Raw genomic sequence first — 118,997 nt, forward strand, 5'->3', positions numbered from 1 at the left:
ATAAGGGACTTTAAGGTACAACAGAGAATTTTCAATATAGCTGCTTTTAAAGAAGCAGTTCATCCCAAAATGAATTTTGTCACCATTTACTCATCCTCAGAGTTATTTAGTATTATGTAATATACTGTAATCGTATTTGTTAATATTTTGTATTAGCTTTTTTATATATATATATTTTTAAGTTTTAGTAATTTTGTGTCTTTGTCAATTTATATATTTTCTTATATATTTCTATTTAGCTTTATTTTTTTTATTTTTATTTTTTTCTGTTTTAGTCATTTTAGTACTCCATTTTTTATTTATTTTATTTCACTTAGTTATCAAGGCAAGATTTAGGTTTATTTAGGTTCATGTTTATAATTCATTTAGGTTTATTTTTTCTATCTAATATTCCAGTTTTATTTCATGTATTTTATTTATTTTATTTTTAATAGTTTTATTTAACAGTAACAGCACTGCCCTCATGTCTTTTCACACCTGTATGACATTCTTTTTTGTTTTTTCTTTTTGTCCATGCATTAAAAATCACTATGACTCATTGTTTGGACCCATTGATCTTCATTGTATGGACAAAAATAGTTCACAGGTTCTTCAAAACATCTTGTTTTGTGCTCCACTGAAAAAAGGAATTCATGCAAGTTTGGAACAATTTGATGGTGGGTAAATGATGAGAAACTTTATTTTCGGGTGATCTGTCCCTTTAAGGCCACATTTTATTACCTCTTGTCTGCAGTCTCAAACATCAGGGTGGGTGATGGTTCATTTCTTCTTCCAGTCACCAGAAGTTGAAGTTGCGGTTAAGTGCTTGTATGTACAACAAATTTGTGCCCCTGACTGTCCCAGATGGTTGAGTACTTGATTTGCTCAGCATTTGTCTCAGCTGAATTAATTTGTCACAAAAAATTGCTAGACATATGTCTCCCAGAAAATTCCAACTTTCCAATGAATGCCCCCGAATTCTTCACCTTGTCATCAGGATTAGTTGACTATTTGTCTTTTTATCCTGTCTTATTTTCTACTCTATATGTCCTGCTCCCCCTTCCTGTCCTGTGTCTATGTGTGTGTTTATTTTTCCTGTGATGTTCTGGACCTTTGGCCTGTGTTTGAAGTCTGGTGGTATGAAGATCCAAAAAGGAGACTTTCTCTTGGATTCTTTGGTTCTCTGGTGAGGGCACAGGCTTGATGCTCAGTCGGACCCCTTACGTTTAATCGGTGGAATAGAACGGCATGGAAAGACTTCAGTCCTTGCAACCCGCATCAATCGGTCTGTGGTTTCTGCCTTTTAAATTTGAACATCTCTCTCTCTCTCTCTCTCTCTCTCTCTCTCTCTCTCTCTCTTTCTTTCTCTCCCTCCCCCCCATTGGCCAGTGCTGCCAACACTAGCTGACACTATGACTTGTAGTATTTTTAGCTTGTGAGATAGATGGTTGAGACATTGCGTCTTCTCAGCACCTGATGACACCTATGAAGGACACTGATATACATGTAAAGATCAGGATGCCGATCAACATCATTGCCATTTCATAGTTTTGGGATGTCCAGCTGTAAACAGAGGTTTAACCAGATGCATGCCTGGCCACATCTGATTTAAGGTTCTATTAAAGTGAAGCACAGAGAGGTTCATCTTTACAGACGCTGGGGATAAATGGGCCTGGCGAGCTGCTCTGGCAGTAAAATACTGGTATAAATACCACCATGATATAAACAAGTTTATGACTGTGTAATTTAGCGTGTTCACAGACGTAAACATTTTAGCATCTGGAATATGATTTATAACATTTTGATAACTGTGACACTCATTAGATCATAGAAAAATGAGTGTTATGGAAAGGTCATAGCACATTCTCCACTAATGCATGAACTAAATATGTAAACTTTAAAATAAAATAAACAAAGAATAGCAGATGCCAATTTTTTTATGTTAAAAGTTTATTTAGTCAGGTTTTTATAATTATTTTTACATTTTAAGTGTCACATTTGTTTTTATTTTTTATGTAAGTTTTTTTTTAAATTTAAAAATAATGGAATGAACTCAGTGTATCCTTAAAAATGGAGGGTGAATTTATATGCAATATAACATTAACATTCATATGCATTTGATTGTACAGTGAGCCTGTGGGGAGATGCTTTTCTAATATTATCAGTCCTAGAAAAACTTGAAGATCTATGTTTAAATAGGCTGGAAGTTTGGAAGCATGAGAATGACATGAATGAAAATGGCTGTGGGACATAATGGGCTTGGGGGGCTCAAAGGCAGATGATAATAGTTTAAATATTATCCATGTTAAATGAATGCCAACTAAGAAAACAAAACCTGATGAAAGTGCTTAGCTGAATTTAAAACACACCTTTAAACATTTAAAGGGTTGTAGATAAGAGAAACAGTCACGCCCCACTATGCACACACGCACACAGCTTTCCTTATTAGAAAATTGGGCAGCATATGGTGTTAAACATGTTTGTGTATGTGCACACTTAGTCATAATGTCATGGAACAGACGTACTAAAATGCTTAGCTATCGTTCAGAGCTTTAGACCATATTTGATTATGTTCTCCAAGGACTTGCCAGGAAATATCGCCAAGTTTTTCCTTCAGTCATTTGGCTCTCCAGACACAGAGGTGATTAAAGATGAAGCTGTCAGCTGAAAGTGAGCTTCAGAAAAATTTACGTGATAGCTCTAACATCCACATGGCTCGCCTCTGTATTGCAGCTCTTTACAGTAATTTAACTGCAGTCTTCTTTACGTCATCTGTTATTTTGAAGGAATCTGCAGTGAGCGAGGATTTAGACTAACCAGTGAACTACTATCCCAAAGACGTTCCCCTTCTGAGCTCCTATAAATTTGTGACTGTCTGTGAATGTTACCAGATTCAAAGACTTTGTAACTTTGTGGTTTGTTGGTAAAGTATGTCATGCCCAGCATTTGATGTCTTTCCTGCTTGTAATCTGATTCCAATGATGTGTGTATTTTGCACTGAACTGACTGAAGAAATGGATTCCTTTTGTGAGAGAAGACCAGCTGAGAGGTCAAAAGTCAGGATCAGACACCCTCCCCTGCAGCGCTACACGAGAAGGGTCAGTCGGGCAGATTCTCAGCCATTAAAATGATAGGAATGGAAAAGCCTCACTGTCCAATGACCTCCCTTGACCCCATCTCCTCCTATGCCTTCTGGACCTAGTGCCGGGAAGTGAAGTCATCTACACCGTTTTATCAGGTCTACTGGGGGCCAGTCATTTTCTCTATCTCTTTACCTTGTCCGTCTTTTCTGTCACTGTTTATCTTTCTCCCATTAGTCATGTTAGCGTCAGCTCAATCAAGTGTGTTTGCACTTAGACACAGTCATCAATAGCTCTGGCGCCTCTGTTGCATGCAGCAGTGTTCTTTCTTTAAATTTAATATGGAGTAGTTTAAGTTTATTGCACAGCTCTCTGGAATGCTCAATTGTGATTGGTCAGTTGCAACATTCCATGGTCAGATATTTTTGCATATAGGACTCTAAACTGTACATTTGATCATTGTATCCGGCATTCAGTCCCCTACACTGTGATAGTATCTTGTAGTCTCTTTCTTCACATATAATAAAATAATTTTAACAAAATCAATTAATAAAATCCATTATTTATTAAATAAGTAAGGGGCATAATGGGGTGTTTCTTCAACTATGGGCACTTTTCCCAGCAGGTGATTTTTCTTAAGTTGCAATGTTCACAAGTGACAGATCTTGTATTAATTTTTGATGTACATTCGAGTGAAATGGATTATTAAAAAAAGAAAAAAAGTGTAGGGTGGTTGATGATTGGATGAAGACAGATCTGAATGCAAACTCTGGTGAAGTCTAGTATATGTCTGTCAGTCACTGATGTTTCAATTTTAAAATTATGTGGACAAATAATTTTTGGATAAATTTGAAATGATAAATTAATGTGGATGAATCATCACAATTAGATCAATAACAATATAGTTTAACAATAACATAACAATATAGTAATAACAATAGTGTTTACAGACTACTATGAATACTACTTTCTAAAGTCTATATAAAGAATGAAACAATAAAAACTATTTAAACATTTATTGTGTGAAGATTATTCATTTTTTTACCCAAATTATGACTCCCACTTAGTTGTAATGTTTGGCAACATTGTTATTGAGAGATCTGATCTGTGAATAAAATGTTAAAAAGTGTCATTTCCAATTAAATGTCAGTTGTCCATATATATATATGGAAATGAGATTTGTTCATGACAACAAAAATGTCAGATTTGTCCTGTGATACATTTATGTGTTACTAGACAAAATAAACTTTTGAGTTTGAAAATTGTTTCATTTTTATAGGTCAACAAGTCCAAAAGTACCAAAGAAACACCCATATACTCAAATGCACACAAAAGGATAAGTCTGGAGGCCCAGAGGCAACTCATTAGAGTTATTACCTTTGCTCCATGTGTTAATCTCTCATTCTCTATTTTGTGTTTTGTATGTAGCAATGACTCGCTTTATTGAGCCTCTTACTGTGCACCCCGGGGTCAGAGGTGAAGCACGTCCAGCACAGTCGCCCTGCAGTCACAGGTGTGGGGATGTAGGGAGTGGACTCAGAAATAATTGTCCCGGCCAGAATGTCTCTGAGTGAGTGATGTGTGGGAGAGCTCTGCTGCGGATTATTCCCACAGGGACAATAAAGGAACATCTTTCAACAGCACGTCTCAGTTTGATGTAGGAGTCTGCATTTGACTGATCCTGGATCAGGGACACCTATCAACAGCTGACCAATGTAAGAAGCCAACTTCTACCGACACACTTTCTTGTCTCTGTTCGGCTCTCTGTATTATGTCTAATCTCTTGTACCTCTGCAGCAGGCCAGGCCCGCCCACTGGCCTTATCTTGAGCTGTGACAGACGCCCAGCAGTCGCCTCATCCCTCCAGCACATGCCCTGACCTCTCTGACCTCTCATTCCCAGCACTGCCAATAGTAGTCTGGATCACCACCACACACGGTTTTTGTCCATATAATTAAAGTCAATGGGATATAGGTTCTTTTTGAAATATGTTCTTTTGTGTTTCACAGAAGAAAGTAATATAGGTTTGGAACGTCATGCGGGTGAGTAAATGATGATAGAAATTTCATTTTTAGGAGATCTATCACTTTAAATTCTGTCCGGCCCTCATTGAAAATGATTTGTGTCCCAGTAGATAACCTTTTCCAGGCCCATCCTGCTTCTGCTTCTAACTGTCTGCGAGTCTTCTCACCTGTTAAGCTAAATCTTGTGAGGGACGAATGTAATATATTATTAATAGCATCAAACATGCAAGTCAAGTAACAACAAAATTATTTCTCATTTTCATTTAGTTGAACTAGGTACTAAAATAACTAAATCTAAAACGAAATAAAAAACTATGTAGACATCTAAAAACAATAATTAAAAAGACTAAAATTAAAATGCTGTTTTATGTAACTTTATATTCATCAAAGAATCCTGGAGAAAAAAAAATTGTTTTCCACAAAATTATTAATCAGCACAACTGTAATAAGAAATCTTAGCACCAAATCAATGTAGCATTTATTATATATTTGTTATATGTGACTCTGCAGTGTGTGATGTACATATAAAAGAGGATTTCAGTTGTGGTGGTGTGGTGGGCTGGCATATCCTGGGCTGTTTTATAGTTTGGATCCATTGCTTCCTAGAGGATCAACACTATGGCCTGATGAAATTAAAGATTTATCTGTTATTTATAACAATTGAGTGCAGATTTCCCAGCTAGAAACACATTTTTATGGGAGGCTATTAAATACTGTAGTGATATATGCAATTTATACAATACATAAATTTGCAAGACATGAAAGGCTCCCAAGTGGTCAATAAATCTGTATACTGTAGCCTAGTAGAACAAAACTTTAGCAGAACATAAATTATATGTTTGCAGTATAAATATTGGTTGTCAGTTCCAGTTGCACTGTGATATATTTTTGCTTTTCTTTTTATTCTTCTTTCATTTTCATCAGTGTGAATATATCACTAGTGCCTTGTCATAATATTTAACTGTATTTTTACCAGGGTGAATGGCTGCTGATGAGCTACAAAGCACTCTTACTGGAGGCTGATACTGTTACTGCAGTGTGACCACACTGCAATAGGCAGGTGTATGAGTGATTACATACATTTGGCTCTGATCCCTCGCAGGTGAGCACATGCACATATGCCACGTCAAAGCCTGTTATTGCACAAATCAGTAACACTTTCGCTCTGAGCTCACAGGCCAGCTGTGATGTGTTTGCATTTTGTCAAAGGCTGAATTGTGTGCAAAGACTTCATGCTAATAATATGTTGTAGCTCACTCTCAATGTTCATTCCAAAGTCTCTTTGTGTTCAGACAATTAGGAATGTTACACATACTCAAACACACACAGACACCTAGATTAATTCACCTGGAGGGGCCTCTGTGCTTCAGCCTGTAAAGGGCCTCTCAGCCGTCATGGTGAATAGCTCACACCAAATGAAAGATTTTACAGGGGCTTGCATTCTCTTGCTCTCACACAAGCCTTTGTTTGGCTGACTGTTTATCCAGCACTTGGAAATAAGCAGTATTGGAAACTGGCGCCTGAATGAATCAAATAAGAAACATTCAGCTGAATTTCTTGCTTTTTATCTATAGCTTTGGTTGAATTATATTATATTATATTATATTATATTATATTATATTATATTATATTATATTATATTATATATATTATATTATATTATATTATATTATATTATATTATATTATTAGAGTTATATGCAAACATTAATTAAAATAAAAAAAACAAAAACTAACAAAAAAAAAAAATAAAAAAAAAAAATTTATTATATTTAAATAAATAAAATAAATATTTAAAATTAAATTATTTCAGCTATTTGCCAAGGTAACATTTCTCATTTTCATTTAGTTTAACTTGAGGTAATAAAATAACTAAACTAAATAACTAAAACTGAAATAAAAATCTAGACATATTATTTAAAAAGATAATAATAATAATAATAACAAAAAAAACATGCCAAAATTAACAGAAAATATAAATATTTCAAAATATTAATAAAAATTAAACTAGAATTCCGAGGATACTAAATAACACTGATTATAATTTAATATTATTATATTATGTGTATTTATTTGTTTGCTTGAGTTCAAATCATTAATGGTGGAGCCTTTGTTCTCTTACATGCAGTTATAAAATGCATTATGGACCCAGATGACATGTAGAGTAAAAATTTGCACATCAGTATTCTCATTTTATGTTTTGATTATTTTTTTCTTCCACTTTAGACCACTATCGTACATGCGGACATCAACCATTAATAGAAAAAATATGTTTTTCTTCCCTCAAGTGAGAAACCAAAATGGACATTCTCTGCACAGCTCATGTAACTCTCATCAGGAGCACGGTCAAATAAACCCATTATTATGCTGTCCAACCCACTCCAGAGGAGCACATGAATCCCAGCTCATCACTCTCAACACAGTAACACTAATACCAAAGATGGTTTTCCAAGTGCTCTGTTATGTATGTTTGTGTCTGTGTGTGCGTGCATGCGTTAAAGACTATGTGGCCTCACCTTCTAACGGTTAGAGAGGATGATGTCATTCAATATGAGGCCGCTGTAGGGCAAATGAGCCTGGGAGGTTTTAGCTGAGTTTCGATACAGCAGAGCAGATTGCACAAACAATAGATGGATATGAAAGAAAATGTGTTTTGGCTTGAGTTGCCTTTATTACATCACTCTTATTTGCTTCCTAGAAAATCTATCATTGCTAAATTATTATTCTTGGCATGGGCTGCAGACTGATAGTTCCTGCTTCTCAGGAAGGGGCTGCTGCTTTGTGGAAAAGTTTTTGCATTTGTGGTGTGTGCTTTTACTTTCTGCTGTTTTTTTTTTTTTTTTTTTGGAGTCATTTATTGTTCAAATATTTGGGGCTGGTAACATTTTAATTTTTTTTTAAAGTAGTCTCTTGTGCTCACCAAGGCTGCATTTATTTGATAAAAAAAAAAAAAATACAGGAAAAACAGTGATAAAATAATAGCATTTTAATTTAAATATATATTGTAATGTAATTTAATTTTTTTTTAATTCATTCCTATGATTGTAAAGCAGCCGCATTCTTCAGTGTCACATGATCCTTCAGAAATCATTCTAATATGCTGATTTGGTGCTCAAAAAACATTTCTTATTATCAGTGTTGAAAACATCTGTGCTGATTTTTTTCAGAATTTTTTTTGATGAATAAGAAGTTCAACAACATTTATTGGAATTTTTTATTTTGTAACAATATAAAATCTTAACTGTCTCTTTTGATCCATTTAATGTGCTCTTGCTAAAATAAAATGCTTTTTTTTTTAGATCTTATAAATAAAAATATTTGATAGTATATATATATATCTGAGAACTGACATGAATAATTATTCATAACTGAATAATTATTTATTTTTGTTTTAAAACAATTTAAATAATTTAACTGTTTAATAATTTACCCACTGACATCCACAAGTTTGTGTAAACCCTGATTATCATATTATCCAGGAATATCTGACATGAACCGTGGAAGCACATATGGCATAAATTTACATATTTGATTTAGTCTTAAAATATTGAATAATATTTATTTTACACCACAGTCCTAAATATTTATTTTTATTTTTGGGTATAAATTAAATAAATCCCAGATTTTCCTCAAACTTTTGGGCTCCACTGTAATTTTTCTCCCCCACATTTGTAGGATGATAGAAATTTTTGGATCTTCTCTCAACCCTTAATGTAATCCAAATGAGATGATCCACAGCTTTCACTGAGCACTATAATTTCCCCATTGTTCTTTTTAAAGGTTGGGCTATGTGTAGCTTAGTTTACACCAGAATGACAAACAGCCTGTTTAATTTGGAAGGAAATTGTGGTTTTGAGACACTAAGTAAATAAATATTAACAAACCTCAGCCTAAATCCAAACGCAATATTAAGTCATTGAGCAGTGGTTGTAATTACTCTGCACTTGTTGTCGCAATAGTTTCTGTTTACTTATTCCTTTTAAAGACAAAGCCCACTTAAGACAAGGCTAATTTCATGGGTGAGATGAATTCAGGATCACTTTCTCCACTGTAAAGACATCCCAGTAGACCATTAGACCACGTTTCTACAGAAGATTAAGTACATTGTTGATCGAAGGGTTTAAGCAAACTGCACTGAATCAAGGGGTAATTGTGTTGCGGTGAGTTCTGATGTGGTGTGGTTGTAATCTCATATTCCTCTTAGGCATGCTTATGTGCGTATGTATTCGATTGATGAAAGAAGCTGTTTATGTCTGTGTGTGTGTGTGTGTGTGTGTGTGTGTGTGTGTGTGTGTGTGTGTGTGTGTGTGTGTGTGTGTGTGTGTGTGCGGCAGTGCAGATCAACACAGAGCAGTGACGTACAGCTCAGTCAGCCCATCCTGGCCATTCGGAGCAAAAGGGGCTGTAAATATCCAGAGCCAGTCATCTCAGGAGGTCGACTGGGATTTTGGGAATGTGTCCCCCTCCTCCACATCCTTGTTCTTTTCACCTTTCAACCCCATCATCATTTCTTCAGCTGGAGAATCACACTGTCACACCAGAGTGGACAAGACTGGCCGTTCGCTGTCCATCTCAGTGATGTGTGTATGTTAATGGTTTGTGAGTGCATGAAATCAATCACCTCTGGTTCAGATATGCATTATAGTCACATTTCAACCATAACTCACGTTATGGTGCAGCAAGCCAGAAATTGATCTTTTTATGCCTCTGAGAAAATGCCAAGAATATCACAAAAATAACTTTAAATCAGTTTTATTGTTCTCTCGTCTGCTTCTTGCACTCGCCCTCTCTCTCACTTGGCACCATGTGCACTTAATTAAATTGACTTTGAAGTGACTATGACATCATGATTTGGCTGTTATTCTTGACGTGTTTGGACTTTTGTGTTCCCATGGAAACTCTGATGTAATGGCCACGCAGACTTGTTTTCAGGAAACCCACAGCGTACACGTGGTGAAATAGATGGGCTTTTGTTTGGCGGTGGTTTGTCAACAGCTATCTTGCAGGTGAAAGCCAGACAGGGTTCACAGGGCATTGGTTCGCTCAAACTGAGAATGAAACTTCAGCCTTTAGACTGATGGGTTGACATTTTCTCAATGTGAACGGGGAAAGTTTCAGTCTGTCATCACGGCTGAATGTGGTAAAAGAACCATGTGCTCTAAAGCCTTAGTGGTTCGATCGGTGTGTGTTAAAGTTTAGTGACATAGAATTCATGATTTTTGGTTAACTTGAATGTTTATTGCATGTTTCCCACCATGCCTCATTCTTTGTTTATTTTGGGAGGGCACCACTGATCCATTTATAAAAAGTCAAAGTAGTTAATATTGCTAGAAAGATTTTTACATGTTTCCACAAAAATGTCTCTTCGCTGCTGCAAAACAAGATTAAACATTCTTAGCTAGTTCGTTTCAGCTGCTAGAGGCATGTCAACTAATTAGGCTGGGAGACCAGCTTAAACCAGCTAAGACCAGCAAACTAGCACCAAAAGCAGAAATGGGGCATGACATGAAGCAATCAACCACCAAAACACAGCCAATCAGATCATTTTTCCTTGTTTGCATGCTTTCTTGCACTTCTAATGTGCTGTAGCTGAAAAGCGTAAAGTTGTTCATATATCTTTTTTTGACACTTCCAAAAAGCTTCAATAAATGCCATGCTTTTTATGGTTTTCTTGTCAAACTTGAGGGATTTGTCACACATTATTTAATTCTAAACTTCCCCAATCAGTCTCTCTCCATCCATGTCTTTTGATTATATATTCTTCGATTCCAATGAGCTTTTGGTGTGGGCCACAGCTGTTAAGATAAAAACTGTTTAATGTGATTACATTTCATAGCTTGTCACTTTATGGCATATTGTTGGGCTGCAACAAGGTATTAAGGGCTGTTGACAGAACTTGGTTTTGCATTCCATTGCACTTATTTTCCATTGTTTTCTTATGTAAACGTGCAAGACATATTTGACCACTGCGCTTTCATCTTTTGCAGTGTCTCACTCATGACAAGGCTTTCTAAAAAAGCCGCACTCAAGTTAAAAGAAGTTCCAAAAACAACATCTAGTGTTCTTCAATGCTGAAATGTGTTGAAAGTCCTTTAAATTGGCATGGTATTTTGAAATTAGTTCAGCTATTGTATTTATATCTGAACGCAGGATTCAAAAATGTTTTAGCAGGCAACTTAATGTGATTTAAAAAATAAAAATAAACAGATGAAGGATGCATTAAATCCTATCAAAAGTGATAGTAAACACATTTATAATGTTACAAAAGATTTCTATTTCAAACACAAATGCATTCTGCATTAAAGGCTCCTTAAACTGGTTTAAGTGTCTGTTCACATAGAACTTGTTTTTGTGTTAAAAACTGCAACATGAGAGTAGCAGAATTGAGAAGAAGAAAGTCCTATTTGCTCAGGAAACAATTGAAAAGCTGCACTGTACAATGCAAACCTTTTATAGCTTCTGGTAAGCATGCAGAGTGTTTGTTTTTAAAATAACAACTATGGAGAATGTTCCACATAATTACATGATTGCTAAAAGTGTTTAAAATAAACAAAGCAGTCTTTCATGAGTAGATAACTGTTTATCTGACTTGTTAATCTTGTACAAATTTGTCACAATGACTTTATACATGAGTATGTTTAAATCAGACATAATCTTACAGTGTTATTTGGTGAGTCATATCAGGATTTTATGTCAGCTGCCATTTCCCAACACCCAGAGATCTATGGGGCTCAGCAACTCTTTAGGAGGAAGTTATAGTTGTGTCATTGTTTTGTCTCGGTCACATCCTTCTCTCATGTCAGTTTTGCAATTTCTGTGCAGGTAATCTCAATCACTGATCCCTCTTCAGATAAGAGTGAACAGATCTTGCGTGAGCATGTGAGGTCTTGCATTGGTCTGTCTCGGCACTACTGATCCAAAAAGCGTGTCTGATCCATTCTGCTTGACTTCTCAGAATCACAACCATGTATCTCAGGATTAGATAAAAGCAAAAGGGAAGAAATGGTGGCTGCATTAGATACAATAACAAACTGCCAGGGAAAAGCACGACATTGTGCCGTTCCTCCATGTGCCTGTTGCTGATCCCGAGAGACATTTACAACCCATGCCTGATGTGAAAGTATGACATCATTGCAAGATGGAAATCATATTCGGAGGGCTGGGGGGGGGGGGAGAAGTAAAAAAACAGCTGCTCAGAAGCTAGCAGGAAATTTCCAGCAAACTTTGAGTCAAATATGTTGCAAGTTTGACTCTTGAAGAACGTCTTTTTAGATCTGTCTAGATCAAGATGTCTTGACGAAAGATTAATAGATATCCTGTTCCTCAGCGTGGCATTTTCCTCCTGCGTTCGCTCACAGCTCTGTTATGTAAAGTTGATGAGCACATGCCCAGTGTGTACAGCTATAAATCACCTCCGCTCTCCCGCGGCTTCCAGTGTTTACAGTAAACAGTGGGCTGGAATGCAAAGTTATCTCAGTCTGTTGGCCAGAACTCATTGGTTGTGCTACAGGCCGTTAGTTCAACCCAGAGCCCCCCCACCCAACACCCTGCACCTCATTATGTGATTAGGCCTGTTTGCTCTGCCCGGGTTCTGTTGCAGCTCTACACTCATCCCTTCACCCACAAAACACAAACACAGACGCAAACACAACAAGCCCACTTCCGCCAGATCCATTATGTCCCACTGTTCACCCTAAACAGCAAACTCTTGAAATCCAATCAGCCCCCATTTTGTCTATACACTGATTGATCATTACAGGACGCAAGGTCAGTTTGGAAAGGACAAGACTTTGAACTCTTATGAAGTACAGAGGAGCATTCTCCAGGGAATGACCCTTTTTGTTTATTCATTTGAAATGAATTCAGCTATTGTATTTAAATGAGAAGGCAGGATTCTAAAATGTTTTGGCACACAACTTAATGTGATTTTTTTATTATTATTTTTTATTCAGCCAGGATGCCTTAAATTTATGACAGTAAAGACATTTCATCTTGTTTCAAAAAATATTTTTTGAATAAATGCTGTTCTTTTGAACTTTTCTATTCATCAAAGAATCCTGAAAAAAAAATCACATGGCTGCTGAAAATTCACAGAAATAAATAACATTTTCAAACAGAAAACAGTTATTTTAAATTGTGATGATGTTTCACAATATTACTGTTTTTAATGCATTTTTATCAAATAAATTCAGCCTTGGTGAGCATATAAGACTTCTTCTGTTTGCATGATGCAACTTTCTATTTCTGCAGCAACACATTAGGTAACCCAAAATCTCACACCTCATAATTGTACATGAATCTTTAAATAATATTTACGGACTGGATGTGATGTTTTATTCAAGCAAATAGCTTGCTGCTAGAAACTTGTTACTACATTTTAAACTGCATATTGTCACACTTTTACAGTGTAAGACGGCACTTTAAAAAAAGAGTGCAGTCTTTATTCTGACCTCAACCACCACTCTCTGAACCCAGCGAAAGTGAGACAGAAAAAAACAAAAGGCGTGTCTGTTCCTCTCTGATATAGCACTGCTGAGACAGTGGGACATGCTTGAGCTGGAGAAATGTGAGCAGTGGCCTTTATCTGTCAGGAGAAAAAAAGAGAGTGAGGAACAGCAGAGAGAGCAGAGACAGAGCACTGTGTTGTGGAAGTGGAGATTAATACAAATACAATGGAAAGAAGCAGGAGGAGCCGGGATAAAGTGGAGCTCCATCTCTCCTCCTCTTTTCTCTTGTTCCCTCCCTCTCTCTGCTCCCTCCCCCGGGCTGCAGAAGTAGTAGGAGGTTAACGTGACTGTGAGAGCTGTACTTTAAAACAGCACGGCGGGCTGAACTCACACACTCACAGACACACTCACAGCAGATAAATCATACTGACACATAAGGTCTGTAAACACTCAAACCCTCACAATTTTAACATTTTCTACTGTACTTTTTTAAGTTGAAGTTAAAGTTTGTTTCTGACTCATTTTTGTCTCCACAGGTCACTGTTGTCAATCCCTCTGGATTTCTATAGGATCTGGGACTTTAAACAATTTCAAGAGGGAAATATCAGAGACAGGTGTAGGACTGTAAAGGAAGGTACCTGGACTCACAGCGGAGATGGATGCAGGCTCGTTGGCATCAGTGGCTGAGGGCTCTCCGGAAGGGGAGACTGTGTGTGCCGCTTTGGCCCGCTATGAGACCACATTGCGGGATGCTGTGTGTGAGATCCATGTGGACGTCAGCGCTTTCAAGCTGGGCATCGAGCGGAGACTAGAAGAGGCAATTAATGTGAGTGGACCTCTGGGCCGGGCTGTGGCACAGCTGCAGCAGGAGAACCGGCAGCTCAGGGGTCAGTTAGAGGCCCTGACCCGACAGGTAGAGATGCTTACAGGGTCGGTGTGTGACAGAAGCGCACTTCTCACTGAAGGATCGGTCCCACCACAGAGCAACAGCAGCACTGCGGGGCATCAGTCTCCACTGTCTGCGGCCCCCAGCATAGCAGCTCTGACCAGCTCTGCTTCCAGCCCCACCACCACACGCTTCTCCAGCAGAGCCACCTTCTCCGTCACCACCAAAACTAATGTGAGTAGACATTTGCAAAAATGTGTGTTTAAATGGAAGCTTGAGCTCGAATGAGGTCATTCTGTAGAACTAGGGAAAAAATGGATTGATGTGAGGAACTTTATGTTCGAAAACTAAATATTTTGACATAGAGAAGCTGAAGCTGGAAAAAATATACAAACTAACTGAATGTTTGATGAGGCAGAATTTGTCTCAGACCTTTGGTGCAGTCTTTGGCTACTAAGCAACTTGCCAATTTAATATAAATTTTATAGCCATTTTACAATCAGAGTTTAGAGTTGGATAAAAATAAAAAATTAAAACTGCAAAGGAAGAAGAAGAAGCTGCACCTGAAGTGGCTTAAATTCCTGAAAAGAGGCTGTTTAATGAAGCATAAATACATTTAAATGGGGAATTTAAACTGCAGGAGTAATGTTATTAAATTGATGCTTTAAAAAAATACAATTATCAATATGATATTTTAATACATGTAGAAGTTTTGGAATTAAATTAAGGTAGCTCTGATGCTGCATTTAATTTACACTGAAATAAAGCAGCATATTTTATTACGGCTTTAATGCAGCATTGTGCTTTTGCACAGAATTTGGAGCAGGGATAATTCTGCCTTTCCCCCAGAGCAGCCTTCACTTGTCTGTGTAAAGGCTCCAGATTTTTGTGAAATGACAATTTTTTAATTAAAACAATCACTTTAAAATGCTCAAACAGCCCAGATGTTTTATTCACATCAGTACTGATCAAACCAAGAGGATTTTAGCCACTTTAACAGATGTCATTCATTCAAAGCATGTGTGGGATTACAAATTTAAGAATCTGTTTAAAATATGCTGTTCCTGTGTTCTGACACAGCATCACATGAAAAACTATGGTTAAGTACATTGTATTTAGCATTAAAGGTAAATATGATGACATCAGACAAATGATTCTCTTAAGCAAAGTTTGTAGCATGAGGTTCCTGTTCTCTTATTGTTAGTCAAACAAACCAGATTACTGAGACTATCACCTTTTGTTTGTAATGGCTCTTGGTGCCTCTGCCCCAGTATTTGAGTAGTTATGCTGATTGGATTAGGACTTGTGAAATGAGGCAGGTTGCTATACCTGAATACTTCATTTGCATGCTTTGTTTAAGGTCGGCACCCAGGTGCTTTGTCTCCATTTCTAAGCACTGCCCCCTAAATGTATATAAACTATACAATGTATCACTGCCTTAGTTAGACTTCTGATGACTGCAGCGCCACGCAGCGCGTTCTCAATAAAGAGTCCTGCTGAAGATACCCAAGAGTCTCCTGGTCTTTGCTTCTGAGTTTCCAATACATGCTTTATTTGATTATGTACATTTCATAGTTTATATATTTATACAGTAAACTCTGAAGTTGAGGGCATTTAGAATCCTAAGATGCAGTTCTTGGTATGATGGATAATGGCTCTACTCAGGATTACAGGACTACTGCGTTATTTTGTTTAAGAAGACTCTCTGTTGAGTTGAACCTGTCAACTTAAAGCCTTTAACAGCTGCTACTGTGACAGTAAAACTCAAACGTCATGCAGTCTTCACTCATTACTTTAGAGCATGGTGCTATGAACTATAAAAATGCTATCATTTGCATATCAAAATGGAATTGTTTTATAAGGTCTTGTTTTAGATTTCAGGTTTGTAAATGGTTTTTCTAAATCATCATCATTTTAGTAGCAGGAAGTTCAGTTGATTTTGGCTGAGTGTGATTCAGTAGAGACAAGGAAGGCTGTTATCTTCCCTGCCACATCCACACCTGCCAACCGCATAATGAAAGAGCAATGTTCTGGGCTTGTAAAATACTCAGAGACTGTTGTGGCAGGTCTGTTGTGGCACTACTTTTCAGGCTCAGCCTGCAGGAAAGAGTGAGTGAGAGAGAGAGAGAATGACTAGAAAAAAGACAGCCAGACTTCACGTGGGGATGTGTGCTGGCCTGCCTCCACGGGGCTGTACTGAGAGCACCTGCAGATATCATAAGTATCACACTTTATCTCACGCTCTTCCTTCTAAGTTCGTGTCTGTCTCTGATTCTTTCAGAGGCCTGTTGTACTTTCCGTTCTTGGGAAATGACAGTTTATCCTGGGCTCAATCTCAGACTGCCGCCACTGTATCTGAGGCATTTCTTGTTCTTGTCTCTCAGCTATCATTCTCTCTCACACGAAACACTGTCTCCAGAAACTCTTCCTCTCCATCTGTCCGTCATACTATGCTTGGCCTCTCTCACTACAGTTTATAGTCTTTTGAGTTTAAATTGATGTAGCAAACAAAATGCATAACATGAAATTTGAATAAAATTAATTGAAAAATTATAAAATAAAAAAGATAAGATTAAATAATTAAATATCTTTATTTTAGAAGATAGGTTTAGAAGATGGATAGATGGATGGGTGAACGTACGGACCGACAGATAGATAGATAAAGAACACGCTGGACACCCTCCTCCTTTCTTTATTCAATGGGATGTGGTGTAGATATAGCACTGCCAGACTCCTCTAGAGTCTCTCATGTTTGAAGGACAGGTGCTTGGCTGGGAACCACACCTGTGGAACCTGGTCCCACCACACGTTTACATTTGGCCCCGAGCACGAAACAGCCTCTTGCCCTCCATTACTGCTCATGTGAATAAATTGTTTAGGGGTCAATAGGTTATCTTTGATTCTACAGTGCCTCAACATAGTTACTGCATTGTAAAAGTCAGACACTTTGACTCCCAGTGGAGTGTGTGTGTGTGTGTGTGTGTGTGTGTGTGTGTGTGTGTGTGTGTGTGTGTGTGTGTGTGTGTGTGTGTGTGTGCGTGTGCGTGTGCGTGTGCGTGTGTGTGTGTGTGTGTGTGTGTTTTCAACTGTACTTCTCCAGAGCATGTGAGGGAGAGAGTAGAGATTGGGGTGGGTGGGTGGGAGGAAGATAAGATTTGCATGGGTGTTATCTGTGGAAACTCTGTTAGAGCATGCTCAAAATCTCAGAGAAAGTATATAGACAAGTATATAGATTTAGTATAAATCATAAACTCCAAATCCTTGTCTAAGAGGTTTTTTATTGATTTATTGTTTTCAGCTGCTCTACATTGCGCCTCAGGTTAGCAATGGCATCAGAGTAAATGTCTTCTAGGTTCGACTTGCTAACATAGTTGACAGTGGGTTTCACAAATCTCTGTGTGCTATCCCACATAGCAAACGGACTTGGCCCAAATGTGGCCTCAAGCTGGAACTGCTGGCCTCCTGTTGGCAATGGCATGTACCCTTTCAGCCAGAGTTGGGCCATGTGTGGCAATGATGGCACAGCGTGGATCACGGGAAACAATATGAGTGCCGATTGTAGGAGGGAGGAGTGTGGCCCAGATCAATCCAGTGATCATGTGGCCCAAATCAGGCTATGATCTGGCAGTATATTTTGTGTTGTAGCTCTCAACAGTGTTTCAGAGTTAATTTTTTAACTTTTTTTTGTTTTAAAATCAGAGTAGATGATAGCGGCTGTCTTCTAGCATCTTGCTTTGGTTGCTTAACTGGTTGACAGTGGGTTTTTGAAATCTCTCAACTAACTATTTTGTGTTGTAGTTCTCTAGATGTTTCACAGTTTTGTTTTAGCCAAAGATTTTGTCTTTTGACAAACATATCCTTTAAATTTAGTCAATATTTCATCAAGTTATATTGATTTATTTTAGTCAGTTTTTCTATGGAAGTCATTGCTGCCCATCAACTGTTTGGATACTAACATTATTCAGAATATCTTCTTTTGTGTTTAACAGAAGAAAGAAACTCATACAGGTTTGGAATAAGTGGAGGATGAGTAAATGATGGCAGAATTTTCATTCTGGAAGTGAACGATTTCTTTAACATCCTCCACTGTTGTAGCAACTAGCAGAATTTGCAGCATTTTCTTAAACCAAACTTGCCCTAAGAACAGACGTAATGCACTTTTTCCATGGGGAAGACAGCATATTTCAGGATGTACTATTAAGCTAAATACTGTAAATGTTATGATATAAATTTGACTTTGGAAGTAGTATGTAACAAATGAATATGTATATTGTTTTTGTTTAGGAGCTCAAGAAAATGCATCCTCATGTCTGTCTTTTCTGTGGAATGTCATATCGCAAGTATTTTTCAATCAAGACATTTTAAACTGGCAAAGAACCATTAATATTTATAGTTTTAGCATACACCGTTCACTATGCTATGACATAAACATTTATGCCTTCTGTGACATTTTTATACACACCACACATCTGTAGCGAGGACCTTTTTTCTCTACATATACCCCATGTTTCCAAGCTTCACCAAATGATCATAACAGCACTTCAAATCCCATGTTTGGCTCTGGCAGTGTGAGAAACACCCTCCTTGCTTTGACTTACCTCACTCCAGAGTGCCAGTACATCAAGTATTCAGCCATCTAATATTGCCAAAGTTGAGCTGTTTTTAAAACGGTCCACTTTGGTTACATGAAGCCCAGAGGAATGCCTTTTGATCTGACATGCCGGGCTTTAAAATCGTTTTTGATGCTGGGATTTTTCTAGATTTGGACAGCCTGCCAGGTAGCCAAGTAGGCTTCCAAAGGCTTAAAGGCTGAGCATTTGTTTGCAAAGATTCATTTAAGCGTCCACATTTGCGAGGCTGCTGGACTCCAAGCCTTTATTTATGAGGCTAATTTGTATGAATATGCGCCTGTATAATTTTTATGCCTTGGCAGGAGGGTTAAAGGAGCTTACTTGAACATACTAGCATGTGTTTGTTTGCATGTGTTTATGTGAGACATGTTTGACATTTCTAGCCTGGTGCTGGCCCGAAGCCAATGCACTCACAATGGAACAGATCTTTCGTTTAATCTCCTCCCGTTGCCCTGCCTGGATCTCCATGTCCAGCACAGATTCCTGGCAGAGAAGGAGTAGAACAAAAAAAACCTTTGCACAGCTATTAATACAGTAGAGTGCAAGAGAGAGAAAGAGAGGGCAAGAAATAGTGAGGGAATGTGAGAGGGAGGGTGGAAAAGAGAGAATAGATTGTGGATGGGGGGGCTAGAGAAAGGCATCCAGCCGCTCCCATGCTGCCCCTGGCTCTCCTAATTGCTTCCAGACAATGACATGTATTTTCATCTCCGTGGTTACAGGTTAATAATTCTGTGTTTACGGGATGACCTCACTGCCCTTCAGAAACCATTGTCCCGCCTTGTAGGAATGTGTATGGGCAAAGAATGGGAGAAATTAGGTGAAGAAGTTTTAGTCAAGACCTTGCCTATCCACCCATTTGTGTGTCACTGGATTAAAGTACAAGGCCCTTTGTGTCTAAGAAAGTCTAAACCAACTTAAGCTCTTAGATATTGGGTTCAAACTCCTGAAACGGTCTGTGTGTCTGACCACTGCCTAGATTTGTGGTCTCCATCTGCAGGTGGGGCTGTAGATGTAGCGAGTCCCTCTGGGCTACAAACCATCAATCGTGCTTTAGGGAATTGTGTCGAAGTGGACTCGCTGCATGGTCATGTAGTTTTAATCTGAAGAGGTTTCTTAAGAGTCTAGGAGCTCCTGCATCAATGCGTCAGAACACACATGATTGTTTACAGATGAGAAATGTACAGTTTAATTTTGAGTGCACTTCAAAACACTTCACTTTAGACAACCTAAAATGTACTTATTTGTTAGCATTTAAAATACCAGGTGGACAGTATCAAAGTTACATAGATTTCAAAATATCTCAAATCTATATTAAATTATTTTAATTCTGGGAAACTTTACCTAACTAAAAATATGTAAAAAACATTTCAGAATTCTGATTTGTGAACAAATCATTCTTTTGAGACAAATCTGTCTGAACTAGTTCATAAATATAATGAATTAATTCATTTGTGAAATCACTCGAACCTCTTTCAGGCAATTCTTTTCAGTAATCTGTTTCACGAACACCACCGAATGATTCATTTGGGAATTCAAATGATTCAGCTGCACCAGTTAAACTTACTGATTCAGTAATCCAGTTGGAACTAATCTTAAGGTAACAAATCACTTAATTGGTCTTGTCTGATTCAAAATGAGCAAAGAATTTAGAGTAATCCTCAAAGCTTGAATATGCTGACTCCTAAGGTCAGACTGGACTTTAAATGGTATTTAATATGACTGAACACCAAGGAAATTAAATTAGATGTTTAGATTCAGGGCTTGAATTTATGTGGTCTAGAGGACGACAAGGCTTTTTACAGTGTACATTTGTGATTGTGGGAGTATGTGGGAGTGAAAATGAAGCACACCCAACTCCCTGAGAAATCAGGAGGAATTTTCGTAGTTCACACACACACACACACAGCTAAATGTGTTCAAATGCCTCTGCACAAGTTTTCTTTCCATTCTTACTTCTGTTAGAAGAGAGAAATTGCGTGCTTTGTGGGGCTTTGAAAAACAGGTGTTTGGGCCTCTTTATTCACAAACACTTGAGTTTTTAAAGGAAATTACAGGGCAAAGACCCTCACAAACCAGGCATCCCATCCCTGTCTGTCTCAGCTTTATAGACTCTACCTCTCTCTGACTTTCTAACAGCAGGACAAATAACCCTTAAATTACTTTCAGCCAAATAGGGGGACAAACATTTCTCTTAGATCATAAATGATTAATTTGCTTTTTACACTGTAGATTTATGCCTTAAACAGCATCCAGTTTGCTTTTCGTAATCATGACACTCCAGCTCCAAAAGTGAGCCCAGCTATTTGTACATTGGAAAATATAAATAGCACTATCGGTATGGCTTGTTAATACCAGATAGGGCCTTGTAAGAGCTGGCTATCTGTAGGATTTGTGTGACAGGGACTGGAATTAGTCCTCTGAACCCTCCAGAGTTTTCCCACAAACATGCCCTCTGTTGTTTATGTTCCATTCCAATCCCCCGCCACCACAACTTTCCAAAAAGCGCAAATGTCACAGTGAGACAAGAATATCCCCTTAGATACATTTAAAATCAGACATGCACACACACAGCGCTTAATCAAATCTAGCATTAATTTCTCTGATCATACACAGAGCAGCTCTCTGTTTTCTCTTGCAGTAACAATGCTCAAGCCGCCACACTCATATTTAACTCACCATCAAATCACTCCGAGATTATATACAATAAACCTTGTTATTATCCATTGCAAAAATTTCCTTTATGCACCCCAGCATTGCACAGTCAGGCTGCCAGAACGCTGGGGAAATTCTTGTTTCGCCGTAGAGGGACATTTAGACTCACTTGAAAGGCTTTTTGTGTGGGGAGTCCATTGTCTGAGCAGACTGTACATAAGTAACTGCATTTAGAGGCATTCGGTTTTTGTAGGCCTATTGTAGGAAAAAACCAAATGGACTGAAGACTCCTCAAGGCCTTTTCTTGTCTTCTCACCTGCAGGAGTGATTACCGTGTCTCTGAAGGGGCTGCATTCAGTGCTCTAGTGGTCTGTTTTGAATAGTCTGAGAGACTACACTGTTGTCAAAAGCACCCTTATTGTCTATGAATGCCCTCAGTTATGAAGGAACAGCACGTACAGGAGATGAGCGACCCTCCCTGAGGACAAAAGGATGGACTGTCCAATTTTTTTTCCTCTTGTGTGTGGCTAGAGGACTCAGGCTGAAGTCGGGCTGAAGAGCTAAATTGTCATGTTGAAGATAATTGATATTGAAAATGGTCTTTTAAAGGAATCAGTTAAACCAGTTCACAGCATTAGCATTGAATGATTCACTTGTGAATTTGACTTATTGTAGCAGTTAACAACTCAATGATTCAATGATCTGTTCAAGACCAAATAGTGATTTGAACTGTTTCACAAATAACATTAATTAGTTTCTAAATTTGACTGATCCAGTTGCAGCAATCAACAACTCAATAATCTGCTTGAGACTTGCTCTGAGACCCAATGGCTATATCCAATTTCTGAATGAATCACCGATTCTTTTCAATAATTCAGTTGAACCAGTTAGAAAATAATATTAATTCATTTGTAAATTTGACTGATCCGATTGCAGCATTTAACATCTCTTTTCAACATTATACTCAATGCTTGTCTGTGTTGTGCGGTTCATGAACAAATCTTTCTTTTGAGTCAATTATTTTTAAAGAATGAGTTGAAACAGTTCGCAGATATCAAGAAATGATTCAGTTGTGAATTCCGCTGATCTGATTGCATCAGCCATCAAGTCAGTGATTCAATGATCTGTTTGAGACCAGATATCGATGTCCAATTTGTGAATATGTCATTCTTTGAGGCCAGTCTTTTTTAGTGAATCAGTTGAACAGGTTCACAAATAACATTAATTAATTCATTTGTAAATTCAACTAATCCAGCTGCAGCAGTTAACAACTCACTGATCTGCTCCGAAACCCGATGGCATTGTCAGATTTGTGAACGAATCATTCTTTTAAGACTGAAGTTGGGCTGAACATTATGTTGATAGAACTTTAATAGGTTGGAAAAATAAAAGCAAAATAAAAAGTAATATTATTATAGCAATGCAATACTATGCTCGAATAATTGATAAATTAAAGAAGTTCATTGATTATAAAAATAGTTGCAGACTTAGACTAAATTGCTTTTCCACATGTTCTGTCTCACCTCCCTATTTCCTGCACTTGTTTTATTACTGCTCTATATTAATGTGATGACATATTCTCTGGGATGAGGGAATATGTTGTTCCTGGAGGGAAAAAAGTGCATGCTGAACATGAGATGGGTGTGGTTAGATTCCCCCCTTACACCTCTTAATTTAGCCCAGGGGCCGAGCAGCAGGTGACCTCTGTGCCAAAATAGTGCCTGAACCAATGCATTTGGAAGGAATTTCAGATTCAAACCTTAATGGCTGAAGGCAATGATTTTCCAGATTCAGGCTGTGCAAAAACACTATAATACATGTTCCCTATCACAGTCTGCTGATATCCCCTAGAGAGACTGACACATGACCCAGTCCAGCACCAAACATTTGCTCTGAGCCGAAAACCTGCATGTTCAGCGAGCAAATCAGATTTGGATAAGTTTCATAGCTGGGGTGAATTTTGTCTCCCCCATCTCCTTCTCTCAATGGGACAGGCAGCTGCTCCCCTCCGACTGCACACCCCTCCAGCATTCTTTAGGTGTGATGTCACCTATCCTCCAGTTCAATTACTCCTTGAGTCTCACTAGGAACTTACTTCTCTTTTAAAATGCCCTGATTGCGTGCCTGGATTTTAATCCTTGTGTTTTTGTATTTGCACTCATAAATGAGCACCTCCTAATAGCCTGTGCATGAAGACACATTTGTTAGCATATTCGCATGGGTTTGCATGTCAGGCTGCACACAAAGCAGCTATTTAAAGCCCATTGATAAGCTGCCAGGTAATTAATGACAGCACAAGAGATAACTAAACATGCACAGTCATTCCTTTGGTTTGCTTCCAGGCCTTAAACAACTTGTCCGTCACCCCCTTAGGAGACAATCTGCTTTTATAATGGTTAGCTCATTGGAGCCAAGGCCAAACATCTGTATCTGTATAACTATTTGATGGTTGAGGTCTGAAGTAAATGAAGCAAGGCAGTGACAGTGTGTAACTTCAAGGCACTAATATCAGCATGTGATCTTGCATTAAGGTCAGACAGAAGAGTGCATAGAGGACACAAGTGGCTATTAAAGATTAAAATAGACCAGCAAAGCAGCAATATCTTTACTGATGACCCACATCAGCCCTGATCCAGAGCTTTGATTTATTTTTAAAGAAACTAGGCTTCTTTAAACATTACTGGACTCCATAGTGATTTCCTAGTGAACCCACTAATCCCATCAAATGTCTTTGATTAGATTACATCACTCACTTACTTTAGCAGAATGTGCCTTACTGAAGAACTGATTTAGAGCCACTTTGGCTCTTTTCATGTCTCTGATTAGGGTTTATTGGATAATCACATCATGTGTCTCGTGTTCCTTACCCTGTTTCAGTGCTTATCCATTTGGGACTGGGCCTCTTGAGAAAGATACTTGTTTTTTAGGGGCTTGTTTTAAAGCAATTTATTTTCATTTAATGGCTGGTATTAAAATTCCACACTGTTTTATCTATCAGTCATGTTTAAATGCTACAGATGACTTTAGGCATCGTAGGGTTATAATGATATTAATTCTAAAATCTGCTAAAGGTTACATTTACAGTGTTATTAAATGATTCATATTTTTAAAGATGCTACTTCTCTCTCTAACAGAGTATCGAGCGAGATGAGCCCATTGAAGTGGACCCAGCACCAATTTCCCAAGGCTTGGAGAATGGACACATATCCTCAACAGGTATTACCCATAATTAATTATTGTAAACCATGCATGGGGTGCATCTCAATCGGCTCCCTAGTTACATTAGACAGGGCACTGGTCAGCGCATCAGCTATTTTAAGGCATGTCTCATTTGCAAAACTCTACCAGTGCACTGGATCCTTTTCTCCCTAAAAATCCCACAGTGCATCACAAAAACCAGGGAACTATGTTCCCTTAAGTCAATTCAAGAATCATGCCATTTGAAAAGGGTACGGGTAGTGAAAATAATGTTTTTTTTGTCTGAAAAGTTTTAATAGCATAATATTAGCTGAATTTTATTTTTAAGGCCAACTCACACCATTCTAATAAAATGAGAACATGGAAATCCACACCATAACTATATTGATAACAACAAGGAGGAACAATTTAATTGGAATCACTTTCAGAATGTTTTTTTCCAACAGGTTTTTCTCCAGCTGGCCAATCACAATCAGCCTGACTTTAAAGATCTGGAGTATTTAAAGTGGCAGGCAACATAGATGTAACGCGCGCTTATGATAAACAAAAACATTATCGTGTGTTGGTGTGGACGCTAAAATATTTATCTTTACAGTTCTTGTTCTTGGTGTGACTGGGCCATTATACTGCTTCAGTTGTAACATACTGACCAAAATCCATCATCTCTTCACTCAGAAAACTCCACTGTGCCTTTGAGGAGAAGCTCACCACCAAATGGTATGTCACAGGAGCACTCAGCCCCCGTTTCCATGGCGATGTCACACCTGCCCATCACAGCAACCACCAAAGTGGCTGACTCAACAGTTATGAAAAGTCCTGAGTCGCCTGGTAGCCCAATGCAAGCCATGCCGTCAGCCATAACAGATTCACTGACAAGCAGTCAGCCGGTCACCAGTGATAACCAGCCACAACTAGAGTCTCCTGCTCATGCAGGTATGACTATCACAACTTCACAAAGTGAGGCTACAGCAGACTACTTTCTGCTGTCATCTCCTAAATGTGTGTGTTGGTCTTGTGGTTACAGTATCGTCTGTAAAAACATGGGCTCCGACTCCTGCCAGGACTATGGGCTCTCCACGGCTTAGCGGTAGGACAAATTCAACCATTCTCTGTGACTCATATATACAGCATGTGCCTTTATCACAAAGTCTGTCTCATTGTTTGTGTTGCTACATGTTTTATCTTACAGAGAAAGCATCATCGGCTCCAGCCAAGTCAGTGACTTACTCTGGGCTTTTCCCACACGGCACAGACAGGTGGGTCGAGTGTGAATATGCTTAAGTGCAAATAAATGTTTCCACTAAGCAAGACAGTCTTGGTAACACTTAACAACAAGGTTTAATTTGTTAGCAGTAGTACATTAGATATCATAAACTTTAAACTAGCAATTCTTTAAAGTAAAGCATTTATTATCTTGGTTCATGTTATTGTCTATATTCACTACTGTTTAAAAAAATACTTTCAGCAAGGATGCATCACATTGATCAAAACTGAGAGAAAAAATATGTATAATGTTACAAAAGTTTTCTATTTCAAATAAACGCTGTTCTTTTGAACTTTTATACTCTAATGAATCCTGAAAAAAAAACATCACAGTTTCCACAAAAATATTGCACAGCACAATAATATGAAATGAGCATGTGACACTGAAGATTGGAGTAATGCTACTGAAAATTCAGCTTTGCCATCACAGGAATAAATTCATTACATTTTAAAATAAATTAAAAATAGAAAACTGTTATTGTAAATTGTAATAATATCTCTTTGTATCAGGAATGTGGATATGTCAGGAGATTTATCCTTTGGTAGAGGTATTGAGCGCAGACGGGAGCTTGTGAGGTCCCAGACTTTACCTCGAAACATTGGAGCCCAGGCTCGCAGGTCCATTTTTGAGAGGCTGGACTCTGAGAACAATAGGTAATGGAATCATCCTGCATGTCTAAGCAACCTTTTTTTCATGCTCTGAAAAGTCAATAACAAAAAAAAATCCCTCTTGTATTGATCTACCCAACTCAGTCGACCCAAGCCTGTGGATTCCAAACCAAAGCTGAAACGTTCTCAGAGCTTTGGAGTATCCAGTGCTAGCAGTATCAAGCAGATTCTTCTGGAATGGTGTCGATCCAAGACCATTGGGTACCAGGTAAGACATTCCATAAACGTCATGGGATTTATCTCAAATCAGGAGAAAAAAGGGAGCTTTGCACACATATCAGCATAGCCAATGTTCACTTCAACCTGATAGGATGAGGATTATCATGCATCACAGGGCTTCTCATACTGTTATTTTAAGATTTAGCACATTATGAAGTGTTATTCTCTTCATTAGCTTTAACGTATCAACTTTATTAACAAAGTGAAGACAGTGAATGGTCATTATGTGTGTGGTATTAGTGTTCCTCCGTATATATATTCTGCTTGACTCTAGTGCAGCTTTGCAAACCAGCCCATGTGGTAGTTAGAGATAGTAACGTAATGGTCAAGCCTAATTTAGTGTCAAGAGAGAGTAGTACATAAACATGAGAACCAGAGAGGACAGCTGACAAGACGCGTGACGGTTTCCATTTCCCTCAGTGACGGACACTGTCTTAGCCTGTCAGATTTGCCAGCTATACTGATGAAAAATGAACACCATTAAATGATGAGGTGTACAGAAAATTCCAGCATATGAAGATAAGAGCCAGACAACAATAAAACATCTGCTCTGACAACCAAAATCACGTCTGCAGACTCTCAAAGAAAATTATTATTGTTCTATGCTTTTCATAATGCTTAAAGAATTCGTTACTATTATTTCCTTAAGATTTATAGATTTATTACATTCTTAAATTAAATTTTTAGTTGTTTTTAGAAATGTTCTTAGTTTTTCATATGTATATTTTTTTAATATATATATATATATATATATATATATATATATATATATATATATATATATTATTTAAGTTATTTTAGAATATATATATATATTGTTGTTTTTAGAAATGTTCTTAGTTTTTCATATGTATATTTTTTTACATATATTATTTAAGTTATTTTAGAGCATAAAGTTAAACTAAATGAAAATAAAAATGTTGGCAACTATCTAAAAATTGTCACAGTTATGGACTTTTGGATGTTTCTCTGTTCCTGTTCTCCTGCCTTGTTTAGTTTCATTGCCCTAGTTTCTGATCAGTCCTGATTTTCTATGGTTATTTGTGATTTGCAGCTGTCACTCATTCATCAGTCTCCTTATTTATACACTCTGTTCTGTTCAGTCTTTGCTGGTTATTTTGCTTTACCATTGTGTGTGCTACATTTGGGCCTGCGATTCTCCTGTGTGTATTCCTTGTGGATTTATAATTAAAAGACTATTTCTGGATAATACTCCTTCATTGTGTGCTTTAAATAGCACGACACATTACAGAATAACTGGCCACAAAGTGAGTATTGGCTGCGGGTTTCCTTTTGTTTTGTCCTTTTTTGTTTTTTAATGTTTTCTGCTGTCAAGCTCCTCTGTCTGAGGCAAGAGGATCGCTCCCTCGAGGACCACACGATGGACTTTTTAGATCTTGCTTACCTAACACATTACCCAGACAGCTGCCTGTACTCCTTTTATTTTATCAGAGTGAACACCTCGATAAAGGCTAAGCTGCCCGGGGAAAGTCCTTGAGTGAGTTTTGCCACATTTGTGGAGTGGGTGCTGGAGACTATATGTCCCGCTGAGGCGGACATCTCCAACCCCACTCCAGACCCAGAGCCCAGCCAGCCATCACCACTCAGCTGCATGAAACATCTGCCTGAGCCCGCCACAGAGGGAGAGCTCGAGCCTATCGCGACTGAAGAGCCAGCGTGAGGAGAAGCAATTGTGCCTGCCATCGCCCCAGAGACAGTTGTCGATGAGTCTGACCAGGTATGTGAGCCGCCAACACCGCACGTGCCTGAGGGAGTACTAGTGGAGATCGAGGACTTGAAGGGAAGCCCTGCCCACACTCCTGCCACTGAGGGTGAGCTGCCGTTGGTTCCGCTCAGCTCATGTTCTCCTAATTTTCCTCCCTCTCCTAGAACCAACCAGTTCCACAGCCATGCCTCCACTGGTTCCTGTCAGTCCCTTAGTTCACCCTCAGTCAGCACCATCTGGGCACTGTGTTTCGCCTCTGGCCTTCCAGTCTCAAGCTCTGCATAGGCATGAGGATACCCTGTCTCCGCCTCCAGCCTTCGAGTCCTGGACTCCACCTCGGTCCTCCAACACATCAGCTCTGCCTTGGCTCCTTGCTCCCTCGTCTCCACTGTGGTCTGTCATCCCACTGGGCTCCCTTGTCCCTCCTGCTACACCTTGGTCAGTCGTCAACCTTCCTCCGCTACGGGATTTCACTCCTCCGGCTTTGCCTCGTCCCTCCATCCCTCCCACTCCACCGTTGTCCCTTAGTCGCTCTGGCTCCACCGCAGTCTTCCAGGTCCCCATCTCCACCTCGCTCGCATGAGCCGTCAGCTCTGCCTTGGCCCTTCGGACCTCGGGTGTCACCCTGGCTCTCCGTCTGCTTGACTCCACCTCCAGTGGCTCCATCTCTTTCGCTTGTCCACAGGGTGTCGTCTGCCAAGTTTTCACCATGGCTCCTCCCTCCCTCGACTCCACCCTGGGGCCTCAGCCTGGCTGGTCTCTGGACTAACACCTGGCTCCTCCTGTTCCTGGCCCTTCAATGGCTCCTCCCACCATCAGCTCCATCCTGGTCTCTCGAACCACCTCCTCCCCTGGTTTCCTGTCCTGCATGTCCTCCACATCCTCCTCCAGATCCCCCTCCCTCCCACCTCATGCCTTCCGGGAAGGGGAGCTACTGTCACAGTTATGGACTTTTGGTTGTGTTTCTCTCTGTTCCTGTTTTCCTGACTTGTTTATTCCTGTTGCCCTAGTTTCTGATCAGTCCTGATTTGTTTCTACGTTAATTATGATTTGCAGCTGTCACTCATTCATTAGTCTCCTTATTTATAATCCCTGTTCTGTTCAGTCATTGCTGGTTACTTTGCTTTACCATTGTGTGTGCTATGTTTGCTCCTGTAATTCTCCTGTGTTTATTCCTTGTGGATTAAAGGAATACTCCACCCCAAAATGAAATTTTGTCATTAATCACTTACCCCCATGTCGTTCCAAACCCGTAAAAGCTCAGTTCGTCTTCAGAACACAATTTAAGATATTTTGGATGAAAACCGGGAGGCCTGTGACTGTCCCATAGACTGCCAAATAAATAACAGTGTCATCAGAATACTCCATCTGCCATCAGACATGCAATCTGGGTTATATGAAGCAATGGGAACACTTTTTGTAAGCGAAGAAAACAAAAATAACAACTTTATTCAACTCTTCTGTATCATCCGCGCCACAAGGATGCAATGTTTCAACGTGTATTTAGCTTTGATTTGAAAGAAAACAGTGCATCCTTGTGGCGCGGATGATACAGAAGAGCATAAGCAGCATACTGTGATATGGAGAGACACAGAGGAGACTGTGGACAAAGGAATTGTTGAATAAAGTTTTCTTCGCTTACAAAAAATATTCCCGTCACTTCATATAACCCAGATTGCACGTCTGATGGCAGATGGAGTATTCTGACAACGCCTTTCATACCTTTTATAGACCTTGACACTGTTATTTACTTGGCAGTCTATGGGACAGTAACAGGCCTCCTGGTTTTCATCCAAAATATCTTAAATTGTGTTCCGAAGATGAATGGAGCTTTTACAGGTTTGGAACGACATGGGGGAAAGTTATTGATGAAACAATTTTCATTTTGGGGTGGAGTATCCCTTTAATAATTAAAAGATTCTTTTTGGATAATACTCCTTTGGTGTGTGCTTTAAATAGCACTACACATTACAAAAATAGTTTAAGTTTTTCTTATCTTATTTTAATTTCAGTTAATGTTTATTTGTGAAAAAATTTATGGTTTTAATGTTAGTTTTAATCCAATATAATAACCCTATATATATCCTACGCCTACCTACGTATATAATTTAGGTGTGTGAGGCATAGATACATTTTATTCATATATTTTTTTTATCTTTATTTTTATACAGTTACTTTGATAAATTACATATTTATTTTGGAATAACATGCACTGATGAGTCAAGCTGAGTGAGACCAGGACCAGGAAAATAATACAGCCAATTTTGACTTTGTGTTAAAGGGTATGGGAGCAAAACCCCAGTGTGCTGTGAAATATAATAGCTTCACTCTCTCCTGTTAATCTGCAGAACATCGACATTCAAAACTTCTCATCCAGCTGGAGTGATGGCATGGCATTCTGCGCCCTGGTCCACTCTTTCTTCCCCACAGAGTTTGACTACAACGTCCTGTCCCCTGCCGACCGCAAACATAACTTTGAGCTGGCATTCAGCACTGCAGAGTAAGTCACTGGAATGAAGGCAACTCTTTTCAGCTTTTTCACAATAGCATTGAGATGTCAACACACTTCATGGTGCCTTAAGCTCTCAAGTTGAGTAGTTTGTCTTACCATCATCCCATCAGACACTAAAAAGGGCAGGAAAAAAAAACAATTAACAAGAAATATGATTTATTTTATATTATGTATTTATGTATTATATATATATATATATATATATATATATATATATATATATATATATATATATATATATATATATCATATATATATTACAAAAATATTAAGCAGCATAATTCTTTTCATAATTTGTAATAGTAAAAAATATTTGCCATAGCAGGAATAAATTAAATATAAAAATTTCAAACCCATAATGTCTGTCAAGCTCAAAAATACACAAAGAAATTTGATAAAAGTATCAAAAACAGGTCATTATGAAAAGAGTTTTGTAAACATTCTTGTAAAAATCCCCCTTTACGTTCTTTGGAAAAATAAATAAAATTATGTAATGACATACGGGTGACTAAATAAAGACAGCATATTGATTTTCATTTAAAAGCTCTAATAAAGTATTAAAAGTCTTTAAATAGAAATAGACCGGACAGATGAGATGTGAACTTAACGTGACCCGACCTAACAAGCTGAACAGAATGATACCAAAATACAAGTTCACATAAATCATCTGCAGTTGTGCTCCACATCACCTCACAGTACGGCACAGAATATGTTACTTAGTTTCCGATGCGTCTGAGTCTAGGGTGTCCGTAAAGCGCATCTTAAACCACTAACATGCCAACAAATCCCTGTTCAGCTCAAAGTAACCTCCTCTTCCCCTCGAACGGCTACTCCGACCTGACAGCCCTGCAGCGTGACATCATGCTCCTACAACTCCCGTCTCCCAGTTCTCACATCTGAGATATTCACACACGCCTATAACTGCACTAACAACGTCATCTGAACATATGTATTACACTTATCATATTAACTTAAATAGGACATGGAGAATGAATAGGAACAGCCATACACGTCCAACCCTGTTAAATCTGTTTCTCTGTATTTCCAGGGAGAAAGCTGGCTGCGATAGGCTCATTGAAGTGGAGGACATGATGGTGATGGGCAGAAAGCCAGACCCCATGTGTGTCTTTACTTACGTCCAGTCGCTATATAACCACTTGCGCAAGTTTGAGTGAGATCTCGGCCTCTTCAGCCCCAGCTGAACCCTCTGCACTGCCCCCTGCTGGACAAAACTGAACACTGATATAGTCACTTTGGTATGGGGCTGCACTATGTCAACGGGAACCCACACCATTTCAAGCATGACGCTTCTACGGTTGCATTTTAGTCAAGAAAAGGTCATTGACATGGCTTTTGAGTATGGCACGCTCTTTTTAGAAATGGTGGCCTCTGATTTAGTACTAAACAGCTTGAATTTAAAGGAATAGTTCATCCAAAAAATAACATTTGCTGACGGTGTACTCATACTCAGGCCATTCAAGATGTTTGCTCTTCATTGGAACAGATTTGGAGAAATCTAGCATTACATCACTTGTTCCCCAGTGGATCCTCTGCAGTGAATGGGTGCCGTCAGAATGAGAGTCCATACAGCTGATAAATACATCACAATCCACAGATTACACACGACTCCTGTCCATCAATTAACTTCTTGTCTGCGTGTTTGTAAGAAACAAATCCACCATGAAAACGTTTGAAAACTTCAAAATGTTGCTTCTTGCTAAAACATGAGTCCTCTGTCATAATATTGCTTTGTCTAGTGAAAAAAGTTTTCTTGTCTGAAGCAGGAAAGAAAGCTGCACAGATCAAGCACCATTTCCAATTGAAAACCATTCTAAACAAATATGTTGGTGGATTTGGATGTGAGAGTACAACAGGGGATGGGCCTTTTCATTGGAGGAAGTTTTATTATGGATTATGGACTCTTATTTTGGCCAAAAGGGATGACAGTTTAAAGTTGAAATGCCTTAATGATGGATTTGTTTATTAAAAACACATCTTTTTGATGTTAACTGAAGTCGTGCAAATTACTTGTGGATTATAGTGATGTTTTTATCAGCTGTTTGGACGCTCATTCTGACGGCACCCATTCACTGCAGAGAATCCATTGGCGAGTTAGTGACGTAATGCTAAATTTATCCAATTCTGGTCTGATGAAGATACAAACTCATCTACATCTTAGAAGGCCTGAGGGACAGACAATTTTCATTTTTGGGTGAACTATTATTTTAAGATTAATGGATTATGGAGCCAATTTATAGACTGCAAAAACAGAGACATTTGAGAAATTTGTTAGCAGATTTCATATTTACTGATGAAAGATAGAAAGAAATAGCAATGTACAGATAATGAGATACAATATATCCTTTGTTCTCAAATAGACTGGCACATTTTTTATTACTGTTTTGTCTTTTTTCTAATTTTGAGTGGCATAAGAGCAAAGTTTCATACGCCACCTTGAGCTGCACATTTCTGGTTGTCTTTTATACTGTTTCTGTAGCTTTGCCAAAGCTCAGATACACAGGTGCATGTGCAAGACGTACAATACACAACATACAGTAAGCACTGGATCTGCATTGTAACCAGAAATGCTGTAAAACCTGTTTAAACAAAGCTGGTCTCTCAACAGTGATCATCACCACCAGGGAGTGTGACTTAAATGTTGTTGGTTGTTTTGTTTTTTGAATGCTTTTGACACATCTTAGCTTTATGAATGTTTTTATTATTTTCTTGTAAAAAAAAAAAAAAAAAAGACATTTTCCCACACTGCATTTTATGAGTCAGTAACAATTACAATAAACATCAAAGCACAACTGTTTCTTAGTTAACTTAAAAAATAAGGACTAGCACTCCTGTAGAGGGCATTCAAATAAAAATGAACATAGATGTGAATAACAATGATCATAATGTACCGTCTAGTGTCTTGAGTTCAAAAAAGTGGTTTCCGAAACCACTTAATTGACTAATTAAACTGTTGATTAATTCCAAACTTTCTGATTAATTCTTGCACATTTCAATATAAAGGATTTCTTTGTAAAAGCCTTTATAGTCTATATTAGATCAAGACTAATCACTCAACCTAACTGTTTCGATTTGGAGAGAAACTACGCAAACTGAAACTCTACAGTGAAAAACGTTGATGATGACACAAAAAATAGGGAAATATTGGATGATTTTAGTTGGTATTAGGGCTCTCCAAGTTCTCCCTCCATAGTCCGGACCAGAACATAAAGCTCAGCAAGACCGACAACAGATGCTGCAATCACTGCAGCTATTACTCTCTGAAAGAAAATACATACAGAAACATTAGACATATGTTTCATTCCAAAACATAACCTCATTCACTGTGCACTGATGGTGTGAATGCTGTTTGCACTTACCGCTGTCGTCTCGGTGAAGATATACTGGCTGCCCAGATATGAACAGGCAAACGCCGCAACGACAGTTACCAGGAAGTTGAATACAGTAACAACAACTGCCTTCACGGAACGCACTGCACGACACAAATGACACGCAAGATCAACAAGACAGAGAGACATTAAAAATGAGAAGAGAAAAATAGAACATCCTGACCTTGTCGTCCAAAATCTGCTAAAGCTCCATGATGATTCATTTCCTGTTGGGCAAAATCTACATTTACTGACATGAATTTCAAAAGCACGTTTAGAGCATGTATTTAATAAAGACTGTAAAAGAGCATTCACCTGTGGATTTACATTCCGTGTTATTCTCTTATATTCTTCATTAGCAAGTTTCGCTTTAATTTTTTCTAGGCGGGCCACCAGCTGGGGGTTCTGTTGGGAGGAAATAACTAACTATGATTATCAAGCTTAAAACAGTGAAAAAATATCTAATTTCTAATATTAACATAAATGGAGATAGTAATGAAGTATTCTCACTTACCCTTGGAGGTGTGATGACTTCCGGAATATGAAGTGTGCTGTCCTCAAACAGTTCATGAAGATACAGTGGATGTCCTACAAAAACATCACACTTAGCTTGTAACATGCAAATACAGCAAAACGTTGATTGCTCTATAAAACGTGAATGTTTCTTACCATTTTCTTGAAGAAGCTTGTGTAGTTTTCTCACAGTCTTGAATGATATGATGGACTGATCTGTCAGGGCTTTCAGTTCTTCCTTCAGCTCTTCTGATAAGGCAGATTCTCTCTCCAGCAAACCTCTCGCCTTCTCCTGAAATCTCTCTCCGATTTTAAACGAAGAAGCCATGATAACAATAACAAATATGCCTGCTAAAGATCAGGACACTTTAATGTGCACTTAGTAGTATATATATATATATATATATATATATATATATATATATATATATATATATATATATATATATATATATATATATATATTTATATACAAAAAGCTAAAACTACATCAAATCAGCGTCACGAATTATATAAATGAAAAAAAAAATATTCCTAACTAAACTATGTTGTTTCAATGTGACTGTAATATAATCAAATTTGATCTTAATGTACATAGTTTTTCTGTTTACAGCCCTGCATATCAGCTGATTCCTTCTTCTTCGGTGTGTTTATTGCCCGGTTGCAAACTAACTACACAGTCGCACAGCGCCACCTACTGTCAAGGAATACATTCGGCCTTTTTTGATTGAGGCGCAAGGAATTTTTTTTTTTAAATAAATTAAATTATTTGTTGAATAGATCAGTGCTTGTTTGGTTTTACTATGTTTACATTTATTTATACGATATTTGTCGAAAATAAAATGAATTTATAATATAATATTCTTTTGTTTTGTTTGTGGCGACAAATAAAACCAAATAAAACATTTTCTAAACACAGAGAAAAGATGGGGTCAGTATTATGAATTATATAAATAGTAAAATCCAATGTCTCCTTACGAGCACAATAAAAATTACAATAAAAATCGACGTGTTCCGGTCGCAATGCGTTATGGGAAATGGTGTGCCACTTTGTAGTGTCCAAATTGCAATAAAAGGGTAATAAATTAATTAAGTGTCATTTCAAACTTGTACTTTTTAATATTCCTGAATTTCACGCGCTTTAAATGTGAGATTGGGGTTTAACGCATGATTTTGACTTATGTCCATGTGTTCGTGTGCAGATAGCTGAAGGAAGATGGCAGCGTGTGCAATACGTCGGGGCTTATTGTCCACTGCTAGTAAATATAACCAGCACAAATGCATTCACAGAATTCTGAGCGCAATAGACTTCAGCAGCGGATTCGATCCGAAGAGAGCCCAGCCGTTGTGTTCATCATGCGGGCTGACAAGTTTTCAGCAGACGAGGTTCTTGTCATCACGGTAAGAGCAAGTAAAGCGAACGTCTCACTGTGTTGCGTAACTGCGCAGAGATGTAGTTTCAGCAAATGTTGACAGCAAATAGTTTTACGATGTGTCTGTGAAATGCATTCGTGTTTATTAAGAATTTTATATCGGCTGTCATGTGTTTAATATTAGCTGTTGCTATAGTTTGATTCACATGCTCGCATACCTGCTACACTACTGCTCATATTATTTCACTGCTCAGCTCTGTGGTTGTACAGCTTGGCTGGACGCCTGAATCTTGAAGCAAATGTGTTGATCACAATGCTTTTGAGTTGATTTTAAAATGCTGTTGGAAATGAAAAGACACAATACACAAAATTAGGGCCTACAAGCAGGACATGCTTCAGCCTTGCTTTCAAACACCCCAAAGCCATTCTTGATTACATAAGTGACAGTCTTGGCCTGAGCCAGTAGACAGTAAACAAGTCCTATTTCTTTGGTCAGTACACGTCTGTCTCTTTAGTTCGCTATGAAACTTTCAGGTTCGATGTGGTCGGTGTCCAAATCCTTTTTTATCTTTTTTTTTTTTTTTCTCAGATCTTGCGCAATATTCAACCTTGTTGACCATAAGTTGGCTGGGATGTTGAATTCAATGGCATCATCTACCATCCCATAAATCAAAAATAAATAAATAATTAATATAAATAAATAATATATATATATATATATATATATATATATATATATATATATATATATATATATATACACTCACACACATACAAAATGACCATATATTTTATTATATATTTTTTTCCATACATTTTTGAAAAATATTGATATTTAAGAAATTATTCAATCATTAAGTATCTAGTTTTGATCTTTTTGATCTCGACTGGGCTATTCCTACTATTTGCCTGTAGTTTAAATGTAGGCTACTCTAAGATTGGGAATATGTATTTTCTTGTCTGTTAAATATTAAAATCTCTCTTGCTGTGTGTATGGTATCCCACTATGGGATATTACAATTTATATATATATATATATATATATATATATTACTATATATATATATATATATATATATATATATATATATATATATATATATATATATATATATATATATATATATATATATATATTTTAATTGATTAATTCTTGGCAGAAACAGACCAGAAGGGAAAATACTGGAGCCTGTTGGAGTATTTGAAGCTCTGAAGCAGCACGGCAAATATGAAACTGGTCAGGTCAGTTAACATTTTAATTACAAAACCCTTGATTCCGATTCCTCTGTCAATATTCTAATTCTAAATGTGCAATCCACAGCTTTTCCTACACAGTGTTTTTGGCTATAGAGGCATTGTGTTATTTCCTTGGCACGCTCGCCTTTATGATCGAGACGTGAGTCCTGCTGCTGCTGCTGCTGCTGCTGCTGCTGATGACAGGTATGTAAGGACTTTTTTAGGCTTATACCTGATTAAATTATTTAGTTTGTGTTACAGCTCAATGGTCCTGTTTGTTGTTTGCTTTTTCAGCAAGCCAGACTCTGTGGGCCATGGGTCGAAAGAAGTGAAGGGCAAGATGCATACATACTACCAGGTCCTCATAGACACCAGAGACTGCCCTCACATAGTAAGTGGCATCAAACAACATATGCAAATAGTGAATTAAGGTAGTGTATATATTGTCCCATAACATGTTTGAACACTTAAGCCATGCTTCTTAAATATATTATCATCCACTTTATTTTTAACTTAAGATTGTTTGCAGCCTTTTGAAACTTGAATGTGCAAGGCTTCCGTTATAATCCATTTTCAGTTATATTAACTGTTATGTCTGTTATGCCACTTGAAATTGCAAACTGGTAAATTTTATCATATAACTTAAAATTATTATTGCAGTCACAAACACACTGGTTTGTAGCACAAATACTTTTACTGTTTACTACATTTTATTCTTCTAGTTTTTACTTATAGCGACTAACGAATCAGAAGGCTTATTTACTTCTGACAGAAAATAGCTAACTACATTGCAATATAAGGTTAGAAAGTATAGGTCAGTAAGATTTTTTTCTTTTTTGAAAGAAAATAATCCTTTTATTAACTAAAATAGATCTAAAATGACATCAAAGACATTTTTATAAGGATACAAAAGATTTCTACTTCAAATAAACTGAACTTTCTATTCACCAAAATATCATGAAAAGAATACACTTCAAAATATATTCAAGTAAGAATAATATTTTACCATATTACTATTTTTGATGTATTTTTTAAATCAAGTAAATGCAGCATCGGGGACTATGAGAGACTTCTTTCAAAAACATTTCAAAAATCTTTCTGACACCAAACTTTTGAACAGTAGCGTATATATTTGATCTATATATGTATCTATATATCTTGGTTTTTTTCATTGCTGCATCTATGTTTATTATGTAAGTATTAAATAATCAATGCGTTCATGTTTGTCTTGGAAGATTTGCTGAGTTTAGTGCAATCCTGAGTCCATTTTCAACTTGGTGTTTTTGTCACCATTAGTCTCAACGATCTCAGACTGAAGCAGTTACGTTTCTGGCAAATCATGATGATAGCAGGGCCCTGTATGCAATTCCAGGTAAACTCTTGTGATCAGTTACTTAAAGGTTCAATTATATAGTGGACAGCATTTTTTTTTACGAGTTTTACTCATCCTGTTCATTTCTTCCTCGTCTGTTTTGTCTTTCAGGTCTGGATTATGTGAGTCACGAAGACATCCTGCCTTACAACTCCACTGAGCAAGTTCCTATCCAGCATGAGCTGTTTGAACGCTTCCTCTTGTTTGACCCCTCCAGAAGTAACTAGTCCACTTAGACTTTTGCAACAGTATTCAAATTTTACTGATAAAATCTTTCTTATGGATTGCGTTTATACTGTTTATTTAGATCCTCCGTTTACTGCAAGAGATACCCTACGGGCCTGGCAGGAGAAGAACCATCCCTGGCTGGAGCTCTCAGATGTGCACCGCGAAACCACAGAGAACATCCGTGTCACTGTCATCCCCTTCTACATGGGCATGAGAGTAAGAACAGACGGTTGCTATGTGTTGTAACAATTTCTTATTGCAGGTTTTAGTAAACTTACTAAATGTATACATTATCATGTATTACAGAGCTTAGTCAGGATAGCGCCATAATTAAATTTTGAAAGAAATAAAGAGTCTGTAAGGGATTATAGAAGTTCATTGGACTGTGCTGTTGTTTAACAACATATCACTGTTTAGCTGATAAAACCTTTCCTAAAAAAGTCTTTCAGAAGCAAAAACATGATTAAACCGTTTTAAAAGTTATGAGTTGAGAAAGGTATGACATAGGACCTTTATATAGTGTGTTTCATTGTAATGGCTGTAAGTCTTTCACTCACAGTCCTGTTTTAATTTGTGTTAAATTCAATATGGTGTCTAATCAGATTAAGGTCTAAACACTATTGTTGGAAAGTTTGGGTTCTGTAATTTTTTTTAATGATCTTCTATCCTCACCAAGGCTGCAGTTATTTGATCAAATATGTTAACCTGGACCACAAAACCAGTCTTAAGTCGCTGGGGTATATTTTTAGCAATAGCCAAAAATACATTGTATGGGTCAAAAATATCTTCTTTTTTTTTTTTTTTTTTTTTAATGCTAAAAATCATTAGGATATTAAGTAAAGATCATGTTCCATGAAGATATTTTGTACATTTCCTACTGTAAATATATCAAAACTTAATTTTTGAATAGTAATATGCATTAAGAATTCATTTGGACAACTTTAAAGGTGATTTTCTCAGTATTTAGATTCTTTTGCACCCTCAGATTCCAGATTTTCAGATAGTTGTATCTCTGCCAAATATTGTCCGATCCTAACAAACCACACATCAATGGAAAGCTTATTTATTCAGCTTTCAGATGTTGTATAAATCTCAATTTCGAATAATTGACACTTAAGACTGGTTTTGTGGTCCAGGGTCACATTATTACCAGACATTTTTAAAAAAGTAATTTATTACTCTTAAACAATGTATTGTGATAGCAAAACTGAATTTTATCATTACTCCAGTCTTCAGTGTCTCAGTCTAATTTGCTGATGAAGATTAATTTCTTATTGATGTTAAACAGTTATGCTCTATAATATTTTTGTGGAAACCATGTGTTTTTTCAGGATTCTTTGATGAACAAAGTTCAAAAGAACGGCGATTATTTGAAATATGAAATCTTTTGTAACATTTTAAATGTCTTTTTGTCAATTTGATGCATCCTTGCTGAAGAGAAGTGTTGTTTATGTATTATTTTAATTTATTTATAATATGTATGGAAGTAAAATTAATGTAACTTCTGGTCTTGATTTTGACTTGTTTTTGTATGTCGACAGGAGGCTCAAAACTCCCACGTGTATTGGGTAGGCAAAATAACCTAGTTATGTTTTTTTATAATAACTCATGGTCATTGGTGACCAGTTAGAGATAATATGTTAATGTTTTTCTCAGTGGCGGTACTGCATCCGTCTGGAGAACCAGGGCAATGAGGTGGTTCAACTCAGGGAAAGACACTGGAGGATCTTCAGTCTCTCAGGGACTCTGGAAACAGTCCGTGGCAGAGGAGTGGTTGGCAAGGTTATTAATTAGCAAAAGCATAATCCAGAATTAAAAACTATGGAGAATTTTTTTTGTTTGCTGAATGCAATCCATCATTCTCACCAGGAGCCTGTTTTGTCAAGAGAACAGCCAGCATTTCAGTACAGCAGTCATGTTTCACTTCAAGCACCCAGTGGACACATGTGGTGAGATTATCAACATACTCTTACAACAATGCTAACTGTACATTTTTTTAAATCATGTAGACAGGAAATGTGTTCCACCTGTTAGACTGGATGGCTGAATGAGTTTTTGCTGTATCTGATGTGATATACGTGTTCTTTTTCACTCAGCTATGTTTTGTTTCAATAATGATGCATGAACATCACGTTTCGTTTCCTTGTTTAGGGGGACATTCTGTTTTGAGAGGACAGATGGCTCACACTTTGATGTGCGCATTCCACCTTTTTCACTTGAGAGCAATAAGTATGACAAAGCTCCCCCTACTGGCTATCCCTTGTAATAGACCTGTACCTATGGGCCTACCTCAGCTCAGCATCCCTGCAGGCAGTTCCCTTGGAGATCCATGTTTTACTTCCTCACCAGAGCTCCTTCAATATACATTGGATTTAGTAAAGCATCTTTCAGTTTCTGACTGCAGCGCTGAAAATTTGTAGCAACCGAATATCTTAAAAGAAAAAAAAGGAATAGCAAGTTGAAATGAGGAGTTGATCTTATTAAATTTTGTAATGCAGGTGTGTGATGGGGACATGGCTAACTGACTCTTTCAAACTCTTGCATCTCGAAAGGCCGTATTGAGAGAATTTGAATGTGATTTTTTTTTTCCCCCTTCTATTTATTTGTTATCTTTAAGTTTAAACCCCTTTTATAATAAATTCCTTACTTATATTCTGGAGAAGACAGTCGGTAGACATTCTCCAAATGTGTTTTCTCCAAATAGCCTACTTAATGGCACGCAAATGTCAGCCAGTGAATTGTGGTTTGACTAAGAAAGAACTGCATTAGAGATCATCATCTTGAAACCAACCTTTGATCATATATTTGGATTAAACTACTGGATGATGAACCGCTTTACTGTTTACTGTAAATATGTTTGTAAAAGCATAAATAAAATGACATTTCCAATTTCCTGTTTTCTTATTATGATTGATATGGTATTCCAATAGCTGCTGCTGTTCTCTATAAATAAATGACTTTAAAGAGGATTAGTAAGATGTCAGGTCAGTTACTTACTTTACATTTTCCATTTTCTATGTGATATATTTACCTTAAATAATATTTGATATTACTTTCAAAGGAATGGTTGACCCAAAAATGAAAATTTACCATCTGAAATGTAGAAATCATCATCACAGATTTGGATAAATTTAGCAGTGCACCACTTATTTACCAGTGGATCCTCTGCAGTGAATGGATGCCAAAGAGTCCAAAAAACTGATAAAAAAGTCACAGTAATCCACACGACTCCAGTCTATCAATTAATGTCCTGTGAAGCAATAAGCTGTGTGTGCATTATAAACAAATCCATCATTACAGTGTTTTTAATTTCAACGTGTTGCTTCCAAGTCTAATGTCCACAATATTACTTTCTCCAGTGAAAAGTTGTCTCATCTGAATCAGAAGAGAAATATGCACAGATCAAGCACCATTTACAAACAAAAACAAAGATTTTGTTGTGAGAGAACAACAGGAACTAGACTTTTTCACTAGAGGAAGTTACAGATTATAGACTGGTATTTTAGCAAGAAGTGATGATTTAAAGTTAAAATGCTTTTATGATGGATTTGTTTCTTACAAACACACAGCTTTTCATTTCACAAGATGTTACTTGGTGGACTGGAGCCATGTGGATTATTGTGATGTTTTTATCAGCTGTTTGGGACTCTCATTCTGACGGCACCCATTCACTGCATAGGATCCATTTTCTGACCAAGTGATGTAATGCTAAATTTCACCAAATCTGTTCTGATTAAGACAAAAACTCATCTACATCTTCAATGGCCTAAACCTGAGTACACTGTCAGAAATTTTTAATTTTGGGTGAACTATTCCTTTAAGTGTTTTATTACTTTTTCAACACGAAATTATCCATACAAGAACAAAAAAATTGCAGCAGATGACATGCCATGTGTTAAACACCAGATGTCAGCAAAGAAAGGCTAACTATTAACGTAGTTCACAAGTCAATGATACAAAAATAACTTAAGGAGAATCTATGACTACGAATATATGCCCAACGTATGAATGATTCTTTCATTTCCTTTAAAGTACTGAAATTCCTCTTATAGTGCAGAACTGGAGCAGTCCCAATAGCGACCATCTGTCTCACTTGGTTTACTGTACTAGCAGTGGTGCATTCTCGACTATAGATTGAAACACAAGTGGAGGATGTTGCAGACCGCTCCACCCCTCCCACACAGCCTGTGTCCAGCGCCAGCGCCTCCCCGCTCCATCTGAGTGATGAGAGACCGTTCAGTCGCTCTCCTCTGAACACACCCAACCTTCAGACGGGACACACCTGGGGAGAGGTCATATCAAAGCGGGAATTAATTCGACATGTCACATTTTAGCAGAGAACAGTGATATTCCTGCGGGCTGCGTGGAAGAAAATACTGGAATGACTTGTGCGCGGAGGAAAACAGTGACGGAGGACGTAAATATTTACATGCCCTTGATCACAGCAGTACTGCTCGCCATCGACTAAACTCACACTAAAACCTACATCGTGTGTGTATGAGAGACTGCGTAGGAACTGCGATGTTAACACGCACTAAGAACGACTGAAATAAAAACACGGGCGGAAAACGAATCATCCTTCCGTAAGATCGTACTAGAATTCTGTTGAACCGGACTGTGAGAGTTTCTGGAGGTTTGCGGGACTGATCTTTAATCTGCGGTCATGCCGCAGGCTTCATCAGAGCTGTTCCCTACCTGAGAGAATCGAGGATTACTGGAGTTTTTGACAGAAGAGATTAATTATGACCTAATTGGGCTGTAATACGAGTAGGCTAGTTTGGAATGAAACTGCCGCCTTATAAAAATTCCAAATAATTTTATGCGTGCAAAAGAGGATTCTTAAGAGTAAACAACTGTCTATACACGTGTCACCTGTGAAGGATGTAAAAGTTGAACGTTATGCGTAGTAAATCACAATTTTGGTGGGAAACTGGATGAGAAATGTGCGCAGCGGAGTCAACTTTTTAAGTAATTTTCTGAGCGTAATCGGTTCGTTTCGCGCAACCCTAACGATCTTTTGGCGCCCGAAGTGCGATTAACCGTTAAGATGTTTTAAACAAAACAAAACCATTTTTGTGACATATTTGTGATGTGTATAAACATAGTAATGTGAGAAATAACGACAGTACAGTGTTTTATTGATGCACCGCCCGATACAAACATCGATCGAGCAGCTATTGCGATGGTTACCTACGCAAACGCGGTTTCTGTTCGTGAGCTAACTTTTGTGGTTACTGAAACGGTGTTCGAACGTTGTTGAAACGTATAAATACTCATGTAAAAATAAGTTTTAAGACCACCAACTTTCCTTTGGGGTGATTCATGCCTTAATTAGGGGGTTTGACAAGCCGCCACCCCCCCAAGCCACCCTGCGAATGAGCACTTTGTGAAAAAAGATTTTACTGAAATGCAATTGGATGCAAGTTTTTATAATTGTATTATATAAATTCTCATTGAACTTTATGTAAGTATATTTTCTTTGTCAGGTGGGAGATGACAGGTGTAAGGTGAACAGAAGGACTTTTAAAACACTGTTCTCCAATAAACTTTATAGGAACGCTAAGGCTTATTTCTTATTCTCATTTGTTTCTTACAAAATGTAATCTCACGTACAGTTAAAGGACTTTTAATAGTTAAATGTGAAATCATTTTGAAAGTATGCCCAGTCTGGAGGCCCTTTTCCAGGGTGAGAATCTGTAACCAAACATGGGAGCGAAGCAAACGAAGGCTGTAGGACAGGAGGCAGGAGCGAGTCCTCAGAGCACGGGATGGAAACAGACCCCCACAAAAGAGCGAGGGGACATCCTTACTTCTTTAATGTTGAAGTCAGGAGACAAACTGAGGAGCGGCGGGACTCCTCCTCCCTACCAGCGGCGCATCGGGATGATAGAAGAGATGATGCTGATGGCAAAGCAGGGGAAACACGATGAGGCGACAGATATGCTGAAAACTCTTCGGCAGGTACACATACCACTCCATGTTTTTTGTATAGGCTAGGTTAAAACTCGAATAAAGGAAGGAAGTTGTCAGACTTCTCTCTCTGATGAGTTCCTGTCCACCACAAGATGAACGTCACCCCTGTTATCCATTAGTGTACCTGTCAATGTTTCCTCAGTTTCTCACACAGCACTTAAAAAGTGCTTTTATTATTACAAATATTGTCCTGTAAAACTCTGGGGTGCCAGTTTTTTTTTTTTTCTTTCTTTTTTTTTGGGGGGGGGTGGTCCCTGTGTTCACAGTAGTGAGATGTAATATCCAAATGTCAAGAATTCAGATCACTATTATAAGAAATAATGGGTCAACCGATTATCGGCACTGATTTTAGGCTTTTTTGGCATTTCAAAACCAATTTGCAGATAAAATAATTTAAAAGCATTTAAAGAAAGGTTTTTTCAGAGCCCTGAAAAATTTTTATACTAGACATACATATCAGTTCAAAATATCGGTTATAGGTCTACTTTACCTATAATAATAGGTATCGGCCCTGAAAAACACATATCGGTCGATCCCTATAAGAAATTATGTTCACTCTGGTATCTATATAAATTTGACTTCTGCAGCTTTTTGTTTGCACTGGTCGGACCACCCGTGGGCCTCTCCGCTGGTAAACAGAGGCCCCAAAGCATTGGACTCATTGGCCTGATCTGTAATCTGTACCCCATGCAGAAACCACACTTACAGCAGAGAGAATCATTTGTTGCAATTGGGCTAAAATGTCAGTCCAACACTGGTCTGGTGTTTTGTAAGCTGTTGAAAGGCACAAACTCTTCCTCCAAAACACATCATTACTGTCAAAATTTATGAAGTGCTGATACAGACGTATCTGAGATACAACAAGACTGCTCAATTAGTTTCCCAGCTCTATAGATTCTGCATTTCACGGAATTCAGTGCTATTAAGACAGATCCTGATTTGCCGAAGAGTAATACTTTTAAGCAGGGATCAAAGACCAAGTTAATGGGGATTTCTAATCCTCCATAGGTTGTAAATGAATTGTTGGGCTGTGACGAAGAAACAGGTGGCTGCTGAACAAACTGCAGGATTTGTTCTCAAATGGACATTGTGAAAAAGAAGTACATTTATGGAAATAATATACTTTAAAAGAAGATACTTAAATGCAAACTGAATGTAATGTTTTCAGACATTTTATTGCATGTTATTTACAATGTAATGAAAGTGTATTATAGTTCAAAATTATATTAAATGCAATTAATTCATAACTTATGCTTTTTTGACAACTTAGGACTCAAGTACATCTTTATATGTAATTAAATAATTACGTCTCTTGTCTTTGAAATATAGCAAGATGTACTAATTTATTAACAAGCATGATGGTAAACTAAAATACACTTTAATGTCATTTCTATTGAAACTTGTATGCCGTGTATTTAAATATAATGGTGGATTTTTATTTTAGTACATTTAAATTATATAAACTTATATATCAAATTACACACTACAGTTATGACCAAAATTATAATCAAGTACTTAACATGTACTATATTTTCAAACTAAATGTACTTATTTAAAGCATGACAAAATATTAAAATGTAATGTTTTAAAATGTACTTTAGAACTTTTTAATTAGAGATTATTACAAAGTGCACTTTTTAAAAGTGTGTTAAGAAACATGAAATTGTACCCTCTTTAAGTACACTTAAGTTGCCTTTTATTTAATTAATATTACGTTATTTCCAAGTACAGTTTCTTTAAAAATATCAATTTATGGTTTGAAGTACACTAAAACTGCATATTTAATACAATTAAGTGTACTTCTTTTTCACAAGGGGAAGATTTTTACCCCAAGTAAATGTGAGATTGTTATTGGAATGCTTTTGCAGTGTATCCTGCAATGGTGGTTAAAGCGTATAATGAGCAAGAGAGTCAAAGGACAGCGTCTCGTGTCCAGTGGTTACCAAGTGCACCTTGTTGCCCGGAAACCATGAAAATGGATGGGCCTTTGATTAAATGGAAATCGATTAATAAAGATTCTGCTCCATAGAGGGATGATAATGATAAACCAAGGCTCAGCCCTGTGCACAGTTTAGGTCCTGGGTTTTTGTGTTAGAGAAATTCATTATAAAGTTTATGTTATATGTAGTGACATCAAAATTATTCAGCCTTTTTCCTTAACAAAGACAAACCTTTCCTGAGCTTATTCACTTTGCCCACCCATTTGCATGTTTGCAAGTTTTTAAGTTGCTGATCCCTCTGGCTGCCCTTTTGCTTTACAGATTGCAAATGTTCAATAATGTAGATTAACTTTTCCTTCAGTTTGGCTTGTTTTGCAGAGTTAAAGGTTTTCTCTTATTCTGTGTTGGCAACAAAGTCTGTTCACTTTTAGGCCCACATTTTTAAATTTAATTTCTATGATTTCAGGAACAATTTTCATATACGAACAACAGATGCACATTTATTAGAAATAAAAAGCTTCTTAGATGACATATCAAAGTTTCAGAATAAGGAAATAAGCATTAAAGGTAAAGTTCACCCAAAAATTTGCTGAAATTGTACACACAGGCCATCCAAGATGTAGATGAGTTTGTTTCTTCATCAGAACAGATCTGGAGAAATCTAGCATTACATCATTTGCTCACCAGTGGATCCTCTGCAGTGAATGGGTGCCGTCAGAATGAGAGTCAGCTGATAAAAACATCACAATAATCCACATGATTCCAGTCCATCATTAAACGTCTTGTGAAGCAAAAATCTTCACAAGTAATAAACAAATCCATCAAGACGATTTTAATTTTAAACCATCCTCTATCCATAATATTGCTTTTTCCAGTGACAAAGTTGTTCCATCTGAATCAGAAGAGAAATGCACAGATCAAGCCGTGTTTACAAGTGAAAACAGTCTAAAACAGTTCTAAACAAATATGTCTATGGATTTGGATGTGAGAGGACAACAGGGGATGGACTTTTTCACTGGAGGAAGCATTGTTATGGATTATGGACACATTTTTTGGCCAGAAGCAACGCTATAATGTTAAAATGCCTTAATGATGGATTTGTTTATCACAAACACGCAACTTTTCTCTTCACAAGACTTTAATTGATGGAGTCGTGTGGATTACTTGTGGATTATTGTGATGTTTTTATCAGCTGTTTGGACTCTCATTCTGACGGCACCCATACACTGCAGAGGATCCACTGGTGAGCAAGTGATGTAATGCTGAATTTCTCCAAAGCTGTTCTGATGAAGAAACATTCTTATCTACAACTTGGACGACCTGACGGTGAGTAATTTTCATTTTTGTGTTGAACTATTCCTTTAACTGTGATCAGCTGCAAGTCTGTAGTTTTCATTCTCTTGACCTCCCTGTATTGTGACTTTTTTTCCAGGATCTGGGAATGGAGTCAACATCTCTGGACGATGTTCTCTACCGCTATGCCAGTTTCCGCAACCTGGTGGATCCCATTACCCATGACCTCATTATCAGCCTGGCCAAATACATTCACTGCCCAAAGACGGTATAGTGCTTCTGTGATTCATGACATGCACACCTAAAGACACGTACACACACATACCATTTCTGTTCTATTTCTGGATGTTTCTTGTATGTTGTGTTACGTTAATATTTAATGAAAAGTGCCTTATAGCACTGCCTGGACGTCATAGCAGATAGATGTGCAAAATGAAACCATTCTAGTGCAGTGAGCATTAGGATGAAATCCAGTTTCTTAAGCATGTATGAGTCTCTGATGAGAGGCAGAAGCAGAGATGAAGAGAGTGGAGAGGGTAGAGACAGAGGGAGGTGTATTCGTAGATGAGTCACACACACTAAAGACCAGTCAGCCCTCTTCCTAGACTGCTGCTGCTTCTACACTTAATGAAGCAAGTCAGGCACTATATCACACCACTAACACCCTGCTCAGCTCCTATAGAGAGCTGCACAAATACCTGACCTCCACCAAAACAACAAGGATGGCGTCGATTGTTTTCTTTACACTGAGCTCATCATCTCTTCTCTCATGAAATCTGTCAAGAACATGACCTGGATTTATTTCACCCCAAAATCAAAAGAAAGAAATATGAAATTATATTTTGCTTAAAGAAAATGAATTCATAATAGCTATTATATATTATGTAGAGAATTTAAAGGGGTCATTTGATGCGATTTCAATTTTTCCTTTCTCTTTGGAGTGTTTCAAGCTCTTGGTGCATAAAGAAGATCTGTAAAGTTGCAAAGACTAAAAGTTAAGAGTCAACCACGCCTACCTAAAACGACTCGTTCTAACATGCCCCCACATGTCTACATCACAATGTAGGAATATTTGCATAACACCACCCAAATGTTCCCGCAAAGAAGGAAGGCATAACCTCTATTCTCACTGTTGCCGCTGCCACCATGTCGTGGAGACACTGTGTTTCGTTGTGAAAGTGAAGCTACTTTGTTTGGCCTTCCAAAAGTGGACACAACTAAAAATCAGTGGTTAAGTTGTATTTACAACGCTATTCCAGAACAGTTCAACCCAAATATTCAGATGTGTGCAGCGCATTTTATGGAGGATGAGGACAGCTTCCTGAACCAGTAGCCTACAATACAGTGTCTGTTTCTATAAAGTGGGGCAGTTCCAACTTTGCAAGGACAGTCTGGCACTTCTTACTCACAGTCTATAAGTACATTTTCATAAGTAAAGGATTTGCCACTGATGATTCAAATGTGAGTTTTGAGCAGTGTAGAGTAGTGCTTGTTGTTTGTCGTTTCTCTGATCACAAATGCAGACATGGTTTTATATTAACGCAGCGCAATACGCAACACATAAAAAAACAGTATAAGTCATTATAATCAATAATTATGTCCTCACTGGATGCACTTGTAATGGGTTTTATTGGTTTTGTCTCGTCGCGCTAGGATACACAGTATCACAATATGTTAAGGGGCGTAACATTTCCGTCACACGCTTGAGGTATTCGGCCAATCACAACGCACTGGATAGCTGGCAAATCAGAGCACACCTCGTTTTTCAGAATGATGAGCTTTGTAAAAATCAATTCATTTCAGAAAGGCGGGCATAGAGGAGAAACAATAATGTAAATTATATGGAAAATAATGTGATTTTTTAACCTTAAACCACATAAACACATTGCATTACACCAAATACACAAAATAATGTTCTTTTTAGCAAGCACCCTTAACAGATGGCCAGTCCTTGACCTGCACTTTATTATAAAAAATTGAGAATCAGCCTTAGAAAAATGCATATGCTATAACTTTAACTAAGTAGACATAATGAAATGTCAACTAAAAGTGGGGAGAGTGAGTGTTCGCACAAGTGCGTAAGATGACATTTTCTCTAAGTGATGTTTTTGTAAGTAGCGATAGAGAGAGACAAAGTGTGACAAAAGGAAAGCTGGGCTGTCTGTTACACTCTCGGAGCTGTCAGAGCCCTCTGGGTGTATGATTACACTGCCAGGAGACCCACTGTCTGTCTGCAGGGGGATGCGCACCAGAGCTGACCAGTCATGAGGCACTGTTAATCTCACCGTCAGCAGTCACTAGGCTTTACTAACACATAGTTAGTGTGTTTTCAGACATCTCAATATCCACAGACATAGTTCTATCTCTGATCCACTGCAGAGGTCAAGGCCTGGTGCAGCGGAGAGATGTGATGGCCAGATTGATTTACATATTGATGTTTCCAGTGCGGATACAGACACCTGAGCACAGACAATGTGTCCTTGATGAAATACTGTTACTGTTTTTGAAGGTTCAGTTGGAGCCATGAACAGACAAGTGCTAGTTCTTGAAACTACAGGTAACTGGTAATCTAGTCATGTATGAGCAGTGCCCTCTCATTCACTGAAGTGCACCTCGTTTATTACCTGAAGCAAATCAATTTAATTCCAGTAATAAACCTCTGTACATTTCAGTTGTGATTAATGTGAAAAAACTAAATTACAGTTAATGGACAACCCCATTAGGACTGGATTTCACCTTTGCAGCTCATAATAATTAATTGAAATGTGTTCCAATATAACAGACAGTGTTTTAGTATTGTTTATATACTATTTAAGTGTTTTAATATTCTGAATGCGCTTTTATTTAAATATTTTCAGTTTTCTTTTTCGTTTTAATTTAAGTTTTAGTAATTTTATGTGCTTTTGTCATTTTTATTATTTTTGTGTTATTTAAATACTGTTTTTCCAATTAACATTTATATTTTATTTTATTTCAGCTTTATTTCTATTAACAAAAATGATTTGTAACATTTTAGTTTTAGTTAACAATAACACCGCTGATGAAAGCATGTTGGTTCAGATTAAATTATGGATTCATGATATATTGGTTCTGTATTAGAGACATTTTTTTTTCTTTTAATTCAGTGGTATCAGTCAGTGTTGGATATTTAATTATTTTTATATTTACAGTAGATTACCACTGCAGTAATCTTTAAACTTCTACAGTTTATTATAATTAATCAAGAATATTAAATATAACCTTAACCAAATCTCAGAATGAGTATCCATGTTCATACAAAATGTTCAATTAATTCTGAATTCACAAAATAGTCTAGAATTTTAATATTTATTAACCATCTATTGGTTATCATCCAGAACTGTAACATCAGTGCATCCCTAGATTTAATTATTGGCAGCTCTGCAGGAGTATGCAGTGCTTTTGCGGTAACTTACATTGGCAGAAATAGTTTGTGTCTAAAGAGTGTGCCGGTTACTCGAGGCAGTGTGTGTATGAGTGTTCGTGTCTCTCTGCAAATTGAATTGCTTTAGGCAGTGATGAATGTGAGTAAAAATAATAAAGCTTTTCAGAGATAGCCATACAATACATCAATTTGCTGCTAATACATTACATGCTTTTAACCAAATCACACACATACATACTCACAGAACCTCAGATGACCTAATGATAGAGCCAGGCTGTGTTTGTGACATGTCGGTCAGTCCATATAGCTTTGCTCCTCTGTCATCATAAATGTAAAAATAAAAAAAATAAAAAAAATTGTATTTTACCTTGAGGGCTCAGATACCCTGATCTTCTGCCAGTCCCCATTAACCTGCCGTCCGTTACAGCTGATTGATGTGATCTCTCTCTTTCTGTCTTTATCAGGAGGGAGATGCTTTGGGTGCCATGGAGAAGGTGTGCCGTCAGCTGACCTACCACCTGAGCCCACACACTCAGTGGAGACGGCAGGGGCTGCTGAAGAGGAAGCCACAGGCCTGGTGAGAAAGTAGAGCTGACAAGCAGAAATGGGGTCTCAGATTCAGGCACTGAGGGCACATGCTGCCTTACTTTCCTCAGTACTGTACAACAATAGGGGGTTTTTTTACAGCTCAGTTTACAGCGTTTCTCTTCTTGTTTATTCTTGACTTGTCTTTCTTCTCAGGGTTCCGATGGTTATGGAAAACCTGATAATAATTTAATATTTAAAATTAGTTGTAATATTAAAAGTGGATATTTCTAGTTAATATACATTATTCTAGTTATCACATACAAAAATGTTCAAAGGTTTGGATTTAATGATCTCTAATGGTCACTAAGGTTTCAGTAAAATACAGTAAAATCATGGTTTTCTAATATGTCTTAAAATGTAATTTAAAGCTGAATTTTCAGCATCATTACTCCAGTCTTCAGTGTCACATGATCCTACAGAAATCACTCTTATATTCTGATTTGGTGCTCAAGTCAAGTCAAGTCACCTTTATTTATATAGCGCTTTAAACAAAAAAGATTGCGTCAAAGCAACTGAACAACATTAATTAGGAAAACAGTGTCAATAATGCAAAATGACAGTTAAAGGCAGTTCATCATTGAATTCAGTGATGTCATCATGCAGCTCAGTTCAGTTTAAAAAGTATCTTTGCAATAATTTGCAATCAAGTCAACGATATCGCTCTAAATGAAGTGTCCCCAACTAAGCAAGCCAGAGGCGACAGCTGCAAGGAACCAAAACTCCATCGGTGACAGAATGGAGAAAAAAACATTGGGAGAAACCAGGCTCAGTCGGGGGGGGCAGTTCTCCTCTGACCAGACGAAACCAGCAGTTCAATTCCAGGCTGCAGCAAAGTCAGATTGTGCAGAAGAATCATCTGTTTCCTATGGTCTTGTACCGGTGGTCGTTTGAGACAAGGTCTTTACGGGGGATCTGTATCTGGGGCTCTAGTTGTCCTGGTCTCCGCTGTCTTTCAGGGCTGTAGAGGTCCTTTCTAGGTGCTGACCCACCATCTGGGCTGGATACGTACTGGATCCGGGTGACTGCAGTGACCCTCTGACTTGGATACAGACTGGATCTGGTGGCTATAGTGACCTCGGAATAAGAGAGAAACAGACTAATATGAGCGTAGATGCCATTCTTCTAACGATGTAGCAAGTACATCGGGTGTTATGGGAAGTGTTCCCGGTTCCAGTTTACCTAATTAATGCAGCCTAAAAATCCTTTAACGGATTTGTATATTAGAAGTGTATTAGTATGTTATGTGTAAGCCAGGTTAAAGAGATGGGTCTTTAATCTAGATTTAAACTGCAAGAGTGTGTCTGCCTCCCGAACAATGTTAGGTAGGTTATTCCAGAGTTTGGGCGCTAAATAGGAGAAGGATCTGCCGCCCGCAGTTGACTTTGATATTCTAGGTATTATCAAATTGCCAGAGTTTTGAGAACGCAGCAGACGTGGAGGACTATAATGTAACAAGAGCTCATTCAAATACTGAGGTGCTAAACCATTAAGGGCTTTATAAGTAATAAGCAAGATTCTAAAATCTATAAGATGTTTGATAGGGAGCCAGTGCAGTGTTGACAGGACCCGGGCTAATATGATCATACTTCCTGGTTCTAGTAAGAACTCTAGCTGCTGCATTTTGGACTAACTGGAGTTTGTTTACTAAGCGTCCAGAACAACCACCCAATAGAGCATTACAATAGTCTAACCTTGAGGTCATAAACGCATGGATTAACATTTCTGCATTTGACATTGAGAGCATAGGCCGTAATTTAGATATATTTTTGAGATGGAAAAATGCAGTTTTACAAATGCTAGAAACGTGGCTTTCTAAGGAAAGGTTGCTATCAAATAGCACACCTAGGTTCCTAACTGATGACGAAAAATGGACAGAGCAGCCATCAAATCTTAGACAGCGTTCTAGGTCATTACATGCAGAGCTTTTAGGTCCTATAATTAACACCTCTGTTTTTTCAGAATTAAGCAGTAAGAAATTACTCGTCATCCAGTTTTTTATATCGACTATGCATTCCGTTTTTCAAATTGGTATATTTCGCCGGGCCGCGAAGAAATATAGAGCTGAGTATCATCGGCATAACAGTGAAAGCTAACACCGTGTTTCCTGATGATATTTCCCAAGGGTAACATGTTAAGTGTGAAGAGTAACGGCCCTAGTACTGAGCCTTGAGGTACTCCATACTGCACTTCTGAACGATATGATACCTCTTCATTCACTGCTACGAATTGATGGCGGCCATATAAGTATGATTTAAACCATGCTAATGTACTTCCATTAATGCCAACAAAGTGTTCTAGAAAGAATAGTGTGTGGTCAATAGTGTCGAACGCAGCACTAAGATCCAATAGCACTAATAGAGAGATACAACCACGATCAGATGATAAGAGCAGGTTATTTGTAACTCTTAAGGAGAGCAGTCTCAGTACTATGATACGGTCTGAATCCTGACTGGAAACCCTCACAGATGCCATTTTTCTCTACGAAGGAATATAATTGTGAGCATACTACCTTTTCTAGTATCTTGGACAGAAAAGGGAGATTCGAGATCGGTCTATAATTAACTAGTTCTTTGGGGTCAAGTTGTGGTTTTTTGATGAGAGGCTTAATAACAGCCAGTTTGAAGGTTTTGGGGACATATCCTAATAACAATGAGGAATTAATAATAGTCAGAAGAGGATCTATGACTTCTGGAAGCACCTCTTTTAGGAGCTTTTCTTATTATTATCAATGTTGGAAACAGTTGTGCTGCTTAATATTAGGTGAAAACCATTTTTTTTTTCAGGATTAATAGAAAGTTCAAAATAACAGCAATTTTTTGGAATATAAATATTTTGTAACATTATAAATGTCTTTACCCCCCAAAACCTGTGATCTTCTGTTATGAATATTTGTTCAATATGCAGTACATTTTTAAATATTTGTTTGGCTACATAGCTCTTCTGTAGGGTAAAACTTGCATGCAAGCCATATTAATGTACAATTTGTGAATTGAATCAGTCACTTTTTAATGAATCAGTCATATTGATTTACAGATGATTCACTGATTCATTAGCAAAATCCTTATCCAGGAATCAAAAACTTTTTTGGTTTCCTATTCTGGTTTCTTTTCTTTTTTCTCTTTTTTTTTCCTTTTTTGTTTCTTTTCTTATTTTCTCTCTGATGTCCAGCTCTCTCCTGCCACATAAGTACTTTCATTTCACATGAAAGAACTGCATTTAATTCTACATTATAAATTACATTGATGCCCATATCCTTCAGCGCACACACAGCAGCCTAGTGGCTCACAAGTGCCTCACTTTGTTCATTAATTAAAGTGATTAGTTGGTTTAAAAATAAAAGGCTTTCCAAGTTCAAACAGGCAGTCAAAATTAATCATCGCTTTGCCAGTTGTTTGTCTGTGTACTGACTCGTCAGCACTTAGGGAATAATTATGATTTAAAAACCGCATGGCTAATGGAGTGTTTCATTTGAGAATTGGGTCCTACAGTTCTGATGTCCCCAAATTGTTTTAATACACAATATTGCATATTATATCCCCAGAACAGCTGTGTATACCATCCAAATCTCATCACCTGTGAATTGGCTCCTCAAAGGGACTTTCAGCACTTTCTTCGCCATCCATTGATGATAAGAGCTGTGTTAATTCTCCAGAGTGAGTCAGTGAATGAAAGAGCAGCCTCCCCCTGCGTGCCGTGTGTTTTTTTGCTAACACATGGTTCTGTGGTGTAGACTCATACTTATGTGGCTCTTTTCCAACAGCCATTAATATAGTCAAAACACAGACTGTGTAATGTGTAAATGAGGAAATACTTATTTCCTGTGTCGATTGATACACTTTAGATTAGCTGACACTTAATTCTTTTCCCTAACTTATGTATGCAAGGATAAAACAGGTGAAGTCCCCTACCGCAGTTCATTCACTGCATCAACTGCTTTGGTTAAGCTGGAATGTGAAGGCATGTGTTCTGCGTAGACCGGTTTTGATACCTTCTTCTTTTTATGCGCTCTGGTTGTGTTGTCTAACCCTCACTGGGTGCTTTTGTTGATGGAGCACTGCTGTTTTTCTGAGTCTCACCACACACGGCTCTTCATTTGTTACGCTTATGTTGTATACTGTGTGGCTTGGGTTATTGTCACAGATGTGAATGCAGCTGTTGGGGTTTAAAAAGGGAAGTGTTTCTCAAACAGTGTTCTCACTTCTCCTTGGATGTGTTGCCGATGCTTGTGTGCCTTAGAGGTTCTCCTTATTCTCTGTTTGAACTTCTTCAAGTGCTTTTGTTTGTTCTGCCTGAACTCTGAGTTTACTGATGTGATTTCATCAGATCGTCCAGAGGAAATAGGAGTTCAAATAATTTCACAGCCTGAAGGTGCAAACAGGAAAGAAAAACAAGGCAATAGTTCAACTAAAATAACAATTTTCAAAACCAGATTTGATATGATATGATTTTCTTTTTTTCATGGATTACAAAAAGAATAATTTATAGCCTAATAAGCAAGCTGCTTGTTTCTATACAATGAAAGTGAATGGTGACCATTGCAGATTTTCATGTCAAAACTTTCAGTGGATAACAATATTGGTCTGTTTCTCAAACAAAGCTCTCACATGGTATTATAGGACTTGTAATATAGAGAACAAGAAATATAGATGACTACTTTTATGATGTTTTTTAATTTTTCCTGGTTTTGGAGCTTGACGACGCAAGGTCACCATTCACTTTCATTGTATGAAAGACATATTCTCCTATGGTGAAGAGAAACAACTATTTTTATTTTCATTTGCTACAAGTCTTTTGTTTCTCAGATTGTTCTCTTGGGAAAAAGTCTCCAGTAATCTCAAATGTTTTTGCCAATATGTTTTTTTAATATGAATTTAAATATTTCTAATTCAGAGTCTCATTTCTTTATTTTTTTGGGGTGGGGAAAAACGGTTCTTCATGAAACTAAAGATGTCAATAAAGAAACTTTATTTTTTAATATGTACATTAAATGTTAGGTTTGAAAGAGCATCCTATATTTTACTTGGGAAAAATTCAGTAGTGTCAGTTTATTATTATGTACACTATTATAATATTAATAAATATTTTAAATTAGTTTTTATTTTCAGTTTTCATTTTATATTTAATATAACTTTTAGTAATTTTATGTGCTTTTGTCAGCTTGATTTATTTTTGTAATATTTCTGTGTAACTTTAATTTATTTTTATCACTTAATTTGTATTTTTTATTTCAGATTTATTTCTAGTAATATTAGTACTTCAACTTAAAATAATTTAATTCTAATTTTCATTTTTTTAAAGTTGAAGTTTTTAATCTAATATTTATATTTAATTTTTATTTTAATTAACAAAAACAATTTTTAGTTTTAGTTAACAGTAACAACAGTGAAATTCAGCCAAGCATTCAATTTTAACTCTCATCATTTTATGTCTCCTTCAGTTACCCTTCTCTTTCTCTCTCCCTTAATGATTCCACCCTCTCTGCTCCAGTAATAGCTAAGTACTAAAATGACCTTAACCTCATCCGCCGGTCAGAGTGAGACAGTCTCTCAGACAGGTGTCCCGTTTTCTTTGAGAGAATTCACACGTAACAGATGTTGGGCTGCAGTATGTGTGTGTATATGTGAGTGATGCATTTCTCATAGTGTGTGTGCAGTTTAATCTATGTGCCTCCATGCCAATATTTACACTGAAGCTATATCAATTCTGATTTGCAATTCTGCATATAACCAGAGGAAATTATACACCTGCTCCGGATGTGTTGTCTGTTAGTTTATCCAAAAACATGCATTTAACTTCAGTGTAAATACATACTGTATTTAAATAAGATAAAGTTTATTTATCAGCACAGCAGTGTACATTAAGAGTTTAGCACAGATGGGTCCAAATCTGTTTAATGCAGGTGTGAGAAAAAGACCTGAGTATTTGCATTTGTTTGGATGTTTTTCTTGCTCATTTGCATAAGCTTGTGCTGTCGCAGTGCCAACAGCATCGCCCACTCTCACTGAATATAATATACTGGTCGACAGTCAAATTGTTAACTTCAAATGGAACAACATAAACAGATCTTTATGAACACAAGATATCTGAAAGCTGTTTTATTTGGATTGCTTCTTCGAAACAAAACCTGTTACGTGGAATCTAATATGCCATAGACCTACTACATGACCTCTATTGTTTCATGGGCTGAAATGTGAAACACATTTATGCTCGTCTGGTCTGCATGTGGTGAAGCGTCTGCAGTCCAGTGGAGACCCTTAAGTCCATAACAAGCAGCCCACGGCTGTCAGGAGCCAGTGAGGAATGTCTTCCTCATCTCAACACAGGAAGACCGGCGCTTTCTGGATCATCATCTCCAGAGGCGACAGTGTTTTATCTAGCTTAAGCATATGATCTGCCTCCATAATACCCACATTAATAACAAATGCACTGGTATTTGATAGCTAGAATTGTGAGGGGAGAAGAAAGATAGAGAGTTGTGTTAAACGAAAAAGGGATTTGGGAATATAAAACAGCAGTAGAAGAGGGTGTGGAATAAGAGCTGTTGTGAAATCATACTGTCATCTCTCAGGCATGTCTGTTGAATTCTTTCTGCCTTCTAAATTTTCCCTCCTGTTTTTCATCCCTCTATTTTCTCCTCATATGATCTCTTGAGACGTTCTAATGCCGCCTCAGATTACCTCACAGTTCTGCCTTTTGCTAGTTTTTTAGTGGCTTAAGCTGTCGTTTCGTGCCTCTTTCTCTCTTGATGTCTTCTTGTCCTCTTCTGCTCATGGTCTTTTCTGCCTGAGAGCAGAAACAGCAGGTTTCGAAAGTGGCGTGATGATAAAATTGCAATAGGCTATTGATATTCATTCCTGCCTTGTTCCTTACAGCTTTCTGCTTCTCTGGCTTTTTCAATTTCATTCCCTGTCTGTTTTAATTCAGGCAGTGACTTAGACATTTCATTTGGCACATGGCAACTACATGCCTCTAATTAGAGGTATCTTTACATTAATGTTTTTTTTATAGATTTGCATAGCCGTCCAGACAGTTGTCATGTCAGAGTCATTGATGCCTGAGAGGATGAGTAAAAAAGAGCTGTTTGATAAAGGAAATTGCTTGAACTCTGCTTTTAAAATTCACATAAAGTCATTACACTGAGAGCTTAAACAGAGCTGCTGGCATTTTGCACGAAAAGGGTACAAAATTTGACCTGAATGTCAAATGTTGAACAGCAATCTTAGGAAGTCAGCTTAATATTAGTGGTTTTCGTTTTACATTTACATGTTATATATTATGTTTATATTATATTTTTTCAAGTGTAAAAAGTATTTATAAACATTGTGAAAATAGACTGAGTTGACTAATCTTCCCATCATGCTGTAAAAAGATTTTAAGTATTGTGTGATTTATTATAGATGTCGCAAATTTAAAGCATTTTTTGTAAGGGGGAAAATCTCATACAGTAAAATGTTGTCTTAACAAAATAGCTACATATTAAACATAGATTTTATTGTAATGAACTGAATCTCAGTTCAACAGATTGTCAAATTTATGACTTTTTGTATGATTAGGATATAAACACAAAGCAATGGGAGACCAAAGTGTACTGCATTAATGAAAAGTGCTTGTTATTTTAAATGATAGAATATTTTGTGCATCATACTAAGCAACACAACTAAAAATGAATTATTAGTGCACACTTTCAGTCATCCTTACATCCACTGCAAAAGACGGTTTAGTTCAGGGTTTATTTCAATGATGGTATTCCTTCATTTTGCTCTGATAGTCACACAATGCTGACCTTTCATCAGTGTGTTGGAGAATAGAGCAGTATAATGATAGACTCTGCATTTAATTGGTCATAATTACCACACTTATTATCCATGAATCTTCAACATATTTCCCAAAGGTCTTGGGCCATTTTTATTTACCTGCATTCAGGTTCGGTAACATTTTTTTCATATCTTTCTTATACCATTTTTTATGTTGAATAGAAGACTGATTTTGGGGGTTGGGTGTTTGCGTTCTGGTGTAGGAATTGGGTGAGGAATTCGTGGTGTAACTATCCCTTTAAGTTTTTAAAGTCACATGGCAGATACCATTTTGCTAAAAGATAGTTTTAATATTTCTGCTTGACATCCCTCCTTCATTAATGAGAACATTTAGAAATGATCAGATGCTGAGGAGAGAATGTAAGTGGGTCAGATGCATTCAGGGTGAGTTTGCTGAGAGAGGGAAAGGCTTTTTCTCTTAGAGAGCGTGGGATTCAGGATCCTGGCCAGTAATATCAGGAGAGTTGATATCCTGTTCTGGTTTAGCCATTTCCTTGACTTTGCTGCTGTTTTATTTGCTAGGGCAATGACAGGATCAGAGCGGGGCAGGAAATATATCATTCAGAATGAGCATAGCATGTCAAATCAGGATGGTTATTATTCCTCTCTCTTCCTCAAATGCCAGTTCAAAAAGATATATGCATGTCCTGGTGTGAATTAGCAATGGCCACATTATGAATTAGTATTCTCGCCATTTCTTTTCTCGCTTTCACTCTTTCTCTCTTCACTCGCACACTGGCAAGCTGTGGTGGCACACTGAGCTTATTATGAGTCTGCTGCATGTGCAGCGGTTAAAGCAACATGTCTTTTGTTCACTACTATCGCTCCATTTATCTATCTCTTGTAGGTTCTTAATCCATATTTGACAATAACAACTGACATCATGATTAAATTAACTCTTAAATTCTATGTTGCTTGTATTTCCAGGGGCTGTTTTGAATCTGTAATGCATTTACAGAAAATAAATCCTTTCAATCAGATTTCCCTCAATGAGTTTTAATAAAATGTTAGAGCTGGTATGAGTTTCAATAAAATAAGCTGCATAGTCTATTCTTTTATTATTATTATTATAAAATGTAGTTCCTCAACCTACTCATATAAGGCTGGATAGTTTCAGTTTGCTCCTGTCCTACATGCCTTCTTTAGACACTAATGACTGTTACGGTTACTTAAAGGGATAGTTCACCCAAAAATGTAAATTCTGTCATCATTTATTCACCCTCATGTCGTTCCAAACCAATCAAACAGTTGGTGGTTGCCATTGACTTCCATAGTAGGAAAAAAAAAAACTATGGAACTCAATGGTAACCACCAACTGTTTGATTACCATCAATCTTCAAAATATCTTCTTTTGTTTTCAACATAAGAAAGCAACTCATACAGGTTTGAAACTTCATGAAGGTGAGTAAATGATGACAGAATTTTCATTTTTGGGTGAACTATCCCTTTAAGCAATTTCAAGTTCTTACATTTGTAGAAATCTGGTACTAGAATAGTATGGACGAGAGGTCTAATACATTTTATACGATGAATTTTGCTGACACAGGAAATGTCCATGCTAAAGGGTCTCATGTCAAACAGCATAGGGTTCTGGAAGAGACCATTTGAATATGTGAGCAGAGCTGCTGTATGTATGTAGGGTCCAACATTAAGGTGTTGCCACATCTGCCAGTGTTTTTTATTTTTATTTTATTTTATTAAAATAATTGTATATATTTTTAAATATTACATATGTTTATTTGCAACATTTCATGTGTTGTTTCATGTTATGTTTTTTATTTTAATTCTACTGTATATCAGCACAGGCCCAGATGATCATTTTTGCCACATAATGTTTCAGTTCCTAATGAAATTACAGCTAACCAGCAAATGTGTCCTAGTTTTATTATGAACTCCTAGAATTGTTAGAATTCTTAATATTTTCTTTCCTTCGGTTAATATTTAATAAGGTTAATATTTCTTCTCCTCAAGTTCAGAGTTATAAAATGCAATAAAAAGTTAATTCCCCCACCTCCATACACATTATTACTCTCTATCTCTATCTTTTTCTCTTTCTCAGTCTGAAATCCGTTCTTTCAAGTCCACCATTCAGTGGGACATTAGAACTGTCTGGCATCCCTCTTGCAGTGAAAGACATGGAGCGTCTCTGTGCCTACCTGCATCACCACGCATCACGCATCGGCAGCATAGAGATGGGCTTCACCGAGCTCACAGACGATGCCTTCCTTCTGCTCCTCCCTACGCTGTCGTCTCTTCCCCGCCTTGAGACTCTGACCCTCAATGGCAACAGGCTGACCCGTGCCGTGCTCAAAGAGCTCACAGACATGCTGAAGGACCCGGACAGCTTCCCCAGCGTCACCTGGATCGACCTGGGGAACAACGTGGACATCTTCTCCCTCCCACAACCTTTTCTGGTGAGTCTGCGCAAGCGCTGCCCCAAACAGGGCAACCTTCCCACCATCCTGGAGTTCGGCGAGAGCCAGGCCAGCGAGCCAGAGGGTAGAGTGGATGAAGACGATGCAGATGATGCAAACAGGACAGAGAGTATGGGAGAACTCAGATCTGAGGTAGAAGAAGAGCTTGACGGTGAGATGGAGATCGAGGACATGATGGAGGAGTTGTTGGACTTTGACAGGGAGGTGCAAGGCAAGGAGGACGAGGATGATAGTATGTGGACCTTGGAGGAGCAGCGGCTGGTAAAAGATCCAGTTGCAAAGCGGAGCAAAGAGAAGAAGGTGTCCAAAGCAGACGGCGAAGAGGACTTACAAAGCCAGTCTTCCCATCTGTCCTGCTCCAGCCAGTCACAGCACTCTTCTGGAGCCATCGAGCCTTTAAGAGAAGACTCTGTGCCAGACCAGTTAGCATGTCCTTCGAACAACCCTACCTGATTGAAGCCACTGTGTAATTTGATTAGAGTCTGGTCCCTTTAAGAAAAAGAGAAAGCGTGACAAGCTTGTTTTCAGACTGGGTTATCCTTGAAGTCATGGGATTCAGCAGGTTTTATAGGGTTGACAATAACAGCGGTTGTCTGTTGTTGCAAAGGAGAAAAGAATCACTTGTGAGGTAAAAATATATGTATATATATCAAATGTACCTTCTCATTCAGGTTTTTCCCTTCACTGTCATGTAAATGTGTAGATCCAGTCGCAAAGCAAATAGAAGAGGGTGTCAAAAGCATAGGGTGAAGAGGACTAACAAAGCCAGTCATCCCATCTGCCTTGCTCCAGCCTTTCACAGCATTTCTCTTATGGCAACAAGCCCTTAAGAGAAGACTTTGTCCCAGACCAGTTAGCATGTCATTCGGGCAGTCCTAGCTGATTGAACCCACTGTCTAATTTGATAAGAGTCTGTAACCTTCATCCCTTTAAAAAAAGAGAATGGTAGGAAGAGCGTGATGGGCCTGTTTTCAGACTGGGTTAACCATGAAGTCATGGGATTCAGCAGGTTTAAAAGGGAAGACAATCAAGGCTGTTGTCAAGCTAAAAAATATATATGTATGACAAGGTATATATATATATATATATATATATATATATATATATATATATATATATATATATATATATATATATATATATATATATATATATATATATATATATATATATATATATATACCTTGTCATTCAGGTTTCCCCCTTCACTGTCATAAAAATTTTAAATATCCACAAAGTGGAGTAAAGAGAATAGGGTGTCCATCTGTTTTGCTCCAGCCAGTCACCGTACTCCTCTGGAGCCATCTAGCCTTTAAGAGAAGACTTTGTCCCAGACAGTTAGCATGTCATTCAGACAACGCTACCAGATTGAAGCTGCTGTCTGATTAAATTAGTGTCTGTAAACTTCGTCCCTTTAAGAAAAAGAGAAAGTGTGACAGGCTTATTTTCAGACTGTGTTATTCATGAAGTCATGCAGTTCAGAAGGGTTTTATAGGGTTGAAAATCACAGTGGTTGTCTGATGTTGCAAAGGAGAAATGGTTCACTTCTTAGGTAAAAAATATAAAATATACCTTCTCATTCAGGTTTTCTCTGTCATCATAAAACATATCCATCGTAAAAAATATCAAATATACCTTCTCATTCAGGTTTTGTCATAACCATGAACCTCTGTGTGCCTATGTGCCTGTTCAAAGCCCTGCTGGAGAGGCGTGTGTGTGTGTAGGTGCACATTTAGAGCAGCTACCATGCTGGATATAAGCAGATTGGTTTGGGCATCATGAATTGGTGTGTCCATCTATGCATCTGTCTGTCGCAAGCATCATGTTTTCTCCAGCAGTGGAAAACAACCTAAATTCTATTCAATATCGTCCATTGAATATGCATGTCCCGGGTGTCAGGTGGATGGGACGCTGATGAGCTCATATTAAGTGCCCCTCATTTATACAGTGGAAAACCAAAATTTTGTCGCAGTGTTGGCCCAAAACAGTATGTTTGATTGATATAGAGCAGTTGTACTGAAGCCAAAGAGAAAAGACTCACTCCAGAGAAAAAAAAGTCTTGTTTGGCTATATGATAGATGGTATATAATTGTGATACTGCTGTTGCTGCTTGACATGGATTTTGAAGTCAATGTAAGCTTTCTTAGCTCTGTTCTTTAAAATAGCTCCTTTAAACACTAAAATGATATTAAGATTTTGTTTCTCTATATCCACTGTTATAAAATGATAAAGGTATTTCATAGTATAAACATTTATTTAGTGCCTAATTAAAATGTTACATTATTCAAATGTAATTCAAACTAGTTCTGATATGCCAGTAAATGAAAGTATTGTTTCAATGATGGTGTATATTTGATTAGACAGATTTGTCTTAATGGAAAACAGTTGTTTTATTTCATTTTTATTGAAAATTATGGAATTGAGAACTAGGATTTATTATTCCTTTATACTGTACTACTTTGTATAATATCATAATGTGCTTACATGCAAATAGAATCAACACCATTACATATAACCCCTTAAGTGTCACTGGCCCACCGGTGGGCCCAAAATCATTACATATTTAAAACCATAATATTCTATACTAAACCTAAACTAATCTTGACAAACTATATATCATTGGAGACCTTAGAGATTGTATTTTTCATATTTGACCACTGTTTTATATTTAAAATTATGTAGTGACAGTAATTCATTAATTTGTGACAAGAAAATTTAGCAAAAAAAAAAAACCCACCAAGAAGTTGGCTTTTGTTACAAAAAGCTGATACATACACATACAATCACGAATGTATATATATATTTTTTTTTTTTTTTTTTGGCTGCCAATAATTCAGACAAAACATCTTTTCTTTCTTCAGTTTTTATCAAAAACTTTGAGAATAAATTGAATATGTATATTTGTATATGTATGATTGTTGCAAGTATTCAGTAAAAAATGTAATGCATGTCAATTTCATGTATGATCATACATGAAATAAACTTTTTTTTGTGAAGTTTCTGTAACAACACTCTAGTAGCTACGTTTGATTAAGATTTCTGATTAGAAAGAGCCCACCCTCATAAGTTTATGCAGTAATGAACAGGGGAGATATTCAGATAAGTCTCAGTAAGCAGCCAGAGCTGTTTCTAAGGCCAATGTGTTTTCTGCCATAGTAGTTGTTTTATTGTATATGGTCATATTAAATTTTTTATATGTCATATTTATGGTTTAAAAAATCATTTACAACCTATCTAGAATGTTTTATTGCTGTTTGAATAAAAAAAAAAAAAATTTGTAAATCAAATCAGTCGTCCATTACAAATCATACAAGGAGCATGACTAGTACCTAGTGGACATTGTTGGTATAGCGACTAAAAATAACACAGAAACCTCATTTTTTGTGATATCAATGTCAAATTTGGAACACAACTTCTTTAGACTTAAGGCTTTTCATTTGACATGAAATTAAATTCAACACATATTTTATTTTAATTTTTTTAAATAAAATATAAATAAATATTAAATTACTTTTTTTATTACAACAAACTTAAACACCTATAACTTTTTTGTTTTAAATTTTATTCAACTTCTTTCACATGTACAAGAAACTTCCAAGTGTGTTTTTAAAAACGAGCCCAAAATTAGGTTCATATTCCAAACCGTTCCAGAATTACATTAATTTGAATCTGGACACCCCCTTTTCAGCTCTACCCCCAAAAAGATAGGTGACACTAAAAGGGTTAAGTAGAATTAGCTCCCTCCCCAAATGAGGGTTTATAAAATTAATTATTAAAGGGATAGTGCACCCAAAAATGAAAATTCTGTCATCATTTACTCACCTTCATGTCGTTTCGAACCTGTATGAGTTGCTTTCTTATGTTGAACATAAAAGAAGATATTTTGAAGATTGCTGGTAATCAAACAGTTGGTGGTTCACACAAACTTAAACACCAACAAAATAAAAAAAATCTAAAAAAAAACAAACCGCCAACTGTTTAGAACAACATGAGGGTGAGTAAATGATGACAGAATTTTCATTTTTAGGTGAACTATCCCTTTAAGCCTATTTAAAGGAAGCTCCTGTAATAAAGTTACATATTTCAGATGATCATGTCATTTTATGGTCACCAGGTATAGCCACCAGGTAATTTCCTGCTGTTTTTCAAAGCCATACTTCTAGACAAGTTCTGCCATTACAGAAAGGGAAATCTATGTTGATAAAAGTGCACTGAAGAGTTATGATCAATGAGTTTTGTCAGTATTTCTGTATTCACACAATATTAATAAAGCAAATAGAATGCAAGGGATGACAAGGAACAGCAATATGTGTATATGATTATTTGTAAACAAAACTAAATGTATTTGACTGTTGGCATCAAAATCAATAAACCTTTAACAAACATACAATTCATTTATCCGTTAAACAGCACATAAAATGTTAGAACTGTGGTAAAAACAATAAACATGTAAAGGAATTCATTTCGTTTGTGCACCGGATCATTGAATTGTAATTGAAGGGGACTGGTGGAAGAAGGAAGACCGTAAACTATTAATAATCGATGTCGACATCTAGTGGTTAGCAATTCATTTTTGCATGGAGTCGCTTTTTTTATGTAAACTACAGTGTTTACCTACTTTCGATTGTTTCCTTTTTGCAATTTACAACACAAACGACATTTGAGTTTATTAGCAAATGTGGCTATAAATTGTTCGATAAGAACATTTGTTGCATGGTCCACAAAGGCCTTTAAAAATACAGTTTAGACTGCTGGAAAATTTTAGATCGGACACTATTGTTGTTAATCATGATATCTGGTTTTCAGTTGGTCATTGGCTGGTAGACGATCAGCAACTAACCAGATACTAGCTGGACAAATCAAGCTGGATTTGGAAACATAGCTGGACAGCCATGGACTGTTTAATGACCATCTTGGACCAGCTATAAACCACTGGACTGAACTGGATATTCTTTATTCAAAGTAAAAAAAAAAGAGAGCGGAAATTCGTCTTTGACAATGGCTAGAAAAATACATACATCCACTTACATACATACATTATCAAACACAGATCAAACAAATTACAAAAAATATGGATTAATCGTTTGGATGTATATATAACTATAAATTACTTAGTTAATCGGTAAATATATTACTAAGATCATTAAAACGAAATCAGATGTGTTCATATAAAAAAAAAAAAAATAATATATACATTACAGTTATGTAATAAAAGTCAATAAAATTGTGGAGTATTTTCAACAGTCATTGACCGCATCAATATGGCTACCTATAGATACCGTCTGAATTGACTGTGTAATTGCATCACTTCCGGGAAATAAGGTCAAAAATTGTTTCCCTTGTCCGCCATTTGAAATATTTGAACTTCCTTGTGACAACTTCCAATGTACGTTTTGGTTTACACTGAACAATTATCAGAGGATCTGGGCGAGTAGTCGTAGTTTTTGCGTCTCATGCACGTTGGGATTCCGACGTCGGCTGTTTCTTACCCGATTGGAACCAAAAAGCGTAGAAAAGTGTGCGAATGCTGCGCGTATTCGAAACGTGTTCAACAACGGAACGCGGTAAAGTTTTTGCATGAGTTGAACGCTGCTTGCGGATAAGGAGAGGCGAAGGGAAGGCCTGTGAAGCCTGGGCTTTTTTCTTGCGCTAGTCATGGCCGGAAATTTTGATTCTGAGGACCGAGGGAGCTGGTATTGGGGGAGATTAAGCCGGCAAGACGCGGTTTCGCTGCTCCAAGGACAGAGGCATGGAGTGTTCCTGGTGCGGGACTCGATCACTATTCCCGGGGACTACGTGCTGTCTGTGTCGGAGAACTCCAAAGTCTCTCATTACATAATAAACAGCATCAGCAGCAATCGCCAGTCCGGACCAGGTAAGCGGTGCATGTAAAAATACTGCCAACGACGGGACGAAGAAAAACTGCTTTAGCAAAACGCATAGCAGCTCGACGAGAAACTTGTGTAACATGGTTAGTCTACGTTACTACGAATAGTTCTGCACATTCAGTCAGATGTTTTGCGTCAATCTAGTATTACGTAGTAATTTAGCATTCTCTGCAAGATGTTTACACATAATCAGTTATTTTTCAGTATAAACCTTTTTTTTTGGTCAAGTTATTCAGATAATTTAGTAATTTAACATGTAATGTGAATCATATGTTTTTATGACAAAACAATCACTTTTTTGTTTGTAGATGCTGTATGTGCAGTAATGCTGAATTTACTAACAATTACGCAGCTAAAAATGTGTAGTATTTTTAAAAATAGTGATGTTTACACAACAATGATTTTAATTGGTTTACTTATTATTTCCACTGTTTAGTGAAGACTTCATAGACCGTAGAACGTTAGTCAAATCTCGATCGTCCATCCATCCATCATTTGTGCTTTCTCACTGTCATCCTGCAGGACTCGCTCCTCCTCGGTTCCGTATTGGAGATCAGGAATTTGACGCCTTACCCGCCCTGTTGGAGTTCTACAAGATCCACTACCTGGATACCACCACTCTCATTGAGCCCATCAACAAAGCCAAGCACTCGTCCTTCATCAGCGTCAGTGCGGGAACGGGAGGAGCTCCTCAGAGGCTGGAAGAGGAGTACGTCCGAGCCCTCTTCGACTTCCCCGGCAACGACGACGAGGACCTTCCGTTTCGAAAGGGCGATGTTCTAAGAGTTCTGGAGAAGCCGGAGGAGCAGTGGTGGAACGCTCAGAATTCAGAAGGCCGCGTCGGCATGATCCCCGTGCCCTATGTGGAGAAGTACCGGCCGGCCTCACCAACATCAGGGGGCCCTGGGGGGTCGGTTGGAGGATCTGGAGCTCACGGCAACTCTGACGGCCACAGTTCTCAGTCTCAACCTCTGCCTGGCGAGCCGGGCCAATATGCCCAGCCGACATCCTTACCCAATCTACAGAATGGTCCGGTTTATGCCAGGGCCATTCAGAAGAGAGTTCCCAATGCCTATGACAAGACTGCTCTTGCTTTGGAGGTAACGAATTTAGCTTTTCTTGTATTGTATTGCATGGTATTTTAGTTACAACACAGACACAGATGACTGATTTTGTACATTAAAAAATTTTTTTTTGTAGAATTTTGTCAAATAAAACATGTTTTTTGGAGGGCTTTGGCGCCTCCCAGTGGAACTGTGATTCTCTGTTCAAGTTTGTTGTTTTGTGCATTACATTAACAAAGTATTTCCTCTGTTTCTGACGCACTTGTCTTGTGTTGTTAGGTCGGCGACATGGTGAAGGTGACCAAGATCAATGTAAATGGGCAGTGGGAGGGTGAGTGCAAGGGAAAGCATGGCCATTTTCCCTTTACCCATGTTCGCTTGCTGGACCAGCACAACCCAGAGGACGAACTGAGCTGAGAGAGCAGACTGTCTTCCCTAGCAGCCCTTAGATGTACACTCACTTACACACACATACACATACACACACTCCGGCTCCTCACTACTGCCTTTTACCCGCCTCGTCATTACCTTGTGCCATTGTGTCTCATGCCAACGTTCACAGTACCTGCAACAATCCCCTTATTAGATTTTATGCAATAATTGAAGATATTTACCAAGTAAACACTAAATTCAGCACGCAACACCATACACTACAGAGAGAGGAGCATTAGTGTGTGGCTTCTTGTGAACTGAGAAAAGAGGAAGAAGCCTGCTTGGACTTAAAACATGAGCGGTTTGGTGTCTTAACAAGGGACTGTTCCTTTGCTTTGACTGCGGTAGCATACACTACTTAGTGTCCTAGAACACAGCAGCACTCACACTACAAATCATCTACTACATGAAAATACTCAGATCAAACATGCTTCGAATAGTTTTTAGTCTTTTTCATTGGCTTGTTAGTCATTACTGGCTCAGCGCCGGTCAAACACGTCATGAAGCGGTTCCTATCGGGGCGGTACACTATATAAAAGATGGAGTAGCCCGAATCCTCACCGCATTTAGTTTTATTTATGCACAACATTTCTAATGTATACAAGATGGGCCATGCATCATTATTCACTACGGCTAAGTAACTTTGTTTTACTACATTTTCATTATATATTATCAGGAAACGCTACTTTCACCTTTATTGCTGTACTTGGAAGTATAACACTAAATGCAGATTTGTTGAATGTGTAACCCTAACTTCTAATGCTAGACTCGATACGTCAACATAAGATAGACTTAATTGATTTTTTTGTTGTTGTTGTTTTTAAATAAAAATCCAACATTGTGACTTTTCCACTCAAATTAACCAATGTGTGTTTGCCAAAACTTCCTTTGCAAAGGTAGAAAATACAGTCTCTCTACTACAACTCTCCAAAAACTACTTTAATATTAGATAAAGATATTTCTTAAACAACCCTGCTGTCTTTACAATGACGTAGTAGGATTTATGAAGTGTCACATTAATGTGCAAAGCCTGACCTGATGCCTCAAATGTGTTTTGCTCAATTGATTTTGCACATATGAGTAGCCTTTATCTATGATTGGTTTATCTGGCTAATGATATTTGTTTTAAAACATCGGCCTCCATCATGCCTGGATTATATATCAATGCAGAAATCTAGTGCATTTTGTTCTTTAATGCCCAAGTAAGACATTGCTTTCCTAATTGCCTGCCTTAATTGCAGATTGTTGTCATTAATGACCAAATCAGCAATGTCTTTAACCTAATTAGTTAAATATAGGAAAGAGTGGAGTACATTTTGTTCAACCTTGCAGAAATGTTTCTTTTAACCAACTTCCATTACTAATGACAGAGAATAGTAATCAGATGTCTGTGGACAAATGTATTGATTATAACACTAATAGACAAGCTACCAAAACACTGTCAGATGTTCATGTTTTTACCCTTTACCTTTATCTGTGGTTACTTTTAAAAAGAAAAAGTTGACTAACTTTGTTCGGTAACAATGACAATCACCTGGAAACTCCTCTGTTATGTCACATCTAAGTGTTAGGAAGCTATGTCGTGTTTGTGTGTAGGTTAGCTGTATGATGTCATGATGTGACAGCGAGTCGACCATGTTACCTAATTGTCACTTAAGTCGTAATAATGAAGGACTTTGATGTTCATGATCTGTCTTGTTAACTGTCTGTGTTTCGGCAGAAATGACCTCGATGAAATTAGATCACTAAAATCAGTCGCAAAGCAAAGCTGGAGTCTTGTTAGTCTGAACTCTCACCTGTGTCATGTGAGAATGATTTCACCACCAGTTGAAAGAGTAATCACAAGTCATGTTTGTACATTTTAATTGTACCCAAAGTATTGTTTAGAACCTAAATATCAACACAGTAACTTTGTGAAATTAATCTTGTGTTATCCTTTATGTGCATCCAAGTCTGTCAGAAGTGTTTTAAGTCACACACACACACACAATCCTATGTTTTTGTTACAGTTTTATTCCTGTACATGAAATAAAGTTGACCCCTATAGTAATGCTACTCAAACCTTTTACTTTGCCTCTGTCAGTATTTTCATGGCTTTACATTTATTACTCTATTAAGAGCATCAACATGATGGAGAGGTTTCTGTTTCATTATCTTATTACAGTGTCCTTTTTTTCTTTATATAATATCCAGTTATTAATTTTGATGAGCCAGTTGTATCAGATACATGTACGTGATAACACAAGTACTTTATTGTTAGTGATTTACACTGAAACAGCACACCATTTAATTTAAATGGTGTGTAATTGTTAGAAATATATTTGTAAAAAAAAAAAAAATCTAGACTTGAATGAAATACCATTTAAAATAACACCTTAAATTGTTTTGAATTACGCTTTTTATTTTTAATATGCTCAGTCGAAGCAATCAAGTGCTTCATGCTCAGTTAAAACAATCGTCGTTTACACATTATTTGAAAACTGCATGTTTTTTTTAGAATAATATTGGTATTTATTGTTAATATTTGGTTACCAACATTCTTCCATTTGGCTTTCCTGACATTTCCGACATTTCTCAGAATGACGGAATTTACAAATGAAAGGAAAAGTTATTTATATTGAACGTTTTACTTGATTAAAAATAATTGTGGTATCTGTTAATTTAAAAGGTATTGCATTTGGGTCTAGACCTTCTTCTTTAAACATGATTTCTCAGCACAGAACGACGTGAAGGTGAGTAAATGATGACAGAATGCTCTTCTCGGATGAACAATCCCTTCAAATTCAAGTGTTTCCCGTGATTTTTCAAAATATCGCTGCCTGTAAATGTGCTTTTTTTTTTAAACACAGAGTGCTTGGTTACACAAAAGGTGCAGAAAGCGCATAGCATCCATTCTCTGGGTTAAAAACCCAGCATTCGTGTGGCGAGAGAGGGAGTGTGTGGAGATGCTCTGTGTGAAAGTTCCCGGATGAAGGTGTAACGCCATCTTTACTCCACCATTCAAGTCGCAGCTGTTGCTCGCGTAGGCCTGCCGGTGAACTCACACTTCTCCTTTACTCCCAATCTCTCGCAAAACACGCTCGCCGCGCGCTGTCCAACATGGCTGACCGGGAGGATTTGGTGTACCAAGCCAAACTCGCCGAGCAGGCGGAGAGATACGATGGTAAGAGGCACAGAGATGTAACGGGAACGTTATTTTTTACCAAGCGAGTGCTCGTGCAGGCTAACTGACGGTCGGGCTAGCGATTAATTCGCGGTTAAACAGCGAACACTTACTTACTCAGCTTACTTTGTAAAACCGTTGTTTCTTTAATGCGTACAGTCCGTTTATTCCGTCGATGTGATATTGGGGTAACTACATTATTGCATGTGAAGATGGAGACGTTTATTGAGGAGACAAAATGGCGGAGTTAGTGGGTGAGGCAAGTTGTTGCTAGCCATGGCGGAGGGGTGGCTGCGGTCTTCACGCCTCATGTAGACGAACACGGCTCAAATATTAGTTAACATCCGTTTTAATATCCGCAATAAAGAGTTATTTCAGCATAAGGTCCACCCTTTTCTGCGTTTACCCCCGCAGCACGTTACGAGCGACCGTGGCTGTGTCTCAAACCCTTGTGAGCTGCCTACTTAGACAGCATTTTTGTGCATTACTGGCGCGTTGAGTTATGATACCCAAAAATGCTGACTAGGCAGGTACCTCACTAGGTTGAGACGCTGCCGTTTGTACAATAACGCAAAGCAAGTAATGCTTAGTAAGCTGAGATACTGTAGCTTTGCAGTGAGATTTCATTTCAGACTGCAGAGGAGAGGCTCACTGGCTTGTGGTATTCAATATACTGACCATTTATTAAACCAGCAGCTATTATTGTGCCTTGTTGGTAATTTATCGTCTAGTTTAGTCACCTATTAACCCATGTTAGGTATCTAGGGTTCTCACTCCACACTTGAAAGTATGCTGCAAGTGTGTAATGTGCTAGAAGGACGATTAACAAAGAGGATATGCACAGTGTTTTGTAATTGAATACTGGCTACCCTAAAGTTGTTAATAATGTTTATCCTCTCTTATTTGAGTAAATAAATAATACACACCCCATGAAGTGTAACAGTGGCCGACCACTTTTTCAGAGGACTTGATATTTTCTCATATGAAGCCTTAAATCAAACCAGTCAGTAAACTTTAGTTTGAAGCAGGAAAGTATTTGGAAGTCAGACAGACAAAGGTACAAGACTTAATAGATTAAAAGAGGGAAAGAACTACAATCCCATGAAGCTTCTGCGAGTGGCAGTACAATTAAAAACTAAGCAGAAATGTAAAACTCTTAATTTAAAGTTACTGAGTTATTTGTGTGTGTATATATATATATATATTAGTATGTTCTAAGTTTATTTCATAATATGCTTGCAGATATTTAAGTAGTTTGAGAGTGAAGGAAACTATTGCTATATTCGCAGTGCTTTGTGTTGAGTGGGCAGACACTAAGGCTGCATTTACACTGCAGGTCTTGATGCCCAAATCCGATTTTCTGACTATATCCGATTTTTTTTTTTTTTTTTTGACAACCCGCTTACATCATCTTTTAAAAGTGACCCGCATCCGATTTTTGCATTTACACTGTACACTGCTGAAACTACCAAACGTAGACGTTCTGACCCGGAAAAGGAAGTAAAACAGCACGAAATACAATGGATGCAGATGCAAATAAAATTATACAGTGTTTTTGCTTTCCACAATTTTGCTCAAACAATATTTTGAGAAGTCAACAAAAAAATCAGCAAAACATTGGTCTTGTACTGCGGAGAAAAAAGAGGACTTAAAATACATGAAACCTCCGCATTGCTCCACTCTGTGTATCCTTCGTCCTCTATCACGCCTATAATAAGTCAGGTGATCTCAGTTGGTGGCGTCCACCTGAGTTGACGTCACTTTTTTTTTTAATGACGTACGACTCGCATTTACTGGGGAATATCCGATTTGTCTGCTTGCATGGCACACGCAAATGCACGTATCCGATTCAAATCCGATTTATTACCACATATGAATGAGGCCTCAATCCGATCTGAGAAAATCGGAATCCATGCGGTTTTTTCCTAAAAACACGTTCACCGGTCATATCTGATCTGTGCCACATGAGAGGAAAAAATCGGAATTGGCTCACTTGAACCATGCAGTGTAAATGGGGCCTAAAGAGTTCTTTTGGTTTTTGCTTGTTGTGATTGGATATTTCTCTGCAGAATCATGGGTAATGTAATTTTTCCACCAGAAATTCTGCTCAATTAATTACAAGATGTGGCTGATGTCTTCAACAAAAGCACTATCAGTTAGGTCTATAAGATATTGTTCAAAGTCAAGTTACCTATGGAGAAAATGAATGGGATTTTTACTCCCAGAACCCGACCATGTATATTTCAGCCGTGGTTATGCTGTTGTAATTAAATCCAGTCAGCAAAATATCCATCATGCTTTTTGCAGAAATGGTCGACTCCATGAAGAATGTGGCTGGGATGGATGTCGAGCTAACAGTTGAAGAGAGAAACCTGCTCTCGGTGGCTTACAAGAACGTCATTGGGGCGAGAAGAGCGTCCTGGAGGATAATCAGTAGTATCGAGCAGAAAGAAGAGAATAAAGGTGGAGAGGACAAATTGAAAATGATTCGGGAATATAGACAAACGGTAAGACACGCGCGAACTAACATTCATTCACATGACTAGAATGATTAGTTTTACGCTTTTAACCTTTGAATTTTCATGTCCAGGTTGAGAATGAATTGAAATCAATCTGCAATGACATCCTTGATGTATTGGACAAGCACCTAATCCCAGCTGCAAATTCAGGAGAGTCCAAGGTCTTCTACTACAAAATGTACGAAAGCCATGAGTTTTTCCTGAGTGAATCTAAGGACGAATCGTGTGTGACATAATGAGGTCACGGCTTTATTTATACATGTTTTAAACAGACCTTTTCTCCCTTTGATGCATCAGGAAGGGTGATTACCACAGGTATCTCGCTGAGTTTGCCACAGGAAACGACAGGAAGGAGGCTGCAGAAAACAGTTTGGTCGCTTACAAAGCTGCTAGTGATATTGCAATGACAGACCTTCAGCCTACACACCCTATTCGCTTGGGTCTGGCTCTTAACTTCTCCGTATTCTACTATGAAATCCTCAACTCTCCCGACCGTGCATGCAGGTTTGTTTCAAAGCATATATCAAATCACTTAACATGAAGTACAAAAAACAATTACAGTTTTGTAAATGTATATCCATCATTTTCTTATATTACATTTGTATGAATATGGTATCTGTTAATAATAACAAGCTTTTTGATAATGTGTTCTGGTACTTATCAGACCAAGATGGTATTTATTGCAGTATCTTCCTGTTTATTTGTATGTTGAAACTTAATAAGTTGATGTACCTGGCTGTTCATCTTAGGTTGGCAAAGGCGGCATTTGACGATGCTATTGCTGAACTGGACACATTGAGTGAAGAAAGCTACAAGGACTCGACACTCATCATGCAGTTGTTACGTGATAACCTGACACTATGGACTTCAGATATGCAGGGAGACGGTAAGACTGATCATGGCACTTTCAGATGCTACGCCTGACAAACATGTCTTTGAAACTCATTGGTACATGAAGATGACATCCTCAAAAGCTCCTCCACAAACCAAAGCTATTTTTAGAGCTATTGTTTTAGAGTGTCCCGATTTAGGACTTGTGAGACATAGTTTCCAGCCATCTGTAATACCTGCCTTTAAAAGGGTTAAAATAGAGGGCACTGGCTGCACTGAAAGTGGAAATGTGCAAGCAAACATGCCTACTATTTAAATTCATCCACCAGAAATTAAATCATTTTCTCAATATAATGTAGTGGATTTGTTTCATTTTGGCACTCTGTTCTAGCATAAATATTTTATAGATGTAATGTAGTGTATTCAGTATATCAATCCAGAAGATAAAACAGAAGGTTGTATTTATTTTGTCATAGCTTTTAAACCTTTTAAATAGTTTGTTGAATTCAGAAGTACATATTGACCCCTAGTGCACATCACTGCATTTCTGTGCAAAACCAGCAGTATAATCTTTCTCTACTACATTTCATTTCATCTTGTAATGTGTCCGAACTCATGCCGTCCAACTTAACCCATCTTGCCTTTTTTCATCCCCACTATTTAGATTCCTAAAGGAAAATGTTAATTGCCCACAAACTTTATTTGTAAGTGTGGCCACCTTTTCCAACTCTTGCCCTTTTGTCCACAAATTGCATCATCACTCACCTGTTTGTAAGCTTTGTGTTGCGATCTTTGTAGCCACCAGAGTGCTAAATGTGCAGCATGTCTGAAACAAACCGTTTCTGCATGGTCACTGCCAGATCCTCAGTGTCCAATTGGAATGGCTGTGTTGTATCAATATATTGGAATTTGGAAAATTCTGGTATTTTTTCCTAAGAAATGTACTGTAAAGGTGTCTAAGGGTATTATCCTTTGGTTTGGGAATTGAATTATGTGTGAACATTTAATGACCACGTGAGATAACACTGCATTCAAATTAGACTTAAGCCAGATTTTTATTTAATAATTTGAGCTTGAAAATTACATAAATTCTATTTATATTTCTCACAGCATGTATTCAGTCCTTGATTGTTGATTTAATTAAATTTTTGTTTTTTTTTTAGTTTTTTATTTGGCAGACTCATAATGCATAGATCTGGCAAGGGTTGCAAACTTGATGATGTGCGACGATGTACAACACATCACATGTGGATTGCATTAAGGGACATGACTGCTACGATGCAATAACAATGTCTTTGTTTCTTTGTGCACAGGTGAGGAACAGAATAAAGAGGCGCTGCAAGATGTGGAGGACGAAACCCAATGAGACAACACAGCCAATATGAGACTCCACCCCACTCCCCCTCCCCTTCCCCAGACCCCACTCACAAAGGGAGCCCACCAAGCCCAACCTTATGAGTGGCACTCAACAGCTTGATGCCTCCAGTTTTCTCTCCCTTTGTTTGATTTTTAATATTATTCTGTTTTATTAGCCCTTAAATTGAAATAAAATATACCACTCATGAAACAAACTTCAATTATGATTTTTGAATGGTCAGAACGTAAAGATGTCTTGGAGGTTTTTTTTTTTTTTTTTTGTCCTGGTACATTTTTCCTTTTTTTTTTTTATGTTCACTTGCTTTATTTCTCAACATTTGTATCAGTTGCTGGATATATTTTGAGTTTTTCTTAATGTAATTACAGAAATTAACTTTTATTACTATTACTGGTATGTCTACTATTAGTGGTTTGAGTTGTAATATTTCTGTGTTAGTGCAATTATAAAATGCAGTTAAAGAAAACAATTAAACATTTAAAAGGGCAAGTCTAAACAAAGTGCTCTTTTGGTTAATTTAGTTTTTCAGAGAAAGTTGAAGCAAATTTCTTGATATCCATGTGGAGCAAAATGCTTAACATCACCAAGTAGTAGTTATGTAGTAACATTTACCAGTGGTCTGGACTGTAATTTGTGCTAAAATACTGTATTGCTCACATAGGCTGTTGATGGTGGGTGGATTGATGGCTGCAGCTCTATAAAACTGAAGGAGCCTTGTTGCTTTTAGAACTAAGACAAATGCAGGTCTCCATTTGGCTGTCTAGAAAAGAAAAGAAAGCACTAATAAAGTTGATTTTAAGCCTGCATGAGTACATGAAATAGTCTATTTTTCTTCTCTCCCCCCTGAATCTACATAATGCATATAATTTCTTCTGTACTTTGTTAACTTGAAACTAGTTTGTACTACTGGATATCTGACTGGAACCACAAACCTAGAATCTGTATTACAACGAAACAGCATGGAATTAACAAATAAAACTGCCTCAAGTAAAATATTTAACCACCTCTTCTGCACTCAAAATGTTTTCCTTTCTCCTTTATCTCTACATTTTATGTTCTTTTCCTTCATGGAACAGAATGATTAGTAGTGAAACATTTACCTTGCAAAGTTAGAGAAATAATGTTTTATGAAGTCGGAAGAAATAAAAATTTGCTCTTGGCAAGTAGGACTTGGACCGTCCAATGTTGTTTTCTCAGTCCCAGATCTTAGGTTTTAGTACTTGCAAGGGATCTGTCAGTTGAAAATTAGTACATAGGAGTTAGTGTGTGTGTATATATATATATATATATACGAAGTGTTTGTGCAGTAAGAAAATTAAGTCCTGCCTTAGTGCAGCTTAACCAGGAATCTTGTCCAGGGCCCACTAAGGCCCTCTGTAGCAGTGGTTCACAACCAGGGGGCCTTAAGATGTTTATTATTTTAACAATGTTTGTGAAGAACCACTGTTCCTAAGGTCCTGGAAACCCTGGATATATGGATATTAAATGTGATTTCTAGACCCGGAAAAGTCATGCAATTTAATGCATATTTTTATAATGAATATACATTTTTCTAGTTAGCCAGGCTGTAAAATATTTTAAATTGGTTATTTAAAAACAAGCAAAGCATCATCTTAAGTCTTTATTCAGTAAACCAGAAATGACTGGAAATGTCATACATTTATTGGTTAAATATATTAAGTTCATTGGTTTAAAAGAGAGACAGACACCAGTGTGCTCTTATTTTACAGCAGACAGAAATTTGTTGTCGTGACTTTTATTTTGAAACAATTCCGGCTGTCATGGAAACTCCACCCTTTGTTAAAGCGTTAGCAGGAAGTTCCTACTAAAAATATCCCGACGTCAGGCTAAAGAAAGGACCTGACTCCAGGCGGACACATTTTAGGATTTCATGTGTACGTCAAGGTGCCTTCGGCAGCATGTCAGGACAAAGGGGAAACAGTCTGTGTTCATGGCATAAACTCTCGCTCTTGGTTTTATCTCTGCTTGTGTATATCCGCTCGATCAACTCAGTTCCTGTAGACGAGCAGAGAGAGCTGGAGCCAGAGACTTACAGCAAATACTACCATTACGACGAACTTACTGACCTTCTCAAAAGTCTCGCCCAGAAATACGCAAACATCGCAAATCTGACCAGCATCGGCAGATCCGTTGAAAACAGGGAGCTGTGGGTGATGAGAATCACCAGGGACCCCGCTGCTGATGGACCAGGAAAACCCAAATTCAAGTACGTGGGCAACATGCACGGAGACGAGACCGTGTCCCGGCAGGTGCTGATCTACCTGCTGGAGTATCTGCTGGAGAAGTACGGAGAGGAGCCGCGGGTCACAGAGCTGCTCGACACCACAGATATTTATATCATGCCGAGCATGAACCCCGATGGATTTGAGAAGGCTAAGGAGGGGGATTGTACGGGCAAAGATGAGGGTCGGAATAATGCTAGAAACCTCGACCTCAATAGAAGTTTCCCAGACCAGTTTGAAGAGATACACGTGAATGCAGAAGACATCCCAGAAGGCACTGCTGTCATGAGGTGGATCCTGCAGAACAAGTAAGAGCCTTCACAAACCGAACCTAACTTTGTGACTGGCCTTCCTGAAGATCCAGCTATTGATCATTAAACCAGCTAGAAACCAGCTAGGAACATGACTGAGGTTGCAAGAATCTGGAAGTCTTGCCTATAAAAGTCAAGGATAATTTATAATTTATCTCTACAATAATTGTTTTCTGAATAATAATAAAGATGATAAAACTGCGCAATAACTGATCCTTTAACTAAAAACTTTAACATTAGTAATAAAAATACCATTGTTCATTTGTTAGTTCATGTTTGCCTAGGTCCATTAAATAATATTTACAAATACAACTTTTGTTTTCAAAAATGTATTAATAAATGTTGTAATTGAACTATGTTGTAAAGTGTTACTGTAATAATAATTATAATAATAATCAAAACCAAGTATTATTGTTCTTATGAAATTAGAATTAGAAAAATGTAGATTCTTGAAGACTGTGATGATTTCTGTGACTTTTCCAATTGTTTGTGCAGACAATGCGAAAAAAATTATTAAATAAATAATAATAATCCAGTAAATAAATATCACAGACAACTGAGTCATGGAAATTATGAAAAAAAAAACAAAATCATGAATATACATTTTTTTCTAATCCAGCTCTACAATGTTAAATTTTTCTAAATAATAATGATAATGATTTTTATTTTATTTTTATAAAGTCCAGTATTTTTTTTTTACCATACCATATTTATTTTTCACTTTCTTTTCATCTTATTATCTGTGAGTGTCTATGAAATCTTAATCAATTTTATGTGAAGTAGATGGTTTAATTATAACATTTCTGATTTTCTCTGATTCTCTGTTCCAGATTTGTGCTCTCTGGGAATCTGCATGGTGGGACCGTGGTGGCCAGTTATCCTTTTGATGACTCTGTGGCCCATGAAGCTGAGGGCACCTATAGCAGATCTCCTGATGATGCTCTCTTCAGATACTTGGCACGGGTTTACGCAGAGAATAACCCTGTTATGAAAACCGGGCAGCCGAAGTGTCAGGAAAACATAAATGAGATCTTTGAGGATGGCATCACAAATGGAGCAAAGTGGTATGATGTGGCAGGTATGTTGGCAACATTTTATCTCTTAACTATGCTTTAAATCCCTCCCTTTTCCTTTGTCCTGTTTGGGACAAACTTTTGCAAATTTTCCTAAGGGCTTAAAACTCATTGTTTCTATAGAGATGAAGATGTGCTTGTTGTATGAGCTTTATGAGTGATTAACTTCACGTCAGTGGTCTTGAAAAATGGTCTGTTTACAGCTCCTTGGAAAGCACAAGTAGGGGTTATTTCTCATAGATTGCATTCAGTTCAGTTGAACCGTCTTTTTAGCTCCGCCCACATCCTTCTTTACTCAGAACATTCCTACACAGATTTCCTATATGGGGGGGGGGGGTGAGATAATGTGTTGCGTAAACAAACACCATTCATTCATATACTGCAAATATTGATATTAATAGTAGCCACATTATAGTTTAGGAAAGTTTAAAATTGAAAAATGCCGGTAATTAAATTACTTTGTTTTTTTGGGAATGTTTATAATGTTCGCAAACAGTACTAGTTAGAAAGACAATAGTCCTGCAAGTAATCCAATACCAGGACTGTAAGCTTACTGTTCTGGTGTTCTCTGATTACTTACCAGTTTGTAACCTCAGTCTCTGAAGTCTGTATTTTCAACCATCACCGTCAAACAGCAGAAATATGATCCACAATGTTCCTTGAAGCTTGCAGGTCAGATCCATGATGTACTTCAAGACTTACTCAACCAGTCTCATGGTGAATAAATCACACTTCTCGCATTTGGGGATGATTTTGTTCAGCTTTAATGAAGCTGTGGCATACTGTTTGTTGCTCCTCCTGTGTGAGCACCAAATCTCCCCTCAATATAGAGCACTGATGCTCCAAGGACCGAAAGTCACCATGAGGTGGTGGTGACCTTCAAAGCCGCCAGAAATTATGACGTAATCAACCTCAAAATTATGTATGACGCTCTTTTTGTTGGTAAATTCCATTGAGCGCATAATTCCCATGCAAATGTCACCTGATCTTTAGTTGTTTGTCTTATGATGTGTGTTGACCTTATAACGTTTAACTGCTGTCTTTGACATGGCGGTTGAGTCATACAGAGATCATAAGAGCAGTGTTATTGTAGTATTGATTATATGCAATTATAATATATGTATATATACAATTAAAATGAATATATATATATATATATATATATATATATATATATATATATATATATATATATATATATATATATATATATATATATATATTCTTTTTAACTTTGACTTAAGTTAGTGATTCAACTTAAACTATTTATTTATTTATTGTTTTTAATTTTGTTTAATCTAAATTTCAATTCTGAAGTTTCATCTAATATTATAAATATTCTAAAATTATTATTAAATTGTTTTATTTTATTTCAGATTTGTTTCAGTGAACAAGTGAACCAGTTTAAGTTTCTTCCTTTTTAAGTTTAATTCTTTTTGTATTGTTTTTCTGATTAAAAACTGGTGTTGTACCATGCTAGCAAGTTACCAGCCTCAAAGCCTGTTCAGTGACCTGAATCCTGTCTCTGAGACTGTATCCAACATGGTTTTAAAATTTACAGACCACCAGCTGCGTGTTTAAAGTTAATATTCAGTCATTTTATGACAATTCCACCTCTGTCTAGGGAGTCATTCTTATGCTCCCAGGGTTAATCCTGGGAAGATAAGACATTTCAAACATAGGACGCTGGCAACATTGATTTGCCTTCTACAGTCTGTTTTGGCAGGTCAGTAGCCCAGACTGAAGGGTAGTTCTTACAGTTTATTACGACAATGTGCATAATTTAATAAGAAAGTTTAACCTTATTCTTTTCTTTTGTATATTCATACACAAAGATGGATGTGCTAAAACAGGATGTTTCTTCTGGGACTAATCAGGATGCCTCCGCATATGTTTGTTTTCTATGGAACTGTTGAGAAAGTCAGAATAACTGTTATTAAGGATGTGTACTGACAAACAGAGGAACTGGACTTCTGACACCTTTTTTAAAAATGCTAGACTGGTTGCATACAGTGTCACATATTATACTGAGACAGGAAACATGGTGCAGAGACGTCTGACCTCACATGCTTTCAGTTCCAAGAGTCAGTCGCCTTGTTAGCAAAGGTCTTTTTGCTCAAGACTGCATGAAGTAGCAGGACCAACTAGTCTTAAAATACAGTTTTAAGAAGATTTAAGCTAAAGAAACAGTTTTTACTTATTGCCATCTTACTGAAAGTTTTGAAAGCTGACTTACTGACTTAGCTTTGAAAGCAATTTTGGACATTTTAGTCTGTCCTCTAAATTTGCATGACTGGAAATAGCTGCCCAGGGCATTGCTGTGATTGCCAAGTGGACAGACTTTTACTTTGAAGTTGCATTGCATGACCTCTTGTTACTTACTGCATTTCTACTGACCAACTGTGAAAGTCAGTTTTGCAAAGAGCAGAAGTCCACATCTTTCACAATCAAGAACTTTTCAAGTGTTTAAGAAAACACACATAACTGCATATTGCCATCTTGAGTTAGCATTAGTTGATCCGGTGTTTTTTGATGGTTTGGTACATGAATCTGTTGGACACATCATGTATCTGCATTAAATGGTTATAATGTTACATTATGGTGTAATGTACACTACCGTTTAAAAGTTTGTTGTCAAAGTTTCTTTTTTTTTTTTTAAAGAAATTAATACTTTTATTCAGCAATTAAAATGATCATAAGCGACAGTAAAAACATTTCAATTGTTACAAAAGAGTGGTATTTCAAATAAAAAAAAATACTGTATTTTTATTCATTTCAAACGACTGTATTTTTGATCAAATAAATGCATCCTTATTGAGCATGAGAGCATAGGCTAATATCTTTCAAAAACAAAAAAATCTTACCAGCCCCAAACTTCTGAATGGTATAATGTACAAGCTACCATTAGCTTATTTGGTATCTTTTCTATCTAAAGTATATATTGCTAAAGACATTTTGTTTAAAGGGTTGAAGGTTTAGAAGTATTTTATGAGTTTCAGCACACACAGGTTTGGCATCTGAGGGAGCGTCAGCAAACGTGCATTTTCACAGTTTACTTAGACAGACATGACCAATGCTTGTCCTAACCCATATCTGTCAACTCTATGTATTCTGAAATCAATCTTCAAATGGGTTAGAGTTATATTTTAAAGCATTGTCTTAACATTCTTGAACTCATACCTTTTGAAAGACCCTTTGTATTAAGATGTTCATCCTGTTTGCAGATGCTTACAGTTTAAGCCGTGACAACCTCACTATGTCAATTCATACCATGCCTTTGGTACACAGTTTGTCCTTTCTTTCCATGCAGGGGGTATGCAGGATTTCAATTACCTGAAGGGGGGCTGTTTGGAAATCACTATGGAGCTCAGCTGCTGCAAGTACCCACCCTCATCTCAACTCAAAACAGAATGGGACAACAATCGGGAGGCTCTGCTGGCCTACATGGAGAAGGTAGTAGAACTCGATGTGCAAGCAATGACACGCATGGAGAGTTTTTAATGAGCTCTGTAAGAATGTCAGTGCGGTTTGGTTTTCAGAGTTTCTGCCTTGTTGTTATGTATGTGTTCAGATTCACATTGGTGTGCGTGGCTTTGTCAGAGCAGCCAGGAATGATGCCCCTCTAGCAGATGCTGTGATAAGGGTTGCAGGCATTAACCACAATGTGAGCACTTCACGCTTTGGTGAATACTATCGCCTGCTGTTACCCGGCACCTACAACATCACAGTTTTAGCTCCGGGGTACGTATGGTACATATTTATGAGGAAAACTGTACATAATAATTTAATATTCCAAGGAAAATCCTTTGGTTAGTGTTTGTCACATATACATATATGATGGCTAAGGTTGGGTAAATGTATTGAATTTCCAATTAATCGTGATCTTGATTCTTTTACTCTCTGACATTTTTAAGTGGCTGTGAAAAAATGTATTTGTACAGCACTGCCAGTTATAATAATTATAGCGCAACTAGTATAGTCCTATTCAGAGTGAATTAGTGAATCATAAAACATACAGCATGACTAGTTTAGTTAGATTCATGAACAAATAACTCTTTTGAACTGTTTCTTTTTGATGATTGAAACACACACAGCACACCCACTATAGTCTGATTCATTAACAAATGACTCTAATGAACCAGTTATTTGTAGTGAATCAAAAACATAAAGCATTACCAATGTAGTCAGATTCACAAACAAATGACCCTTATGATTCTTTTTTAGTGAATAAACACCATTAAAGGGATACTCCACCCCAAAATGAAAATTTTGTCATTAATCACTTACCCCCATGTCGTTACAAACCCGTAAAAGCTTTGTCCGTCTTCAGAACACAATTTAAGATATTTTGAATGAAAACCGGGAGGCCTGTGACTGTCCCATAGACTGCCAAGTAAATAACACTGTCAAGGTCCATAAAAGGTATGAAAGTCGTCATCAGAATACTCCATCTGCCATCAGACGTGCAATCTGGGTTATATGAAGCGATGAGAACACTTTTTGTAAGCGAAGAAATCAAAAATAACAACTTTATTCAACAATTCCTTTGTCAACGGTCTCCTCTGTGTCTCTCCATATCACCGTATTCTGTGTATGCTCTTCTGCATCATCCACACCACAAGGATGTGCTGTTTTTACATGTATTTCGCTTTGATTTGAAAGAAAACAGCGCATCCATATGGTGCGCAACCAGAGAGATAATTTCTTTCACATGCAAGCAAAGTGGACATTATAACTGAAATATACCTAAATTAATTGAAATGGAATTGAACCAAGAGCTTGTGAGGAGGAAATCTGTATCAATACCCATCCCTGTTGGTGGCTGTTGTTTTTTATTTTATTTTAATTGACCATATGCTCTGAGACTTATGTTTTATGTTTAAGTTTTCCTTCTGTATGTTTCATATCAATCTTTGTGCTCATGCAGCTACATTCCCATGTCCGTGGCTGGGGTGGAGGTGACTGAGGGAAAAGCAGCTGTGCTGAACATCACCCTTGAAGCAGAGAATGATGAGAATCCAACCACCTCCTCAATCGCAGAGTCCCCCACTGAAACATCTGTGAACAGTGCCAGCGCAGACAGCAGCAGCAGCACCGGTGTCAACAAAGCAGCAGATGAAGAGAAGGACTCCAGGGTTACAGTCCAGCCCCAGGACTTCCGACATCACCACTACAATGACATGCATCTGTTCCTGCAGAAGTTCAGCTCTGATTACAGCTCCATCACACGGCTGTATTCCATCGGCAAGTCTGTGCAGGGACGTCTCCTGTGGGTCATGGAGATCTCCGACAATCCTGGTGTCCACGAGTTAGGTACTTCCCGCCGTCTTCATTTACACATGTGTAAAGATCCTACATCTTTAAAAGTCAAATGGGTTTTGAAGTGAACTAATCCTGTCATTCCTCACCAGGTGAACCGGAGTTTAAATATATTGGTAACATGCACGGCAATGAAGTGGTTGGTCGGGAGCTGCTCCTAAACCTCATCGAGTACCTTTGTCTCAACTATGGCACTGACCCTGAGGTCACCCAGCTCATCAACTCCACACGTATCCACATCATGCCTTCAATGAACCCAGATGGATATGAAGTGTCCCTAGAGGGTAAGGCCTTGCCAACTCTGAAAAACAGTTCATTATCATAGACCGTATAAAAACATGGACGTAGTGACCAGGGGTGTCGGACTGGGGGTAAAACCAGTACTGATTACCAAGGCCCCAAAGGAAGAGAGGGCCCTTGAAAAGTCTGGAATATATTTTATTGTACCTGGATATTTTCATGGGGGCCCATCAGGACTGCCTGTGCATAGGACCCGGGATCTTGTGCAACACCCCTGGTAGTGACGTCACTCTTAGATTTCTGAAGAGCGTTTTTGAAGCTCAAAGTAGGATCCAGCCATCGCCATTTTGGCAGTGCATCAACGTGTGTCACTCCTGGATAATCAAAAATGGGCAAAAAGGCGGGAGCTGGTTGCTGAAGCCACGCCCACCTAGCATGACGCCAGTGTCAGCAGCGGCAATCCACCTGTCACTCAAGTGGCCACGCCCTTAATTATGCAGAACTTTAAGGCTTAATATAATTTAAAAACGGATGAGTTCTAAAAAAAAAAAATTCACCCCCTTCACAGTTGTCATGAAGGGCAAAATTAGCTATATAGACCAAAATCATTTTTTGTGCCAGGCTGTAAACATGATTTTTATTCCTGTAAAGTTGGGCATTTTAACATGGGGAGTCTATGGGACTGACTCCCTTGAGGAGCCAGCCTCTAGCTGCCAGTCGACGAATTGCAGTTTTAGTCACTTCCTTGTTGGCTTCATGAGAGAGAGCAGGAGGTTGCCGCTTGTTTATTATACACATTTTATGTATTATGATGTAGTTGCTGTTAAATGCATCTCTCTTCATTCAGCATTGTATTTTTCCAATATTATAATATCACATGTGTGACGGAAATAGCCAGCCTCAAACTGTATTGAATGTTCAGAATATATGTTATATAATAATACATTATTATTATTATTATTATTATTATTATTATTATTATTATTATTAATACAGATAACAACAGTAACAACAGTAAATTATTAATATCAATATTAACAGTATTCCTTTAACATTATTGTTTAAATTTTTCTGTCTGTGTGGGAGCAGTATTATAACTACAAAAGCTTAATTCCAACAGATTATTATTATTATTATTATTATTATTATTATTATTATTAATAAAATATTTTGTTAATATCAGTAATAATCATCATCATCATAACAATAAATTATTAGTTTAATGTCAATATTTATTTTACAAATTAATTTTTTTTTTTATCATTATTATTATTATTATTATTATGAATGTAATGTTATGAAAATGCTCTCTATTGTGCAGGAGATATCGTTGGCGTCCAGGGACGTAACAACAGTAATAACTATGACCTGAACCGTAACTTTCCTGACCGGTTCAACTTTGTCACGGATCCCAGACAGCCAGAGACCCTTGCTGTTATGAACTGGGCTATGAGCTACCCGTTTGTGTTGTCTGCCAACCTTCATGGAGGTACTAGGTCCTAATCTATAATGGTTTTGTTTGATTTGGTGTATGTTAAACACCGACAGATAACCTCTCTATCTCCATCAGGGTCTTTGGTGGTGAATTATCCATTTGATGATAACCCGGACAATGTTAGCAGATACAGCAAGTCCTCAGATGATGACGTGTTCAGGATGGTGGCTCTTGCTTACTCACAGGTGAACACCTGGCTTTCTGTTTTCTGTAATACCAAATGATGTTAAGCATATTTAATCATTAAAAGCTAAATCAATAGCCTGTAAAACATTCTCTGTTTTTCTTTTTCAGGAAAACTCTGAAATGTATGACGGTCACTCCTGTAAGGACATGGATTCATACCAAGAATATTTTAAAGATGGCATCACCAATGGTGCTGAATGGTACAATGTCCACGGTGAGCACTAAGTTTGCGGGGAAAAAAATATGAATAATTTGAAATGTAAACTTTGAATGTTGTCGTACCGACAGACACCTGACAAACTGCTTACCTTTCTTTTGTTGATATTGTCATCCCAAAATAATATCCAGAAAAAAAGGTGTATGAAATTTGAAAGGACTATAATAAGAAGTAAATATAAGTGCATCATGTGCTTATCCCTCAGGAGGGATGCAGGACTGGAACTATGTCAACAGTAACTGCTTTGAGGTGACCATTGAACTGGGCTGTTACAAGTACCCACCAGCAGCAGATCTACCGAAGTACTGGGAAAAAAACCGCAGATCACTTCTGCAGTTCATCCGTCAGGTCAGACAGTCTGACTGCTTCTTTTGCATTTCTTTTTTCACCTCTATCCTCCTACACACTGTATACAATAAGTTTTTTGGACGTCCAGGTTCACCGTGGAATAAAGGGAATGGTAATCGACAGCAAAGATGGATCTGGCATCCCCAATGCTACGATCACTGTGGACACAGTTAATCACCCCATCACATCCAACGTTGCAGGGGACTACTGGCGCCTACTCGTCCCTGGAAAATATCATCTGACTGCCTCTGCCCAAGGGTATTTTTGTGAATTTTCTGCACTAATAGTGGCTCTAAACTAACCCAAACAAAATTTCTAAACATACTGGAACTCACAGAGGCCATTAAATAAGTTGTGATCGACTATATATATATATATATATATACACACACACACCATGGATATAAATATTTTATATTTTCCTTTGTGCATAAGACTGTAAATTGCTCACAATTTCTCTTCCATCTTTTCAGATACTCCTCGGTGAGCACCTTTGTCAACGTGCCTGAGGAAGGAGTGGAGATTGTTAATTTCACATTGACCCGGATTCACAGTTACATGAATGGGCAGATGACTGAAGACACCACCCCAGTTCTGGATCCCAGTTTGAAGGAGTTCCAGAGCCTCATCAAGCAGCTGTCAGGAGAATCTGGTCTGGACAAGCTGATCATGGACACTCACACCCAGAGCAGCTTCCGTTATCGACGGTACAGCGAGGTTTCCGAGTTCCTGCGTGGCCTCACCCTGAACTTCCCAGAGATTACCTCACTCCAAAGGTACAGCCCTCTAAACGCATCACACAAAGTGTGGCAGGTTAGATTAGTAACAGTCAGTTTATCTGATCTCTGCAGACAAGCCTGAACTGAATCCTGTGTGTTTCTGTGACTAAACTCTGGAGGGCAAAGGATTTTTTGGAATGGCGGAGATTAATACCTCTGCATTCACTACTCAGTGAAGTTACTGTGTGAACTGTATTATTTGTCTCACTGTAGCTTAGTCCCAGAAGTTATTTTTGGAAATTATAGCTTGCGCTGAACCAAGTTTAAGGTCACCAAATTTAAATTACCAGAGAAGGAAATCCAGTACTGTTCAGATTTAAAAATAAAGATTTTTCTTTTCTTTTCTTTTTCTTTTTTTTCAAGAAATTAGTATTTCTATTCAGCAAGGATGTATTAAATTGATCAAAGGTGAAGTGGAGATTTTTATATTGTTACACAAACACTATTTCAAATAAATGGTGTTCATTTGTCCTTTCACCTAAAATCTTTAAAAAAAAAATGTATCAATGTTTCAACAAAACTATTAAGCAGCACAACTGTTGCAGTAATGTGATAATTATTTTTCTCTCTTATGAAGCTTGGTCAGAGTGTGGAGTTCAGAACCATCTGGGCTCTGGAGATCTCCAACAACCCTAAAGTCCAAGAACCCTCTGAGCCCAAGATCCGGTTTGTGGCAGGTATCCATGGAAACGCCCCAGTAGGGACAGAGCTGCTTCTGGAGTTTGCTGCCAGTCTCTGTATTAACTACCGAAAGAACGCAGCCATCACAAGGGTGAGTTGATTTTCTAGTGCAAAAGTGACCCCATGATGGTTACAGTATGATCAGGTCATGTCTTTTTGCTGATTTTTATAAAGTAAACCTAAAAATAACTTATATTGTTAGTGATATTTCAAGATAAACACTTGATAGACTAAGGCAATTCAGGTTTACTTAATTATCCATACATCATTTTTTAGAACAATGATGTTAAAATGTGAACATTAAATATGATCCATCATACTTTTGAGGAGTGCTGTTTGTTCATCTCGATCATTGTATTGCATTGCGTTATATGTTTAGCCCAAAAATGTTCCTCACATTGTTTCTCTCTCCTATCTTTAGCTCATCAATGAGACCAGAATTGTTATCCTGCCCAGCATCAACCCAGACGGGCGTGAGCTGGCAAAAGAGAAAGACTGCACCTCCACTGCTGGCATGACCAATGTGCACGGCAAAGACCTTGACAATGACTTCTTTGGTGGGATTGAGTTCAAATTATACCTCATGTTTCACTAATATGTGTGTCAATGCCAGCATTCCACTGCTTTGTCTAAAGGATGGCTGACCATTTACAGTATGTGTCGTTCTGTAGGTAATGCATCTCAGCGTGCTGCAGAACCTCAGCCAGAGACGCGTGCTGTTATGGATCTGATACAGGAAAGAGGCTTCACTCTCTCTGTGGCTCTGGATGGAGGCTCCGTTTTGGTCACCTACCCATATGACAAACCAGTGCAATCTGGTATGATTTGATTCATCCTCTGCTTTAGGAAAGTACACATTTATTGCATCGGTGTCCTGATTCGTTTTTGTTTTGTTCCTTGCTCAATTTCAGTTGAAAATGCAGATACGCTGAGATATTTGGCTACTGTGTATGCCAACCACCATCCCAAAATACACTCGGGCGATACTGGATGTTCAAACAGTCAGAGTATGCTGGTTTCTTCCATTCATACTTCAAGTTTATAAATTAACAGTTTATCTTTTCAGTAACAAGAACATGCTCATTTTTAAATGAAGCAGCCTCTGCTCTGTTAAATCTATAGGTAGAGGAACCATTTTTAGGTTGATGTTATAAATTATTCCTGTCTTTCTCCCTGTCTCCCTCCAGTGGGCAGCGTCCCTAATGGTGTCCTTCGAGCTGCAGAATGGCACAGTCACATGGGCAGCATGAAGGTAGATTACATACTAACTATTTTGCATGCACTACTTTAAGTTTTTTTAAATGTTTATTTTTTTTTATGAAGTCTTTTTTATAAAGCTGCATTTATTTGATCAAAAATACAGTAAAAACTGTAATATTGTGAAATATTATTACAATTTTAAATACCTGTTTTCTATTTTGATATATTTTAAAATGTAATTTATTCCTGTGATAGTAAAGCTGAATTTTCAGCATCAGTACTCCAGTCTTCAGTGTCACATGATCCTTCAGAAATCATTCTAATATACAGATTTGGAGCTCAATAAAACATTTTTATTATCAATGTTGAAAATGTTTGTGCTGTTTAATAAATTTGTGGAAAACATGATCATTTTTAATAGAACTAGCAAGTTCAAACAGCATTTTTATTTAAAAATAGAAGCATTATAAGTTTTTAACATTTGTAACATTATAAATGTCTTTGTTTTGACTTTTGATCAATTTAATGCTTCCTTGCAGAAAAAAAGTGTATTTCTTAAAAAAAATTAAAAAAAAAATAGAAGAATCTTACTGACCCCACACTTTTAAAGGGTAGTGTTTCTGTCTAATTTAGCTAGCTTCTAACTAAAAATACCATAAATTGAATACCATAAACTGGACACACAGCTTTGGATGTCAAAACATTAAAAAATATGGGAAGTGTTTTGCTATTCTAAATTTTTTTTGCATTTAGCAAGTTTTTTTTAGGGCTCTCTGTAGTACAATCAGAACAGACCTGAAGCCCATTTTTGGTCATGAACAACTTGTTCACAATCATTTATAAAATCTTAATTCCTCCTAACAATTTCTCTCTGATTGCTTCCTCTCCATGTTGTAGGACTTCAGTGTGGACTTTGGTCACTGTCCCGAGATCACTGTCTACACCAGCTGCTGCCTGTTCCCACCAGCTGATATGCTGCCCACGCTTTGGGCTGAGAACAGGAAGTCTCTTCTGAGCATGCTGGTTGAGGTCAGTCTGTTGTCTCTCTCTCTGTTCATCACCCTCCACTGCATCCCAGCTCTTCCTTTGCTGAAGCTTGTTCTTCTGTTTTAGGTGCACAAAGGAGTTCGTGGAGTGGTCAAGGATAAGAGCGGTAAGCCCATCGTGGGTGCTATAATAGTACTGAATGGTAGTGTTCGAGTCTTCACCAGTGAGGGAGGATATTTCCACGCCCTTCTGTCCCCTGGTTTACACAACATTGAAGCGGTGGCTGAAGGCTACCAGCAACAGTCCCAGAAGGTGAGTTTTATTTGTTTTGTTTTTTAAACATTTTGTTTATTTAAACAGGATGATAATTAAGATAATAATAAACTATAATTTTTTTTTATTAATATAATGGGGAATATTTAAATTAATTGAAGTGTGTAATAATGTATAATAATGAATATAGTTTATTTAATTGTCTAATATATTATGCATTTTTTTTAATCACTGTTGCTCTTTTCAGGTGTCTGTGTCGCCATTTGAAGCAGCAAGTTCCATTATTATTGAGTTTGAGATGGAGAACGATATATTTGGTCTTCCAAGAGAGTTAGTAGTGGCAAGCGCAGGTAGGCAGATCAAATCACTAAAGTACTAAAGAGTTAAAGTACTCTATATTGATTGTGTTTGCAGTTCTAACCAACCATTTGTAAATGCTTCATTAATATGCACATTTTCAATGGCTGGTCATTTTCATTATTCAATCCCTAGCTGCCGCAATGACGGCCCTGGTCGTGACAGCCTGCATTATCTGGTGCGTCTGCTCCGCCAAGTCAAACAGACAAAAAGACGGATTCCATCGGCTGCGACAGGACCGGGACGACTATGACGACGAGATCCGCCTCATGTCTATGGGCTCCAAAAAGTCTCTCCTGAGCCACGAATTTCAAGATGAGAGCGAAAGTGAAGAGGATACGCTATACACCAACAAACTTTGAGACCTTACTGCTTGCTCCCTCTCCTCCCCCTGAGTCTGTCTAAACTGCCTGCAGGGCCAGTAGAGGGCGCTCAACTGCCAGCAGAATTATTATCCAATCTGTCGAAACCCGAGAATGCACTTTAATGCCCTGTTGAAATCAGGCGAGCGTTTTGCACCGTAGTGTATGCAATTAACCACTGCTCTCAACCAGCCTGCTTAATTATCTGGGTCTTTATAATCTTTAAAAAGGAAATCGAACAGCTAGAATCCATCTCAACAGGATTATGAAACACTGTGCCTTGTTAGATTAGAGGTTGCATGGTTGCTGCTGTTGTGAGGAAGATGATTTTGTAGAGTAAATGGAATTTTGCTCCCCTTTTTTCTGTGGACACGGGTCAAAGTCAGGAAACAATCCATCTGAGAATCAATTCAAGTTTATGAAAAACACACTACTGTGTTTCTTGTGCTTGTTATTGCAGTCATACAGCCAGTGCAGTGGCCCAAACATTTCATATTCTGCAGAATTATTCATCCAGTCTTAAATGTAGATATTTACATTAAGCAAGGTGACACATTAGATACGTAGCAGACAAACACGCTCTCTCATGCCTTCCCATTTATTGTGAGGTTCAGGGACAGGGACAACTTCACATGGACATGATTGTGTTTAATCAGTGTGTCTGGATTCTTCTGTTTTAGTGTGCACTCTTGAAAAAATAATGTATTTATTTTTGTTTTAACATCCATCCAATTAAACATTTATTTTGCTCACTGCCTCTCAGGCATCCTGAAAAGATGCTGTCAAAACTTTATTCATGTAGTTTACATATTATTTACAATTCAGGAGACTAATTAAAAACAAGTCTAGTGTATATTTTGGCATCGGTGTCTAATCAATATCTGTGTCCTACATCTTCTCTTCCAAAATAACTCATTGGTGATCATTTGGAAGCATGCATAAAGCTTGTTCTCTTAGTTTGTGTATATACAAAATGTCCAGATGCGTTAAAGCACAGCAGTATGTTTCCTTCACGCCAGGATGAGGCTTTGATCGTGTGACACGTTGAGCCAATGTGGTGTTACTGTGCAATCTGAAAGCAGCAGAACACCTGGGAGTACTTCTTTCTGAGAAATGTATAAATAATTTTCTGAATCATTCTTTGTTCTACTCTATAAAAGAAAAGCAAACACAATATTAAAACTTAATTTAATCAGATTTTTCCTTTATAATTCATGTCATTCTCTGCCAGACTGAACATTCATACAAGTCAAATGCTAATAAGTGGGAAAATCATGTTTCTGATTTAATTAGTCATTGATCCTATTACCAAGAAAAGTTGAATTTATTTTGGCTTGATGTTGATTGTCATGCTTGAATGTAAATTTCTGGGTGTGTTTGAACAAATATGTATAACTTTTCTATGTTTGTGCTGATGTTTTTCTTTTTTTTTCTTTTTATACAACGATTGTAGATATCAAATTGTTGCCAACTGTACGTAAAAGTGCAATTTCTATCAAGAGTGAAAGAACTGCACAGATACACCTGTTTTTGTGTATTAAAAAAGATATGGTGTGTAATGAGATGTAAATAAAGATGAAACTTTGTTCTAAATATTTGATGAGTGATTTTTATGTAGCTGCGCAGTATTTTGATGGGAGTTATGCACTTTCCAACTCTCAGTCTATATATATATATATACATACATACACACACACATATATATATATATATATATATATATATATATATATATATATATATATATATATATATATATATATATACATATAGTCTATATATATATATATATATATATATATATATTATATATATATATATATTGTGTGTACATACATGTGTGTGTGTGTGTGTGTGTGTATATATATATATATATATATATATATACCTACACATAAAGCGGAAAGTTGGAATTCAAATCCATGAACACAAGAACAAATAATCTACAGCAGGAATGAGTATTTTTAAGATCATAGAAGCAGTATAAATAATACATAAATATATATAAAAAGAAATAATGTATTATATAGTTATTTAAGAAAAATTATATTTGTGTATGTATATATTAAAACATATTTTGTATTATTTCTTAATGGAAATCTATATTGCCACTAGTGCATTTTGATTGTGTGTTTGTGTTGCATAATATTTATGTAATATATATTATTATTTCATATAAAAGAAAATAAATATTTTTAAACCTCATGTGGCTGTATTTTCGAGCTATATTTTCGATAAAGAGAAATCACAGAAAAAATGGGAACGCTAAAGGAGCGTGCGCTTCTCCTGCAGACCACGTGAGGGCGCTGTGATGACAGAGCGCATCGCAGAGCGTGCTGAAGCGCTCTTGCTTAGTCTCCTCCTCTGCTCTGCCAGCACCACCGCGGATGACGTTGAACAACAAAGATGGCAGGAGGAAACAGCAACTACTGGGAAGGTGAGGTGGCAAAGCGTTACAAATTCCGCGTGACCAAAAGCTTTACTGCGGTTTGTGACAGCTCACGCCGATTCCTTGTTCTGAACAACCTTTGGCGAGGTTTCCATGAGAACGCAGCCAGGTGACCGCGTTAACTATCGCCGTTAGCATTAGCTCGCTAGTCCGCAGAAACGTCAGTGTTTCCGATTAGCCCGACAACCTGAGGAATACAGCGAGATATTAATCTCTCTTACTGTAAACATTTGTCAGATGTTTTTCATTTTATACAGACTTTCTGTTTTCACTGTAACACAAACATGTATAATCTGTCAAAACAAAGTTACGCAGCTGTTTATATATGAAGCCGAAACGAGCTTTTACTTCGAAATAAAATAAACTCATGGGCCGTATTTCAAAATCTAATAAATGGCCTTCGTAGACAGCACTTGAGGTCTTCATGTGCACGTTTTGAATGTTTTCACCTGCCGTAGACGCTTAAAACACAGTAGACATTTAATAAATCTGGACTATCAATGACCAGTTTTGTTTTCTATAAATATAAATAACTACCAACTGAAGTTGTCAGTTGACATGCTGGGAATAATTTTATACATTTTTCTATTATTATATCATTTTATTATGTAAACTGCCACTAACTCTGAAGGTGCTGGTGAAGGTTGTACATTAATGCAAATGAGTGTAATTTTCTGAATGTGTATAAGCGCTGTAATAATTTACTGAATGCTGAATGTATTGTTTATATTATTGCATGTTGACAGACCTGCGGAAGCAGGCGAGGCAGCTGGAGAACGAGCTGGACCTGAAGCTGGTGTCCTTCAGTAAGCTGTGCACCAGTTACAGCAGCTCTCGGGACGGCCGTAGAGGAGACAGGTGTGATGCCACTGTAGTCACTCATCGGAGGAATTGTGATGTTTTTGAAATATCATTATGAAGACGGTGATGGTACAAACACGGTTCTGCTCTCTCTGTGTTCAGTAGTTCAGATACAACGCCTCTGCTCTCCAACTCCACTCAAGACAGAATGTTTGAGACCATGTCAGTGGAGATTGAGCAGCTGCTTGCGAAAGTAAGAACTCTGTAAAATGTGACAATATTAGGTTCTATATGTATTCTTTACAGTCTCCCAGCCTGCTTTTCATGTAACTTAAACTACTTACTACCTACTGAATCTGATCTCTAGAGAGCAGAGTATACATTTCAGTATATATACAATACCACTGAATGAAAACAAATAAGATAAATTGATGAGTAAATAAGTACACTATTGGTTTAATTTGAATGAATGTATTTATTTTGCACGTTATTAATTATATTATGTACGTATATTTTTGTCTTACTTCGTTCCTGTGTTTTAAAGCTTACGGGGGTGAATGACAAGATGGCTGAGTATACGAGCACACCAGGAGTAACGTCCCTGAACGCTGCTTTAATGCACACTCTCCAGAGGCACAGAGACATCCTACAGGTGAGTTCTTGTTGTTTATAATCTCGTCTCATTTGAACACCGTAATTTACATGATTGTCCTTAAACAGCAAATATATGTGTACTGTACACTACTGTTCAAAAGTTTGGGGTTAGTAAGATATTTATTCATTTATTTTTTTAAAGAAATTAATGCTTTTATTTAGCAAGGATGCCATAAATTGATTAAAAGGGGCAGTAAAGACATTTATAATGTTATAAAATGTATTTCAAATAAATGTTTTTTTTTTTCCTCTCTTTCAATTCATCTAAGACTCCTGAATGAGTTTCCACAAAAATATTAAGTTGCAACATTTTCTACATTGATAATAAAAAAAAATGTTTCTTGAGCACTAAATCAGCATATTAGAATGATTTCTGAAGAATTATAAAGGCTGGAGGAATGGCTGCTGAAAATTCAGCTTTGCCATCAGAGGAATAAATTGCATAAAATGTTATGATAGTGCACAGTTATTTTAAAGGGGTCATGAACTGGCTTTTTATTATTTTATACTGTTGTCTGAGGTCCTCTTATGACGTTTGCATGGTTTTACATTCAAAAACATCAAAATCAATACGTAATAGGCTATTTTCTACCCTGGATTTGAGGCGGGCTCAAGAAACGCTCGGTTTTTATGGGCATGCTGCATTGAAGGCTTGGAAGTAAACGCCCACTGCTGTGATTAGATAATAGTTTTGCATAGTAAACTAACTTTCTGTGTGTCTGTTTGACAAGATACATCCTTCATAGTTGGAGCCTGAAACTTCATTAAAAAGAAAATTCAACCACGCATTCCTTATATTTGAATCTGAAGGAAGGTTATGCAATGACTGTGTTCTTCCACAACCAGGCACTGCACAATATTCTACAATCTTCAACAGCATGTTTATTGCTTGGTTGCTCAATCCCGTTTATTGCCACTTATGTTATTTCCCTACTATGTCATGCACGAATCAGTGGGCAGGGCTGCAACATTAGGCGTTGATATTCTTCTGTGGAGGCAGTGTTTAACCTATAGGCATATTCCAGGATCTGGCGTTCACTGGGCTTGGTGTCAATAAAAGCTTTTATTACAGTAACAAGGACGTTTTCGGTTCTGAAACTTACAGGATATTCTTTTATAGTACGATGACCTCCTATATATCAAAAGCTCAAGTAAAATTTGATTTCTCAATTCATGACCCCTTTAAGTTGCAGTAATTTTACTGTATTTTGATCAAATAAATGCAGCCTTGGTGAGCATAAAATACTTCATTTATAAGCATTAAAAATAATAACAACTCCAAACTTTTGAAAAATAGTGTACTTATTATGAAGACTGCATTATCAAGAGGAAAGGGCACTTCATGTGTTTGACATGAATATAGCTGACCAAGCTTGTTATTGATAACCCCTTCATCTCTGTTTTCCTCATCTAGGACTACACACATGAATTTCATAAAACCAAATCAAACTTCATGGCTATCAGGGAGAGAGAGGATCTTCTGGGATCTGTTAGGAAAGACATTGAGTGAGTTTTCTCTTTAATTTCCTTTTGAAACCAAAAAGGTTATGAAGACCAGTAATATTGTAATGTGTAATTATTCTGTATTATGAAACCTTTTATGTGTAATGAAGAATTCTTTCTTAACACATGGTTTCTGTATACAGTTCAAGCTGTCAGTCTGATCTTTATATCTCCATGCTGTTTTATCCCAAAGTAAAGTTGAATCCAGGCCCTGATGAAATCTTTAGATTTCTTTCTCACATTTTCTGTGCTGATTGCAAAAAAAAATTGTGGAGTGTTTAACAAATATGGGAATATTGCACTATTATTTTAGTATATTTAATAAACAAATACATGAAGACCTTGCAGGCTTTCTGTGAAGTTCTGCAGGCACAGATTTTATGTGGTGCTGGTTGTAACCCTGAGATCGTGACTGCAGGGCTGAATAATGAGTTATTGATCTGAGCGGCAATGCTCTAGCACCTCTATGGGCGGCTTATTTAATTTGTGTGTCTTGAAATAGTTGTTTTGGTACAATATATGATGAGGAAAAACTGCTCCATATTGTTCCTTGCAGTTGCTATTGAACTTATTTTTTAGTCTAAATAAACTGACTTGTCAGAATTGGATTTGAGCTCAATCCATCTCTTGCAGCACTGTGTTTATAAGGCCTGTATTTACACAAGTACATCCCTTTCTGCTTCATCTTCAGCCACATCCCACTCACCTGACCAGCAATAAACTTGTTTACCCAGCATAGAGAACAGCATGTCAGCAGATTATATGGAAATTATATGTAACCCACCTGATTATTAATATGCTGAACATACATTGTTTTACTACAGTTCAAAATTTGGGGTCAGTAAGATCTTTAAAAAATTATTATGAAAGAAGACATTTGTGCTTACCAAGGCTGCATTTATTTGATAAAAAAATACAGTAACATTTTGAAATAACAATTTACAATAACTATATTCTATTTTAATATATTTCACATCACATTTATTTCTGTGATGCAAAGCGGAATTTTCAGCATCATTACTCCAGTCTTCAGCGTTACATGATCCTTCAGAAATCATTCTAATATGCTGATTTGATGCTTAGAAAACATTTCTTATTATTATCAACATTGAAAACAGTTGTACTGCTTAAGATTTTTGTGAAAATTGTGATGCATTTTCCCCCACAATTCTTTGATTAATAGAAGGAACTGTATTGTGTTTGAAATATAAATCTTTTATATAAATGAAATGAAATGAATGAAATATAATGAAATATATAATGAAATATAAATAATTATAAATTACTTTACTGTAACTTTTGATCAGTTTAATGTGTCTATGCTGAATTAAAATATTAATTTCTTTTTTAAAAAGTTATGTCTTATAGACCCCCCTAATTTTGAATGGTAGTTTGAATAGATTGTATCTGAACCTCAGTATTGTTAAATATATTGATTATAGTACAGGCACAGTCCTGATTATTTAATATATGATTGTGCAAATTAGTGTAGTAGAAAGTGGTAATAAGTTGTAATATTCATATTTATCCCCCAGAGGGCGATGGTGCACCTTTTGTAGCACACTGCTGTATTTGTCTGCCATTGTAGAACATTGTTTGCATGCTCATATTTGGTTTTTACTTTCTGTCATGCAGACTTTAAAGATTCTAGTCTAGCCACAGGCGAAGCCTTACCCCTTGAGTTGGTGCAGTGCATGTCGTGCCTGCTGTGCTCCTCCTGTTACCGGGCTCCTCATCGATCAGCAGCTCAGTGCTATAGAAGTGTCAGCAGGCAGAAATGACAAAGCCCCCTGTGTGATTTAGTGCACTGCCCTTTAATACATCGTTGGAATGATTAAGTTGACTATCAACACCCTGTCACTTTGATTGGTGTGGACTGACAGTTGATTTGACCAGTGGGCAGGTGTAATCCCATAGAAACTAGATTAATATCCTTTCTACATATGTCTGTTTACAATAGGTACAGAGAAAAACCCACCGGGGGTGAAGCCTAGTTCAGCCGAGGTAGTCATTCAGGCAGCCTTTTCCCCACCCTCATAAACTGGAGATTTGTTTTAATTTGTGCTGTCAGGCCAGTGGGTGTCTTCAGAGAAGCCTATCTGGTGTTGTAAAAAGCAAAGGGGGTGTTTTTGTCTTTCATTTCCCTGATGAACTCTTGGGAAAGGGCCGTTCTTCCCAGCACTGTGTTCATTCATTATTTACACTAAATGCTCTCTGTGAGAAAGAGCTTGTGCATGACACAGAATAAAGAGAAACCCTCAATATAAACCCTGCCCCCCACTTCATCTGAAGTGCCAGACATTCTATAGGATGATGTTCATAAAATGCCACCCTGGTGATTGCTTTTCTGTTTGATTAATTCATTTTCTTTTCTCTTGTTAGGACATATAAGAGTGGCTCGGGAGTGAATAACAGGCGGACAGAGCTCTTCCTGAAAGAACACGAGCACCTGAGAAAGTAAGACCCTTCTTCCTCTGCAGTCTACTTGATGAAATTCACAGTAGCTCAGTTTTTGTGTGAAGAAATTATTCTAAAATGATCATTTTACATTTGCACATTTTTCTTTAATGGGACGAAGGTGCAGTGAAAGAGTTACACACGGTTCACATGAATTTAAAATGCATTTTTTTTAAACTCCAGGTTTGGTGTGCTTGTTTGTAGGTCTGCAAATTTTGACCCAAAAATTTGTGATTTATAATATTTCACTTTAAAATAAATATTTATTTCAGAAAAACAACATTAGAATATTAATACAGTACAATTAAACCATTTTATTTCAACTATATGTTTAGCTCAATTTTATTTCAATTAAATGTTTAGCTCTCATTTATCCATTTTCAATCATACTTTATTTCAACTATATGTTTAGCTCTATATGGTACTGCATCTTCATCTGAACCCTTTCTGATAAGATCAACACAGCCACTGATAGATCAGTAAAGATAGTGGTACAATCCTAGTTTATTCATAGATTTTTCAATGGTTGAAGAGAGGAAGTAAACTTCAGAGACACCCACATTCAGTGAAGTTACACATTCAGATGTCACAGCCACTTTGTCTAAGGAATGGAGGAAGGTTACCTTTTATAGACACACCCTCATTCATCAGTAACTCAGCAAGTTACAGCAAGCTCTTTTGCGCTGTTCTGTGTCAAATTGATGACTTAAATTTGTGGAGTCACCGTAAGTGACTGCCCCAACTGCTTGTGTGGGCATGGGTTGATTTGAGATAAGAAAGTATGTAAGATTTGTACTGGTTTTAAAACATTACAATGAATCAATGGTCTGTGGTAAAGAAGTTGACACAGCATTTGCTCTGGGTCATTTGTTTCAAAGCCTTAGTATAACAGTTTGGCAGAGGTAAGTAAAAGAGACCAGTGACAGAGACAAATATAACACTCACATGCTTAAAGACTCATGGATTGATATGAAAATATGTATGAAAGCTTTCTGAGTTTAGCTTTTGGGATTAAACATACTAGCTAATGAAGGACTGTTTTCAATTAGTTTTAATAAGTGAAGGTAAATTGCCATTTGTGGACAAGGCTTGCTTTGACCAATTGAGAATTGTTTGAATCATGAAAAAGTGGGTGTTATAATCCAGAATAGAATTCTGGAAGTAAAAAGTCCATTCATTTTCTCCATAGAGAAATTATACAGACCCGGCTTTAGCTCTGAGCTCTTATTGATCTGATGCTTCTATTGAATTTTAACTTCATTTTAAAAGCTATTTAATGTATAAGTTCCTTGTAAAGCCATATATTTGTAGAGGACATTTTATATTTTAGTGAATTTCTCTGAGACCATACATGCCATGGTTTTAAGTCTGGATGTCCTGTACAGAGCACATTCAGGGGGTTTTAGAGATTGATCATAAACACTCCCTCTCCTTGGTCTTTAAATATGACTCATAATAAAAGAAAAACCAAAAAAAATACTAAGGGATTTAAAATCTTAATTAATTATCATTTAAATCTGGCTGATTTTCAAATTGTTCGTTATAAATGAACATCTCAGAAAAATGTTATGGGGTTTCAAATCGGAATATGGACTTTGCATAATTGTCATACATGTCTTCTGTAGAGGGCACCAGGACAAACATCATTTTAATCAGGCTTTTTGGGGAGACACAACAGGAAAGAAATTATAGATCAATATTCTTATGTAATATGAGATACTCTTATAAAAATATTGCCAAGTTATTACTCCCATTATTACAGTTCTTTTTTCATTATGGTTTGCCCCAAGAACACATTAATATGCAAATTAGATGCAATGAATAGATACATTGGATAGAATGGGAAAACCCTGAAACCTAAAAACTGATTGGCAAAAACTATGGTTTTGCCTATACAGGCTTTTTCAAGTTTTTTTTTTTTTTTTTTTTTTTTTCCTTTTTGGATTAACTTATTCCTGGCGTCCTCTACACAGGACATAGAATAAAATATATTTTTTCAAAAAAAAAATCTCAATTTGTTTCTTATGCTTCAACTAATGTAATGACAAAAAAACAACAATTTTCACTTGTTTTCTGGTTCTCAAGATGATATGAATATTCTGCAAAATATTAGGCTAAATATAAAGTATGTTCTTTTTATACAATATTGTTAATGTACACTGACTATAAATTAACAGTTTGTGTTTGTTTTTGAAATCCCTGTAGGGAAAATACATGCAAAAGATACTTCCAGAACCAAGGCATCTAAAATGTGGGTGGTTACTTTTTGCTCTATGGAGCCAGTTTAGATTCACTTCCATTGACCTGCAGCTCATGTGCTGAGTGGTAATTGGCACAGTTGAGACTGTAAGCTGGCTGAATGCTGAGAGTGTATGTGTGCGCCTCTCTCTCTCCCTGCAGTCCTGGCCACATGCCCGCTTTGTTTCTCAGCATCAGTGTGCCCTTACTTCTCTCAGCCCAGTGCCTCACACCAGAGTCTGCTATAGGGGGCAAACACAGGGCATACACACTTCATTGACTTTTGCACTGCTCTCTGTTGTTTTTCCCTTTCTTTTTCTTTTTTAGGTCCTGTGTTAACTATATAAAACATTTATGTAAGATAGAATATGATCCAGATTATCTATTGTTGACATACTGTACATCCATAAGCTGTAGGATATGTAACAAGAGCTCATCTTCCTTTCACATGCTTCTCAGCTCTCAGATAGGAAGTAATCTTTGGTGTTATTGCTTGAGTCCATTCCAATGTAAACAGTAATTGAAGTCAATGCTATCGGGAACGCCATTTAAAGACATTAACAGCTATGACAGTCTGACTCATAGATTACATTGAGCACTCAGAGAAAACAAGGAGGCAGATTGTGGAAACACATTGCTGATAATTACTCAGGCAAATAAACAAGGATCCGACAAGAAAACAGTAAGCAATAAAACAATGATAACTTGTAACAGGAGTTAAGGCTGTTCTTAAGGCTTTCTAAGAGCAAAATGTTTTTTTCTGTTTCACTCTTTTATTGGACTTCATAAAATCATTTCGTATCCTGGTGACTGATTTAGGCCTGGAGGTTAAAAAACCTAGCACCTTATGACCTGAAGACTGAAGCTGGTTCTTACCTTGCTGCTTCAATTGTAATGCTCATACATTTGGAAGGTTCCATTAAAACCGAAAGCTTATCAAATTATATTAAGTAAGAAGATATGGCAGGACTTTTATTCTTCAGTTGTCTTTTCTGATATGGTGTGTACGACAGGAATGCTTCCTGCAAAGCATCTGGTGACGAAGAGCATTCAAGAGCAAACAGCTCTAGATCCGTTATACATTTACTGGAAATGTCTGGCCATATTAGTGCTGTTTATAGTCACATTTTATTTTATTTTATTTTATTTACAAAAAATATACAAATGAAGCACAAACATATATTGATTCTGCAGTTTCCATAATTGTAGCTTTCTAATATTTACTGCTTGTCACCCGCCTCTTGCTCTACTTGCATAGCACTAAATCTGAAGTGCTGAGCACATTTCTTTCTTGGGACACGAGCACAGGGCAAGCAGGGAGGCTTGGTTTTCACTCACAGCTCTGTGTGTGTGTGTGTGTGCGTGTGTGTGTGGCGACAGAAGGACTCTGCAGTCATGCCTGTGGGAGTTTTGGCCCATCTCCACTCATATCAGATGCAGCTAGCATGAGAGTCTTTGAAAGTCATATTCAGAATTTGAACTTTTTAACATGAAATGCCATTTTTAAAGGGGTCATATGATGCGATTTAAAATTTTCCTTTCTCTTTGGAGTGTGTTACAAGCTAGGTACGCTCCTTCGTAGAATCCGCCTGCCGCACCATTCTCAAGCCGCCTGCCTCTGCTCACTCAAGCCGGCCGGGGCTCACTCTAGGCCTCTGGCCTCCGCTCACTCAAGGCTACGGTGTGTGACGCGGTTTCGTTGAGAAAGCAAAACTACTTTGTTTTTGCCTTCCAAAAGAATACATGACTAGAAATCATGTTTATAATGGGTTTTATGTTTATGTTTCGTCGCTCTGGCCGGACAAGGCAACACAATATGTTAAGAGGCGTAACATTTCCGTCACACACTTGAGGCATTTGGCCAATCACAATGCGCGAGATAGCTGGCCAATCACAGCACACCTCACTTTTCAGAGCAATGAGCCTTGTAAAAATCGATGTGTTTCAGACGGCGGGGCATAGAGGAGAAACAGTAATGTACAGTATGTGGAAAATAATGTTGTTGTTTTTTTTTTTTGTTTTTTTTTTACCTTAAACCGCATAAACACAAATTACACCAAATACACAAAATAATGTTCTTTTTAGTAGCATCATATGACCCCTTTAATTTATATTACCCACTGTGTCCATTATTATGCTATATACAATATATTACAGTATACTTAAAGTGAACTATATAGAAGTCATACAGTTTGTTTTGAAAGCAAAAAGCAGATTAAAGTGGTTGCAAGTTTTTACTTGCATTTGGTGCAAAATAAGTGTCAAATTTGGGCCCTGTGAATAGCCAGTGCTCTCTTCCACCCTCAATATCACAATGTGAGACCCTTGAGCAAGGTACTGAACCCCTAAGGCGCCGCAGCAATATGGCTGCCCACTGCTCCGGGTGTGTGTTCACGCTGTGTGTTTGTTCACTACTGTATGTGTGCACTTGGATGGGTTAAATCCAGATCACAAATTCTGAGTATGAATCACCATACTTGGCCACACGTCACTTCACTTTTTAAACCAAACCCTTGCGCTATGTGCATGTTGTTAATTAATATTACTCTGTACTTATTTGTGTAATTACACTGTAACAAGGACACCTTAAAATAAAGTGTAACCCAAAATTCTTATCATAATGATCCTCTCTCTTAGTTTTGGATTGTGTGCAAGAAGTTACGCTTCTGTATGCCCCCGTTGTTGCTGATCTGTTCTCTGCTGTCATCTTAAGACTTTTAAATACAATTATATTATCCCTTGGAATCCCTTGATTCCATTTCTTAAAGCTGTTTGCCTATTGTAGGAAATTGTTATTGTACTTAAGGTGGACACTTGGGATCAGAGCATTGTAGGGTTTCCAAGGTGTCCATTTATTTATTGCATTTGAAGTGTTTCCGTACAGCTATAGTCCATTAGCTCATCTAGAAGAGACTCTCTCTCTTGCTCTCTGGATGTGGGGATTCAGTTTGGCAACTCTCCCACCAAAAACAATGAAACCGATCAAAGTACAAATGGTAAAAGTAGTTTAGCAAAGAGCGAGTGACCTTGAGTCTTAATTTCTGCTACACTCATCATGGTGCATGTAAAAAGAATCCAAGCACACCATTAAATGAGAAACTTGTGCCAAAAGCTTTTGTAATTCCATTATCGAGCCCGCAGTGTTTTTTCTCTAGCTCTCTGTGGTGCTGGGAGACAGAAAACTGAAATGTCATGCCATGTTACTGGAAAATTATTGCCAGATTAGGCATGATAACACAAGCTGAACAGCTATTGTTTTCCTGACCTCTCTTCTAGCTCATTATCATATTAACATGTTATGTGTATCAACGGTAACCTCTCCACCTGTAGTTCCATGAGTGGAGGATCCAGCAGATGGAGCTCACCATCCTGGGGCTCAGACGTCTCTCTCACTCTCCTCCTGTCAGCTCTGTGGAGCTGGGGTATAAATCTTGCCTCACATAGGTCAGCCAATAACAATAAGATGGATTTTCTGATGAGCCAGCGAGATTCCTCTCTGTGCCAGCTTCAGGGAAAAAGAGCGAGTCTGGCTTCATGACTGATAATGAGGACACATTTAAGTACATTTCCTCATTTTTAAACCCATGTTAAATGTCCAGTGCCTAGCTTTGGTTTTTAGAGCAACTCTTCCATGGCTTAAAATGAATTCCATGGCTGGCAGCAGCTGTCAGGTGGACCATGGGCTATCTGGTGATTGTTCAGTCTAAAATATTTTTGAAAGAATTATTTTATGTTCACCATACATTTATTTGATCAAAACCAAAAAACTTAAAAAACAAAACAAAAATAAAAACAACCGTGATATTCCTAAATATTATTTAGTTAAAGTTTTGCAGAAGACATTAAGGCTGAAGGTGACAGAGACCGTGAGAGGTAAAGGAAGAATGGTTTTAAATTACCATTATGCTAATGAACCCATTAATGCCTGGAGAAACCGAGATGTAGGGATAGTTTTCTCCACCAGTGGAGATTTTGTGTCTCATACATTGCGCCAGACCCTGACATCTTTCGGTCTACAAAAAGACTCCGAGATAATAAAGAACAATAACATAAAATGTTGATAAAAACAGATTTTGAATAGAGTTTCTTGAATAATTTTGAGTGTTGACACAAACAGATTATTAAACGAGTTTGAATCCATTCATGAAAATAAGAGTTTGAACTTCTTCCCAGAAATAAACCATACTAACTCTTACATCATTTTTGCTTCTGAAGTTTAATTGAAAACTGTATTTTTCACATTCGGATATTTGCTAGACAAAAATATTTTTTGTTTAATATGCAATATTTTGGCAAGCTGTAAATTAAGTATTGGTTATTTATTTATTTATGAATTGCAGGTTTTAATAGTCTGTGTTAGCTTAGACTGTTATTTATGCACATCCAAAATAAAAATGAATACACAAAAATAAAACCCCATAACACAAAAACATCACAAAATAAATTACTTGCCTTGAAAGGGTGTGCATCAGATTCAGTACAGTACCAGTTTTTTATGTGCTGCTTGTGTTTGCTGAAATTAATGATGAATAGATTGAAAGATATATTTAGATTAGTTTATTTCATTTTAGGTTAAAGGTTTACATTCAGTTTTATTGTAAACAGGTGCTTTCCCCAAGGATAGTCATATCAGGAGGTCATATTCAATCATACTTGAGTTCATTCTTTAACCCTGGAGACAAGGATCTAATGACTTCACTGCTTTGTTTTGTTTTTCGTCTTTTCTCTGAAACATTATCAGTATCAATCCTAATTGGCAAATAAAATGTTGAGCACATTGTTTGCAATGAGCACTTCTTGAAACACAAGTCTCAAGGGGGCTGTGGGTATGACACACATTTCTGTGTGTGTCTTTAGGGGTTAGTTATTGGGCCTTGTGGAATAGGACTGTACACCAAGCTATTTTCACATCTCTTGTGTATTTCTCAGGTGAAAGTGGGGACTGTCGTGGGTTAAGCATCATTTCCAAACAACATTGTTCAGTGTATGATTCCAGGGATGAATTATAAATTTTTTGGAGTACACGCTACTGTTCAAATGTTTGGGGTCAGTGAAATTTTTTTTAAGGAATTAATACATTTATTTTGCAAGGACACTAAATTTATCAAAAGTGACAATAAAGGCATTTATAATTATAAATGATTTCTATTTTTAAATAATCAAATTTGTGTTAAAATGTGTAATGGATAATGTATATCCATCCAGTTGTTATCGCAGAATAAACTTTGACAGGCTGATCAGGACCCTGACGCAAAGCAGATTACGCTGCTACTTCCCACACAAGTAAATAATTGGATACAAAATATTGATTTGAGTTTAAATATTTCATTAGCTCACTAAACGCAAAGCTTCTGTGAAGAAAACAGTTGCTAACAGGTGGCTTCTAGCAAAGATGAATCAACAACTTCAAATTAGAATACAGTGCAGTACACTGCTTTAAACCACATAATTATAGTGGCAAGAGATATTGTTTTGAGATAAAAATTGTACCATTTATAATCCATTACTGTGCACAAATGTCACAACTGACCAATCAGAATCAAGAATGTTATTGTCATAAATTAAAATAAAAAAGTTATTTTAAATTATAATACTATTTCACAATATTACTGTTTTTACTGTATTTTTTAATCAATTGAATGCATCCATGGTAAGCATATAATACTTTCAAAAACATTAAAATTTTTAATACTAATACCACAAACTTTCGGAATGGTATTGTTCATCTTCTGAATTTTCATATCAACTTTTAAACAATTTATTAAACAATTGGACATTCATGTGCATAATAAAATATTCCCCATAGTCCAGATGTGTATGCCAGCAGCCCAAGTCTAGATGTGCTCTGCTGAAAGCTTTACAGATCTAAATTGTTTCACCGTAATTTTCAGATTGGCAGTCATGTGTGATACTAGCTAATGTAATTGAACTAATAGCCCTGCTGTTGAGTTCAAAATGGATGAGGATTAATGGGAAGACAAACTATATTTGCTAAAAAAAATTTTTTGCATTGTCCTCTCACTAACTTTCTCACTAGCTGATTTATTTCCTTTGAATTTAATTTCTGTGTAGGAAACCAGGTGGATATATGTCTGTTGCAGATGATGTAGATTAATGAGTCTTAAGGAAGCCTTATTAATTATTTATCAAGATAAAATGCAGATGATGGTAAAGGAACCTGTTTAGTCGAGTCCCAAGGGATGCTAAATATTTGCCCCACTAATTGCAAACTAAACTGTGCAAAATCAGCATCATTAGCACCCACTGGTTCAATTTATAATGATTAGTCTAGCCGAGAACTTGGATACTTTGTCTTTGCCAGTGCAATGTTTTGGCATTTAGATCAATCAAAGTCATAAGCTCTTAAGATGACAGAGCAGAGCTTCTCGTATCAGATTTGCTGCATCTTTCCTTTCTTCAAAGCATTCATAAGCAGGAGCCAAGATATGAGTTCATGTGCCTGTGAAGACAGAGCGCTGTCCTGCAGTAGTGGGGCAGAACAGCCAGTGGACTGTTAAGACGCTATTCTCCCAGCTGCTGTTTGTGTGTGCCAGATTTCTCTCACTGCTGCTGACAAACCAAGCAGACCAAGAGAGAGTTCACAGGCATCGGAGAGAGAATTTGCAATCTCATTTTTTCTTGTGTAATCAAAATTGGAGCTCTCTGTCACACCGAAAACCATTTGTCTGGGAATTGAGGACTTTCTTTCCCCTGAGGTCTGGCCTTGAGACTTTGTCATCTAAATTGACGGAGGATGTGATTTTGAGCCAGCATAGAATTTCATTCCCACCCTGCAGGCTTGCATCTCCTTTTCAGGGAGAAAAATGGCCGCGGTATGGGAATGAGACATTCCAGACAGTAGTGCAAAGATTGAAGAATTGTTCCTGAAAGATAATTTAATTCACACGAAAGAGAATTGTCTTTTCTGAGCAATAGCTGCAGTGTCGAAATGTGAATCTATTTGTTTCCCACACCATTTGCAATCAATATATCATCTGTTAAGTCTTGAATGGGATTATATTTACTCATTTTGCTGCTAAGGTATAAAGTTTTAAAGCAGAATTGTAGTTAGTTTTGTGTATGTGGTATACATTACATGGCAAAAAAGGTATGTGGACTCATGATGAACAGATTTAGCTATTTCAGCTACACACATGAATAGGTACGTAAAATTGGTTTTGAAAATAAATGTCCAGCAAATGCATATGTGTCCATGTATTTTTAGCATTGTGGTGTTTGTATGTGTAGACGATTGATATGTTGACAGTCGTCCTTTATTGTAATGCTTTTTAAAATCCATTAATTTTTCCAACAAATTTGTTGGAAAACCTACTGGTGTCCATGTGAAGTAATCAGGATTCACTGCATGTTTGCCATTTATTGATTCCTTCAACCTGACTCTCAAAGATGATATAGGGCTCCAGTAATTCACTTGGTTATCATTGTCTAAACACCTTTCTTTTTCTTTCTTCCTTGTCTCCTTACAGCTCAGATCGGCTTATTGATGACACAATAAGGTAAGTCTAACTTCATACAAACAGTTCAGACACTCCTTGCATGGGCTATACACTTATAAACGGCAACAGTTTCCATTTTTATTTGTTTTACTAAAATATCTGGTCTGGGGAAAGAAAAGGGTCATAAGGGTCATAAACTCAAGGCAGAAAATCTGTGTCGTTGAAGGGATACAAACCACTGACCCATTGCTTTTCCATTGAGTTGATTATTGCTAGATTAGAAATGAAATTGGATTTAAACTCTTAAAGTTCGAAAATGAAAATGCTGTCATTCATTAACCCTCATGTCATTTCAAATCTTTCTTCTGTGGAATTTTGAAGAATGACTGTTTTTCTCCATACAATGAAATTAAATGGGGACCAAAAGAGTGTTATTTAAGTATTATTTATATATTATTATAGTATTTATTAATATTTTTAAATGGCTTTTATTTTATATATTTTTCAGTGTTCATTTTAATAAGTTTAATATTTAGTTGTTTTTCATGTGCTTTTTATTTTTTATATATATTAATATTTAGGTTCAATTCAATTTTAGTTTTACTTATTTAATTCCAATAAATAATTTTAGTGCTTTAACTTTCATTTAGTTTAGGTTTTTCATCAAATATTTATATTTGATTTAATTTCAAGTATATTACAATTAAAGGGTTAGTTCACCAAAAAATTAAAATTAGGCTGTGTTTTACTCTCGTGGCATCTTAGGTGTATATGACTTTCTTCTTTTTCAAAATAATAAATCTTCAAATATATAAAAAAAATCGTCAAATAAAGTGCACGCATTCATAATAAACGTGCCTCACACCACTCCGGGGGGGTGAATAAAGGCCACTTATGCGTATGACAGATACCAGAAGTGAGAGAAAAGTGTTCATTACGTTTTAAATATGGATATTTTTCTGACAAAAACACATGGATTCGCTACAGGAGGCCTTTATTCACACCCCGGAGCCGTGTGAGGCACATTTTATTATGGATGCACGCGCTTTATTTGACGACTTGTGGACTGTTCAGTTGGCTTGGAATAGCCAGGTCAGTTTTAAATATTACTCCGACTGGATTCGTCTGAAAGAAGAAAGTCATATACACCTAGGATGCCTCGAGGATGAGTAAAACACAAGCTAATTTTCATTTTTGGGTGAACTAACCCTTTGACAAAATTTTTTTTAAATAGTTTTTAGTTCATGATGATAAACAAAACAACACTAGACCCCACTGACAATTTCAAAATATGTTCTTCTGTGTTCTGCAAAAGAAAGTAAGTCATACATATGGAACAGCATGAGAGTGAGTAAATGACGAATCCAAACAATTTACTAATAAACTAACAGAAAAGCATGTCACTTGCATGAATCTGCCAGCTTTGCCTTGTTCCTGAGGTGCTTTAGAAGTGAATATTGTGTTGTTGGGCATATACCATCTTTCCCTCACTGCAGATCTATGCTGGGGCATCAGAGTAGCCTATACTTTAACTGCTGCAGCTAGGGAAACCCCACAGCTGGCAGCCAGCATTAGTGCTTAATTAAGTCAGCTCTTAGTACGTGCAGCTCTTTTTATTTCACCCCACTCTTATTCAAGCAAAAAAAATGCTAAATCAGCTGCTTGTAATCATTATCTTCCCTTTGTACCACCCGCAGCCAGGAGCCAGCAAGATGAGATCTTATTGTTTAATGTTTCATCTTAGCTCTGATCTCTGAGGAGTGTGGGCACTCATGTTTCTGTTTTAATGATGTCAGATTAGTCTTCCATCTATCACAAGCAGGACTTTATTAGGTATATATCCTTGCAAGTAGCATATTCAAACAAACCCTGGAAGACATAATCTAGAATACACAAATATGAAGTTTAGTAGATTATGCTCATGTGTTCATCATTTCGTGATGTATAGATGCTCAGGGACATGGGCTGAGAACAGAAGTCAAACAGATGATAAAGGGCATGAATAGAGGTGTCACAGCAAAACTCTTGTTATATCAAAATAACCCCTTGTTTGTGACTTATGGCACCTGGGAGTGCAAGACACCAGAGACCTTGTGGCCCTCAGGGTGCATAGTCTTGTTTAATGTGCTTTATGCCTTGTTTGTGTGAGTGGGTGTGGCTACTACGTAATTCATCCTCAGAGATCAAGAAACTGGCAACTAATGGTCAGTGCATTGAACACGGCTTTAAATGTGTGTTGTCTTGCTCTAATTTCACAGGTTTTGCCTCAAACACATTCTAGTTGAGGTCTGTTTTATGTGGGTGTGATAGATAAGCTCTCCTGTTCATTATGATCGAGGTGTAGGGTCTGCTTGAGCACTTCTGGTGAACGATATCTGATGGCTTTTGTTCTGCAGAGTAAGGCAGACAGGAGTTTAATGGGTGCCAGTGCTTTGGTTTGCACTCACAAACCTGCCAAGTTGGAATTGGAGCGAGTCGTATTGTCATATAGCAATTTAATCTTCTCCACTAGGAACAAGAAAACGTCTCAGCTGAGAAAAAATAATCAAAATAAGTGGTGGGACCGGATCTACCCATCTAATTAGAGTATTTAACAATGCATTTTTAAAATACATTAAAAGGATATTTCACCCAAAAATTAATCTAATTTACTGACCCACATTTCAGTCCAAACCTTTGTAACATTGATTTTTTTTCTGAAAAACACAAAAGGATGAAGATTGTACGTTTTTTTCTATTACAAAGCAATCCTACACATTCATGCTTCCCATTTCTGTCTTATTTCAGCTTTTATGTTTTATAAAACTAATATGTAACACATGTGGACCATTTTATGATACATTTTTGTTGTTTTTTTCCATCCTTTTTGAAGCTTGAAAGCTTCAGTTTCCATTTTAATTATGGAAAAAATGAACAGTAGATTCTTCTTCTTTTGTGATCCACGAAAGAAAGAAAGTCTGAAAGTAAGTATGGAATAACATGAGTGTGAGTAAATGACAATTTTCATTTTTGGATGAACTATGCCTTAAGCTAGGACAAATGATGGCTGTTGCAGGAAAACCTGATTTGTCCAAAATATGAGGTGTTCACTTTCTGCAGGGTCAAGGGAAATGGATATGTAATGGTTGGTCACTTTGCTGCATACTTTTGGTTCTAGCTGTTTATAGCTAATGTTTCTGGAGCTTAGATGAATGCAGCTTCTGCCTTCCTGTCTGAAATCAAACCTAGTGAAAGAGACATTTGCTGTCTTTGAGGGACTTTTTCCTGCGTCTGCAGTTTTGACAGCTGCTGCGCCCTTGATGTGATAATCGGAGTCCTTTTTGACCTCTTACAGTGCATATGTGCTAGGATGGGCCAGTGCCAATAAATCTACTCTTCTGTTTTTATTTTATTTTTTGTCCACAGCATTGCCATGGCAACCAAGGAGAACATGACCTCCCAGCGAGGATTGTTGAAGTCTATACAGAGCAGGGTCAACACCCTGGCCAGTATCCTTGATTTCTACAAGGAGGGCATGTATGCATTAGAATTGCATAATGTATCAGTGCAATATTGATTATTGGTTTATTGGAATCTGCCTACTTTGGATATGTAAATGCTCATTTCCCGTTTTTACATTTAGAGTACCTTTGCCATCAAGGAACACTCCCTAAGTTAAAAACCCACATCATTTATTAACACGGTTAAATGTAAAGGATCAATATTAGAATTGTAATACCCGAATTGTAATAAGCCACATCCATATAGGACGAGACCATATTGTGTTACAAAAACTTGCATAATTGTAACTAATTTTCTTGTATTTTAGAAAAGACAATCTGCTATATCCCTGTACTTCTTTAACTGACCCCCTACTTCAGACCGTTTCCCTGCCATCAATAACCTAATACAGCGGATCAACTTGAGGAAGAGACGGGACTCATTAATTCTCGGAGGAGTCATCGGCATCTGCACCATCCTTCTGCTGCTGTATGCATTTCACTGACGGACAGGGGAGCTAACCGACTTCTTTTGGGGGGTGTTCTACAGAGCAGTGGCGAAGCCTTGAGAAAGGGCTCAATGAGAGGTGGACCATTGGGCCACAAAACAGAACTCCACCTGGCCTAGTCTGGTAACAGGTTATGTAGCCAGCATGGACCTTATTTGTATTTAGCATCGGGAGGGGTTTAGCGCTAACGGCCTTTTTTTGTTTCTATACTACAAACAATGCGTTGTTCAGATGTGAACTGGGACCGGAGACCAAATTACTAACAGGAATAGATTTCAAAGAGCATATTATAACACAGTGGCTTTGAGACAAAAGCGATGCTGTGAAGCATCAACTTGGCGTTGTGCTGTTCCTGTGTATTATTAATCGGAAGAGGGTTTTGATTTGATGATCCTTTTAGAGGGTTTCTCATCATGCTGTGTACTTTGTGAATTAATAAATTATTCATATACAGGATATTAAAAATGTGTGTCAAACACTAGAGGTCTGTCCTCCTAAAGCTTCTATTTTTTAGATATTTCTAAACACCCTCATCGATGACATTTTACACTGGAGAAAGGAATGTTGGAAAACGGTAGTCCAAAAATAAAATACTTGCATTGCAGCGCTTGACATGTCTAACCCTTCTCTTTCAAGGTGCTGTTGTTTTATGCTTTTACTGATGTGTTTTAAAGTTTAGAGCCGGTTCAAGTTAAGAATATCTGGCTAAATCATCGAGCTTGTACTCGCAGCCCACGGCCCACGTGTCTAAGCTGACTTACATCCACACAGCTCCTCATATGACACTGGAGTGTGAGAGACAGAAGCAGGCCACAGCTTTAACATGATAAATATATACAAGCTGAAAACCATTGATCCAGGCGAATGAAAAACTAGCGCAGGGATTGCATGTAGAGGTAAGACCAGCACTCTGCGCAGCAGGGTTGTAGAAAAGAGAAGCAAAGATTTGAAGCCTTATTTCTCTATCCCTCTTGTGTTTACAAATGATGTCTCATCCATAAAAGTGAGCATTTATGCTGAGTCTCTCACATCTGGAGCAGTCAGACTGGCTGGCTATATGCCATAGTTCTTGTTAGACTGGTGGAATCTGTTTGTCTGAGGTATTTCCATAAATGCATAAAAGAGAGAGTGATGTTCACATAAACTCAATATAATTGCTCAATAGAGATATCAGCTTCCCCAAAACAATAAACTAGAGTAGGCTGTTTGAAACTAAGAAATCTTTCCTACTTTTTACTCGGTTCCCTAGTGGTCCATTATCTAAAGGTCACATCGTTCTCCTGCTGTTCCTGTGCATACATTGACCAGGTACCCTGAAATGCAGAACAAATGTTGAGGAACAGAGGGTCTTTTACAGATGAAATGGGCCGCATTGACCAAAGGGTAATCACAGATCACCATAGGAGGTGTTTATTGTATTTTTGATGGATTTAGGGGCAATAGCACTAAAATATCTAAAAGATGCTAATTGTAAATGAGAGCAAGATTACAGCAAGATATTTTGAAGTCACGAATGAAGTACCTTGTAGTTTTGTCGTCCGAAATGTGTCTGTAGTAGAGGTACTGCAGCAGTCATTTGGAAGCTAATAGGCCACACACAGAACTCCACAGGAAGTCTCCTCACCTCCCCTGCTGACTGAAACATGCTCTCTTTACACCAGCCCAGAGAATAAATGATTATTTTAATGTGAATTATTTTATGAATGAATTCGTCGCCTCCGTATTGTTTTTTGCTCTGTATGTTGCCTTTTGTTCTTTCCTAGTGTTTTTACGATGGGACCCCTACCTGACATGAGGTGAGAACAGAGACATGACATATATTACCTGCTCTTCTATTGTGGAATATTTTCATTTATCTTGATTCAGTATAATATATAGAATTATGTCTATCAATCAGAGAAAATTATTTTACCATTATCCACTGTTATGTATTTGGCTGTGTGCGAGAGGATGCAGTGTGCTTAGAACAGAGTGAACTATTTAAAGAATACACTCGTATATGGAAAAGGGCCTTTTCCTTGAATACAGGAGCAAGTGCATGACAGGTCAGAGAATGTAATTGATTATCCATCAGGTGCTCATATATAAGATGTAGAATATTTTATTGATTAGAATATAATTGAATTGAGTGTAATTTATGAGAATAGTACCAAAGAAAGTTTACTAAAATCTTGCTCAGTAGCTCAAGAGAAACATGATCATTTCAGTCCTGGATGGAAATGTTCATGGTGAAGCCCTTGGCTCATGTTCACTGCTTAAAATACCACAAGCACATATATGGAACGTATTGATCACCTTTAAGGGTATATATGGGAGTTCGAGACTGGACTATGGAGTTGTCTTTGCAAACACATCTCAAACTTTGTTATCTTGTTAATAAAGTTTATCTGGCTTCAAAACCTCCAAGACTTCAGAGCAATTTATTCTCACTATACAAAAACACTATTCATGAATTTTGAGGTATGACAGCTGTGGAATTTTTTTAGCGTTTTTATTTGCTCTGTTGAGGTTAAAGTAGGCTGCTAGCAAAACAGTTCTCTGAATGTAGCACAACACAATGAAGCCCTTTCTGCTTAATTTCATCAATAGCTGCAGCTGTGTGTTAATGTGTGGGTGAGGGGGTCATGTAATACTTGGTTTCCTAGGCGGCTTTCTAAAAAAAATCACAAATGCTGAGTAGTCAGAGAGTCTGAAACTGGAGACTTACAGAGATCACAATCTTCCTCTGTCACCATTGTGCCCTTGAGTGAGACACTTGACCTGAAGTTATTCCAGGGCAACTGTAGTGACGATCAGCATACATCAGGGGTGTTTAGTCCTGCTCCTGGAGGGCCAATGTCCTGCAGAGTTTAGCTCCAAACTTACCTTGCTCAAACACACTTAGCAGAGCATTTCTATCTTTGCATCTTTGTTGGGACCATCCAAACACTTGAACTAAACAAAGTGGACATTGATTTACTGGTACGTGTGTTATTGCACCAAAAAATGATGTTGAAACACGTACTACAGTACTTGTGTAAATCATATTAACCACATTTTAAGCCACACGAGGGGAATATGGAAATATCACCCAGTGCATGGAAAACCTAACTAGCTTTTTGAGAATTTTTTAGTCTGGTGCATTGGCAGTAAAGTTTGTTCTAGATCTGTGGTTCTTTTTTGACTTCAAGGCCTCCCATTGTCAAAAACAATATTCAAACTCATATTTTGATTTTACAAGAGCATGTGTTATTTTTGTAAAAAATGAGTGAGTTAATTAAAATAAGAA

At 37.3% G+C, this 118,997-nt stretch overlaps 8 protein-coding genes and 1 long non-coding RNA gene across 15 annotated transcripts; 8 read left to right on the forward strand and 1 right to left on the reverse strand.

Moving 5' to 3' along the window:
- The first annotated feature begins 13,826 nt into the window (after window positions 1–13,826).
- LOC109052132 (smoothelin-like protein 2) lies at window positions 13,827–34,271 on the forward strand. The gene is made up of 10 exons (XM_042771204.1): window positions 13,827–13,967; window positions 14,066–14,649; window positions 24,833–24,914; window positions 25,572–25,829; window positions 25,921–25,983; window positions 26,086–26,152; window positions 26,670–26,813; window positions 26,913–27,036; window positions 31,122–31,273; window positions 32,334–34,271. The coding sequence occupies exons 2-10, from the start codon at window positions 14,185–14,187 to the stop codon at window positions 32,458–32,460; spliced, it is 1,482 nt and encodes a 493-aa protein (XP_042627138.1). The 5' UTR covers window positions 13,827–13,967; window positions 14,066–14,184; the 3' UTR covers window positions 32,461–34,271.
- On the forward strand, window positions 27,901–29,980 carry LOC122147706. Its single transcript, XR_006161755.1, has 2 exons — window positions 27,901–28,785; window positions 28,938–29,980. It is a non-coding gene; the product is annotated as an uncharacterized LOC122147706 (long non-coding RNA).
- On the reverse strand, window positions 34,017–35,597 carry LOC109053575 (transmembrane protein 199-like). Its single transcript, XM_019070942.2, has 6 exons — window positions 35,341–35,597; window positions 35,186–35,259; window positions 34,987–35,076; window positions 34,856–34,898; window positions 34,663–34,775; window positions 34,017–34,563 (listed from the first exon to the last, which is right to left on the reverse strand). Exons 1-6 carry the CDS (start codon window positions 35,510–35,512, stop codon window positions 34,468–34,470), a joined length of 588 nt encoding a protein of 195 aa, XP_018926487.1. The 5' UTR covers window positions 35,513–35,597; the 3' UTR covers window positions 34,017–34,467.
- Window positions 35,598–36,187: 590 nt separating this feature from the next.
- LOC109052125 (polymerase delta-interacting protein 2) lies at window positions 36,188–42,282 on the forward strand. 3 transcript variants are annotated; one of them, XM_042771205.1, is made up of 12 exons: window positions 36,188–36,261; window positions 36,387–36,585; window positions 37,718–37,799; window positions 37,879–37,997; window positions 38,088–38,184; window positions 39,090–39,165; window positions 39,277–39,384; window positions 39,473–39,609; window positions 40,935–40,961; window positions 41,050–41,175; window positions 41,263–41,342; window positions 41,545–42,282. In XM_042771205.1, the coding sequence occupies exons 2-12, from the start codon at window positions 36,401–36,403 to the stop codon at window positions 41,657–41,659; spliced, it is 1,152 nt and encodes a 383-aa protein (XP_042627139.1). In that variant the 5' UTR covers window positions 36,188–36,261; window positions 36,387–36,400; the 3' UTR covers window positions 41,660–42,282. The 3 variants fall into 3 exon arrangements, with proteins under 3 accessions (XP_042627139.1, XP_042627140.1, XP_042627141.1); XM_042771206.1 differs by having other exon boundaries at window positions 37,879–37,991; window positions 38,085–38,184; XM_042771207.1 differs by having other exon boundaries at window positions 37,724–37,799.
- Window positions 42,283–43,499: 1,217 nt separating this feature from the next.
- Window positions 43,500–63,757, forward strand: LOC109052118 (leucine-rich repeat-containing protein 75A-like). Its single transcript, XM_042771208.1, has 4 exons — window positions 43,500–45,354; window positions 48,739–48,867; window positions 52,467–52,579; window positions 62,464–63,757. The coding sequence occupies exons 1-4, from the start codon at window positions 45,100–45,102 to the stop codon at window positions 63,290–63,292; spliced, it is 1,326 nt and encodes a 441-aa protein (XP_042627142.1). The 5' UTR covers window positions 43,500–45,099; the 3' UTR covers window positions 63,293–63,757.
- Window positions 63,758–68,171: 4,414 nt separating this feature from the next.
- Window positions 68,172–72,291, forward strand: LOC109103249 (v-crk avian sarcoma virus CT10 oncogene homolog). The gene is made up of 3 exons (XM_019116623.2): window positions 68,172–68,714; window positions 69,250–69,827; window positions 70,071–72,291. The coding sequence occupies exons 1-3, from the start codon at window positions 68,495–68,497 to the stop codon at window positions 70,206–70,208; spliced, it is 936 nt and encodes a 311-aa protein (XP_018972168.1). The 5' UTR covers window positions 68,172–68,494; the 3' UTR covers window positions 70,209–72,291.
- Window positions 72,292–73,131: 840 nt separating this feature from the next.
- Window positions 73,132–79,111, forward strand: LOC109103250 (14-3-3 protein epsilon-like). Of its 2 annotated transcripts, XM_042771209.1 has the most exons (7): window positions 73,132–73,386; window positions 75,694–75,893; window positions 75,977–76,083; window positions 76,203–76,409; window positions 76,655–76,791; window positions 77,401–77,440; window positions 78,050–78,160. In XM_042771209.1, the coding sequence occupies exons 1-6, from the start codon at window positions 73,323–73,325 to the stop codon at window positions 77,406–77,408; spliced, it is 723 nt and encodes a 240-aa protein (XP_042627143.1). In that variant the 5' UTR covers window positions 73,132–73,322; the 3' UTR covers window positions 77,409–77,440; window positions 78,050–78,160. The 2 variants fall into 2 exon arrangements, with proteins under 2 accessions (XP_042627143.1, XP_018972171.1); XM_019116626.2 differs by lacking the exon at window positions 77,401–77,440 and having other exon boundaries at window positions 73,134–73,386; window positions 78,050–79,111.
- An 805-nt stretch (window positions 79,112–79,916) lies between these two features.
- Window positions 79,917–95,775, forward strand: cpda (carboxypeptidase D, a). Its single transcript, XM_042771210.1, has 21 exons — window positions 79,917–80,662; window positions 81,496–81,743; window positions 85,049–85,191; window positions 85,310–85,479; window positions 86,666–87,051; window positions 87,150–87,341; window positions 88,619–88,786; window positions 88,868–88,977; window positions 89,087–89,192; window positions 89,401–89,543; window positions 89,632–89,801; window positions 90,017–90,347; window positions 90,900–91,094; window positions 91,425–91,560; window positions 91,675–91,821; window positions 91,915–92,010; window positions 92,191–92,255; window positions 93,101–93,232; window positions 93,317–93,502; window positions 93,711–93,813; window positions 93,956–95,775. Exons 1-21 carry the CDS (start codon window positions 80,031–80,033, stop codon window positions 94,180–94,182), a joined length of 4,086 nt encoding a protein of 1,361 aa, XP_042627144.1. The 5' UTR covers window positions 79,917–80,030; the 3' UTR covers window positions 94,183–95,775.
- Window positions 95,776–96,467: 692 nt separating this feature from the next.
- Window positions 96,468–118,135, forward strand: LOC109103556 (Golgi SNAP receptor complex member 1). 4 transcript variants are annotated; one of them, XM_019116943.2, is made up of 9 exons: window positions 96,468–96,619; window positions 97,378–97,489; window positions 97,595–97,685; window positions 97,977–98,084; window positions 99,501–99,592; window positions 101,972–102,046; window positions 111,772–111,801; window positions 115,147–115,229; window positions 115,602–118,135. In XM_019116943.2, the coding sequence occupies exons 1-9, from the start codon at window positions 96,589–96,591 to the stop codon at window positions 115,724–115,726; spliced, it is 747 nt and encodes a 248-aa protein (XP_018972488.2). In that variant the 5' UTR covers window positions 96,468–96,588; the 3' UTR covers window positions 115,727–118,135. The 4 variants fall into 4 exon arrangements, with proteins under 4 accessions (XP_018972488.2, XP_042627145.1, XP_042627146.1 ...); XM_042771211.1 differs by having other exon boundaries at window positions 97,598–97,685; XM_042771212.1 differs by having other exon boundaries at window positions 96,604–96,740.
- Window positions 118,136–118,997: the final 862 nt, after the last annotated feature.

The sequence above is a fragment of the Cyprinus carpio genome, chromosome A15 (assembly GCF_018340385.1).
Source record: "Cyprinus carpio isolate SPL01 chromosome A15, ASM1834038v1, whole genome shotgun sequence".
NCBI lineage: Eukaryota > Metazoa > Chordata > Actinopteri > Cypriniformes > Cyprinidae > Cyprinus > Cyprinus carpio.

Excerpts from the sequence above, each read along its gene's own strand:
- LOC109052132 (XM_042771204.1), top strand. The coding sequence starts at position 14,185 with ATGGATGCAGGCTCGTTGGCATCAGTGGCTGAGGGCTCTCCGGAAGGG. Across the intron at positions 25,830-25,920 it reads AGAGTCTCCTGCTCATGCAG|TATCGTCTGTAAAAACATGG; the intron begins GTATGACTATCA and ends TTGTGGTTACAG. Across the intron at positions 26,814-26,912 it reads CTGGACTCTGAGAACAATAG|TCGACCCAAGCCTGTGGATT; the intron begins GTAATGGAATCA and ends TACCCAACTCAG.
- LOC109053575 (XM_019070942.2), bottom strand. The coding sequence starts at position 35,512 with ATGGCTTCTTCGTTTAAAATCGGAGAGAGATTTCAGGAGAAGGCGAGA. Across the intron at positions 35,077-35,185 it reads AAGTCATCACACCTCCAAGG|AACCCCCAGCTGGTGGCCCG; the intron begins GTAAGTGAGAAT and ends TCCTCCCAACAG. Across the intron at positions 34,776-34,855 it reads AGCAGATTTTGGACGACAAG|TGCGTTCCGTGAAGGCAGTT; the intron begins GTCAGGATGTTC and ends TGTGTCGTGCAG.
- LOC109052125 (XM_042771205.1), top strand. The coding sequence starts at position 36,401 with ATGGCAGCGTGTGCAATACGTCGGGGCTTATTGTCCACTGCTAGTAAA. Across the intron at positions 37,800-37,878 it reads GCAAATATGAAACTGGTCAG|CTTTTCCTACACAGTGTTTT; the intron begins GTCAGTTAACAT and ends TGCAATCCACAG. Across the intron at positions 40,962-41,049 it reads AAAACTCCCACGTGTATTGG|TGGCGGTACTGCATCCGTCT; the intron begins GTAGGCAAAATA and ends TGTTTTTCTCAG.
- LOC109052118 (XM_042771208.1), top strand. The coding sequence starts at position 45,100 with ATGGGAGCGAAGCAAACGAAGGCTGTAGGACAGGAGGCAGGAGCGAGT. Across the intron at positions 45,355-48,738 it reads TGCTGAAAACTCTTCGGCAG|GATCTGGGAATGGAGTCAAC; the intron begins GTACACATACCA and ends CTTTTTTTCCAG. Across the intron at positions 52,580-62,463 it reads AAGAGGAAGCCACAGGCCTG|TCTGAAATCCGTTCTTTCAA; the intron begins GTGAGAAAGTAG and ends TCTCTTTCTCAG.
- LOC109103249 (XM_019116623.2), top strand. The coding sequence starts at position 68,495 with ATGGCCGGAAATTTTGATTCTGAGGACCGAGGGAGCTGGTATTGGGGG. Across the intron at positions 68,715-69,249 it reads CAATCGCCAGTCCGGACCAG|GACTCGCTCCTCCTCGGTTC; the intron begins GTAAGCGGTGCA and ends GTCATCCTGCAG. Across the intron at positions 69,828-70,070 it reads AGACTGCTCTTGCTTTGGAG|GTCGGCGACATGGTGAAGGT; the intron begins GTAACGAATTTA and ends TTGTGTTGTTAG.
- LOC109103250 (XM_019116626.2), top strand. The coding sequence starts at position 73,323 with ATGGCTGACCGGGAGGATTTGGTGTACCAAGCCAAACTCGCCGAGCAG. Across the intron at positions 76,410-76,654 it reads TCTCCCGACCGTGCATGCAG|GTTGGCAAAGGCGGCATTTG; the intron begins GTTTGTTTCAAA and ends TGTTCATCTTAG. Across the intron at positions 76,792-78,049 it reads TTCAGATATGCAGGGAGACG|GTGAGGAACAGAATAAAGAG; the intron begins GTAAGACTGATC and ends CTTTGTGCACAG.
- cpda (XM_042771210.1), top strand. The coding sequence starts at position 80,031 with ATGTCAGGACAAAGGGGAAACAGTCTGTGTTCATGGCATAAACTCTCG. Across the intron at positions 88,787-88,867 it reads GTCTGCCAACCTTCATGGAG|GGTCTTTGGTGGTGAATTAT; the intron begins GTACTAGGTCCT and ends TATCTCCATCAG. Across the intron at positions 93,233-93,316 it reads TTCTGAGCATGCTGGTTGAG|GTGCACAAAGGAGTTCGTGG; the intron begins GTCAGTCTGTTG and ends CTTCTGTTTTAG.
- LOC109103556 (XM_019116943.2), top strand. The coding sequence starts at position 96,589 with ATGGCAGGAGGAAACAGCAACTACTGGGAAG. Across the intron at positions 98,085-99,500 it reads GGCACAGAGACATCCTACAG|GACTACACACATGAATTTCA; the intron begins GTGAGTTCTTGT and ends TTCCTCATCTAG. Across the intron at positions 111,802-115,146 it reads CTTATTGATGACACAATAAG|CATTGCCATGGCAACCAAGG; the intron begins GTAAGTCTAACT and ends TTTTGTCCACAG.